This window comes from Dermacentor variabilis, chromosome 3 (assembly GCF_050947875.1).
Source record: "Dermacentor variabilis isolate Ectoservices chromosome 3, ASM5094787v1, whole genome shotgun sequence".
NCBI lineage: Eukaryota > Metazoa > Arthropoda > Arachnida > Ixodida > Ixodidae > Dermacentor > Dermacentor variabilis.
The window spans coordinates 189,472,757-189,616,935 of NC_134570.1; the positions used below are offsets into that span (position 1 = coordinate 189,472,757).

At 47.2% G+C, this 144,179-nt stretch overlaps 1 protein-coding gene and 1 pseudogene across 1 annotated transcript; both read left to right on the forward strand.

Annotated features, from left to right (window-relative positions):
• The first annotated feature begins 50,767 nt into the window (after nucleotides 1-50,767).
• On the forward strand, nucleotides 50,768-97,556 carry LOC142574959 (meso-2,3-butanediol dehydrogenase-like). The gene is made up of 8 exons (XM_075683940.1): nucleotides 50,768-50,959; nucleotides 54,550-54,642; nucleotides 75,496-75,634; nucleotides 78,083-78,123; nucleotides 78,857-78,926; nucleotides 90,550-90,586; nucleotides 93,132-93,195; nucleotides 97,252-97,556. Exons 1-8 carry the CDS (start codon nucleotides 50,768-50,770, stop codon nucleotides 97,450-97,452), a joined length of 837 nt encoding a protein of 278 aa, XP_075540055.1. The 3' UTR covers nucleotides 97,453-97,556.
• On the forward strand, nucleotides 52,975-53,154 carry LOC142576799 (U2 spliceosomal RNA; annotated as a pseudogene).
• Nucleotides 97,557-144,179: the final 46,623 nt, after the last annotated feature.

Below are 144,179 nucleotides of genomic sequence, written 5' to 3' on the forward strand. Positions count from 1 at the left end.
CACTGATTCTGCTCATCGGGACTAGGGGCACCACAGCCACGGAAAATAGCGTCACCTGGATTGGGACACACGTCGGCGCGATGACCGAGGCGTCCGCACGTATAGCACACGTCGATTAGCTTGCGGTAGAGTGAGCACTGCATGAGTAACGGTCCATACTTGACAAAGTTCGGTACACGATGCCCGTCGAACACGACGATGATCTTGCCGGTTTGAGCTATTCTCTTCGCTGATAAGGCGAGTGGAATATTGGTGTTGACCATCTTGGCATCGATGATGTCAGGGCCGTCTTGAAGAGGGATATTGCTGGTCACTGCCTTGCACGTGGAGTGCGGGGTTGTCTCGTAGGCACTGAGCTCATATGCCTTGCCTGAGATGAGCATCTGCCCCATGAGGACGTAGCGGTTCGCATTCTCGCGCTTGGGAGTACTGGCAACCATAATATTTTGCTGTAGATTCGGGCATATAGTATCTTGGCATACATCTTCCTGAGTGATGCTAGCGGCGGCGAGTATTGCGTCAGCCACCGTAACAACGCCAATCTTGGAGATATTGAGTCCACCTCGCGGCCTGATCCCAATCTTATCATCTCGAGGAAGTGAGGGCATTGGCCCGCTCGTATCACTTTGGATTTTAGCGCAGCGCCGGCTGATTTGCCACGGCGCGCTCCCGGCTCGGGCGATAGCGCATTAGTGTCAGCCGTGCGCGTTTTGGCGCTAACTCTTCTGCCCCCCGCAGACTGCCAGCCTTGACATTGGGAAACCTCTTCCGGGGAGATATCATTTCCCGCCACTTGATACTCCATCTTGAGTAAGAAATGAAGCGTACCCCGCCTTCAAAGGGCCAGTACGCGGCTAGCAGATGGTTCACGAGGCGAAAAGCTCGGTCTCAAAGCTCGGGCACGGGCAGGAGGCTCGTGGCCGAGGCGCGAGGCGCGTGGCCTCGGGGAGCAAAGCTTGGCAATCCTCCGTAGGCTTAGCTTGGCGGCCGCCGCCTTGCTGCTGTCAAAGCGTGTAAATCTATGAAAGATGAACTCACAGCGCTGCGGATGGTCTCTCTAAATGGCGCCTTTAGAGCTGTGTCGAATGATGCAGACGTTCTGGCGCTTCGAGGTTGCAGTCCGCAGGAAGTACACGTTGAATCGGGAGCTCATGTGGAACAAGTCCGCTGAGTTGTCCCCCTTGCGGTGGTCCGTGTCGCCGAATAAAAATGGGTAAACCTATTAGAAGCGCAACGTTTTCCCGGTGCCAGTTTGCGACTTCAATGTTAGTGTCTCAGAAGGCTTTACTCACGTGCAGGATGCCTTCGTCAATTGCTTTTCCTGCTGCGGATGGCAGTTAGCGTGAGTGACAAGGCCGTCCACTTCTTTCGCGGAGAGCAAATGTGAAGTAGCGTATAACTTGTCTCCGCTGCTTAACGCAGCACAATGGAAGTACTCTCCTATTCCTTTAATATGCCTATATTCTCAAAAGGTATTTGCGACATCAGCGATGGCTACGCTTGCACCTTCATTTACACATGAAACGGCGAATCACGGATGTGCGTCTGGCTTTCGGCGACATGAGCACGAAATTTAACTTTCACGGTCTTTCCACATTCCCAGTGTTGTGCCACTAGCTACAGGCAGTGCTGAACAGCGCGGATCCACTGCTGCTCAGTGGCGCCGCCTACCTACTGGACGGAGCCTATCGCTGTTTCTTCACGAGCTCCTGCCCATCGCTCGCTTTGATGTAGACGCGCTGGCAGAAATGTGCCGCTTCGTTTTTATATTGTTGAGAAACAGGGAATTGAATTATTCTAAAACAATATATATCGTGTAAGACCGAATTTACTTAAGCTTACCAATTTTTCACCACATTTTGTTGGCGTCGGTAGTAGTACTATCCTTGTTTAAATTTGTCAACCAAGATACGTGAAAGCTGAGGATAAATCTGCCTTCCGTCAACGCCGACAATGTGAAACTGCTGAAATGAATATAAACCGTCTGATGATGTGCGCATTACACTGTTTAACGTATTTCAATAATTCGTTAAAACTGTGCGTCGTTTCTGTTTCGTGATGCAAGCATTGCTTAAGTTTTCTTGCAACGATGGATATTGCAAATGTTGCAGCAAGAGTAAATAATCAATCATGTGCTTAAAGATGTTACGTGCTCGAGAAATATGCTGATCAGCTCGCTATCCACATGAACAAGACATCCGTAAGGTAATCATTACTAAAACAACAGTAAAACTTTGTTCTAGAAAATCTCCCGACATTACGAGATGACATTCAGCAAGAAATCATATGTATGCCATCACTCTCTGGTAATTAAGCATAATGCATAATACAGTGGGCTCGTCTATATAGCTTCTGCAGATTACTTAAAGGCGTGCGATACATGCTATGAAACTCAAAGGCGTGGAAAAGTTGTAAAGGCTACTCTATCAGCTGACTTGTTACATTTCACATATACGATGGTTTTCATAGAGTACATGTTCTCTAGCAGAAGTAGCGCATGTTTGCTCTGCCACTTCTAACTCTACTGAGCCGTAGGCGATTAGCTTCAGCAGCGCTGCAGCGTAGCCTGCTAGAGGAGCTTATGGCTGCTGTAACTGCAGTACGTAGTTAGAGTAACTGCTGTACAGTTGTTGCAGCTGGTCAGAATAGGTGTAGTGGTGTTAATTTTACTCCATTGCAGCTGGTTGTGGCTGCTGTTCTCCTGCTTGTAAAAGAGAATTGTTACTGAAAATCGTTTCATAAATTACAAGAAAACACCAACTCTGAAGGGGTGTAGTTATGCCTAGATACGCAGTTCCTGTCTCGCACTGCAATGTACGCATAGTCCCAATTCTATAGGCTGACTCATACAGGCGGCTTGAGGATGTCGCGCAACCATTAGCGACTGTTGCTCACACCTGCATACCCGGCTGAGCACGACTTGCAAGTCGCAATCCCGGTCATTTTTGTTCTCAGCGAGAACTCTGGGGTTCTACGCAGTTCGCGTGCACCATGACTGGCTTCACTTTCCGGTAACAGCGACGGATTTTGATTCGAGCGACGGTAAACACGTCGTCACTGTGCTCATGTGCTCTGCCGAGGTATCAACTGTGGCAACGTGGAAACCACCGAAGCATAAGCGAAGCTGGTGTGTGAGCCCGAGCCTCCGTTCGCGAGAAGTGGCCCACCACGCAAGCCGCCTTCCGCCACAACTGCGCGCGCATGACGAGGAGTATTGTCGAGAGCAAGTGGTAATTCTAGTTCGCGTTGTGTGGGGATCGGTGCACAGTTTTTCTGCTTTATTTTGTTACAGTTTAGATTCTTGCGAATGCCGCAGTGTACATTCGATACGTTGCTGGAACTGCGGCACCGCAGTATCACACTGCAATACACCAATTACAGTCGGGCAGTCTCGGCTCATGATCGGTTGGCCATGACTATGATGCATGTCATTCCAAGAATTGTATAAGCCATGTGTGGGTTAGGGTACGCTTCACATGTAAAGAAGGCCACATAAACTGTGAATATGGATGCAAGATTAAAGCAAGTTCGACATATTTTATTTTGTATACATGCCATCCCTCACACTATAGACGAACAAATTTAAGTGCGCTTGATAACGTTGAATTTTTTTTCTTAGGATGAGGGATATAATTATGACAGTTATGGTTCTTCCTTACATGGTGGTGGGAGGGCATGCATTCATATAGCGGGATATTGCAAAGTTCTGTGAAGTTGTTTGCGAGGTAGATATCTATTAACGTCTAAATTGCGCATAGCACAGTTTATCTATAGCTGTAATGTGCTATCATATTGCAGCGAACATTATTTAGCACACATTTGAATACAAAAATGTTCATTCTCAGTGCGGGTATTATAGGTTCTCAAAAGCTTTCTGTAGAAATATGCAGGAAACAATCAACAGTTTATTACTTTGTTTCGAATAAAAAGGTAGATTTCATCACTTTAACACATTTTTTTGCCACAGGTGAAACGCAGCCGGACATGTCGTTCTAATTCCTGGTAGGCAGGTCAACTGAATCCTGAGTAGTGTCGGCAGTGGCCGAAGCTCTGTGGGCCGCGTTGAAGCCACTCTATCTTCGGCATCTGCAAACAGCTGACGAGTGGTTATACCTATTTAACTATGTCATTCCTAACAATGAGTGGTAACATATTGCTTGTTCGTACTACTTGTTTAGCATATTTCATAAAAAAAACACAATAAAAGTTTTTTTTTCTCCACAACCGTCAAGTTACAAGATAAGTCGGCTGCGATAAACTTATATGTCACTCAACATGGTTTATCACTTATGGAGCTCGAGGCTATTAAGGCGTTGAGGGTAGTGATTGATGGAGCGACTTTGCCGTGTTTGCAAGCTTGATGTTCATCATTGGACTTCGGCATTGCTTCCCGCTGAACAGAATATTATCAGACTTCACCGTAATTGTACTGTGCAGCGGGCTTTTACAGTGCTTCGCAGGCCAACACCTGTTCGACTTGCACCAGCGCGAGTGAGCCAGTGTAGTGTTGAAACAGTCTACCCTCGTTAAAGCATCGCCACGGCAACCTCCACGGAAAACCGAGGTTAACTGGGCAACACGGCTCAATTTGCGTGTTGAGCGTATTCCTACGAGGTTTTTCTTTAGTCGCAGTCGCACACATGGTAAAGCATATGCCCGTCTTGCAACTTCTTTTGTAAAACAATTAGATGCAGCAGTTACTTCAGATATACCTTCAAGGAATTCCGCATTTCAGTGCAGTTATCATTCGCCAGTGCGTTCTGAAACAGCTCTTAAAGCAGCTCGCATGAGTATTTCATGTTCGGTGACAAAGAAAGAGAATCAGGCACGATTACCTATGCTGGCTGATGGGCCAAGTCGAAATGCATCGCTCGCAGCATCGACTGCTCAGTGTTTCACATGATCTGAGGATTCTGTACAGGTACCAGTTCAACATCCGGCTTTGGTACCCAGCCAAAATAAAGTCCTAGCTTCGCCTGTTATGCGTGTAACTGAGCCTAATGGTTCAATGCAGGCACCTTCACCACGAATGACTTATGTGCCCAGTCTCCATGCTTTCTCTGAAGCACCTAACGCTCAGGTCTCCGAACCTTTGCGGTCACATGCAGTTCTCCACAAGTATTCGCTCCCAGCTGTGCCTCAAGAGCGCGTCAGTGAACCTTGGGATTCTTTTGGATTTTGTCCTTCGCTTTTAGAGCCCTCTGACGGGCGCTTCAGTGAGCTAGGAAGCTGAAATGTCGTCTTCATCTCCGCCCCCAGTTTAGCCTGATGGATGCTTAGCTTAGCAGCAAAGCTGAAAAGCCACTTCGGAAACGCAACTTCATGTACCGCAATTGCCTCGGCGGTGAAAACGACGGCGCCAGAAACCGCGTCACCTACAAGATCTTATTGCATGATCATTTCATGTGTTCATATTGTTATTCCTTGCATTTCTGTGACATACATTGACAGGTGTTCATGTGTTTTGTTGGGTGCTGTGCAGTCCATTGTGTCCTATGTTCATTTCTTGTTGCGTGTTTTTATGTGTGTTGGAAAAAAAACTGAATGCTCTATTTTGCTGTTTTTCGTTCGTCATGGAGGAGAGGGTTGAGAAAGGATGCCAAAGTAACGCATATAATTAACAGATGTACAATGGTGCTTCTCCTGCCTTCTTTTCAATACGCCTTCTGACAATTACAAATTCTGACAATTGAAATTGTGCAATGTATATCCTTAACCTAATGGCCCTTGCTACGATGTACGACGCCTCTCCCTGCGGGCAACTTGACACCGACTGGACTCAAGACAGTTCTCCGAGCCAAAGATACTCGGACCGTGGCCACACCCGCCACTGGCACGAAAAGCGATTCGTGCACTAGTACAAAACTTGAAGGCCACCGGCTTAAGAGACCGTTTATAGTCTCCTTGTGCATCCTCCCACACGCACTCAGTGCTAACTCTCTCCCTATTTCCTCTTTCTGTTCCCCTTTCCCCCACCCCCAATGTAGAGTAGCAAACCGGGTGTTCATCTGGTTGACCTCCCTGCCTTTACTGCCCTCGCTTTTTCTCTTCTCTCTTCTCTTAACAACTGTATGATGTTCCTTCTTTCCAGAAGTAGTTAGAAAAAAATAGGGGGATTGTGTTACATGGGGGTTTCGGTTTCCACACCGCAACTTACTCGTCCTCAGCGGGCGCTATAATAGCGACGCTGAGCCTATTCAGGAGGAAGCTTTAGCTCCACCCCAACTCCGACCTGGCCTATTCAGGTACATGTAAAACGCAAAAAAATCTTCTGAGATAACCCCTCGACTGATTTTAATGAAATTTCATGCAGATGAGGGAGAAAGCTAAATTCTAGTTACTGCTGGAAGCAGAATTTTGATTTATTGCCTACATTTTGTTAAAACGATTTTAAAAATTCGAAAGCACGAAAGAAATAGAAGCAGTAAGTTTACAAAGTAATATCTCTGTAGAAAGAACAGATATCGCGGTTCTGTAAACAGTACCTAGTAGATCTCTGAAAGCGGACAAATACTGTTTCTCGATTTATATATTACGTAAATTTGTTACGCTGTGTACAAGAGTTCTGCACGAGGTCTATTTTCATATTATATATTTTTTTAGATTCATGCGTAACATATCAGTTTTGTCCGCTTGAGATGGACTGTGATATGCAATTGACAGAATTGGGACGTCATTTCTGATTGCTGAGTTAGAGTTGTAAATTTCATAGCTTGGTTTCTGAAAATTTTCGAATTTGCGAAATTCTAATAAAAAATAACTACCTAACTGAAAAATTCGAAAATACAGTCACTAGATTTTCACTTTTTCTTTCAATTGCAGAAACCCTCGCCAAATTTGGTGTGGTGGTTGCGGAAAAAAATTAATTATCCACTTACGTGTATTCAGATAGGAGCACCAGAACTGAAGCTTCCTATTAAAGCGCCGCGCTTTCAATAAACACTCTCTCAGACTCGGTCCCCGTCTGCGTCTCTCTTCAGGCCACCGTCCCGGTGTGCCCAACGTGCCCGACGTGGTGATCATGGCGGCACGCCGACATAACAGAGAGACAGACAGAAGATTCTTTTTACACTGCATTTACACCGCAAGATGGACACTCGCTCGCGCCAAGAGCCCAGACACTTCATTGCCTTTCTCGTGGAGGCTGGTGTCTTCATCGACTGTAGATTGTATCGAATCATATCTTCAGAACCTATGAAATGCAATTAGTTATAGTTGACCTGCTTCATAAAGAGAGCAGGTGTTGCGGAAAATGGCGAACGCGGAAGCAGCAAATAATGTTTCGTCGTGTCACAAACGAGCCGCAAGATTAGCTTTGAACAAAGAGAATACAAAATTGTCCAACTAACAGTCAGTGGGTAACGGACGTTCAGCGTCAGTTGTACAAACAGCGGCGTGCGGCGTTCCGCAATTACGGCTGGAGTGCCTGGCTGTGAAAAAAAAAATTTTTTTGGTGGACGCTCTCGTTCGTGTGGAAGAGTAAGGAATAAAATAAAGCATTCCCGTGAAAAAGATCCATCTGGGTGCAGCGGCCGAAAGGTGCTCCGCGAGTGGCGTCATCGATTCAAAAAGGACTCGCTCAAACAGCCGCACTCTTTTCTCGATGCAGTTGTAGTCGCCTGAGCGGCAGAGAGCGACTGAATCCAGCTGCATCCAGTGTCTTCACTCGCTGCCAGGCAAACGCTCCAAGAGATCGCAGAAGGCTTTCTTTTTCGACATGCAGAAACTGAAAGACAAGGTTGCCTTGGTTACTGGTGGGTATAGATACCTCGTTGCATATCAACTGTTGCCTTGATTTAGTGGAACGCATTGGATGTTGTGCGATCAGGCGCAATACTGCTGATAAGGGGGTTAGCATTGTTAGGGCGACCACGTGAGACTCATTTCTATGTTGACTGAACACGATGAAGACAAGAACCTATGCCACCGCTTTTCGTTTTTCGTATGGGCAACGAGTTCTGCTCGCTTTATACAGGTTCTTTTTATTTAGCTGCACCAAAAATCTTAAAATTAGAAAAATATACGTCACCGTAAAGTTATGTTTACCATTCGATTGTACGGATTGGCAGCCTTTAGATATGGGACAATTTTCGTAATCATGTGCGTAATTAGCGAAGTTACGCTAACTAACTTTCTAATTATCAACTACAGGTGGCTACAGCAAATGAGTGTTTTGGGGCACGTCCTGGGCACTACCTATCCCAACGATCACATTTTGAGTAACAGTGTTCATGTGGGAGCTACGCGAACAATTAGTTCCAATTCAATGGCTCCTTGAAACTGAAACTGGCTGGAAAAAGAGCACCAGTCTTTGATATAACCGCCCCTCCCCCCTCCCCGCCTTTCGTCACGTGTCCGAGGTCAGCGCCGGTCAGGCCCGCGAGCAGCTTGCGTTATCTCTTTGCTGTGTGCGGCGCTGGCCTAGTGCTTCAATTCCAGCGGGCCGCGAAATTTATACGACTTGCTCGCCTATGTGTTCTCTGCCTATGACTGGAAATTGAAATTCAGGATGACAGACTAAATTTGGCATTGAGAACGTTGCATTCGTCCATTTCAGTTTGTGCGACTCAAGTACGAAAAAATGCAGTTTTTTTTTTCTTTGCGGGCGTCTGGTCCGTATACATTTCCACACAAAAGCACCGCGCTAGATGCTTCAGAGAGCAGGTATGACTTGAGATACTTTGATGAAACATCAATAATCAGTGAGAAAAGGATGCCAAAGAAAAGCAGCGTCGGACAGGGTTTTTCTTAGAGCGTTTATTTGCTCGTTGCCTTTACGTCTCATCCCATTGTTTTCCATTGCGTCCGCTGATAGGCGGGATCAGTAGCAGGTACCATTTATCTCATAGCATGAACGAAATTAGGCAAAGGACAGAAAAATACATTTAAACTAGGTGACTGCTCTTCTCCTCTGCGCACCTCTTTGTGCTGCGTATCTTTACTTGCGATGGCCATGTTTTAATGAGGTATGCTCAAGTTCTCCCCAAAGGAAAGTCCTTATCAATTACGTGCATATGACTCATATGTCTGCACTCTGGCAAGATCAGCAAGTTAGCTCTTATCCCGCTACGCAGTTATTGCAAGCACGTGCCCACAACATGACAGCTCTAGGTTGTCCGTCAATTGCGGCGAAGGCCAACTTGCTTGCAAACCTTTATTCCGCTTCCTCGGTCTCTGTATGAAGTACTTGAATTTGAGCCTACAATCGGAGGTTGAGTTAGACAGACGCTTTCAATTCAGCACGCCTGGCTTAAAATACAAATATACTCTTATCGTACCCTATGCTAAAAGAATTGCTCAGCATTTCTCACTTTTGTTCCGAAATCAAAAGAGGCTTGATAAGGCTTGTAGTAGATAAGCAAAAAGAGGCTTGGTAAGTCACGTATCGATCGATCCTCTGCGGCTTGTCATATGTGCGCGAAATGCGCGGTTCCCATCCTACCAGCTGCAATTATGGCCACGTTTTCAAGTCATATATTGGTGGTTCTACATTCTCAATTCTCCTTTTTTGCTTGTTTTAATGACTTTGCGACATCCTCTATGCTTGCTAATCTGTGCCGCTATTCTAAGCAGTTGCGCATGCATCTCTTACTGGCACCTTCGTTCTCTTGTGGAGCTCGAATGACCTTTCCACCTTATAGTTTGTATTACCACAGTCTCCAGTTCCGAAATAATTCGGCACGTAGTCTTCGAAAGTGTCGGAACAGTTAGCAAATAATATAAGTTGTTGCTCTGTCCTTAGCGCGGAAACAGCCCCGCACAATTTGTCTCGGTGTCTTGGCAAAACTTCAATAATTCTACACTTGCCCAATATTTTGTTCCTGTTTCAATAACGCAGTCAAATTCGCTCCTGAGTCACTCTATGAGCGTATTACAGCTACACACTCGGTATACGTGTTTCCAGAAGCAATCAGGCACGAGCTCCAGTGTTATAGTGGTGGCAAAACTTGCGCAGAGGCAGAAAGTGTTTGCTTTTGGATGCCATAATGCCAGATAAACTAGAGCACATTGAGCCGACTTCTATATATAAGCTATTCTCCTGTATACGCATGTCCAGAGGGTGGAAACCTTAAAAGAAAAACTCGGCGATGCCCATGATAAAGTGTAACCATTAGGAGCATACTACACTGCCTCGAACGACTCGAATGAAATTCTAAATAGTGTGATCATACATGCCTACACCATGATTCGATTATAAGGCACACATAGGTGGGACACTCCGGATTTATTTGTACCATCTGTGGTTCTTTATAGTACACCTAATGAACTACAGTAGAGCGACTAAACAGGAGCTTATGCTATCGCATGCTGGCCGCTCCAAGTCTGCCTGTGAGCTGCCCTGATCTGGCGCTCCCCTCTGTTCGAGTCAAGAGAGCCTCAGCCGGACACGCCTAGACCATGGAAACTGATCCGCAGGCAATTTCCGCTATTACCCGACTGAAGTACCGACGACGCCGCAGAACAAACACCCTAGAAAACTGGCGACTACCTATTTTGTCACTAAGAAAGCGTAAGTGGTGGACGACACACGTTCGGAGCTTGGCAATATCTCAGTGACGCTCCGATCAAGGACAAGGTCTGAGATCGGGCTACTTTCAATTCCATGTTTGTGGGACGTGCAGCTCTCACCGGGACATGAACAACAAACCAGGAAGATAAGCGCTGATCCGCAAAATGCCACGTATGTGTATGTGTATGGAAGTCAGCGCTTGTCTTCTTCGTTTCCTGTGCTTGTCTCGGTGTGCGCTGTGATTCACAGACCGTGAACTCGCACCGGCTCGGTGCGAGGGAGGGACGTCGTTTGCCGGATCAGATTGCAAGGGTGGAACCTGCCCAACACATTACGAACGCTTCCTTTCAGCCAGGTAAACACCATGTCGATTTTCAGAGCAATCTAGGTTGCTTGATAACCACCTCCCGGAGATAACACAAATTCTGAAGAGACCATGCACTTCTTGAATCGACGCAAGCCAAGTTTCGGTGAGACGACAAGGAGAAGCGGCGCACCAGGAAATTAAACGTGCAGTGGTTTTAGGTGACGAACGCGTGCCGCAATTCGCCCGCATAATCATCGGCCACGTTGGCGTACAGAGAGCCAAGGAAGGTAGCATTCAGATGAGGTATTTTCTTGTGATCACTTCCGGCGGTACATCATCCTCGGAAGATTCCACGTGTTTCAAGATCGGACGCTTCTAAGTGGACGGACGAGAGTGTTGGTCGTACAGCGCCAGAAACGCTGTCATCTGGAACCGGATGCTGTGTTTGTCGCGACACGAACGCAACGCGGCGGCGATGGTGTAAGCTACTGCGGCAAGCTGCCGCACCGCCACCTCCTCGCATGGATGCGTGGATGCATTTCTGGCAATCTGAACCCTCGCGCACAAGGCGCGTCTCGGTAGCTGGCCAGGTGCTGAAGTACATTGCAGTTATCGCAGCCCTCGCACGAAGGAAGGAGATAGTGGGGAGGAGAGTGGCGGAGCGACAGTGCTCGGTGGGATCTACCGTACTTGATGATAATGATTCTTGGCATCCCCTTTGACAGGGGGCAGTGGCAAGCCTGCTTGAATTAATCAGGTATGTTATACGTCCTTTTTATTCGAGCATTTTTTTAAACATCTCCGTAATCTCTATTATCTTTCTTATCATTTTTTCTTGTAACTTGCACGGCTAGCTATACTTGCAGCGGATCCGGTCGTATCAATCTCTTACCTGCATTATTTTTTCTACGAATACTCCAGTGGCGTCGCCAGAAATTTCGTTCGGGGGGGGGGGGGAATTGGCAGCTTGGCCTCCTCCTTAAGGAGAAGCTTTATATCGGATGCTCCTATCTAAATACATGTAGAAGGTGATTTAGTTTTTCTCGGCAACCACTGCAGAAAATTTGATAAGACTTGTTGCATTTAAAAGAAAAAAAACAACAAAGTCTACTAGCGTCTGGTTCCGAATGTTTTATTCAGGTTGTAAATTTTTTATTAAAAATTGAGACAAATCTCCAATTCTCAGAAAACGAAACTATCACGTTTAAAACTCTGTAACTGAAGAATTAAAAATAATATCACAATTCTGTGAATCGCATCTAATAGTAAATCTACAACGGAGAAAATTGATATGATACAAATTAATCTCAAACAATTTAGCATTATCGAAATACGGCTTTTGCAGAACCCTTGAGCACCACGTAACTAATTCACGTGAGATACAAATTGACATACCGAATTTGTCCGCTTTGACCCTTACAATAGATGCCGTTTAAAGAACCGCGATATCTGTTTTTTATGACGAGCTTTTAGTTTGTAAACGTCGTGCTTCTATTTTTCTCGCACTTTCAAATATTTTCAAAATATTTTAAACAAAATTCAGGCCCTAAATCAAACTTCCGCTTCCAACAGATACTACAAGTTAACTTTCTTAAATTCAACAAATTCCATTAAACGTTATCCAGGGATTATCTCGGAACAACGTTTCTGCGTTTTACATTTATTTGAATAGGCCGCTTCGGAGTTGGGCCTATTCAAATAAATGTAAATTTTTGTCGAGAGATCAAATACATTAATAATAACTGCATTGCCCTTGCCAAAGACGCTGCAAACGAATTCTTGAACGCTACACACTGTCAAAACAAGTAATATATGTATTTTTTTAAGATAATACTCGTATGTGCCAGAAATGGTGCATAAAATAACTGATATCAATGCTTCCATGTTTTCGTCTATTTATCAGTAAAGAAAATATCACACGATCCTTATAACTACATCAGTTCGAAACCAGCAAAGGCCATGAAATGAACAAAGGCCATGAAATGAACAAGTTGAGGACAAATATGTTAATGAAACTTTGTCATTCAACAACTTTGTTTACATTTTTGTACATATGCAATGGCCAGTGAAAAATCTCAACGACGCTGTCATTTATTCCAATGTATTACGCAGGAGCAGCTGTCACCGGTCGCGTATCGTGAGTAATTGCACCGAAATTATTGTCCCAACAGAGAGCACCTATATAAAGCCGTTCTGCAAAATACATGAGGGCCAGTCAAATGAAAGTGAGCCAATGCAAATATATGACAAACCGGGTACTTAATTTAAAAGTAGTCTCCATGAGCATTTAGACATTTATCCCATTGACTAACGAGTCGGGTGATGCCCGTCTCATAAAACTCCTTAGGTTGCTGCTTCAACAAATCTGCAACTGACTCTTTCACGTCATCGTGCGACAGGAATCTGTTTCCCTAGAATTGTTTTTTTCATTTGCCCCAAAATGTGGAAGTCGCAAGGTGACAGGTCTAAGCTGTATGGCGGATGTTGCAGCGTTCCCACTTGAACTTTGCCAGTTTTGTATTAACCACATCAGCGACGTGCTGACGGGCATTGTCGAAGAATTAAAAATTAAGTTGTGGGGTTTTACGTGTCAAAACCACTTCCTGATTATGAGACACGCCGTAGTGAAGGACTCCGGAAATTTTGACCTCCTGGGTTTCCTTAACGTGCACCTGAATCTAAGTACACGGGTGTGATCGCATTTCGCCCCCCTCGAAATGCGGCCGCCGTGGCCGGGATTCGTTCCCGCGACCTCGTTCTCAGCAGCCCAACACCATAGCCAGGTCGTGGAACAAGATGGCACCCATTCGTCAATTTCCCACGTCGTTCGTTCTTGATTGCGACAGGCCGCCGATCCGGCGTTTCACAATATCGGAAACGATTTATAGTATCTACGGCTTTAGAAAATTCTATCAGTAATGGCCCCTGACGATCGAAAAAAACAGTAAACAACACCTTTCCGGCGGAAATGACGGCCTTTGCTTTCTCTGGGGGCGGTGAATTCGAATGTTTCACCTGTAAGCTTTGCCGTCGTGTTTCAGGCTCATAGTAGTAGCACCATGGTTCGTCCCCGATCACAATTGCAAACAAGAAGTCGTCACCCTCATTGTGATACCGGATCAGATGAGTAAAGGCAGCGCCGAACTTCTCCGTATTCTGGCTGTGGTTCGAAATCTTGGGCACCCACTGCGCACACCGGAGCCGATGACCGAGATTTTCATGATGAATTATGGCGTGAACCGAACTGTGACTGATGTTCACACACTCTGCCAGTTCATCGATGTTTATCCTCCGTTTTTGTCTCATCAGCTCATCAACTTTTGCACATGTGTTGGGGGTGATTGCACGATGGTTTGGCCCGGTCTTGGATCGTCTTTGCAAGTTTTACGTCCTTTTTCAACCGTTTGATCCAATACTTGATAGTGGCCAATGAAATTCAATGTTCAACGTACACGGCAGCAATACGGCGAATAATTTCCTTTTGAGAAACAACTTCAGCTGTGAAAACATTCACGGCACCTCGCTGCTCAACTTCCAAACTGTCCGTTACGTCACGCAACCATGTTCAATCCAATGTATAAGAGCATTAAAGAGCAATTACCCTCACATCTGCGTGTCACTTTTGTAAATGAAAGATGCCTGTGTGCTACGCGCATGCCTCGCAGATAATGAACCGAACCATTATTGCGCGGGGTGCGTAGGCTCACTTTCATTTAACTCGCCCTCGTTGATTAGAAATGCGAAGATACAATGGCATACACAAATGCTCGATAAAGGGCAAAAAAGTGTCACTGGAAAGAAAGTTCACTGCACGTATACACAAAACCTCGCAACAAGATATTTAAATATAGGTATAAGTATCCATAATTTTTCAAGTCTTTGGCGTCCCCTTTCTTATGGATTAGGATTATGTTAGCGTTCTTCCAAGATTCCGGTACGCTCGAGGTTATGAGGCATTGCGTATACAGGGTGGCCAGTTTCTCTAGAACAATCTGACCACCATCCTTCAACAAATCTGCTGTTACCTGATCCTCCCCAGCTGCCTTCCCCCTTTGCATAGCTCCTAAGGCTTTCTTTACTTCTTCTGGCGTTACCTGTGGGATTTCGAATTCCTCTAGGCTATTCTCTCTTCCACTATCGTCGTGGGTGCCACTGGTACTGTATAAATCTCTATAGAACTCCTCAGCCACTTGAACTATCTCATCCATAATAGTAACGATATTGCCGGCTTTGTCTCTTAACGCACACATCTGATTCTTGCCTATTCCTAGTTTCTTCTTCACTGTTTTTAGGCTTCCTCCGTTCCTGAGAGCCTGTTGAATTCTATCAATATTATAGTTCCTGATGTCCAATGTCTTACGCTTGTTGATTAACTTAGAAAGTTCGGCCAGTTCTATTCTAGCTGTAGGGTTACAGGCTTTCATACATTGGCGTTTCTTGATCAGATCTTTCGTCTCCTGCGATAGCTTACTGGTTTCTTGTCTAACGGCGTTACCACCGACTTCTATTGCGCACTCCTTAATGATGGCCATGAGATAGTCGTTCATTGCTTCAACACTAAGGTCCTCTTCCTGAGTTAAAGCCGAATACCTGTTCTGTAGCTTGATCCGGAATTCCTCTAGTTTCCCTCTTACCGCTAACTCATTGATTGGCTTCTTGTGTACCAGTTTCTTCCGTTCCCTCCTCAAGTCTAGGCTAATTCGAGTTCTTACCATCCTATGGTCACTGCAGCGTACCTTGCCGAGCACGTCTACTTCTTGTATGATGCCAGGGTTCGCGCAGAGTATGAAGTCGATTTCATTTCTAGTCTCACCATTCGGGCTCCTCCACGTCCACTTTCGACTAACCCGCTTGCGGAAAAAGGTGTTCATTATCCGCATATTATTCTGTTCTGCAAACTCTACTAATAATTCTCCTCTGCTATTCCTAGAGCCTATGCCATATTCCCCCACTGACTTGTCTCCAGCCTGCTTCTTGCCTACCCTGGCATTGAAGTCGCCCATCAGTATAGTGTATTTTGTTTTGACTTTACCCATCGCCGATTCCACGTCTTCATAAAAGCTTTCGACTTCCTGGTCATCATGACTGCATGTAGGGGCATAGACTTGTACCACCTTCAATTTGTACCTCTTATTAAGTTTCACAACAAGACCTGCCACCCTCTCGTTAATGCTATAGAATTCCTGTATGTTACCAGCTATTTTTTTATTAATCAGGAATCCGACTCCTAGTTCTCGTCTCTCCGCTAAGCCCCGGTTACACAGTACATGCCCGCTTTTTAGCACTGTATATGCTTCTTTTGTCCTCCTAACCTCACTGAGCCCTATTATATCCCATTTAGTACCCTCTAATTCCTCCAATAACACTGCTAGACTCGCCTCACTAGATAGCGTTCTAACGTTAAACGTTGCCAGGTTCAGATTCCAATGGCGGCCTGTCCGGAGCCAGGTATTCTTAGCACCCTCTGCAGCGTCACAGATCTGACCGCCGCCGTGGTCAGTTGCTTCGCGGCAGCTGGGGACTGAGGGCCGGGGTTTGATTGTTGTATTCATATAGGAGGTTGTGGCCAAGTACTGCACCAGGGTGGCCAATCCTGCTCTGGTGAGAGAGTGCGTTACCGGTTCTGGTCACCGGGATCAGGCCGCACTCCAGGCCTGTTTGTGCAATTTTCTCAACACACGGTTTTTTTTGTATTTTCCGGTGGAGAATTGCGCGGCGCCGGGATTTGAATCACGGTCCTCTTGCACTGGAGACGGATACTCTACCGTCCCCGCAGGATTTGAATTAAAAATTGAATTATGGGGTTTTGCGTGACAAAACCACTTTCTGATTATGCACGCCGTAGTGGAGGACTCCGAAAATTTCGACCGCCTGGGGTTCTTTAATGTGCACATAATTCTAAGTACACGGGTGTTTTCGCATTTCGCCCCCATCGAAATGCGGCCGCCGTGGCCGGGGTCCGATCCCGCGACCTCGTGCTCAGCAGTCTAACACCATAACCACTGAGCAACCACGGCGGGTCCCGCAGGAGTTGTACGCCTCATTTAACCTACAGTGGTGCCCTATGTGATCAGTCAAGCTGGACCAATCTGAGCTCGGTTATACCGCATGGATGGCACTCGGCTAGAGATCCTGGTATTTATGACCTGCACATGTGTGGCCACACATAATTGAGGATATATAATTTTTTTTAGGAGGGTTTCCGTACAGTGATAAAATGAAGGAAAATACATTAAAAAGAAAGAAAAAAAGGGGGGGAAGGAACATAACATGTGATTTGAACTCGTGATCCTTCAATGTTGCCCGGAAAGGTAGCTCAGTCGGTTGGTTCGTCAAGCCAACGGTTACTTTCAAGCGCCATAGCTCCTGCTCCGAGCCTCATACTTATGTGCAAAGTTACTGATGTTGTCCGCGACAGTCGATTTTTGGAAGGCATAATTTCTTGGAAAAATGGCCGCCAGAGGAGCAGCGTGAACTCGAGCGGCTTTAGAGACTAGGAAAACTGCCTTAAAATATTTAGACTTGAGGGGAAGCTTCGTTAACAAACTATAACACGGCAATCAGCACTCGAATACGACGAGAGAAATTATTGAGAGGTGGAAAATTCCCTTTAAATAAATCCGGTTTGCGAGACAAATGCTTGTATGTATTGAATCTCTTAAAAGATCAGGGGGGGAAATATGCGCTCACCGAGAGGGCATCGTCAGCACGAGACCACCACCAGGCACCTTACTGAGATGTAGAGAGCTTCGCGGCCGGAACGAAGTCTCCCCTCTCCGCCGGCCAAGAATGGAAAACGCGCTTTCCGATCGCTCAAGGTTGCGCGGACATTGTATAGCTCTAGCGTCTAGGAAAAAGCTTAAACAGGTGCGAGGGCGGCAGGCATAGCGTGGGAAGCTAGCCGCCGGAATAGCTATCTCAAGTACTGCTGCTGGCGAGGGCGAAATACTTTCGTGTAATTATAATAACCCTAATAGGACTTCTTTCAAAGAAAAAAAAAAGAAAAAAAGGAAACGGCTCAGAAGGCTATACTACGAGAGCTATGACTGATACTTTTCTATACATATGTATTCATCTCATCTATGGGATCGCATGCGCGCGCTGTTGCTTTGTCTCTGCGTGTTGTAGTTAAGAGAGCCAGTTTAAGGGCGGAGAGGAAGCAAGGAGAGGAAACCAATATTGCAGCGCCGTGGTTTTAAAGCGCAACCGTGCTAGGGAAACGGAAGGCGATATAAGCATGCGTGTCCATGATACGCACACGACAAACTGCCTTACAATATTTAGACTAGAGGGGAAGCTTCGTTAACAAACTATAACACGGCAATCAGCACTCGAATATAATTATAACCCTAATAATAATTGTAAATATTCATCTCACCTATAGGATCTAAAGCGCGCGCTGTTGCTTTGTCTGTGCGTGTAGTAGTTAAGAGAGCCAGTTTAAGGGTGGAGAAGGGGGAAGGAAAGGAAAGTCTCTGAAGCAAACTTGCAGCGCCGTGGTTTTAAAGCGCAACCGTGGTAGAGAAACGGAAAGCGATATAAGCATGCGTGTCCATGATACGCACGCGAGAAACTGCCTTACAATATTTAGACTTGAGGGGAAGCTTCGTTAACAAACTATAACACGGCAATCAGCACTCGAATATAGTTATAACCCTAATAATAATTGTAAATATTCACCTCATCTATTAGGATCTAAAGCGCGCGCTGTTGCTTTGTCTGTGCGTGTAGTAGTTAAGAGAGCCAGTTTAAGGGCGGAGAAGAGGGAAGGAAAGGAAACTCTCTGAAGCAAACTTGCAGCGCCGTGGTTTTAAAGCGCAACCGTGGTAGAGAAACGGAAAGGCGATGTAAGCATGCGGGGCCATGATACGCACACGACAAACTGCCTTACAGTATTTCGACTTGAGGGGAAGTTTCGTTAACAAACTATAACACGGCAATCAGCACTCGAATACGACGAGAGAAATTATTGAGAGGTGGAAAATTCCCTTTAAATAAATCCGGTTTGCGAGACAAATGCTTGTATGTATTGAATCTCTTAAAAGATGAGGGGGGGGAAATATGCGCTCACCGAGAGGGCATCGTCAGCACGAGACCACCACCAGGCACCTTACTGAGATGTAGAGAGCTTCGCGGCCGGAACGAAGTCTCCCCTCTCCGCCGGCCAAGAATGGAAAACGCGCTTTCCGATCGCTCAAGGTTGCGTGGACATTGTATAGCTCTAGCGTCTAGGAAAAAGCTTAAACAGGTGCGAGGGCGGCACGCATAGCGTGGGAAGCTAGCCGCCGGAATAGCTATCTCAAGTACTGCTGCTGGCGAGGGCGAAATACCTTCGTGTAATTATAATAACCCTAATAGGACTTCTTTCAAGGAAAAAAAAGAAAAAAAGGAAACGGCTCAGAAGGCTATACTATGAGAGCTATGACTGATACTTTTCTATATATATGTATTCATCTCAAAATTATAGACCGATCATCTTACTGTCCGTTGCCTACAAAGTATTTACTAAGGTAATCGCAAATAGCATCAGGAACACCTTAGACTTCTGTCAACCAAAGGACCAGGCAGGATTCCGTAAAGGCTACTCAACAATTGACCATATTCACACTATCAATCAAGTGATAGAGAAATGTGCCAAATATAACTAACCCTTATATATAGCTTTCATTGATTACGAGAAAGCGTTTGATTCAGTCGAAACCTCAGCAGTCATGGAGGCATTACGGAATCAGGGTGTAGATGAGCCATATGTAAAGATACTGGAAGATATCTATAGCGGCTCCACAGCCACCGTAGTCCTCCACAAAGAAAGCAACAAAATCCCTATAAAGAAAGGCGTCATACAGGGAGATACGATATCTTCAATGCTATTCACAGCATGTTTACAGGAGGTATTCAGAGGCCTGGAGTGGGAAGAATTGGGGATAAAAGTTGATGGAGAATACCTTAGCAACTTGCGATTCGCTGATGATATTGCCTTGCTTAGTAACTCAGGAGACCAATTGCAATGCATGCTCACTGACCTGGAGAGGCAAAGCAGAAGGGTGGGTCTGAAAATTAATCTGCAGAAAACTAAAGTATTGTTTAACAGTCTCGGAAGAGAACAGCAGTTTACGATAGGTAGCGAAGCACTGGAAGTGGTAAGGGAATACATCTACTTAGGGCAGGTAGTGACCACGGATCCGGATCATGAGACTGAAATAACCAGAAGAATAAGAATGGGCTGGGGTGCGTTTGGCAGGCATTCTCAAATCATGAACAGCAGGTTGCCACTACCCCTCATAAGGAAAGTGTATAACAGCTGTGTGTTACCAGTACTCACATATGGGGCAGAAACCTGGAGGCTTACGAAAAGGGTTCTGCTGAAATTGAGGACGACGCAACGAGCTATGGAAAGAAGAATGATGGGTGTGACGTTAAGGGATAAGAAAAGAGCAGATTGGGTGAGGCAACAAACGCGGGTAAACGACATCTTAGTTGAAATCAAGAAAAAGAAATGGGCATGGGCCGGACATGTAATGAGGAGGGATGATAACCGATGGTCACTAAGGGTTACGGACTGAATTCCAAGGGAAGGGATGCGTAGCAGGGGGCGGCAGAAAGTTAGGTGGGCGGATGACATTAAGACGTTTGCAGGGACAACATGGCCACAATTAGTACATGACCGGGGTAGTTGGAGAAGTATGGGAGAGGCCTTTGCCCTGCAGTGGGCGTAAGTAGGCTGATGATGATGATGATGTTGATGATTATGATGATGATGATGATGATGATGATGGTAAGTAACCATTAATTCTACGTATCTAAGAAAAAGTCACTGTATATAATGCGTCCAACAAGGCAAATAAACATGTAGCGCAATCAAAGATTCACACAATCCTAGATCCCGCCCCCATTATTGCCGACGACGTTATTGCCCTGAGACTTCATACGAAACATGAGGGCCACGGTGACAGCAGGAATGCGCCTGGAGTCTTCATATAATTGCTATCACAATAATGCAATAATAGTATCCGGCAACCGAAGCGTGCTGTGGCCGATTACTTTCCGCAAAAGAAGCAACAAACTGTTACCATGCAACAATTCGCTGCGCCGCAACAATGTATCTATTTTTTTTCTTTCGTGCGGTGGGGGCACCGAAATGAAGAAAAGAAACGCAAAGGAGAGTATGTTGGCCACAATAAAATGCCTACGTTGGGCACCTAATGTGGCTACCGAATGAATACCGAAGAAAACGTGAGGCGCTTGGTCCACCGAGAACCATACGCATAGTGCTCGGTATTTTACACCGGCGAGACATGACTTTCCGGAGAGGTTGCGCTCAAGCGAACACAGTGTAATCCGTATAATCTTCACAGTGATGGCGGTGAGCGCCCATTGTTTCTTTTTCTCGTCTGCTAGCCAGAAGGCGTCCAAAACTCTGCCAGGCGAAAATTCACTCGGTTAGAGAAAACCACACGCGCACCGAAGTACGCCGCGCGGTGGTTTCGGGGCAACTCAAGAAGAACGCATGCGCTCTGGCTGGCTCTGGCAGCCCGCGGGTAGGCTAGTGAGAATAAAAAAATTTGAGGCTCAATGTGTCCTCACGAATAAAAGTCAAAGTAGAAAAAATAAAGAACGTAGTTACCCTGGCTGGCATTAGTGTCTTGACATGGATGCTTTGGCGTAGGTGAAAAAAAAAACTGTTGATATTTGTTTATGCGGCATGCCGGCACGAATGAACTACCACAACGCTTCGTCTCATCGAATCTCGCTGCGTGTTTTGTCAACTTGTCTGATAGTGTGTTGATTTGGCTTGTCTCGTTGTATGTTCCGGTCTAAGACTTTAGAAAAGTGAATGCACCTTTCGCGTCAAATGTTTATAACAACATTAAGCCCACAAAGTTCCGGAATTGAAAGTCTAAAGCACGACTTTGGAAATATCAATGTACCTTTCGAATCAAAAGTTTATTAGAACTTTATACTCATAAAGTGTCAGAATTGAAATCCAAGCGCACTCGATTCCGCGGCCTCAGTGAGACGCCGCGACGAGCCCGCCCGCCATGCCTTTGCAACTGTGTGCTCCGATGGAGCTCCTTGCATTACGATATGCGACTCCCGGTGCATGGGCGCTGCTGCGAAACCCAACCCGATTTCGCAATGTTCGGGCTAATATGTTCTTTTCGAGCGTGAAAAGGACATTCTAGCCAAAATCAAGCATGATTTCCGGCGCCGGGGGTTGCTTTGGCCGGCAGCGCATGGACAGCACGTAAAAATTTCGAGGGGGGGGGCTGAAGCCACATAAGCCCCCCCCCCTTGCTACGCCCCTGGAATACTCTAAAGTTCTCTTGCTGATCTCGACTGCTGACCGGTTTATGCTACGATCTACTTTAAACTCAATCGCTTCTGCAAAGTGCACGTCACCTGCCTACGTCACCTGCCGTGGTCTCACTGGGTGAATCTCTTCGCATTTCGTTGGATGTGCTGAGTGGTCTCTGGATTTTTACTGCAGCATAAGCATGCCTCGCGTGGTTCTTAACGTTTGCACAAGTATGTTCTTGTCCTTAGGCAACCAGGCCGAACTTCATACAGTAAGGCGGGGCGCTTCCTGTTTTCGTACTGATTTTACCTTCTGCGTTCTTTCCTGTCACTCTTGTACATCGCCATGGTCTTTTTTCTCTGTTATTTTCGTCCAGTTCACTGTCTCTCTTTCTCGCACTTCCTTTAATGTCTTCTGGATGTCTTTCAAAAGATGAAGCGCCAACAGTGACAGCACGCAAGAAGGAATAAAGACAGGACAAGGCGCTCCCTGTCTTTGAGCGCCTTGTCCTTCGTTCCTTCTTGTGGTCTGTGAATGTTGGTGCTTCATCTTTTGAAAGCTATGTACCAATTAGTCCCACATTGTGTTTTACTTCTGGATGTCTATTTACACTTAGAATTATCCTGAACTTGGTTGCCTACTTTCTTCACCTTTTCTTCCATCATGTGCCCACCCTTTTCAGGTACAGATACGTGGCCACTGCAGCCGCCCGTCATTCCTTTTTTAAGACCCCTTTTACTTAGTCTTCAAAAGTAATTTTGCTCTGACTTCAGAAGAGGTCCAACCAATGTCAGCCTACATTGCCCCATTTGTGGTTTCACTGTGGGCTCCCAGACCTAACCGGCCTAGAGATCTTTTGTTAACTTCCAACCCCTACATACATATGATTTTAAGCATACAATGGCATTTGCAAACATTAGCGCTGGCACCATTACTTCTTTCCTGAATTCACGTTCCACCTCATATTTGTGGTGACCTCAAAGTGCTCTATGTCTCATTATTGCAACATTCCGCTTCCGCTTTCTTTTCAGAATATTTTGGTGGGTGCTTCAGTAAGTCTTTCCTTCGTTCGTGCATACGCCAAGGTTTTTATATTGCTTGACTATGGGCATGACTTCCTGTTGGATTGACACCACGGAATTACTTGCCTCTTTGTTGAAGATCATAATTACCAATTTCTCTGTGCTAAACTTAATGCCTAGATTTGTTCCTGCATTGCTGAATATATGTGCAAGCGTCGGTAAATCTCTTCTTGCATCGTCCGCTGGTAGCACAATGTCGTATGCACACAGCAGTCCGGGGAACTTCTGTTGCACTATTTGTACATCATACGGGTACAAAAAATTTAACGCCAATTCATGGTTTTCCCGTCGTATTTATACACTCTTAACGTAAAGATTGCACAACAATGGAGACATAGGACATCCTTGCCTCAGACCTCGGATAATTTCCTCTACTTCATTATATCTTCGGCTTTACGATACAATTTATACTCTCTTGCCTCTATATATCTCCCTCAACAGCTCCACGAAATCATCATGTCTGCGTACTTTAGAATATCCCATAACAATTTGCTGTCTACGCTGTCGTAGGCGCCCCAATGTCTAGACATGCTATCAATGCAGGTCTACATTGAGCTAACGAAATATCCGTGTACTGAGCTCGTCCAAACATATTGTCCTCTAAGCGTCTGCCTGGTCTGCACCCCATTGTGTAGTTCACTCAGTACGTCATATTCGTCCACCAACATCGACAGCTCTAATTCTATGGCTTGCAAACAACCATTCTCTATATCAAAGACGTTACTGCACACCTTTGCTTTTGTAGATGACGTTCATCTTGCTTTCATGCTATCGAGCTAGAATTATCGTTTTAATCAATTGCTATATGGCATTAGTCAGCAATGCTTCCCCTGTCACCCGCCGTGTTGGCGTAAGGTCTAGAAGCCCGTGGGCGCGGGATTGAACCGCGACCGCGGCGGCCGTATTTTGACAGGGGTGACATACAAGAACGGGCGTGCTGTCCATTAGGTGGACCTTGAAGAACCCCAGCTGGAGGGAATTAATTCAGAGTCCCTAAATACGCCGTGCCTTATAACGAAATGACAGTCTTGGCAAGTAAAGCGAAATGATATATATTTTAATTGTGCCTTATTCACTGGACCAAGTTTTCCATTACGCTATTGGAATTCAAACAGGCCATGCGGCTGTGTAATAACCCAAATTTGCTTCTGCTTTCTTCCAGTAACTGTTTTCTATGCTAAGTTTTCATGTCTCAGGCTTCTCTGTTGTTGTTGGATCCCTTTGACTCTGAAATATGCTTTCGTTAATGCCAAAGGTAAACCTAATAACGCCTTCGATGAGCCGTAGCGCATCGTCTCCTTTGAAGATGTTGCCGTCCTCATCCCTTAAAGCCGTCTTCAAAATTTTAGGTGCAGTGCGCGTACATTGTTGTAGAATCTTTTTGGTGCACCTCTGTCTCTTTTGCAAATGTTACGGGCCCTACGTTCTCATGCACATTTTCTCTTGCGCAAGCTCACTCGTTATCATTTTTTTAATCGCTATTTGTTCCACCTATGGAGCCCATCTTCTTCACGACATCCCAAAGTTTTGGCTTATCGATTCTCTATAGACGCCTGCTTACGGTCTTCTATAGTGTGCTTCATTTCTGTATGCCGCCAATTACGTGGTTTCCTCTTTACACTCCAACAATTTTTTGGCCGTGTCAGTCGTATCTCCTGCGGTAGAATCTCTACGAGTTCCTTATATTCCCAGAGTGTTGTAAGAAATGCCTCCATTTTCTTATCCGTTCTTAGAGATCTCTGTTACTTAGCGTGCGGGAAGGAACACCGTCTGGTGGTGTAGCCGGAGATAGAGCGTTGCGTCACGTGATTGAACACTCTCTCAAGAGTTGACGCACGTTGCCGCTTCCACCAATGAAAAAATCTACTGGAAGAGCAATTGAAGATGTTGACCACCACGACGGCACGCCAATTCGTTTAGTTCGCTAAGCGTGCTAAGCGTGTCATGAATGCATGTCATTATTGTCACGTCATGCATGCGATGTCATTCATGCTAGCGCAAGCATATACAGATATCATCAGCATCATCAGCAGGAGCCCACATTTATGTCCACAGCAGCATGAAGGCCTCCTTCAACAATTACCCCTGTCTTGCTCTTGGTGACTCCATATTGTGCCTGGAAATTTCCTCATTTCATCCCACCGTAACCTTCCGCGGTCCTTGACTTTGCTTCCCTTCCTTTGGGGCCCGTATACTCACGCTAACGGAACGCCGGTTATCTACCCTGCCCATTACAATTCCACCTACATATTCAAAGCCAAGTTTCTTAGCCTCTTAATTCGACTTTTCTACTGCCGCTGCTGCTGTCGCTGTTGGTGCTTTGCACGCCGCTCTAGGGAGGGGGCGGGGGGTGGCGTGATAGCCTGTTGATACAAGGCGGGAGCGCGGTACAGAGAAAGGGCGACGGGAAAAACCCGCTTGGACTTATCCATCGCACCGACACAATGCCCTATGGAGCTCCATGGGCGAAGCCACAATAGCGTCTTGGCAGATGCAATTATTCGTGACACCCCCTAAATGCATTGCAGAAACTGTAACGTTTACCTTGGTATTAACGTTCAGCTGTTCAGCGGGTGGCTAGATAGAAAAGTAGAGAGTAGGTAAGGAGATGAGGCCGAGAATGAGTAGAACTAACGGCACTCGCGAAGCGAGTGCATAACAGCCCTGTCACACTTCGCACGGAGCTAGCACACGTGATAGGAAAAGGCCACATACGATGGTGAGAAAGCGCTTATATTAGACATGATAGCCGGTTGCGGACAAACTGGATAAATTTAGGTTGAAGAACTATACGGCACGTTTCTGCTCTTTCTGAAAGATAAACAATACGCGAATGTGTCATGCAGACAACTGACGTAGGCGTGGAGAATCAAAGCTGTATTAAAGCACCATAGCGTCTAGGTGACACTACAGCAGGGTTTGCATGCCAACTCAAAACACTGTGTCCGCCGTAGTAGCTTTGCGGCCAATGCGTATGCTCGAAGTCGCTGGATCGTTCCGTGCCACTGCAAGAGTATTTGAACGACAGCGAAATACAAAACCTCCTGCACATTAAGGAACCCCAGGGGGGGATATGAATCTACAATCTGCTGAATCCATAAACCATAACGCAATGTAACGTTTAGTAAGAGCTCACCACTCTTGTATTTTATTTATTTATTTATTTATTTATTTATTTATTTATTTATTTATTTATACAATACAGCAGGCTCAAATGGGGGCCCAAGCAGGACGGGCAGAATACATAAATATTTACATATGCACGTATATATACACGTACACACATGAAAAGGAAATACAAAAGCAATCCAATATATGTATATATCAGAAAAAAAAACAAAAATGAAAGCGACGACTAATAATATTAAGAGAAGGTACACTGAAGGAAGATCACTTGAAAAATATTAGAACAGTATCGCACGCATATGTGAGCAGTTGCAACCACTATCGGGAGAGGAAAAAAAAGAACAAGTACGAGAAGTTGAACGAGCGACCATTGCAAAATATTGAAAATAATAGAATAAGTAAGATGTGGAAAGTATCAAGAAAACGAAAACATTAACAAGGCTTGCCGACATGGCAGTACCCCCAGTATTAAAGACACAAGCGTTCAATAGAATCGGCGTTTAGCAATTGTGATAATGGCAGGCTGTTCCAATCTGTTACAGTGCGCGGGAAGAACGAAAAGTTAAAAAATAAACTATAGGGTCTTACGTGCCAAAACCACGTTCTGATTATGAGGCACGCCGTAGTGGAGGACTCTGCAAATTTTGACCACCTGGGGTTCTTTAACGTGCACCTGAATCGAAGTACACGGGTGTTTTTGCACTTCGCCTCCATCGAAATGCGGCCGCCGGGGCCGGGATTTGATCACGCGACCTCGTGCTCTGCAGCCCAACACCATAGCCACTGAGCAGCCACGGCGGTTGGAAAAGTTAAAGAGGTAAGTTCGGGTGTTATAAGGTGCTAAAGAATCAGCGTGACTATGCCGATATTGCACTTAACGATGACGATATTTCACTGAACATTGAAGAAATTAAACATTTAGCGTCAATATCATCGCTAATTATGGTCAGTCAAAGCAAACAGAACAGAAAGGTTTCCTTACATCGATTCCCACTGCGCGTGGGATACGTCTATTTCTTTCTCCTAACGTTAGTTAAAATATGAGTTAACCCGCTGCCTCCCTCACTTAGATCTTTATTCCTTTAAACAACCAGAATAGTAAGACAACAGCACAAGACACTACATAGATAGATAGATAGATAGATAGATAGATAGATAGATAGATAGATAGATAGATAGATAGATAAATAGATAGATAGATAGATAGATAGATAGATAGATAGATAGATAGATAGATAGATAGATAGATAGATAGATAGATAGATAGATAGATAGATAGATAGATAGATAGATAGATTCAATGTGCCCAATGTACGCAAAGAAAGCTTCGCTCTAAAGAGGAGTGGACACCATATGACTGTGACTGTTAAGTCGAGCTAACTTCAGAAAAACAGGTCATACATGAAGATGTCAATCACAAGAAATTAACCCCTAATCCATTTTACACCATGTGATAATGTTATTTTAACTGCAAGACTTATAAGGAATGTAGTGGCAGAATACTTCACCGGGCATGCCAGCTCTTGTTGACGCTTTTTGGACGTTCCCAATCTAGGGCAGCACCTGCACCAGCATTGCCCCACTGGCTCTTGATATTTTTTTTCTGAATTCAGGCGCCCCTCTATGCCTCAAAAATGTGGTAGACTGGACGAAGATTCAATCTTATGACAGCAGTCAGAAACTTTGAGTTTCACAAAGAAGTTCGAGAACAAGCTAAAGACGACGCAAAGTGCGATGGAACAATAAAATGTTAGGCCTAACATGAAAATACAGGGTGAGAGTGGTGTGCATCATAGCAGAAATGGGGGCAGCCAATATTCTAGTTGACATTAAGAGAAAAATAGGAGCTGGGCAGGCCATGTAATGCGTAGCACCGGCAGTCAGTGTACTATTAAAGTCACAGAACGGGGGTAGAGAACGGAAGCGCTGCCGATGACGGCAGAAAATCAGGTGCGGTGATGAAATTAGGAAATTTTCAAGAGAAAGTTTGAATCAGCTAGCGCAAGATAGGGGAGACTGGAGACGGCCGGGTGAAGCATTCGTCGAACAGTTAACATAAAAATAGGGTGACGATGATGTCTTTTGGAAACAGATTTTAAGAAATAGGACTTGGCTGATGCGGTGGTCTTTTGTTTACTATTTGTTCTTTCAGCACTGAGCCCACTAGATGGCAGATCGGCCATCGCACATCATTTGGTAGATACGTAAGATTGATTGCTTAAATTATAATGCGAAGCGTTATATAGAAATCTCTCAGCATAAATTTCTCATCCCCGTATGTAATAAACACTAGCACACCGCCGATTAACTGCAAAATTAGAACTTTTTTTTCCGAATCTACTTTGATCTCACAGGAATAAACAAGAACTTGTACATTTTCCCTCCCCACTTCATCTCTAAACGATGTGATCACGAGCTGAAAGTCCTTGAAATGCGCTGTCGTACTGATGTCTACCGTAATTCATTTTTCCCGCATGTTTCCGCACACTGGAATAGGCTTCCCAGGAGCATTGGCGAATGTAAAACGTGTTCAGAGTTTCTGTCTTTATTGTCACGCAGTCTGTCGTAGTATATTATCCCGTTTTCTTTATATCATTTGGCTGGCATTGCACTTCATGCGATTGTGTACCCTTTCCATTTCTGTCTTGCAAATTTGCACCGCATTTCACAAGACCGTTTTGCCGTCGGGATGACTCATCTATGTTACGTATTTTGTTACTTTTACCACCTGTGCTCTGCTGTATCAAGTTTTTGTCACATGTTCACTTTTCTTCAATTTGTCCCCCCCTGCAATAATGCCCTTGTGGCGCTGCAGGTACTTGTATAAAAAAAAAAAGGGAGAGCGCCCCGATTTCTTGGCATCGTCACCGATATAGAGTTGTCTGAGCCATGTCGTCTGTCACATGAAACAGCGTTTGCCCGACTCTGTGGACGTTCTTGCGTTTCTCGGCGGGAAGCCCTTAGGCGCAGCAGTACCATAAATGTTGTAGTTATATGATTCTCCTTTATTGCGCTTGCTCTGGTAGAGCTTACCTGAACCAGGAAATACTTGCACTACAAATATTCGCAGACTTCAGAGTGTACAAGCCCACGAGCTCATAATGTCTCTTGGTCTCCCAAAAAGTACATCAATTGCGATAGTGGATATTGCCATAGACTCTCCTGTGACAGTCTACATTGGTGTGGATGGGTCTGTGCTCTCAGGACGACGCCTGACTTGGATTGCCTTAAGCCATCTTGCTTGTGTGCCACCAAAAATGCCACAATCAACATTTGCCAAAAGTATTTAAGACATCAGTCCTACTTACTAACAGAATTTACACCCACTGCAGGATTGTCAGCCACATTGTGGTGTCTATACCGGCTGCAAGTACAGTTTACAATTTCGGGCATCAAAAAAAGAAAGCATGCACATCGTTGCAAGTTTTGAAGCAAGCCACATTGGAAGACATTTAAAAGGTCACAGATTTGGAGACATCTCTACACATATAGTTTGGTAAACTCAACAGGTCTGCTGCTGCAGTCATCATCCCGACAATATTTGAAGAAAGCTGGTTAATGTGGGGCCACATCGACGGGTTCAGAGCGTGCGGCACTCTGTGCTGCACTTGATTTTGTCAATCAGGCACCACCGCAACAATGGACAGCTTTTAGTGATTCGAAGGCACTCTTTCATGGCTCACAAAATCCAATGTGCCGCGGACCTAATGAACAACTGGCCTCAGAAATTGAACAGATTTATCGTTGCAGCCATGACAAGTGACCCAACTTGATCGTTCCACGGCGTCCCGGACATTGGAACATCAGCGCGATTGACCATGCCGACAAAACCACGTAATCTGCACATGAAAGTGGTGAATGTGTCTTGATTCTGCTTCTGAGAATACAGGCTACGGTTGGGCGGCAATCGATGCCCTGTGAATGTAACGTGGGCCTCTTCGACTCAAACAATTTCACCTTGTTTTGTCTGCGTTCGTTGTCTCCAGATATACAGACGCATCTGGCGCCTTTGTTACCACGACGTGAACAGACCATGCTGTGCTGTCTGTTGCTAGGCGTTGCCTTAACAAACTCTTGTGGCTTCCTTATTGGAATGGGCGACAGTCCTGCGTGCGACACATCTAGATGTGATGTGATGATCGCAAACGTTATGTGTGTTTGTCCGCGTTATAGTGCCGAGAGACAAGTGATATGCAACTTGCTGGACCAATTGCACAATCGTCCACTATCAGAACTGAGAGCTCTAGGCCAGTGCTCCAAATGAACGCCCCCGCAGACCTTATTTACGCTAATAAAATTCCTGCGGTCTGCAGGGTTAGACTTTAAGAGCGCTGCCTCCTACCGCTCTATAGTGTACGCGGTTTGTTCTTGCTTGTCTTTTTTTCTTTCTTTCTTTCTTTCTTTCTCTCCCTTTCCGCTCGCGTTCTATTTTTTAATGCGAAAGCATTAGATGGCTTATGAGGCAGAAAATCTCGCATTGCTGTGACGACACGATGGTCCAAAAAGGCTACCAACCCACGACCTTTGGTTTAATTAAGGTACCGTTAAATAAGTCACATACAATTAAAATGTAGTTAATTAGGGGACTCGAACACACAACATTCGGTAGGAGTCGAACCCACGACCAATGTTGTTAACTTAGGCGAAGTTAATTAATGTACATTTAATTCAGATACAGTTAATGAAGGCACTCGAACCTACGACCTTGGTTGGGAGTTGAACTCTCGAACGTTGGCGTTAAGTAAGGCCAAGTTAAGACGACTGAAAGAGCGCGTACGTAGGAATAAGTAAGTGCCCCTTCAATTTGATTCCCACTACTTCTTCCCCTCGTGAAGAGTAGCCAAGCAGAACTACTTTTGGTGAAGCTCCCTCAGTTTCTACGCATCATTTCTCTCTCTCTCTCTCTCTCTCTCAGCAAATTCATGCAAGTCAGCTTCAGTTTTGGAGTTCACCTTAAAAAAATTATTTTCCGCTTACAAACCCGGCAAAATAATGTTAGAGTCCTGATCGAAAGCTAAGAATGTCTATAAATATTGAAAAAACATAAGAATATATGCAGCAGTTTTGTCATGAACGTTAAAATAAAATGTATTTCTTGGTTTTGTGGCAAGTTTGAAGCGATGAGGTAACTTAGAAATGTGAAATTGGCCAATTTTTATTATATGTATAGTAAGCGTCAGCCTTTTACCATACGATGATAGGGTGATCATGCATCCGGTTGGCACAAAGGCGGCACCATCCGCAGCCGGGACCCAAGCTCCGACTCTTCTACGCGCACGAGGCATCGCTACACGTAACTGGGGCGCACATGGAGCGGTAATAACTGGACACTTTGAGCCGCTCGTAGATCAACGCAGCTGCTCTTGCTGTGCAGACTGCAAACGTGATTCTACCAAAGAAGGGGATCGTTGCTTAGTCATGCGCCGAATAGCCTGACAAAGGCAGCGCTAACCTCACCTAACTGAACGGAAACATTAAGATTTAGCTCACAAACGCGCAAATAAGGAGCGACTATACAATGCATCGCACTGCGATAATTAACTCGAGTTGCTGGTTTTAATGCAAATGTTGAAATGGTAGCATTAGAAAAAGACAACACAAGAGCCAACATCAATTCAATAAAACATGTCATTCGTATTGAGATACCGAAATAGCTCTGATACCGAAAGCTCTGATACCGAAATTAGGCGCACAAAGCGGTCGTAGAACTAGCCACGTGAAGTTTATCGGCTGATTTGGTTTCTTTATGTCATCATTTCACTAAAGCGCAGGAAACAGCCGCAGTGGCATACATGGTTCGAGGGAATGCTATGAGAAGAGAGAGAGAACCGTTTAACTATGCTGTGCCGCCTACGCTTGGGCGTAACATTCACCAATACATATACGTGTTTGATTGGAATGGCTGATAGCACCGAGTGCGATGCCTGCAGTGTCGCGGAGACTATAGAACGTGTTTTGTGCTACTGCCCATCTTCTGAAAATGAAAGAAATGATATCTGCACAGCTGTGAATCAGTTAGATAGAAACCAGTTCACCGTGAACAAGATGTTGCGACCATGACCTGGCATATTCGCGCTACAAAAGGCTACAAGAGCTCTGCTGCGACATCTTAAAGCTACCGGATTGAGCAACCGTCTGTCATCGAGATTTAGTGACCGCCAGTGGATATAGAGCAGAAAACTGTTACCGCGCTGGCGATATCCGCAGTGCACATTCTCTTCTCATTTTTCCCTCCCCCCTTCCGCCAGTGTAGGGTAGCCAACCGAGCTGTGTCCTGGTTAACCTACTTGCGTTTCATTTATTATTTTCCAGCTCTCTTTCTGATTACGTCATCAGGTTTACCGCCTGTGCGCACATTAGCCTCTTATCTCGCGAAGACCATGTCTCGGCGACCTACTGACACTTGCAGCACAAACCTTCGCCGGTCATCGCATCGATGCGTTGTACACTCGCCCACAAAATATTGCGGGGTGCGCGAGCGCGTGGCGAAACGACCATCGTGCCCGGCTAGCGGGGAACCCCTGGTGGCGAGACCGACGCCTGCACGCATGCGCGTTCCCCCGAGACTGCAAGCGTGCATGTTTCCGCGCTTCCGCCTCGCGCCGTCGATATCCGAATGCAGCCGCGTGGTGCCCCTCTTGCGTTTGGCGCTGTGGCGGCTTCGACGGGCAAAACTTCGTCTATACAAAGGAAATCAGCGGTTCATTTTCGTCTTGCCTGTCTCCTTCTATAGAGCGCCTTTTCTGCCACGCTCTTCTGCGGAAGAACGCCCCGTTCATAAAAAGAAAGAAACAACGAAGATTGGCCACAAAAAAAAAAAAATGCAGCGCACAAAAAAAAATATACAGTTGTTGCATTCGCCACCGGGCCCTATGCGTCAGCCCGCTGCATGGCGTTTCATGTTTCGTTATCTGCTCTTATTGCAAAGCGTGCGCTGCTGTGCGTTGACCGGCGCGGGCAGTTTCGTCAGTTCCGTGGTTCTCGGTAGCTGTGTGCTTGTGCTCCGCGATGTTTCACCCGTTTCACGACTCGTACCACTCGTGCATCGTGCAGTGGTGCACATATACGTCAAAAACAAACCCTGCAAGGTTGTTCCGGGTGCCTAAAAACAACAGGTGAGCGCTCAGACCCAAGGACATCAGAAGGCGCATGTACATGTACACGAACACAGCCTTGTCCATGTGTGTGCTCCTTGAGGCTCCGGACGTCGTTGCGCCTTGATTGTGCTACACTTGCCTGATCCCGGTAGAGAAAGCTGACACATGGATGTTTCTTCTCATTCACACCTGGCCTATGACATGTTTTTCTGTGCCAAGTCTCATTCTAGAACTTCAGTAACTTGCCCAAATTTCCATAGCGCCCTCAGTGCTTTTTCTGTGTGTCACGTTCTATAAACGTACTAACAGCTGAAAAATTACTGTTCGTGTTTGTGTACTGTCTCAGTAACCGCCGATGGGAAAACCGCGCGAACAACCCTCATGTGTACGCATGATAGGCTTTTTTTTTCTTCTGGAAAGCATGAGCATTGCAAGTGTCCTACATGAAGATTTTAGCAGTTCGTGTTTATTATGCAAAGAAGTGCCCAGTAGGTACGACTTAGTGCCTAAGTTTACGTAATTTTATCTAAGCATTGCATTCGGGTCGAAAGAAAAGTCGTGTTGGCTTATTTTACCTGGTCTTTGATTGAGGAATAAGCCTTTCTGCGAACGTTTTCTACGTGCTGCTGCAAAAGCCGACTAGCTTCTGCTCCCCTTGCCACCGTTACTCAAGTTGTGGCCAAGTGCAAAATAATGTGATAATGTGTATTTAAGTTTTTAGTACAATGTTATTTTTGTTCTGGTATGTCTTTTTCAATTTGTTCAGCAGTAATGAACATGTCACGCATTTCATATACTTTCGTGCAGATTTATAAGTAAGCGCTTCTTTTTTTTGGTATGGCTCTCAATCAAACAATGTTGACATTTTATTCTATATATTAGGTATTTTGCGTGCCATTGTTTTTGCCATTACCAGTGAGTTTTCCATTTCTATAGTTGTCATGACTATGTCATATATGTCATTCAATTTTGTGCAATATCTTAGTGCATATATCAGAAGCTCGTCTACATTTCAGTCTTGAGGGCGTGATATAAAAATCTAGTTTTTTTTTGTTTTGTACATGAAACGGCCTTCGCGTTTTCTAGCGCTTTCTTTTGTTATTTCACGGTGTGTGAACTTTTGTGTTTAGTACTCTTGCATATGTCATGCACCTTTCACTTTGCTTATTTTTTGAGCGTGCGTCCCATCACGTTATAAGACAAATCTGTTTTCGGAAACGAAGTCAATAAAGCGAGACTAAACATCTGTTGTGTTAGAAGTGGAATATTTTTTTATGTCCCGGCACAGGCTGGTATAATATAAGTATGGGCAAGACTCCGTGCGTGCCAACGCATAGCCCGCGGCGCACCACGCACCAGCTCGCAAGCAATGCCAATGCGCTGCGTAGCGCGCGCATTGTGGGCCCGTGGTGCGCCGTAGCACGCGCGCGATAAAAAAAAAAATACGCGCCACGTACAGGCAAAAAAAAAAAAAAATAACTGTAAGCGGCGCGCGCCGCATGGGGGAAAGGGCGAAATTGAGCGGGTCGGGTCGACATAATAAAAACAAAAAGAACAGAAAAACGTTTAGGAGAGGAGGCGTCACGTGGCTGGTATTCCTGTTGCCATGACAACGCAAACAATCGTGTCCGCCGCCATTTTGCTTCTGCGTCGTCCATTGGTTAGGGCCGTTAACTGAAGGGGACCTTGGCGCTAGCGTTGAAAGAGCGTCTGCTCGAAAACAGCCAATGGCAGCCATGCGGAGATTCACCCCCCTGACAGGCATTCATTGTTGGCTTCAGCTGTTTTGAGCCTATCTATCTATCTATCTATCTATCTATCTATCTATCTATCTATCTATCTATCTATCTATCTATCTATCTATCTATCTATCTATCTATCCACCCTCTTACGCTGAAGCACAGGCCCAACGTGTCTACTTGCTTGGGTTGTACGCATGTGCCCCTGCTAGTAATAGCACCGTGCTCGTTCCATTGTCGTCATTCCAGCTTCGCGGTCTTACTGTTGTCATGCCGTTGTCATCAAACCTTCTATCTCAACCCAGCAGCCAAAATTTTCTCATAGCTTGTGTTTCTAAGTAGGACGCGTGTTAATGAGGTCTTCTTGGTCGTTGCATCGTCTTCATTCCACTTTTGTCCTCCGACTCTCGTCATGCCATCGTCGTCACGCCAACATCATCATACAGTCCATCACGCATTCTCTCTCACACCCCCACTGGGATACCGTTGTGGTCGTACAATCTTCGTCATTCCTGCTTCGTGATCTGGCTCTCGTCATGCTGACGTCGCGATGCCTTCTACTCCACCCTAGTAGTTCAATTGTCTGAAAGCTGGGGCCACTAGGGATGCGTACTCAGTCGTGAAGCCGTCGTGGTCCGTGTATCGTCGTCATTCCAGTTTTGTCATCCGAATTAAGTTATGCGCTCGTACTCACGTGGTCATTTTATAATTGTCAAAACTTCAGCAACTACATCACATTGTCATCAAGCCTTCGTCATTCCACCGACGTCAATCTTTCTTCCTCATTCTTTTGTAATCACCAAACCTTTGTCATTATATTAACGTCAGTCTTTCTTCAATCGTACGTTCGTCATTCAATCATGATTAAGCCTCCATTGTCAAGCTGTCATCGCGAGACCGTCGCTATTATGCATCCATTGCCAGACAGTACTCGTCATACTGTGGTGATTGTGCTATTTTCGTCACCACAGTTTCGTCACCCGATTCTCCTCATGCAGTTGTCACGCCATCACCATCTTTGCGTGGTCGACCATACCGTTGTTTTCATGTATTCTTTCAATTACTATCGTCATGATGTCATCGTGGTTATTAAATCGTCGATACTGTAAGTTTGATATCCCATTCTCGTCATGCCGTTGTGGTGAGGCATCGTCGTCATACCGTTTTCATTTTTTATTGGTGTCAAGTAGTTTCACTAAGGTAACCACATCAGTAAAGTCATCCATTGTCGTCATTCTGTCGCCGTCATACCGCCTTTGTCCAACCATCGACGTATTTCCTTGTTCGTCATTCCATCCTATTCATGCTGTCGTGCTTATTCTGCTGTTGTCATCCCATCGTCAGATAGACGCTATCATTCATCCGTTGTAATATTGTCGTACTCATTCTGCCATCGTCGGGCCATCTTCGTCATTCCAGCTTCTTTCTCCGGTTCTCGTCATGCTGTCGTTGTCACGCCTTGATCGTCATAGAGACATCATTGTCTCATTGTTCTCATATCGTTGTCGTCACGCTCTTGTCCTTATCGCACAATAGAATAATCGAGGTCTTTTCGTCATGGCGTCGTTGTTATTCCGCCTTTGTAGCTTCATCAATATTTTTTTCGCCATACCATCATCACTGCGTTGGCGTCATGTAGTTGTCCTCATGCTACTATGCGCATGGGCGATGCCGGCAAGCGAGTGGAATAGCAAAGTGGGACGATATCGGAGTATGTGGCATATAGCCCTGGCCACAGAACTCCCACAATTATCACTACACGTATTAAATAAACGTGACTTCTGGTATATTCAGTATATTCAGGCATTTGAGCTGTATTGCTCAAAGGCTGTTCGCATTACTGTCGACAATCACCCGTGGGATCAGTTCTGCTCTTATAGTTGATTTAAATATATAAAGTAATATCGCATTTTAAATCCACGCAAATTGTACATCTCCTGCGGCATTCTCCTCCTATACTGACCTTGCAACATTGAGGTTAACAGTTAAAAACCAGTAAGTAGAAGTTACTTAACCAATGTTAGTTAACTAACGCACTGCGCTGTCTTCTCTACTGTCAGTGTCCATCATGCTGAAAGAACGAGTGCTGAAGAAAGCATAATCGCTTCGGTTAAATCCTTTTCTTAACTGTTTTCACTCCAGCGCCCATTAGATGTCCATTCCTTTTTCATAGTCTGTCCGGTCGCGCTGTTGCAGGCATGACCCTATACCACGGAGCAAGAAACATTTAGGAGTGGAAACTCCGCTGTTTGCGGCGACCAGAAGAAGTCACAAGCCCGCGGAGCCGTTATCGTGCTGGCGGCGCCTGGCGGCCTGGAAAGAAATTACCGCCGTTGAGAGCGCGCCGGAGCCGCCTGCTCGGGCGCTGCATTTCTTTTTTCTCGCTGCGGCTTCTCCGACGCGCCGCATGGCGCCGCCACTGTATACGGTCCCGTCGGCGCATACAACAATTGTGACCTTACCTGGTCGCCCGCGCTCGCTCGCGCTGACGGGAGTTTCCCCTCCTAAATGTTTACTCCGTGCCCTATACCAACAAACCAGGTTTCCAACAACCTAATAGTATTAGACTCTACAAAATCATTTATGCATTCTACCACCATCAAAATGCGGTCGCAAGGGCAGGGAGCAAACGCATGACGTAGTGCTCTCCAGCGAAGTCGCATAGTCCTGGAGCTATCGCGGCTAGTGAACATCCCAGAACTTGGTAGTGGTCTCTCGCCAGCAAACACAAACGAAGCGGATGTAGCAAAAGTTCGCAATTCAAAAGACTTCTGCATATATTATGCGTGAATGGCCAGTAGCAAGAGCCACAGCGCCTTCAGTCACTCACTACCTTTATAATAATGACTGGGCCTAACACAGGCTAGATAAAATGCCACCTAGGCTATTGCAGATGCCACAAATCCTACTGATAATGACGCGCAAGAATACAGTAGGTAATAAGACAACCTAAGCACGTGGTGGTGTTAGTATTTAGAAAAGCACTGCGAAATAGTTTGAGGAAAACTGAAACACCTCCTTCTGAGAAAAACGCTGTGAGGTTATAGCAAGTATCGGGCGCCGCCTTTATCTCATTTGCTCTATAGACCTTTTCATCGGGCGAGGAGAAAAGGGCGCGCGGCGAACCTTTCCTCCTCTCTAGCTTGTGCGATCCGACGCGGCGCTGCTTCAAAGTATTGCTGTCGCGCGCTGCGGAACGATTTCGAGATTGTTTAGATCGTGCAGTGTGAAATTTACGCAATGTCTGTTCATATAGGTTCGTCAGGGAAGCCTTTGAGTGCATCGGTAACTACAGCACGCGGAAGTATCTCTTGGTGGCGCAAACATGTGGCGCGTATTACCATCAATTGAAGTCATAGCGCTGGATGTTGACACGCACATGAAAGACGACAGGACGTCCGTGTCCGGGTCAAGGTCCAGCGCAATGACTTCAATTGATGCAACGAACCAACTAGCCCAAAAATCTGCTTATTATCAGCCGCAGTGTGTCTGTATGTTGTGAACTATTTTGCATATATCGGTTTTATTTCAACGAATAGAACCGACGTCTCTGTATTACCAGCGTGAAATGGCAAATCTACTCAAAATCTGATCGCTTGGCGTAGGCACTAAAACATAAGAGCGCATGCTCGTGCGCCGTCAACCTAAGGCAACCACAAAACGTCTAAGCGGCAGGCGCTATGAAATATTTGGGATGCACCGGCATTGTTCTCACGCAGTTGAAGTAAAATAGGCTTGAAATTACTATTTGTCTACCCTAGCCTCCTGCATGAAGCCGATGGGCCTGGTCAACACAGCGATCACTGCGGCTGGTGAACCAGCATGATACAATTATAAAATATGTGTTTCGGCATTGCCTCTTTCCTTGTGTAAAGCCATAATATTCGAGAGAGATCGCATAAAAAGAATGTGATGGCTATGTTTAGGACAAAATTTCCGCAATACGTGTAAGTGCGCCGTAGAGAACGGAACGAAGACAACCGAAAAAAAAAGTTCAGTTATCCTCTTTCTCGAATAAGGAAGAGAAAACGGGCTAACGCCGCAGTAAGACTTCGCATAGTCACCGCCGCACAACGTTTATAGATCTATAAACGTTGATGCCGCATGCTTCGATTAAGCGCTATGTAGAACAAAGATATCTTTAATCCTCCAGACACCTTTTGCTTAGGATGCTCGCGCAGTTCGTGAACGGTCGCTTTGCTGGACAAGTATAGTTCACACTGTAAGGTACGCTGTTATTACTTACCAAAACTCTTCTATTCATGGGTGGGAACCTCATCCACCGAACCAAGTAGTCACACAATGTGATTTGCAGCTAACAGTTTGAACGCATGTCGAAGTATAACAACACAGCTCCTATCGTAGCAGAACGGTACACGGTATTACGATCGTCGCGTATGTTTCATTCCTCCTAAACCGCAGCTTAGAACTAGATAATAATACGGTAATAACGCCACTAATAAGTGAACGGAACATTCAGAAATACACAATTGATCTCTGAGGCTGATCGCAGGCTCAAATATGCGCGCACACATAGCGCTCCGTGCACCGTCCGCCTCAAGGCCAGCAGAAAGTCCGGCCATACAGACCTAAACCACTTCAGTACGTCTCACAGAACCATTTTCCACATAGAAGGCGCCACGTCACACTAAACAGACCGCGCGAGCGCGAGAATAAACACCTGAAACCAGCGCCGAGCGTACACCTGCCACCCAAAACGGAGCGCTCGCCCAAGACAGCATGCCGGCTGCTCACAGATGGCGCAACTGCGTAGCACTGCTTAGCTAGAACATTGTGAGCAACATAACCCCGTTATCGTGAATAGAGGGCCTAAGTGTGAAGGGCAGATCACGTGGGGAGTGGGAAACCGGCAATCAACCATTGATTACCGCCTGATGACAGAAGGAATTCATGATAAGTTGAGTGAAATGGTCAATGATTAGAGAGGGTATATTAGCATAGGAAGTGACCATAAACGCATCATTTTGAAAATGGGATATATAGTTGGGAAAGAGATCAAGGAGTGCAAAATGGCCAGTCCAAATATGAACACTGAACAAATAACAAATATAGTCACTAGAGTCAAGGAAAAACTTGGCAGATGGCCAAGAGTGCGATTACAGCGAGCTTCTAAATGTAATAACGACAGAAATACGGAAAGAGAAACAACATGTTCGTTGGAATGGAAAAAAAAACCCGAAAAGCTGGTGGAACAGGGAGATACGACATGTGATTGCTGAACGACAGAAAGCATCCCGAGAGCACAGGCAGGCAGAAAGGCACAGTTACCGCAGGATGAAGTAGCCGGAAACTGGGAAATATACTGGGAGAAAAAGTCTCTGGTTGAAATACTGGTGCAAGTGAAGATAAAAGGCGAAAGTGAACGTTGGTTGTCAGAAATACGTGAGAGAAAAAAGGCCACACCTAGAATATTTTGGAACCACATAAAATTATTAGGCAGGAAGTCAACAACAATAAAACAACATATCCTAGACGAAGAAGGAAACAAACTGGAAGGGGAAGCGGCTTTAAATTACATCCGAAAAATAACAGCCGATTCTTTCGAAGGCAATCACGAGGTTGTATTCGAAGAAGAAGAGAGTATGAAAGAGAACCAGATGGAAAAGAAGCTCGTGCTGACGAATTTCAACTGGAAGAAAGTAGAAAAGAAAATTCCTAAGCGCACAGCCACAGAGCTAGACGAGGTTCCCGCTAGGCTGATTAATGAACATGAACCAAAAAGTAAGGAAGCTCTGGTGAAAACAGTGGAAAAAACATTAAAGATATAAGAAAACCGGACAGTTGGCGACAAAGTAGAAGGAATATAATTTATAAAGGTAAGGGGAAGAAAGATAGAATTCACTCGTATAGACCGTTGACCATTACATCGGTAATATACGGGCTAGCAATGCAGGCATTCAAATAAAGCTGCAAGCATGGGCAGAGAATAATGGAATTTTGGGAGGACTTCAGATTCGCATCAGAATAGGTAGGCGTATGGATGATAACTTATTTGTTCTTACTCAGTTTATTGATATATCTTGAGTAGAAAGCAGACCTTTAAGCGTGGCCTTTTTACACATTACAGGAGCGTATCACAACGTAGGCCGGTGTATATTGTGGGATATTTTGGAAGGGGACGGCCCAGGTAACCATTTTCTGCAGCTTTTGAGAGAGATTTGCCTAGAAAATACCGTTTGCGTTGAATGGGAAGGGATGAGGAGCGAGGAGAAGGTTGGTGTCAGCAAGGAACTGAGGCAGGGGTGTCCTTTATCCCTACTGCTATTTATGATACACGTGGTGAGGATGAAGAGGGCGCTAGAAGGAAGTAATATCGGGTATAATATCTCATACGAACAGGCGGGTACAGTAGTAGAGCGGCAGCTTCCCGGTTTATTTTATGCGGACGACATTGTGTTGCTAGCTAACAAGCAAAGTGATTTGTAACGTCTGGCTAATATCTGTGGACAGGAACGCAACAATTTAGGTCTGAAATTTAGTGTTAGAAAATCAGATGTTACGGTATTCAATGAAAACAGTGAATAGACAGTGGCAGAACGGGACCGGGAACTGTCTCGGGTAAGAGAATATAAATACCTTGGTATATGCTTAAGCGAAGGCAATAGATATATGGAAACACAGGAAAAAACAATAATAGTAAAGGGAAAGTGAAATGCAGCTATAATGAATCACAGAGCGCTATGGGGATACAATAGATACGAGGTCCTCCGAAGTATGTGGAAAGGTGTATTGGTTCCAGGACTTTTGGAAATGCGGTTGTTTGCTTTAAATCAGGGGTACAATCAGGACTCAATGGGAACCAAAGGTCAGTGGGTCACCTTAAATTGGGCGCTCACGGACAAACTACAAATGAAGCTGTGCAGGGTGATATGGGCTGGATTAGTTTTGAAGTAAGGGAAGCTCGCATTAAAATTGAGTATGAAGAACGGCTGAGGAATATGGAAGAAAGTAAATGGGCTGGGAGAGTGTTCAGGTATCTGTACAGGAAAAACATTAATTCACAGTGGAGGACAAGAACTAAGAAGCTTACCAGCAAGTATGCGGCCTGTAGGGTGAGCAACACAGCAACAAAGAACGTCAAGCGGAAAGTCAGAGAGGCTGATATAATCCCATGGGTGGCGGCAATAGAAAAGAAACCTGCCATGAGAGTAAGTACTTAATAGGAAAAAACGAAATGAGGAAAGAAACAATTTATGATAACTCAAAGGGAAGCTCATTACTTTTCGAAACGAGGTCGGGATGCCTTAGAACACGCACCTATAAAGCGAGATATAAGATGGAAGAAGAAGCATGTGCTTGCTGCGGTAAAGCTGGGGAAAGTACGGAGCATGTTTTATTAGAATGGGAAGACGTCTGCCCAGCGGTAAATTTAGGCACCACTGGCCTCCTTGCAGCCCTTGGGTTCAGCGAGTGCAGTGGAAAGGTGAACATGTCCGCAATAGCGATTGGTAAGAGGTGATAGGAGGATTGGTGGAAGAAAAGTAGGGAAACGACAAAGAACGGAGACGAACAAAAGCGCACGCAATAGGGGATCAGAAAATTTGATTGTGGGAGTTCATAGCGTTGTTGTTTTTATTTTTTTTATTGTTTAACCTAGGTAGGACATTAGGCAGTATAATAACAAAGCTTGGTGGCGCAACCCATCACTCCGTTCCAAAGGGGACACTCATACGATCCATTCATTCATTAAGAGGTGATTGGAAGATTGGTGCAAGAAAAGTGGGGAAACGACAGAAAACGGAGACGTAGAAAAGCAAAGTTCGCAATAAGGGATAAAAAAATTTGGTTGTGACAGTTCATAGGGTTTTTTTTTTCTTTTTAACCTAGGTAGGACATGAGGCAGTATGATAGCAAGAGCTTGGTGGCGCAACCAACCGCCCCGTTCCAAAGGCGACGCTCATAACATGGTGCCCACGAAAAAAACGCTTTATATGAGTAGTGGTTCTGAGTGGTCACAAAAATCTGCCGCGTATTATGAAAGCACAACTCTTAACGTACTTCCTCGCTTGCAGAAATTTGCGCACGCGAGGCGGCGCGCTTGCGCGTTCACGGCCCCCATGGCGGTGGTGGAGAGCGGCGGGCAGGCGAGAATCTCGCCCTTTCTCTCTCGATTTTCTCGCGTAACTCAGGGTTGCCAGATTGGGCTATTAATAGCCAAATTGGGCTACTTTTTGTCCGAGTTGGCGTCCGAATTTTCCTTTTGGCTATGCGGCTATTTTGGGCTACATCTTATTCCTGTGTAAAAAAAAGTGAAAATAGTTAAGCACAATTGAAAAGCACGTTGGAATCAAAATGCACACGACAGCTGGCCAAACAAATTGAGCGCGTCTGCTACATTTAAATTTGCAAGCTCTATGCTAGAGAACACATATGCATGTCAAAAGGTCCAGGATCGCGGCCTTTTGATAATTTTTATATATGTAAGCTGGCCTCAGGAATCCGCGCAGTAACGCTACCCGGGCGCGCCAGCGAACTGTCGCCGCCTCCACATGTGAGCTTTCGGCGTCCTACGTTTTAAGCATGACATGCTTCTAGCTCCCGTTGACGCTGCGGCGCGGGTGGCCTCGGCGCCAGAACGGAGGGAGAACGCCGAGCTGTACCTAACCGAAAGTTGCCGAATTTTCAGCCTCAAGCATGGCGCCTACGTGGCAATTCACTCGGACATTTCCTGCCCAAATTTCCCCAGCTCCAACGCATAACGTATCTCTTCCGTTGCCCCACAGCCATCCGTTCCCTACACAACTCCAAACTCTCCTCCTGTCTTTGATATCCCTGCCAGCATCAAATGCCGCCGTCGAACGATGTTCAGCCAGGTTTCGCTCATTGAAACCGACCTTAGAAATAGAATGTCGAACGAGACATTCGTAGCGCTCCTCCACGTGAAGTGTGGCCTGGCCAGGAACGGAGGCTGCTGCAAGGATTTTAAACCGAGCCAAGAATTTTTGTCATGTTTCAGCTATGACATTTTGTACCGACCAAGCAGTTGCACTTCGCAATAAGCTCGTGATGCTTAATCATAACATAGTTTTTTATGTCTATGTATCGTACTAGATTTTGTACCAACCACCATCTATTGTGTTAGACTTTGTCTTGCAATTTTTTGTAGTTGTTCATTTAGTGCATTCTGTGGTGTTAAGGGAAATTATCCTGAGCAGTAAGTAATAATACTGAACGTCTGAACGCATGATATTGTTTAGCGCGTTTATTGCGCCGTGCAATTTCCTGGTGCTGTGGGAAAAATAAAAGAGTGCATTTGCAATGAAGACCGCACGTGCCTTATCATGAATTTGCCTGCGTGCCTGCGTTTCTGCACTTCTTGCACTTGGGCAGCATCTGTTTTCCGGGCCGCATGGCCTCCGTGACGATGCGCGCGGAGGTCATGCGTGGAAAAACTAATATGTAGGTATTATTGCCCAAAGTTTATTCAATATGCTGAAGAAATGACTTGACAGGAAGACAAAGCTTTTTGGCTACTTTTGGCCAACCCAAAAGTTTTGCTTTTGGCTACATTTGAGCTACTGCGGAGGCGAATTGGGCTACCTGTGGTTGGAGCGATCTGGTAGCCCTACTCGCGTTTCAGTCGTTGTTCCTCCAACGAGACTTTCATTTGAGGGATCACCAGCCGTTTGTGCGCAGGCGCGAGTAAGAGCGGGCGCGAGAGACAAAATCTGGGGGCCTTTTCTCCTTAAATACACGACTCTGCCTAGGCACTACGCAGGAGGTTTCTTAGCGCGTATTGTATGCGTTTGTCCCCTAGTTATGCTGGCATCATGGAGTGCGGTTGAGTTTGTTAACGCCGCTGGCTGCCGGGGTGGTGAGGCAGTGGGTACGGACCCACTGCCTCACCATTTGGGGATTATTTGGTGATCGCTGTGTCTGAAGGTTCAAGGTTATGACAGGTGTTGTATAAGTCACGGGTCGCTTTTTTTGTTGCGACGATTGATTGTATTTCTTACAAGCACTGCTCCATGAGGGCACATGTAACCGGCAAACGGAGGCCTCAGGAGAGCACCAGACGCTCTAATAAAGGAAGCGGCGCAGGATCTCCAGTGCACACAAGGGGTAGCGGGGGCATCATAGGTGAAAGGGCGGATGGGGCCGCGGTGGCCGAAGCGTGCCAAGATGTGTTCGCATATAAAATTGTCTGTCCATTTCGCGGACGGCCGATCTTAAACAGCCCTAGCACGCGCAGGCCTCCGCGAGCCCGAACCTACGGACCAGTCCGGATTCTAGCTTTGGTGTGTTGGAGGCTCCGCGAATAATGCGAAATAATGACAAGCTGTTACAATTAGTAAAAAAACGCAATTGAATAAATATAATTACGTCTAGGCGCCAAGTTGCGACGATAAGTTCCGCACTACCACGCCCCACGACTTCTGCAACACAAGTCAGAACTTTGCCTCTCGACGTACATCGGACACACTTTCTCGCGCCTGCGGCGCTGGTGCTGAGTCAGTCATCGTCACCAGGGGCCTCTCACCCACTTGCGCTGAACCGTAGTTGCTAAGGCACTCTGCCTTCGAGATTTTCAATATATGCGGCCCGGACACTACTATGGTCGCAAGCTATGATCCGCCGCAACTGACTTAGCACGAGCGCCGCAAGCCGCAAGCCTCACCAAGCGCTGGAAGACGCAGAGCATGAACAAGAAGCTAAAGAAGAAGATTGCGGAGATCACCAAGAAGGCCGAGGAGTACGCGACGCAACTGGCCAGACAGGGGTGGCAGCAATTCACCGACTCGCTAAACGGCACCCTCAGCACGGCCAGGACGTGGCAGATACTCCGAGGCCTACTGGACCCCAGCAAGAGCAAGCGAGAGAGCAGCAACTCGATGCAGAGGCTGATCCACCTATTCCAAGGCACCGACGAGCAGCTGCTCGAGGAGGTCCGCAAGAAATGCTACGGAACGGGAGAGCCGGAGGGATACCGCGGTGAGTACCGAGGCGAAGACAACCCGGACATGGACCGACCCATCTCGAGGGAGGAGGTCGTCGAGGTCATCAGATCGGCCACCAAGAACACGGCGGCGGGAGCGGACAGAGTCCGGAACTCCCTCATACGCAACCTGAGCGACGGAGCGATAGACCAGCTCGTCAAGTACCTAAACACGCTGTGGCAAGAAGGGAAAGTTCCGGCGGAGTGGAAGCACGCCATCGTCGTAATGATCCCCAAGCCCGGAAAGAAAATCCAGATTGAGAACCTGAGGCCCATCTCGCTGACGTCGTGCCTAGGAAAACTCTACGAGAAAATCGTCACCAAGCGCATCCAGCGGCACCTAGAAAACGGAAGATACTATCCAAACTCGATGTTTGGGTTCAGGGCCAACCTGTCGACGCAAGACGTTCGGCTGCAGCTCGAGAAGGAAGTCTTGACTACAATGCCGAGAAAGGGCGAAAACGTTGCCATGGCCCTCGACGTCAAAGGGGCCTTTGACAACGTCAGCCACGAAGCCATCATGGAGGGCCTCAACAATACAAACTGCGGCAGGAAGACCCACGACTACGTCAGGGACTTCCTCTCGGGCAGAACGGCGACGGTCGGCCTGGGCGAGCTGAGGAGCGGTATCTTTGCAACGCCTAGCAGAGGTACGCCCCAAGGCTCGGTAATCTCGCCCGTACTGTTTAACGTGGCGATGCTGGGACTAGCGCAGAGACTCGAAAAGATCCAGGGAATCCGGCACGCGATGTATGCGGACGACATCACGGTCTGGACCACCTGCGGAACCTTGGAAGAAAAGCGAGCGGCGCTGCAAGATGCGGCCAAGTGCGTCGAAGACTACGTGAAGGAGAGGGGCCTCAGGTGCTCCACCGAAAAGTCCGAACTGCTAAGAGTCGGCAGACATACCACCAAGGCGAAACTGGAGGTCAGCCTCGAAGGACAACTCATCCCCGAACGCAACATGATACGCGTCCTCGGCATGTGGCTGCAAGGCAGCAGAAAGTGCAACCACACCATCGGCCTCCTCAAGAAGTCGACCGAGAACGTGAGCAGAATGATAAGCACGGTCTCCCAGAAGAGGCACGGCATGAGAGAAGAAGACACTCTCAAGCTCGTCAACAGCCTGATCGTCAGCCGAGTCATGTACTCGCTACCCTACCAAGTGAGGACTAAAACGACCGACGAAGAGATTGAAGTCGTCCTGAGGAAAGCCTACAAGACGGCGCTGCACCTGCCGAGAAACACCTCCAACGAAAAGCTGATGCAACTAGGGGTGAGCAACACCTTCGTCGAAATGGCGGAAGCACAGCGGAAAGCGCAAATGAGAAGACTAACGGGGACCTACACGGGGCGAAACCTGATCGGTAGGCTGGGCTTCGAAATAGGAGACGTCGACCGGTACGAGGCCGTACCGGCGGGAATTAGGAAACCTTTACTGTAAAGCTTATACCGAAGAACATGGATCCCAGGCTCCACGAAGGCAGAAGGAAAGCTAGGGCCGAATACATAGAAAAGACAGTGGCTAGAGAAGAGAACACTCTCTTCACGGACGCGAGCATAAGTTTAATAGGAAGCGAGGCAAAGGCCATCGCGGTAGTAATGAACAAGGAGGAAAAGCTTGTCTCGTGCGTCTCGGCCGAGATACGGAGCGTAGCTGAAGCCGAGGAAATCGCCGTGGCGCTGGCGGCGATGCATGTATATAGGGAGAATAAATAGCTAAATATTCTCACAGACTCGAAAGAGACTTGTCGCAACTACATGAGGGGCAGAATATGCAAAACTGCCCTTAGGATCCTCAGAGGGGGTAACCCCTCGGAGGAGGCGAAAATCAAACACAATCTGATCTGGATACCTGGACACGAGGGCATAAGGGGTAACGAGGCGGCGGACGGTCTAGCTCGAGCTAATAGATTCCGGGCTGGGCAGCAGCAGGAGTACCGCGCTAGTTACGCCGGGATCCTCAGTGACAGTTATTCGGAATTACTGCAACACTACAGGGGGACTAGATTCAAGTACCCACCGCCCCATAAAGCGCTGACGAAGGAGGAAGCAACGGGCTGGCGTAGGCTCCAGACAAACACCTTCCCCAACCTTTTCATATTCAACAAGATGTTCCCAACGCAGTATAGGGACACCTGCCCCTGGTGCGGGGCTACACCCACACTCTATCACATAACTTGGGAGTGCGAACGAAACGACGCATTCCGCGATCATAAACCCCCGAGTGCGGAGCATTGGGAGAGCCGGCTCGTCAGCTGCGAACTCGCCGTCCAAAGAAGGATGGTGGAGCACGCTAGGGACGCGGCCAAACTCAGTGGAGCCCTGGACTGAGGGACCACCCGTGCTGAAGAGGCTTCCCTTCGACGAGAAGACAGCGTGAAGAAGAGAAGGCCTCGATCCGCGAGAATTCCATTTTATATTTCAATAAATGTTTTTCTCTCTCTCTACCGCGCTGGCTGTCAGCGTCCGAGGGTAAACAAACTCGACTTCACTCCGCAATGCCGGCACGCCTAGGGACAAACGCCTACAACACGCGCTAAGAAACCTCCTCCGTAGTATCAAGGTAGGGTCATATATTCAAAGAGCAAAAGCACCAATATTTTCTCTCGCGCGCCCGCTCTTCTTCACGCTTGCGCACGTGCGGCTGAGGATCCCTCAAATGAACGTCTCGTGTTCCTCCCCGGCTGCTGGGACATGGCGCGCGCGCCGGTCGGGCTCCCCGGCGAGAGCCCTCACTTTACCGCCCATGTGACGACTTCGGCGCCTGTGATTAGCTCACTCGGGTTTGCGGGAACGCGGCGCAGCAAAAAAATGGCTTCTGTACCCATTCTCGTGCGGCAGAGAATGCTTGCCGCGAAAGCACATTGCGCGCGCTTATTTCCGCAAGTGAGAACGTACCTTTAGACGCGCGTTCCTAGGGTGAGCGTCGTCGGCGGTTTCGTTACCGAGCGAACGAGCACCGCCAAAGTTGAAAGAGCGAACGCGGAGCGAAAAGCGAGACACGAGAGCCACGAACCGCAGAGACCAATGAGATCTGCAACTTTAGTGACGTGCTCAGGGAAACTGGCGTCATGCAGACCCGCCCGACTGCTCCTTTCCTACTGTCCCGTGCTCGCGTCAGCACTCGAACGCGCTTGTTTGGTTTGCCTGGTTTCGCATCGTTCGCGTTTGTTTCAATCGCTATGATTTGCGATCATTTAGTCTAACTGTGCGCGCGACCAGAATTATTTGGTACTTTCTTCAAGCTACGCGGGTACAAGCAATTAAACTCGAACCTTCGACGAGTCATGCATAAAAACCGACGCGCCAGAACCGTAGACCCGTAGATTTCTGATGACCGCGACTCTGCTCGCCGCTAGTGTTGTCCTCGAGGTTTCGCCAAATAAATAAAAAGTTAAATTTGTAACTCAGAGTTTTCACACTGTGTAGTTCTTCTCTATCTCTAGCGTTACAATATAGTCATAATACAAAATAGTGTCAGCCAGTTTTCCTTGTTTTCCTGAACAATGAGCGACGTGACCGGTTGTAGTGGCTCGTCTGTCGCAGCGGCTAAACTAGCTGCCTGAGTAGAGGTTCAGCGCCTCCGCCGATAGGATCCTGTCGCTGAGACTGAAATTCTTTGGCACAAATTATTTCGAATTCAATATTCCTGAACAGCTGCGATCAAAATTAGCATTAGTGAGTCTCGCAATCGTCGGCGAATTTTTTTTCGTTTCTTTTTGCTGCGCTATTCGCGATAAGTGAACCATGTACAATCACCTTATTTGTTGCCTGTTCCGAGTTGTTTGTCCAAGAAAAGCGTGCGACAAACGCTTTTTTTCCGGCGCATAAGGGAAACGCACTCCATCTGCTGCAAAGGTCAGAATGCCACTAAGACGGTTTTTGCGATGCGAACATCTATAGAATACTCCTATATAGTATTGAAATAGCATGCTCAGGCACCGGCCACAAATGTGGAGTTTGTTGAGTGTCAAGAATATTGCAACTATTTTGCGACCTACCAGATTTCGGTAATTCGTTCGTCGATATTCTCAGAGCGGCGTCGCGATGACTGTCCTGTTGAAACACCATAGTTCTTCTCCCGCAATGCTCCCCTGGATGTGGTGTTTGTGTAGAATTTGGAATGCCCTTGAAGAATCCAGTGATTCAACCATGAATGGCGAGTACACCGTGCATAAGGTCTCACCGTATAAAGAAACGGGGCTCATTTCGTGATACTCTGATGTGGGGGATCCAATGCAGCACGCTTTATTATCTGCACATTCACTCCCTGCATGTACGTTAAACGATAGTGCTGATGCTGCAACTATTAAGCAACATTTCACAGGAACTCATGCTGTGTTGACGTGCAGGCGCATCGTCGGGGATTGGAGAAGCAACAGCACTGCACTTCGCCTCCCTAGGGTCTTGGCTGTCGCTGACGGCGAGAAATTTGACAGAACTTCAGAGAGTCGCACAAGAATGTCATGCCAGAGGAGTGCCAGAAGAAAAAGTAAGGTGTTTGGCAGTTTTTATTGTTATAGCAATTATACGGACTCTCTTTGCGCATTTCTTCCGTTACCGTCAGCATCGTTGTGAGGTTCCGTGAAGGGTCGAAGGGCCATAAAATCGTCGCATGTGCGACTGAAAGCGTGTAAGGGCAAGTTGACGATGGCGGCTCTACCTCGCGCCCGCAAGGGAGCAATGCCGGGAGGAGTGGAGGGAGCACAGGGGGCATTGGAGGGAGCGATCTACTTTGGCGGCTGCTGCGTATGGGGCGGCCCTGCGGGCTCTACTTTGAAAGTGAACTGCGATGACGACAGAGTCAAGGCATCCAGGCGCACAGAGGGCCGACAGCTTCGTGTGCGCTGTGTTCTCACCGCTTAGTCCGCGACGAAACGAGAAGCCGCACGAAAGCCAATTCGCTCGATCCTTCTTGCGCGCTTCCTCACACCAGCCTGCTGACAAAAATTTTTGCGCTCGTCGAGTGAGATGGGTTCATGTTTGCTTGTGTACGCGTCGCACCATGCTTGTTAATATAGTGAGTGAGGGAATATTTACAAGTTTATACGGCCGATAAAACTACTATCCTTACTTTGTCTACTAATTTGGTATCCTAATCGGGGCTTCGCCTTACGGGCGAAATTGCAACTTCTTTTTGCCACCAACTGCTTCACCGTTCTTCGTGAGAACTTAGTCTTGAGAAATTTTATAATAGATATCTTAAATATAACATTAAAATTACTGCTCTACGTTGGCACATATTTTTACAGAACAGAGCATAGAGCCTTCCAAAGAGTTGAGTATTAAATCTAAGAGTGGACGCGATGGCTTATAATCGTGATTTTTTATGCGAAAATTTGTTTGAACAGAATTATTCTAGTATACGGCTAGCGCCTTTATTTGGCACAAAAATAAATTTTCTCGCATAGACACCAAAAAAATTCAGCAAGGTCCAAAAATTGAGTAACAGGTACTAACAAAACAGGATTGCATAGTACAAGAGAGTTATAGCTTGAACACATACTTCCTACCCATTCGAAGTTTACCGGGTTACCCGAGAGTGTCCACAACAGCTAGGCTGGCAGCGACAGCTTGTGACGCTGAGTTTAACAAAAGAGCACACAAAGCCCATGCCGCGGAAACCTACCGTATTTTGCTTTCCGGCTGGTGAAACCGTTGGTAGGGACGTATTAAGTGTTCTTGTAGAGTGCTCTTTTCATTTTACATCGACGAAGAAAACGCGCGACACGCACACAGGAAAAAGTCACCGCCCCTTACAGTCCGTGAAGATGGCCGAACAGCGATCCTGTGTGAGTTATACGGAGTGTTATACCATGCAAGTCAAACGTCGCAACCAGTTTATATTGAAAATCTTTTGTTTCACCATTCTTCCACCTTCCGACGCTGCCGATGTGTTTGCGCGTTTGGGGCGCGCACTTCAGTATCGGCTTCTCGGTGCTGCCGTTCAAACTACGCATCTCTGGCGCGCACCTCGGGGTAGGCCTTACGACCAAGAGCCTGTTCACGAGCCAACTCTCACTGACGCTCGCGGTAGGCAGCTTCTTCATCAGGAGTACGCAATACACATGGTCTTCCCATAGTTGTAACTAAGATGGAATATGGGGAACCACTATTCCAAATCTCCGTATATTGGACGTGGAACCTACCACTGGAGATGCGGGGGCAACAATTATTTTGAGGATTGGCTGGATTGGCTTGACGATTGACGTGGCTGCCGGCACTTCTTGCTGGCGCAAGAAGTGCCGGCAGCCACGTGCTTTTTGTATGTCGCTTCAATGACTGGACACTGCTCGCTGGCAGCAAACCCCAAGCATAACAGTTGTTTCTTTCGTGGCAGGATAGAACCAATCGTCGATAAATTCAACGCCCATCAGGCTCGATCGCCGACACTGCACCGTGTGACCGCCGTATAAAATTCGCGTATAAGAGAGCGTTCTGCAGAGGGGGAATGGGCGTCACTCAAACCCCTTTCCACCTGTTGAGCTCTCATTTGCCTTGCCTGCTAGGTCAAGTTGCCCCTTTTAAGGGAAGCCCGACAACGACGGCACAAGGTCCGCATAAACAGCTGCGCTGTAAAAATTATGGGCCATTCTACTCTGTGAAGGTGGATGACGAGCGAAGCTGTTTAGCATACGACACAGAGGTGACAACGAATTTTGAACATGGGTACGGACTCACTTACCGTGATTTTTATATACATTCGCTTCGACGATAGGACCGCCTCCCTGAGGTGCCAGAGAAAACTAGGCACGCAAGTTTAGATGGAATCGCAACCACGGGAGAGTGGAAGGAAAAGAAAGGAGATACGCAAGCGCTTGGAACGCGGACAAAGAGAGGGCGGTGTGGACGTAGACATGGCCGACGTGGGTCAAAGGGTATTATCTGTTCTTATCAGCTTAGTGTGTGATGCGGGTTATATTTGAAGCTAAGATAATAAAATAATTTTTTCGAGTTGGCGGAGCGCTTGAAGCCTGCTTCACCTATGCCGCGGGTCGGCCTGATGTTGCACTATCTTCGAGATGGGCACATGGTTTTTGGTGCACAGACATCGATCCGCTGGAAATGGCCATATACAACTTCGCTGTAATAAACCAGCCAATCAGACAACTCATAAATCAGAGACACTGAAATTGAATAAGCGAGTCCTCAAAACCATAGGAAGTACTATGGGTCTGTTTCCTGTAAGAACGCTTATATGCGGTGGTCTGGGCTATAACGAGAACATAACGCTTATACCGAGGTCGTTATCCAGGGCTCGACTAAGATCGTAGTAATACAGAAGGTAGGCGAACAGAATTAAGGTGAAATAAAGTGAATCAGGGTGGAGTAAGGTTAGTACAACTTAGAGGAAGGTTATAAATTAGAACATGGTATATTAAAGTAGATTAGGGTGGATCAACGTTGGTACTAACTAGAGCAAATTGTATAGAAATGTATAAAGAAGGATAATGCGGAAGAAAGTAGACTACGGTTGGTGCTAATAAGAACTAGGTGGATAAAATTGGAATGCGGGATAACGTGGATTATGATGAAATAAAGTACATTATAGTTCGTAAAATATACAGCAAGGTGTAATAAAGTGGATTGAGGTTGGCAAAAGATAAGAACAAGGTAGATTTAGGAGGATTATGCTGGAGTTGTGAAGGCCTGATGCTTTCGCATTCAAATTGCGTAGAGAAATAAAGTTATAGACAATTTTGTTGTCGTCGGCGAAATCCCACACTTCAGAAAGCCACGGTTCCGGGCCGCCGCGGAAATCAAATGGCTCCTGCGCCAAGGGCGAAAAATACAGAAAGGGGCCCCGCTAGAATGTCGCTGTGGGAGAATGGCTACCCGCGACACCCTGCTAGAAAGAGCCCACGGGTATGCTGCTCGCTCTCGCGCTAACCAATGGGGACACTCGCGAGAGTTCTTACAATCTCCGTGGGCTTGGGCCTCTGATAAGGGCGGCTTGGTGCAGCAGGACCACGCGTTACTAGCGTTCTGAAAAAGGACCAGCACAAGGAACGCGTTCGCTGTAGGTGCAAAGCAACCATAGAGGAGCTCAAATCCGAGACCCTAATAAAGGGGCTGGCCGACGAGAGCAAAAACGTGCACGTACCCAGTGGTGTCTAGGAGGCGGCTCTCTCGCATTCGTTCTACCCAACGCGTCATCCGCGCCGCCGTAACGCCGTGGCCACCGCGGTCTGCTCTACGAAGTGCCACCACTGCAAAACGGTTCCTAACAAGGCCAGCATAGACAACCGTCACGAGTAGAAAGGGAAAGACATAGGGACGATAGAGCAGGTGAATGTCCGCACAACACAAATGCGCCGGGGCATACTTCAATCCCCTATAGTTTTACTCTTTCACGATTTGACAAAATGCTTCAGTGGGATCTTTGCAAATATTTTATGATTTCGTATTCTGATTGACTTCCTGTTTACTAGGTTCTGGTGACAACAGGAGACGTGGTGCACGAAGAGGACGTGGCTGCTGTTGTTCAGAAGACCATACAGAAGTTCGGCCGAATCGACATTGTCGTAAGTTGGATTGCGTGTATAGTGCCAGGGCAATTAGGCGTGCGTTGCCCCATCAGTCATCGTTTGGTGCAATGCGATCTGGCATGTTGACGCAGTAGCGTGAGCACGTACGCAGTCATGGACTTTCACTGGCATCTTGCATACTCCCGACCAGCGATGGTGACTTATAAAAATAGCTCTTGGCAGAAGAGACGTATCGAAGTGAATCTTTTCGGGAGACGTGTAGACTTTATGAAGAGAGTGTTGGGAGGCCTAAAAAGTACGCGTTAGAATTCTAAATACCTGTGCAGTATTTAGCGATGTTCGCGATATGACCGTATAGCAGGAGGCGCAGGCCCTTCGTCAGCGATAGGCCCATGCCAGGAAGATCTGTAGGAAGCAAGTACAAATAAAGGTAGGCACTGGTGGGAACTCTCTGCGTGCTCATGTTGTGTGCTATGTGTAATACAGCATATATCGGCGGGTGCCGACACCAAATCTGTGAAAAGACGCTTCCTTCAGTTGCTTTTTTATGCGTTAGCATTCGGGTGGCCATAGTCCGATAAAGTGTCTGGGAAGCAGCTCACGTGATACACACACGCACACACACACACACACACACACACACGCACACAGAAACTTTGTATACTGTGTATATATATATATATATATATATATATATATATATATATATATATATATATATATATATGCGCGCAAAGTGTCCGAGCTAACTTGGACCAAGATTTTGAAAATCCTATGCGTTATTCAAAACAGAAATCGCGTGGATGTTGTTAGCGTTTATCTAAACTTACAGCACCACTTTCTTACTCATCTTTTTTGAATAACTAGCCGAGATGAATTAATTACCTTTTTACATACAGCTTGAAACGTTCACACGTCAATAGGAAAGTTGCGGCGCTCCACAAATATTGCCCAACCCTGGCGCTTCCAACGAGATAGACTTAGCGTGGCCGTTTTTATTCAAGAAAAACGAAAGCCCATGGAGTTTAAAAACTACCACGTGACGGTGCGCTCTATGCGCCTGAATGCGCTACGATTACAGCGCTCTCAACCGTGCTTTGTAAAAAACATCGCTCGCTTCGCGCCTTTCGTGCAGCCCACAACAGAGGTTCGCGTTGTGCTTGGCTCCGGAATAAACGCCAGTGGGCTCGGGCGGTACTTGAAATACAGCGCGGCTCCCTTTTCTGCGGCGATAATTACACTCTCACGCTAGCATGCTGAGGAAAAATGGCAAGCTCATCAGTTCGAATTTGGGAGCAAGACCCCAACAAGCAAACACGCATTATACCAAGCTTGATACCGTCGTGTGAATTACGCTGGTTGCCACAAATGGAAGAATTGTAAACTGACACGGAAGGTTGCTTTTTAGCTTCCTGTCCATTTATTGTCAGCAGATAATTTGTAATTTCATATTACTTATGTGCCTTTGCCACATCATACAAAAGTTTCACACAGATGGCTATTTTCATGGATATCGGATGTAGAGATTTATTCGCTGTGATATTTGCCTAAAGAATGCGTTCAAACAAGTCGCCCGCTGTGATAATGCAGTATTGGCAACTTTTCAGCACGTCCGATGCAGCTTTTTTAATTACGCAAGACGGCATCTCACTACAGCCCTCAGAAATATCTGCCTTTTGCTCTTCTGGTGTAGATGAAGGTTTGCGGTACACGCGGTCTTTCACCTGTCGACACAAGAATAAGTCAAGAGGTATCAAGTCCGGTGACCTTGCAGGCCATGCCATTGGTCCATGCCGCCCGACCCACTGGCGTCTGAAGGCTTCGTCAACCGAGGCTCGGCCAAGGCTGCTGCTGTGAGCTGGTGCACCGTCGCGCTCACACCAAGTTCGCTTTAATAACGCAAGAGTAAGATCACAGCGAAAATCTTCGACTGGGCCTTCAAAGATGTCGTTCACGTACCGCTGGGCCGTCAGCATGTGTTCAAAAAATATTGGGCGAATTATTCTTCCGTCAAAGATACCGCAACACACACTGAATGACCATTGGTACTGGTTTCTGGTCTGCGCCAGCAAACGCGGGTTCGTATCACTCTAGTAATACGCGTTACGGACGTTGACTTGAGAACTTCTGGAGAAGGTTGCCTCATCTGTGCAGATCACTTTGTCAAGGAAATGCGGTATTTCGTCACTGATCCCAAGGATCCGATTTCAGGAGTAAAGTCACCATTGAAAGTCGCTTTCTTGCAGCTTTTGATGCAGTTGGAGGTGATACGGATGCGTTTCAACCTTCCTAAGAACTCTTCACACTGAAGACCTTGAATTGCCGACCTCACCACTGACTTCACGCAGGCTGGAATGAGGGTCAGCCGTCATGAAAGCCAAAATGTCTCCTGCAGCCACTTCACTGATGTTCACTGATGGTCCCCTTTCTCTGCCGCGTCTTCTTGAAGCTACCTGTTTCTTTCAGCGTCTAGTAACTCCTAGTCTGTTCGCGTTAGGTCTTCGGCCACATTGCCAATTTCGGTTTACCTTGGCAGCTTTCCTCTTGTCGCCCGGTGCCGCTCCCAAGGCTAAGACCATGTTCGCCTTCTGCTCGCTTGAGTACGGCATGCTTTAGGCACTGGAAGTAAATTCGAAACGATTGCCCGGCCCGACAGTAATAGACAGTCGAGCTCACATGCATCTAGCCACTGGCAGAGCGTGGAAGAATAGCGGCGTTGTAACAAATGATGCTCTCTATCGCACAGGTTCCAGGTGAATGTTGCATGTTTTGTGTGTACTTTTTCTATTAAACTTCGGCTTGAACGCTGGCAAAAAGATTGCTCTTCTCGTCATATCGGAATAAACGGCTGATGAGGGCGCGTACTTCGGCGACAGGCGCGAGCGGCTGCTGACGAAGCGCTTTTTCGGAGCGCCGTCGCCAGCCGCCGCCGGTGATGTCAGAGCCGAGCAACGGTTGAAGCCCTTTCTCGTAAGTGAAGGGAAGGCGAGATGCTGGCGATGATTTTACAAATTGCTCATGAGAGCGCTGTAATCGCGGTGCATTCGGGCGCACAGAGCGCGCAGTCACGTGGTATTTTTTTAACTGCACGGGCTTCCGCTTTTTCTGAATGAAAGCGGCCACGCTAAGTCTACCTCGTTGGAAGTACCTGGGTTGGGCAACATTTGTGAAGGTCCTCAATTTTCATTTGAATGCCTGAACGTTTCAAGCTATATTTAAAAAGACAATCAATTTATCTCGGCTGATTACTCAGGAAAGACGAGCAGGAAATGGCACTGTAAGTTTAGATGAAGGCTAACAACATCAACGCAATTTCTCTTCTGAAGAACGCATAGTTTTTTTTTTCAAAATCTCGGTCCAAGTGAGCTGGGACACCCTGTGTATATATATATATATTACGATATCATCGAGCGATGCTCAAGGGACGAGCCGCCGCGAGAACGACGGAGAAGTGGGTCCGTGCCCTTGGCGCGGGCGACTGTCGGCCTGGTGGTATGGCTCCAGGGTAAATACCCTGTACATAGCCTCTTTCATCTGTGTTTTTCCACACGTAACATTCTGGTGGAGGTCTGCGATCCCCGTCCTCACAACGGAGCTCCGGAGTGGTCGGTACATCGAGCTTGTCACCATGCCTCCCGGTGACGAGACAGCCTCTGCAACGGCTTCGGCTTGTCCGAGCGCTCCAATCATCACGGTTGCCCAACATCGCGACCCTGGTGTGTTCTCTGGCCTGGAGGGAGAGGACGTCGACGAATGGATCAAGCTCTATGAACACGCCAGTGCTAATAACAGGTGGGATCCAACGATCATGCTTGCCAATGTCATATTTTATATCGGCGGCACCCCACGCGTGTGGCACCAAACGCATGACGACGAGATAAACAGTTGGGACAGTTTCAAAGAAAAGCTGAGAGAACTGTTCGGCGACCCCATCGGGTGCGAGGAAGCTGCGAGATAGGCTTTTGCGTCTCGTATTCAGACATCTACAGAGCCGTACGTTTCATACATCCTCGATGTCTTGGCTGTCTGCCACAAAGCTAACGATAAGATGTCTGAAGCAGATAAAGTGTCGCATGCGCTAAAAGGCATCGCCGACAATGCTTTCAATTTGCTTGTTTTTGGTCACGTCGTTTCCCTATGCCACCCGTCATGAACCCATTGCCGCTGATGCCTCTGCCCTGAACCTTCGCTACAGCCGCTCTCCCTCACCTCGACGCCATCAGTCTCGTTCGCCGCAACCCCGTCGCTTCTCTCCGTCGCCTACCGCCTCCCGGATCCAGGCGGAAAACTAGGCACTGCAGCTTCTGGAGGTGAAGCTGCGTTGTCCACCCTGCCCTCAAATCCCCTGCTCACGTTACACACGAACCAAAACCTTCTTGACGTTGATGTTGATGGCTATCCTGTCACGGCACTCATCGATACAGGTGCGCATCTTTCTATTATGAGTGCCGCTTTCCGACGACGACTGAACAAGCTCGTCACCCCAGCGTCGGCACGCGTCATCCGCGTTGCGCATGGCGGTACTGTGCCTATCATCGGCATGTGTACGGCACGTGTCAGCATCGCCGGCCACCACACTCCTGCCCTCTTCACCGTGATTTCTCATTGCCCCCACGACCTCATTGTCGGCCTGGATTTTCTCTCCACGAATTCTGCTCTTATTGACTGCTCTTCCAGTACCCTTCGCCTTGAGTTGCCGATTCTCGCAGAACTTTCTGACATACCCCAGTGCCGCCTACGCCCCGCCGGCTTTATTCGCCTGCCGCCAAAATCAATAGCTTATATTGAACTCTTGTCTTCCGCACCAGTCCCTGATGGCGAGAACCTCGTCACTCCTCTGCCCGACATTCCACTACAGTATGACGTTACCGTGCCTCACAGTATATTTACTATTACTGCGAACCGCACTTCCATGCCTATCTTTAACTTTGGATTGGCAAATCAACTTCTACCGCAAGGTATTTGCCTTGCCAACGTTGCTTGTCTCGGCGACCATCACGTGGCAACTTTATCGACCGATGCTTCTTGCAAGCTTAGCAGGCCCACCGTGCCAGCCTCGGCTACCGATCCCAAGATACAGAAAATCGTTGCGACGGACCTGTCTTGTGCGCAGGCTGAAGACCTTTACCAAGTATTATCGTCCTACAGAGATATTTTCGACTACGACGATCGCCCTTTAGGCCAGACGCTCGCGGTCAAGCACCGGATTCTTACTGGCGATACTACTCCTATTCACCGACGACCGTATCGACTTTCTGCGTCGGAACGCCGAGTAATTCAAAGTGAAGTCAACAAAATGCTAGACAAACACATCATTGAGTCTTCTTCGAGTCCCTGGGCGTCAGCTGTAGTGTTGGTTAAGAAGAAGGATGGCACGTGGCGCTTCAGTGTAGACTATTGCCATCTGAACAACATTACAAAGAAGGACGTCTACCCGCTCCCACGTGTAGACGCCGCCCTTGACTGTTTCCATGGTTCCAGCTATTTCTGTTCTATTGATCTTCGTTCTAGATACTGGCAGATTGCTGGTGACGATATGGACAGAGTAAAAACCGCGTTCATCACACCTGATGGCCTATACCAATTTAAAGTGATGCCGTTTGGATTATGCAACTCCCCTGCCACCTTTGAGCGTGTGATGGACTCCTTGCTCCGCGGTTTCAAATGGTCCACATGTCTCTGCTACCTCGACGACGTCATCGTCTTCTCGCCCACGTTCGACACTCACCTTGAGCGTCTAACAGCTATACTTGATGTAATTCGAAAGGCGAAGCTGCAACTTAACTCGTTGAAATGTCGCTTCGGCCACCGCCAAATTACTGTTCTGGGCCACCTCGTTGACGCTTCCACAGTACAGCCTCATCCCGACCAAACTCGCGCTGTCCGAGACTTTGTAGTTCCGGAGACCGCCGCAGACGTTCGAAGTTTTGTCGGGCTATGCTCGTACTTTCGTTGTTTTGATCAAGATTTTGCGGCAATTGCTAGACCCCTCACTAATCTTCTGAATGCGCACAATTCTCATGGGGTACTGCTGAAGCCGCCGCCTTCTCTCGTATCGTCACTCTTCTCTCCTCACCATACATTCTCGCCCATTTCGACCTTGAGGCCCCTACAGAATTGCGTACAGATACCATCGGTCATGGCATAGGTGCCGTCTTAACCCAGCGTCAGCATGGCCAGGATCGCGTTATTGCTTATGCGAGCCGCCTCCTCACACCATCGGAGCGCAACTATTCCATTACGGAATGAGAATGCCTTGCTGTAGTCTGGGCGGTTGCGAAGTTCCGTCCTTACCTCTACGGTCGCTCTTTTTCCGTAGTCAGTGACCATCATGCTCTCTGCAGGCTCTCATCCCAATAAGATCCTACAAGCCGGCTTGGCCGATGGGCTTTGAGACTACAAGAATTTTCGTATTCCTTGGTCTACAAGTCTGGCCGCCTGCGCAAAGACGCTGACAGCTTGTCTCGTTACCGTGTTGACGACCCTGACATATCGCCGACGAGCCACGTCGTGACGTCTACATCAGAGCACTCATCGACAGTTTTGAACACTCTCCGGCCGACGCTACTCTGTTACGAGGGATGAAGGTTACGACGGTACTCTGTACCGTCGTAACCTTCATACGGACGGCTCTGAGTTCCTACTTGTCGTACCTAAACACCTGCGCTCAACCATTCTGGAAGAGCTCCACGACGTACCAACGGCGGGACACCTCGGCGTATCTCGAACCTATGACCGTGTACGTCGCCGTTTTTTCTGGCCGGGCCTTGCCCGTTCCGTACGACGTTACGTCGCCGCTTGTGAACTTTGCAACGACGCAAGAAGCCTTCCCAGCCCCCCGCTGGTTACCTGCAGCCGCTCGACGTCCCTGCCGAGCCCTTCCATCGTGCCGGCTTAGACCTTCTCGGCCCATTTCCGGAATCTACATCAGGAAACAAGTGGGTTGCCGTCGCGGCGGACTACGCGACCCGCTACGCCGTAACCCGCGCTCTTCCGACCAGTTGAGCAACTGATGTTGCGGACTTCCTCATGCATGATATCATTTTGATTCATGGTGGTCCGCGTCAACTGCTAACAGACCGTGGCCGTACGTTCTTAGCCAAAGTCATTGACGACATCATGCGTGCCTGCTCAATACAGCAGAAATTTACCACCTCCTACCACCCTCAAACGAACGGCCTCACTGAGCGTTTGAACCGCACCCTTACAGACATGCTATCTAAATACGTTTCAGACGACCACCATGACTGGGACCAGGCTCTACCTTATATTACATTTGCGTATCTCTTCCCGTCTCGAAACTGCTGGCTTTTCGCCTTTTTACCGCTTGTATGGCCGTGAACCGATGCTACCACTGGGCACTGTGCTTGCGTCCACCACAGCTTCAACTAGCGCTTATGCCCGTGATGCTATCACTCATGCTGACCATACTCGCCAACTTGCGCGCGCTCGTCTACAAGTCTCTCAAGGCAAACAAAAGCAACGCTACGACCTCCGTCACCGTGATGTCCATTTTGTGCCCGGCATCCTCGTGTTGTTTTGGTCACCATCGCATAAAGTTGGCCTTTGTGAAAACTGCTTTCCTGCTGCACAGGCGCATGTCGTGTGCTTCGCCAAGTAACCGACGTCACCTAAGAAATCGCTCTAGCCACGCCCACTAGGTCCTCCGCTGGGACAACCAGTGACATTGTCAACGTCGCCCGACTCAAACCCTACAACTCTCCACGCGTCTCAGATATTTAACAGCACCGTGATGGCGCTTTTGCCGCCGGGGGGTAGAATTACGATATCATCGAGGGATGTTCAAGGGAGGAGCCGCCGCGAGAACGACGACGAAGTGGGTCTGTGCCATTGGCGCGGGCGAGTGTCAGCCTTATGGCCTGGCTCCAGTGTAAATACCCTGTATATAGCCTCTTTCATCTGTGTTCTTCCACACGTAACAATATTGTAGATTCGACTTCAAAGAGGTGCGGCCTAATACTGACACCGTTCACTCGCATTTACTTCCAAATCGCGTCTCAATTTAAAGAAAATATTTAGAAGTAGAAAAATAGGAGGGTCGGCTGCCGTAGATCCCGCTATACGAAAATCCAAAATTAGTTACTCAAGCTGTAATAAAAAAGGAAAATATTGCTACGGAACAGTTTTTGGGATGACGAAGAGGCGAGCAGTGTGAAGACGACGATGACGATGATTAGAGGCTAGCACGGGCTGTCGCCTCTTGGCCAAGTGCGGCGCATGTTATTGTATATATACTTGTGTAATATGGGGATTTATTATAAGACGCAAGAGGCACAGTCTAGTTGCACCGCCAGTACATGAACGCTGATCCCGCGCACAGTCGACACAAGAGCGTCTTCTTCGTCCTCCTCTTCACTACAATGGCCCCCGGGAGAGAAGAGGAGCCACCCTGGCGACTTACTGCGTAGGTAGGATGAGGAGGTCATAGTACGGCTCAGGTCGGTTAACATAAACCGTGTCACGCCCGCGATGTCTATGGTCGAGTGATGGTGTCATAGGTTCTACAACGTAGGTGGCAGCGGAGGTACGGTCTATGACGCGGTAGGGGCCATCATAGCGTGCAAGGAGTTTGGTGAAAGGCCAGGACCAAACAAGGGAACCAGTCGGGAAAACTGGTGTAAGCGCGCCACTGTGAAGCCGCAGCTTTTGACGACCTTGAGCAGCAGCCGTAGGGGTTCGCGTGAGCTGCCTACACTCTTCGGCGTATTTGGCAGCTTCAGACACAAGAGTGCATTCGGAAGCGCCGGGTCGGTATGCGAGCAGTGTGTCCATAGTACACGAGGGTTCTCATTCATACAGCAGAAAAAAGGGCGAAAAGCCAGTTGTAGCTTGTGTGGCCGTATTATAGGCATACGTGACGAACGGCAAAACAGTGCCCCAGTTGCTGTGGTCCGAGGTGACGTACATAGTCAACATGTCACCGAGAGTGCGGTTGAACCTCTCTGTCAAGCCGTTCGTCTGCGGCTGGTAGGCCGTAGACTTGCGGCGACCGGTGCTGCATGCTGCGAGAAGGGCTTGGATTACTTCGGACAGGAAGACACGTCCCCTGTCTCTGAGTGGTTCGCGTGGTGCGCCATGTCGAAGACCGAAGTTCCGCAAGATTAAAAACGCAACTTCGCACACAGAGGCTGCCGGGAGTGCGGCCGTCTCGGCGTAGCGTGTCAAATGGTCGGCACCTGCAATTATCCACAGGTTACCCGATGAGCTGCAGGGAAGCGGCCCGTATAGGTCTATGCCGACGCGATCGAAGGGCCGAGCCGGACAGGGCAGCGGCTGTAGCTCACCAGGATGCCGCTGTGGAATGTTACGCCGTTAGCACGCTGTGCAAGCGACTACGTACTAGCACACGAAGTGATACATGCTGTGCCAGTAGAAACGCTGCCTTAGCCGAGTATACGTTTTCAGAACGCCGGCGCGACCATTATGAGGAGCAGGATGAAAATAAGCGCATATGTCAGAACACATGTGTGTTGGTACCACAATGAGCCATTTGCGTCCATCAAGTCAATAATTTCTGCCATAAAGGGCGTTATCGTGTACAGCAAAGTGAGCAGCTTGGCGACGAAGTGTTCTAGAAGAGGGTGTGACCGATGGGTCCTGGAGGAAGTTTAGCATAGCTGAAAGCAGGGGATCCTTACGCTGCTCGTTAGGCATATCAGCGATGTTGAAGGCGGACACGGATGCGAAGAACGGAGACACTGAAGCCACATCAGAAGGTAGCGGTGATCGGGAAAGCGCATCGGCGTCAGAGTGCTTTCTGCCCGATCGGTAGACAACGCGGATGTCATATTCTTGTAAGCGAAGTGCCCATCGGCCTAGGCGACCTGACGGATCCTTCAACGAGGACATCCAGCAAAGAGAATAGTGGTCGGTGACAATAGTATTGCGTTATCATCGAGCGATGCTCAAGAGACGAGCCACCGCGAGAACGACGATGAAGTTGGTCGGTGCGCTTGGCGCGAGCGAGTATCGGCCTGGCTGCCTGGTTCCAGTGTAAATAGCCTGTAAATGTCCTCTTCTGCCTGTGTCTTTCGCCACGCAACATTCTAGTGGAGATCAGCGATCCCCGTCCTCACCACAGAACACCGAAGTGGTCGGCACACCGAACTTGTCACCATGCCTCCCGGTGAGGCGCCCACCTCTGCAACGGCTTCGGCTTGTCCCTCTGCTTCAATCGTTACGGTCGCCTCACAGCGTGACCCAGGTGTGTTCTCTGGCCTGTAGGAACAGGATGTTGACAACTGGATCAAGTTCTATGAACACGCCAGTACTAATAACAGGTGGGACCCAACGATTATGCTCGCCAATGTCATCATTTATCTGAGCGGCACCCCACGCGTGTGGCACCAACGCATGACGACGAGATAACCAGTTGGGAAAGTTTCAAAAAGAAGCTATGCGAACGGTTCGGCGACCCCATTGGGCGCAAGGCTCCCGCGAGAAAGGCTCTTGCGTCTCGTGTTCAGTCATCTACGGGGCCGTACGTTTCCTACATCCGCGACGTCTTGGCTCTTTGCCGCATAGATGACGATGCTATGTTCGAAGCCGATAAAGTGTCACATGTTCTTAAACGCATCGCCGACGACGCTTTCAATTTGCTTGTTTTCGACAACGTCTCCACTATCGACGCCATCATCAAAGAATGCCGTCGTCTTGAACAAGCTAAAAGCCGCCGTATCACGCGGCTACCCAACACTGCTGCTACGTCGACTGTGAGGGTCGACCACGTCACACCACCACCTGTGACGACGTCACCCGTACAGCTCGCCGAACAGCTCGCCGTGAACGCTAGGCGAGCTGTTCGCCAGCTTTCACCACGACGCCTCCCGATCCGCCAGCAACCACTATTGCGAAGGTCCAGGCCGTCGTCCGACAGGAATTTGAGAACATGGGTCTGAACTCCGTGTGTTCCACGTCTCAACCTAGCGTTCCCCAGTTCTCTAGCGGCCCTCCTCGTCCTCGGCAGTCCTTTTCCACCACATCTCGCCACAGCCGGTCCGATTGGCGTATCCCTGATGACTGGCCGATCTGCTTTCACTGCTGTCGCATCGGCCACGTCGCTCCTCACTGCCGCAACCGATGGCCCCCACCTCTCCAGACGTACGCCGCCGCTTATTCCTGCACCTTTGGACCTTCCGTTCCCTATACCACCCGCCATGAATCCACTGCCACTGATGCTCCTGCTCCGAACATTCGGTACAGCCGCTCGCCCTCACATCGACGTCATCAGTCTCGTTCGCCTGTAAATAGCCTGTAAATAGCCTCTTCTGCCTGTGTCTTTCCACACGCAACAATATCAAAAGGGCGACCGTATAGATATGGGCGAAATTTGACGAGAGCCCAAATAATGGCCAAGCAGTGCTTTTCTGTCACAGAGTAGTTGGCTTCTGCCTTTTTAACGTGCGGCTCGCATACGCGACGACGTACTCGTCATAGCCGTCTTTCCATTGTGCGAGGACTGCACCAAGTCCGATGCCTCTGGCGTCCGTGTGTACCTCTGCAGGTGCTGTGGGATCGTAGTGTAGAAGAATCGGTGGCGAAACAAGTAGGCGACGTAGTTCTTTGAAGGCTTTGTCACAGGAAGTTGACCGCGCGGAGATGCCATTGGTAGTGGTAAGCAAATTGCTCAGTGGTGCTCTGATAGTTGCAAAATTGCGCACAAGACGCCGAAAGTAAGAGCAGAGCAGTATAAAGCTGCGGAGCGCGTTAAGAGTAGTGGGCATCGGAAAATCTGCGACAGCGTGAAGCTTGACTGAGACAGGAAGCAAACCGTCCTTCGAACAACGTGTCCCAATACTGGTAACTTGCGGGCAGCAGAACGGCAATTTTTGTTGTTGAGTTGGATGACAGGAGAGGTGAGGCAGGTCAGTATCTCACGCAAGCGAACGAGGTGCGTCGAGAAATTTGGCCAAAACATCACGATATCATCAAGGTAGCACAGACACGTTTTCTAGTTGTAGTTACGAAAGATGGTGTCCATCATGCGCTCGAAAGGAGCGGGCGCGTTGTAGAGCCCGAATAGCATTACGGTAAATTCTTACAAGCCATCGGGCGTGATGAAAGCTGTCTTCTCAGAGTCATCATCTGCCATCGGCACTTGCCAATAGCCGGAGCGAAGATCCAAAGAAAAGAAGTAGTCCGCGCCTTGCAAGGAGTCGAGGGCGTCATCTATCCGAGGCAACGGATAGACATCTTTACGAGTGATCTTAGTGAGTCGACGGTAATCAACACAGAAGCGTATTGACCCATCCTTCTTGCGTACTAATACCACAGGAGGCGCCCAAGGACTGTGGGAAGGGTGAATGGCGGCATGGTGCAGCATATCGTCGACTTTTTCGTTAATTATCTGTCGCTCGGCTGCCGACACGTGGTATGGTCGCTGGCGTAAAGGAGTATGGGAACCAGTGTGGACGCTGTGAGGGACGGTTGCGGTACGCCCGAGAGATGGTCGTTCACAATCAAACGACGAGCGATAATTCTGAAGAAGCGCCAGGACTTGCTGGCGATACGGAGGCGGCAGATCAGCGTCTACAGCTGAATCAAGAACGTCTGACGACCACGACAATGATGATGATTACGTGCACCGCACGGGAGAAGTGAGGGCGTCGAGCTCATAACAGGGCGTGTCGCCGGAAGCATCGAAAATGTGAAGTGGGTCAAGGGGCTGGAAACGACCTAGTGATTCGCCGCGCAGTAAGGTGACAGGGTAGTGAGACGGGTTACACATAAGCATAGAGGATAATCCAGATACAGTAGTGAGGTCAGCAAGCGGGAGAGGTAGGGCCTTGAGACGTAGAAAAATAGGCGGCGTTGTAAAAAGTACTGCAGCGTTTCGCGTGGTAGAGCAAGTGACGGGCACAAGCACAGACATTTCGGGTGGTATGTCCGTATCGGATACAACGGTGAGCTTGGAGGCTTTGTCTTCAGAAGGGTCAGGCAGCGAGGCATAGGCAAGTGGGAAAAGCGCCATTTCGGCCCGGGCACAAGTCGATGATGGCCAGATGGAGAGACAAGAAGTCCCAGACAAGAATGATGCCATGTGAACATGAAGACAACACGACGAATTCACCAACATAGACAATGCCCTCGATGACCGCCCCTTCAGCACATTGAACAAGCGGGGCTATATGTTGCGCAGCCGCGGTGCGTAGAATCATACCAGACAATGGCGTTATGACCTTGTGGAGGTTACGACAAAGCTTTTCGTCGATAACAGAAATTGCAGCCCCAGTATCAATAAGCGCAATTGCGGCGGTTCCTTCGACGAAAACATCCAATAAATTGCGTTGCGACTGTGCAGGCCTTGTAGAAGTGGCGAAGCTTGCAGTTCGTGCCTGCGGAACTGCAGCAACTAGTTTCCGTCGCTAGGTGACTGGCGGCGAGGCAAGTAGGAAAGCGAGCGACTACGGGGTGATGTCGAACAATGGGTGCCGACAGGGCGTCGAGGAGGGGGCGAGAACTCTAGTTTGGGTAGCATTGCATGTCCAGTAATATCGTGAAAATAGCCATATCCAGGCGTTCCGACAGCAGCGTTAGCAGGTGGCATGCGGCGATGGCAGAAGCGCGCGACATGGCCGGCGACACCGCAAGCGAAGCATATGGGCCGGTTTTCGCGTGTGCGCACTGTCCTTCGAGACGGAATTGGAGGCGACGCGGGAGGAAGTGCAGCTTGAAGTCACATTGCCGCACGAAACGCGAACGTCGGGGGCGCAGGTCGCGCGGCGACTTCGGCATAGGTCAGAGGTGCAGCGACGGGAAGGCAGGGTTAAACTGAATGTAGCGACTCGGCAAGTTAATCGCGGCCCGCCTAATGGGAGCAGCCAGAGATGTGTCAGGCTGGGGAGGTCGATCGTTGAGAGGCAGCATAGACAGTAGCATAAACCTGGCGGCTTTCGAAAAGGGTTCTACTTAAACTCAAGACGACACAGCGAGCTATGGAAAGAAGAATGATAGGTGTAACGTTAAGGGATAAGAAAAAAGCTGATTGGGTGAGAGAACAAACGCGAGTTAATGATATCTTAGTTGAAATCAAGAAAAAGAAATGGGCATGGGCAGGACACGTAATGAGGAGGGAAGATAACCGATGGTCATTAAGAGTTACGGAATGGATTCCAAGGCAAGGGAAGCGTAGCATAGGGCTGGAGAAAGTTAGGTGGGCGGATGAGATTAAGAAGTTTGCAGGGACAACATGGCCACAATTAGTACATGACCGGGGTAGTTGGAGAAGTATGGGAGAGGCCTTTGCCCTGCAGTGGGCGTAACCAGGCTGATGATGATGATGATGATGATGATGATGATGATGATGATGATGATAGACAGTTGGCGCGCCACCTACTCACGAATGAAATCTTTAATCTCAACAGAGAGCGATGATGCTTGCGTGGAGTTGGAGCGAAGCGCGAGGCACGACAGAGAGTCGCCAGGTGCTACAGCGCTGCGCGCAAGGGCCCTTTGTTGACGGAGCTCAACGAAGCTCTGGCAAAGAGTGACGACAGCAGCGACAGAAGTGGGGTTTCACGCCAAGAGCATTTGAAATGCGTCGTCCTCGATGCCCTTCAGGATGTGCTTCGCCTTGTCCTCTTCACTCAAGGTGGAATCGACGCGGGCGCAAGTATCCACGACATCCTCTAAGTAACTGGTGTAAGTCTCGCCGGGCTGTTGAGCGCGCTGGCGTTCAGCACGGAGATTCCGAGAGGCCGGGCGACCGAAGACTTTCGCGGATGCTGTTTGAAAGCGGACCAGGTTTGTAGTTCCCGTTCATGGTTGTGGAACCAGAGGTTCGCAGCGTAAGTCAGATAGAAGACGATGGTGCGTAGCTTCGTCGGGTCATCCCACTTGTTATGAGCACTGACGCGCTCATAGGTAGAGAGCCAATTTTCTACGTCAGCCTCACCTGATCTGCTAAAAACTGTAGGGTCCCGCTGCGGCTGGACGGCGCCGCACATGATAGGAGCGGCGGACCCTCCAAGCGGATTGTTGGGAACCTCGTTCATGATAGCGGCTGGAGAATTTGTCAAAATTCGGCTGCGAAGTTCCAGGGTTAGGTCAAGTAGCGCAGCACCTTCCACCAAATGTAATTTGAGGATTTATTACAAGACGCAAGAGGCACATTCTAGCTGCACCGGCAGTACACGAACGCTGATCGCGTGCACAGTCGACACAAGAGCATCTTCTTCGTCCTCCTCTTCACTACACTTGTATGTAGCTTTTCGTCTGCGTCTTCCTCCGTAACATATCTGGTGGAGGTGGACGTTCCTTGTACCTCGTCACGGAGCTTCGCAGTAAAAGGTACGTCGAGCCTTTCTTCATGGCTCCCGGCGACGACAACTAGACTACGCCGGCTCCGACACCTGCTGCCACTTTGACGACCTGCATCACTCTCCCCGCTGCCCGTGATCATGGGATACTCTCGGGCAAAGATGGGGAAGACATCGAGGACTGGATCGGCCTGTACGAACACGTCAGCCGCAATAACCGGTGGTACCCTGCTATCATGCTCGCCAACGTAATCTTTTACCTCGGTAGCACACCCCGAGTTCGGTTTCGGACGCACGAAGATGAACTCACCAGGTGGGATTCGCTTAAACGAAAGCTCCGAGACTTGTTCGGAGACCCCTACGGTCACCATCTTGCCGTGCAGAAGGAGCTTTCCGGCCGTGTGCAGACGTGAACAGGGCCCTACGTGACATACATTCAGGACGTCTTGGCTATGTGCCGCAAAGTTGACGCGCACATGACTGAATCAGACAAGTTTTCCCACATTCTCAAATGAATTGCCGATGACGCCTTCAACTTGCTCGTTTGCCACAACGTGACGAGAGTGGATGCAGTTACAGAAGAGTGCCGCCGCCTGGAACTCGCTAAAAGCCGACGTATCGATCAGCAGTTTGCCCGTCTGCCCAACACCCCAGCGACGTCTTCCTGTGCCGACGCTCCTCGTCCGAACAACATTGGCGATGTTACCAGAATCGTCCGGCGTCAGATCGAGATCGCCTATGCAGCTGCCTGCGACTACAGCCCCTCCAACGCACCTGTAGTAACGGTTTCTCTGATCTAGGCAGTTGTCCGCCAGGAGTTCGCAAACATGAGTCTTCACACCATCTGCTAGGCCCCTCGCCCTGGCACTCACCCGGCTTCTTCGATTCCGCCCCGTCCCCCATCTTATTACCCACCACGTTTCCGCAACCCATCTGAATGGCGCACTGCTGACGACAAGCCCATTTGGTTTCAGTGCCGTCGCATCGGCCACATTTGTCAGCACTGTCGCAGTCGCTGCAGTTCCCCGACTTGGTCTACTTATACTGCCTACTCGCCCCCAGGTAGCACTTCTCGTCCCTATGCCGCACGCTCCGATAATGCCGCCACTGATTCTCCTGCGCTGAACCGCCTCTATTCTCGTTCACCTTCGCCCCAACGACGACAATCTGGCTCTCCCCAGCCTTGTCGCTTCTATTCGCCGACTCCCTTCGGACGCCGCTCCCAGCCGGGAAACGAGTCGATGCAGCGCCTCGACGTCACGCTGCATTGCTCCCTACGCCGCCAAAGCCTCTACTGACGTTGCCCACGCATGTGTACGTTTTGGACGTGCAAGTCGACGGTGTTTATGTACCTGCTGTTATAGGCACTGGGGCGCACCTGTTGGTAGTTAGCGCTGACCTTCGTAACCAGCTGAGGAAAATAATCACGCCCGCCACGACGCCTGTTGTCCGTGTCGCCGAAGGCGGAACAGCCCCTGTAATTCGTATATGTGCCGCCCGCGTCTCCTTCGCTGATCGCTCCACTTTCGTGCATCGCCCACTGTCGCCACAGTCATCGCCCACTGTCCCAGCGACATCATCCTCGGCTTAGACTTCTTCTCCGCACATTCTGCTCTCAACGATTGATCCGCCAGTACTCTCCGCGTTGACCTACCTGTTCTGGATCCCGCTGAACCACACCCCAGTCGCTTCAGTTCCGTCAACTTCGTTCGTTTGCCACCATCGGCACTGACTTACGTTGACTTAGTGTCATCCGCACCAGTCCCCGACGATCACTACATCGTGTCTCCTATGCAAAAAGTCCTCCTTACAAATAAGATCACAGTATCTCATACTGTTTTATCTATTACGGCGATTTGCGTCTGCCTACCAGCGGTCAATTTTGGCTTGAAGACACATGTCTCTGACCCAGCTTTCCTAATTCGAGGATCACTCAGCAGCATCTATTGGAGTAGACGCTAATTCAGCCGTCCTCCTCTACCATCGCAGTGAGCAACTTGTACCATCGCCGACTTACAGAAAATGATAGCGCTTAACATGCCGTCCGAGCACGCTCTGTTTTTCTACCACTATATTTTTTACTTTAACCATTGTCCTTTGGCCGAAACTGCAGCTGTTAAACATCGCATTAATACAGGCGATGCCCCACCTATTCATCGCCGCCCGTATCGAGTTTCACCAGCTGAGCGTCAAGTTATTCACGCAGAAGTTCGCAACATGCTTGCCAAGAACATTATTGAACCGTCATATAGTCCATGGGCGTCAGCTGTTGTACTGGTCAAAAAGAAGGATGGCTCATGGCGTTTTGCGTGGACTATCGGCACCTTAACAGAGTTACCAAAAAGGACGTGTACCCCCTACCTCGGATTGATGACGCCCTTGACTGCCTCCACGGTGCTCGCTATTTCTCCTCTATTTACCTTCGCTCCGGCTACTGGCAGATTGCTGTGGACGATCTCGACCGCGAGAAGACTGCTTTTGTAACACCCGACGATCCTTATCAATTCAAAGTGGTGCCGTTCGGTCTATGTAACGCTCCTGACATTTTCTAACGCATGATGGACTCCCTTCTTGACGGTTTCAAATGGTCCACGTGCCTGTGCTACTTGTACCACGTTATAGTATTCTCCCCAATGTTCGCTACCCACCTTGAGCGCCTCTCAACAGTGCTGGACGTTTTTCGTCGAGCCGGTCTGCAACTCAACGCATCAAAGTGCCAATTCGGCCATCGCCAGATTAACGTCCTTTGACATCTCGTTGACGCCAACGGAGTGTAACCGGACCCAGGTAAGATGCATGCTGTTACGCATTTCCCTGTTCCGAAGTGTGTCAAGGATGTTCGCAGCTTCATCTGCCTTTGTTCGTACTTCCACCGCTTCATGAAAACTTTTGCGGCCATAGCACGACCACTAAGCAAGATTTTGAAAAAAGATGCCCCTTTCCAGTCGGGCCATAACGAAGCCTCTGCATTCTCGCATCTAATCGACCTTCTCACAACGCCTCCCGTTCTGGCCCATTTCGATCCTTCTGCGCCTGCCGAAGCCCGTACTGATGCCAGGGGTCAAGGAGTTGGCGCAGTACTAGCCCCACGCCAGCGCAGTAACGACCGTCGGATTGCTTACTCCATAAGGCTCCTCTCACCCTCGGAGCGCAACTATTCGATCACTGAGAGTGAGTGTCTGGCCTAGTCTGGGGGGTTTCGAAGTTCCGCCCATACTTATATGGCCGACCCTTTTCCGTTGTCACAGACCATCACGTGCTTTGCTGGTTATTCTCGCTGAAAGATTCTACAGGAAGACTTGGTCGCTGGGCCTTACGCCTCCAAGAATATTCGTATTCCGTCACCTACAAATCTGGCCGACTACGCAAGGACGCTTACTGCCTGTATCGCTATCCGGTAGACGAGCCTGACGACGCCGAGAGTAGTACCGCCAACGGCATTTTCTCTGTGCCTGCCTTTGCTGACATCGCCGATGAGAAGTACAGAAACATATCGCTGCGAGCACTCATCATCAAGCGTCTGCGCTCTACACCTACTGACGCATCCATTCGCCGATATGTCCTCCAGGGCGGCATTGTGTACCGAAGGAACTTCCTCCCTGACGGCCCTCATCTTCTTGTCGTGCCAAAACAGCTGCGACAGACTGTGCTCTGTGAGATGCATGACGCACCCACTGCAGGACATTTTGGGGTAACCCGCACGTACGACCGTGTCCGCCGCCGCTTCTATTGGCGTGGTCTCGCTCGCTCCGTCCGACACTATGTTGCTGCCTGTGATCGTTGCCAGCGTCGCAAAACACCTAAGGTGCTTCCTGTCGGTCATCTCCAGCCGATCACCGTCCCTGTGGAATTGTTCCGTCATGTTGGATTAGACCTCCTCGGTCCCTTTCCTACGTCATCCTCTGGGAACACATGGGTAGCCGTCGCGACTGATTACGCCACCCGATACGCTATCACGCAGGCTCTCCCTAACAGTTGCGCCACTCACGTCGAGGACTTTCTCTTGCGTGATATTATCTTAGTGCATGGCGCCCCGCGACAGCTGCTTACTGACCGTGGTCGTAACTTCCTCTCGAAAGTTATCGCCGACATTGTGCGTTCCTGCTCCATTCAACACAAGCTGACTACCTCCTACCATCCTCAAACCGATGGCCTCACAGAGCGGTTAAACCGTACTCTTACCGATATTCTGTCCAAGTACGTTTCCAAGGACCACCACGACTGGGACATTGCCCTTCCTTACGTCACATTTTCGTACAATTCTTCCCGGCTCGACACCGCCGGATTTTCTTCATTTTATCTACTGTACGGTCGCGAACCGACCTTGCCCCTAGACACGGCACGTCCTCCTGCTGCGATCTCCAAAAGCGAGTATGCGCGCGACGCCATCGCCGTCGCGGAACGTGCACGCCAGTTTGCCCGTACTCGAGTGACAGCCGCGCAATCCACTCAGCAGCGTCAGTACAACGCCCGCCACCGTGACGTACAGTTTTCGCCTAGTGCGCTCGTGCTTCTGTGGTCGCCTTCGCGTCACGCCGGACTTAAAGCGAAGCTCCTTTTGCGATACACAGGGCCCTATCGCGTGCTGTGCCAGGTGACGCCTGTGACGTACTAAATTGTTCCTGTGAGTTCAACCTCGTCCTCTATTCTGGCATCTAGTAATGTGCACGTCAGCAGGCTGAAGGCCTACTACACTGCTTCCGAGTCCGGCCTTTAGTCGCTCCGGGACGGCTGTGCCGGGGGCAGTGCTACGGAACAGTATTTCGGATGAAAAATAGGCGAGCAGTGCGAAGGCGAAGACGACGACTAGAGGCGAGCGCAGGCTGTTGCCTCTTGGCCAACCGATTTCATTGATGACCGTATTATTCTGTTCATTAATTCCTCCTCTATTGCCTCATTTATATATTATAGATAATGATTTTTTTCCTATTCATAGCATGACGGTCTACTGAAACTTTTCGCTTTTTCCTTGCCTAAATTCAAGTAACAAAAACATAGATTTTTATCTACATTTTCTGAACACATAAGCAAAGTCTGCCCGACTCTTGGCCGATCCCCGCGAGTGGGTAAGCGCCAAACTAATCAAGGACATCATCATCATCATCATCATCATCATCATCATCATCATCATCATCATCATCATCATCATCACCACCAAGTGCGGCGTATTTCATTCTAAATATACTTGTCTATACCTTTTCGTCTGCGTCTTCCTCCGTAACAATATAAACAAGAACTACAAACACACACAGCACACACTCCGTGTAATCTTGTTTAGCTTTAGTTTCTTCTTTTTGATGTAGCGCCGCTAAAATTACATTTCATAAATGGACTACATCGGCACTTGAAGAACAAGGATAACCTGCGATCTAAATATTAAAGCATCTTTAGATGTATGCTGAATTTTATTGTTCCCTTGTGGTCTTAATTTTGGCGAATGGAGCGCTACAGAAAAGCGAATCCTACAGTAAGACTTGAAATATATGGTTCAGCTGACTGATCGCATTTGTAACGTTCGCGCGTCGGCCACAGATTTCTTTGCTCGCTAGGATGGAACTGTGCATCTGTTTTACATCTCTGTGAACAGGATTGAATGCCCTTACTTATCCAGGTGAATAACGCCGGTATTTACTTGGAAGGATCGACGGACAGTCCTTCGCTTGACAGCTATGACCAGCTGATGAACGTCAACTTGCGAGGCCCCATACAAGTATTAAGATACGCCTTGCCATACTTACGGCAGGTTAAAGGTATGCTCAGTCACCTAAATGTCTACTCTCAGGTATTTTTCTCAAGTGGCAAAAAGTAATGCAAAACTGTTACTCGCATTAATAGACTTATTATTATATCATAGTGCCTTGCATTCACATAATATTAAAAGTACGTGCTTTGTCCTCTGGTTCAGATGCTGTAAGATAAGCTATTTTAATAAATAATCTTACAGAAGAGAACACAAATCTCGACCGTGATGCTAGCGTGCAAAATTCTAGTTGTACAAGTTGTAAAACATTGTAGCATTTTTATTTTTAACAGCAATAGCAATTGCAGGGACACTCCAGGCGAAATGCCTTCGTCGGCGTCGCCGCAACCGTTGGCGCAATGTTCCGCATAAAATCCAAGTGTGATAATGTTCTATCACCCACCGCGGCGTCATTTCTTGTAGGCGCGAGGGAAAGCATGAGAAAGTGAGCAGAGAAGGATGACGGCCCCTCGCTCGCCCAATGTTGTGCGCTAAAGGTGGCGGGAGGGGGGAGGGGTAGGAGAGTGCTTGACCGCGTGCTAAGAGGGAGGGACATGGCATTTGAGCACGGAAGCCCCAGCTTTGCGGCACTTGGCGCTACCACACACGGCATATCTGGAGGGTAACCTGCGGCAGCTACCAAGGCTACAAGAGCCGAGATCGCTTGCGGCTTTGTGGGCGCGGTGTCCTCGTGTGCCGAGTATTCGAAGTTGCGTAATATCATCTATAGAATAGCCATTGAACCTAAACGCTGTAATTCGCGTTAACTCACGTCAGCGTTTCCTCTTCTTCAGGGAGCCTTGTTCACCTCTTAATCTGCATTTTATATGCCCTACCCCCTTTCACCGTTGTAGTGTAGACCTGCTGGACATTTTTCTGGTGAACATGTATGTGTTTTCCTTATCATATTTTCTTTGTTTAGTAAAAGAAACGTGTTAGAATATTCCTCGTTCGTATGTACGAATGTCGTGGATAGAGCTTTCAGTATTTCAGTGATACTTCATGTTATTACGGCGACGAAAATTACTCTCCGCCTTTCAAAGGCATGCACGGATCAATAGGCAATCTTCAATGTATATTTCGCGTTACAGTTGACAAGCGTCCACATGATGTGGTACAGCGCCGACGTTCACCTAGTTGTTCATTCGAGCGGTAGAGTCCTTTTGTCAGGAGTGAAGCGCGTGTAACGCGAACCAGGCACTCAGCGCTATCACCCAGAACCAAGAACCGTTACGCACAGCGCGAAAACCAACGCAAGCAATGGCTTCCACCGCGTGTACGCCATTACAAACATCAACGCCGGAACGGTGCTTTACATGAGACCATTGTAAAATATAGATGAGGCTTTGTCAGCTCTAAGTTCGACGTCCGCTGCGTAACTAGTTTCGAAACTGAGACGACACATTCGATAATTCGTTTCTGCATTGACTCCTAGCTGGCTAATTGGTTTACCACAATTCCCATGACAATTTTCACCATGCCGATGTGAACCAAATTATCCCACTGGGAAACGCTGTTAAGGCACGGCGTAAGCGGTTTTCGTATAGAGCAGTGGTAATAAGCTCATGTTCCTGATGAATACCGCAAGTATTGCTTTCGCACGTTACGCGACAATGTGAGTCTACAAGTACGCATCTCCATTATGCCACCTTCAAGCTACAGGAAAAAATAAAAATAAAATAAAACTCCTTGCTGCGTACTCCCAAGATATATATCTATATGTACTTTACGGGCGTAAAGTCCTATGCTAAGTGATGGTACGAAAACATTGGTTATGAACTACTTGCTGTGAAATGTTATGTTCTCTCACCATTACGCGATGGTCAGTTGCACAACGCCAACCGTCCGCCTTTCACCATTCTGACGATGGAATTTGCCACGAACACCTAGGTCTCAGAGATTTCAGTTCCAGCGAAGTTCATGAAATGTACTTATGAAAATGTTAGCTAACGATGCAATCTTGGTAGCTTCTAGGCTATAATCATCTGAGTGCTTGCTTAGGCTTAAGCACAGCGCTCACATCCCAATGAAAATGATTCTTCCTTGAAGCTGAATGCCTCATAAATATTTTCAAGTTAACACAACTAGGTTTTGAACTTGTGCCATTAGCAGGGCTGGGCGATCGTGCATCGAGCATCGAATATAATGTATTAATCACTCATGCACTCCTGTCTTCTCTTTCTCCTCGTCTGCCTGTGCCGACAAAGAGGTTAGTGTACAGAATCTCGGCCTCAACTCCTGCCTTTCCTGGAATAAAATACATCTCTCACAAACCAACCTCTCAAGATACAATCTTTGCTTTGGTACTTGTTTTCTCTCAAGCACTTTTTGTTACCTTATTGTCGTCATATCTGGCGTATTAGCACTGTCTGCATGACCTCATATTTTCCAGTTTCTTTTCCAGCTCATGTCAGAATGAATGTCATGTTAACTCTGGATTCAAATTATTTGCTCGCAGGTAACGTTGTCAACGTGTCCAGCGTAGTGTCACTGAGGGCGGTAAGTGGGTTACACGTATAACTAATGAATTGATTGAATGAGTGATCCACGGGGCTGAGTGCCCAAGAGCGACCACCACCGTTTATATTATCAGGGACAAGTTTAGTTTTATTTGAATATAGAACACACGGTCAAGTTGGCTGACACGCAAATAGTGACTTTTCCTAACTTAAGTAGTAAGGGAGCAATTAGAAAATGCGCCAGTGTTGTCAGCGGCCTAATGAAGCACTGCATGCCGCCCGAGCGTTTGCCACGTTTTCAGTAAACCACTGTTTTAGCTAGCCTCGGTAACCACCTAAGAATAAATATTAGATAGTCATCCTACTGCCAACACGTGGCATAACTTGACACTTTCTAAAATATAAATGTTCCAGGAAACTGTGTCAGCGCATCAACTTACTTCTGGCTCTAAAATCTACGTCATTGCTGCTGGGACATTCCTAAAATACCTATTGTATATGCATAACAAAGACAAGCGACTAAAAAGCTGGCGTTAAAAAATTTCATTTCTCGCCGGAGGTATCTCCAAAAATGCCAACTTGAATAAGTTAACCCTTTTTTTGTTGTTGCTCGTGCATCCGTGTTAGTAAATAGGTTCGAATGGACTGACGTGCTTGCTCATTCTTATCTGCTGTACCGTTTGAACTCACATAAAGCCAACTGTCTTACTGAACTGCCTTTCTGTAGAATGTACCACTAATCACAATCGTTTTTATCGCATTCCCCGCAACAGGCACACCATACAATGTTTTACAGTGTCAGCAAGGCTGGCTTGGATCAATTAACCAAATGCACGGCCCTTGGTGAGTGTCACATCACCGTTGGCGTGGCTTCTCTATCACCTTCTCGCTTTCGCTTTAAAGTATGGAGTTGTGTGAGAACGCTGCCATGGAAATGATTAATTTATATGCGGATTGTTACTCCGGATTGTTACTACTCCCTTTATTTCTGATGGTCTCACTTAACGGTAACTTGATACAATGTCCGGCAATAACAAGTTGAACGGTAGAGAAAATGCTCAATTAGTAGACGTGCTGAGCAGGATTTATCTCTTTAACGCTCGTCAACCTACAACCACTCACGGACAATCGTTGAATGAAATTTATTACGCACTACAAATCAGTCTAGCCGCAATTTATTCCGAATGTATTCATGTCATTACTTATTCAAGAAAATTGTTGTAATTTCATGACTAAAACGATTCACACTGTTTCATTTTGCTGTACTTCATGTTTTATTTCCTAGCACTTGCAATTCATTCACTGAAATTTTAGAAAGTAATTTTTTTTCTGCAGCATGCGCTTTGACGTGGCTTCTTGACGTCTCGCTCTTTTCCCTGTCAGTATTTTCAGCCATACTGTTTACGCTTCCTGCATTCAGCCTGCAATTGATAATGCAACATATAAATAATATATGTGCGTGTACGGTTTGTCAATTACTTTTGTCTTCGTAAACATATGCACACCGTGACGAAGCATTATTTCTTAGAAAATAATAAAGCGTTCTTATTAATATTAACGGTACCATTATTATTGCACTATTATTATTTTATTGAATTATGCCTTGTATTCACTAATTGATTTGTATTCATTTGACCTGAATTCCTCAATTTTTACCGTAATTATGCCACATCCGCTGTACCCACCCCTCATGCATTGTCCCTTATGGGGCCCTTGAGGTATAATAAAAGTAAGCAATTGATCTAGTATAATGTTGTTCTGTTAACTTAAACATGGCCCAACTTGTCAGTACACAATTAAAAAATCCTACCGGCCTTCAATAATTATGCGGTCTTTCGTACGTGCAGGAATAACAATCTGCGCGGTGGTGGTGTTCTCATCGCAGCCCATCACCAATTACTTTGCCCTCCCGTTGAATTACCAACTCTCTTAGAAACGTTCTTGGTATCCTATAGAGCTGATATTCCACATGTGCTAATTGGTATCTGCTATCGTCCACCCAGCACTGACTCGTCGTTTATATCATTGTTTCATGACGCTATGTGCATCAATACCATTGCCTATCCAAGTTCGCCCATTCTGCTTTTCGGCGATTTTGATTTTCCTTACATAGGCCGCTCTGATATAGCAACTACATTATCAGGAAAGAAATTGGCTAGGAAGTTCGCCAGCGCATTTCTAAACTTCAGCTTATCATTAATAATCAGTAAATCAATGCGCAAGGCTGCCCGCACTGCCAACACTCTCGACCTTATGTTACTGAAATATCCCAATAACTTCTCCTATGTCACACACTTACCAGACTTTAGCGACGACGTAGTCATACATAGTACGTTCCCTTGCAATCTACTCACCAGGACAAGAGCTAAAAAGGCGCTCACCTTTTACAATAAAGGGACTACGTGAGACTAAATAATGAAGTAGCAAAGTTATGTGATGGTTTTACATCTGTGTTGCCTCACGGACCATCGATTCAAATCGAAATTCAAATCTGTTCAAATCGAAAATGCTGCGTTTAAAGAAAGTATATATTCCCACTGTGAAAATAACTGAACACGTAAGATCTCCATGGTTCAATACAACTTTTAAAAGATTAAAAAATGATAGAAATCGGGCGTTTTGTTAAGCTAAGGCCTTGGGTTCTTGCTTTGGCTCTTCCTTTGGATCTTCATCAGCACGGGAAAAGTATCACGCTGCAACGAAGCCTTATAACTCGCCCAAACCATAACGAAGTACAATATCTGTTCCTTTACACTCCCCTCTATGCTACACAGTACTCCAAAACGTTTATGGGGAACCATCGACTCTTATCAGGAGAGCATACTGTCACTTTGTGATGACATGGGCAGCATTATACCGGAAGCGAAGTCGCTAATGTTCTAAACATGACTTTTTCTTCGGTTTTTGTTTAATGAATCCCCTGACAATACGCCATACAAATTAACATACAGTAATAGCCACATGAATAACATTACGTCTGACCCGTCTGACGTTGTTAAAATAATTGATTCACTAGAAAATTCATCTTCCACCGAAATTGAAACAATCAATGCCAAGGTGATAAAAAACACTGAGCATCATTCCAGCATCATTCTTGACAAAATTTTCCAGCAATCTCTAAACAAAGGTACTATACAGGTTGACTAGCGTGTTGGCAGAGTAATCCCAGTTACTAAACAAAGGTACTTAATCCTGTCACAAAAACTACCGCCCTATTTAAATCACAAGCGTCGGCTCCAAATTAAAAGAAATCATAGGAAAACTTAGCGTAGCGAAATTTCTATCATCTTTAAACTTTTTTCATCGTAACCCACACGGTTTCCGTAAATGCCATTCCTGCGAAACACAGCTCGCCTTATTCGCGCACGACATCCACTCATCACTTGATAATAATATACCTGTCCATGAATTTGGCCTTGACTTCCGAAAGCATTCTATAATGTACCTCGTGCTCGTTTACTACTCGAACTCACACGATTAAATCTACAGTGATCAATTCTTAATTTAAATGGATTCTAGCATTCTTAACAGACCGTCAGCAGTTGGTCTATGTTAATACATATTCATCATCATTCTCACAAGTCTTATCCGGTGTCTACCGGGGCATGATGCTCGGGCCACTTCTGTTTTTAATGCTTAGTAACGGCTTACCCGTCAAAGTGTCCTCGAAAAAGCGCCTATTCACCGATGATCGCATTCCATACCGCCGTATAACACACTAATCCGATATTTCTATCCTCCGGAACGATATTATTCAGATAGAAAAGTGGTGTAAACTTGGTAAATGCCTCTCGGCGTTAATAAACTGCACTAATTTCATTTCACCATCGTTCGAACTTTCCAACTCCTAAATATAATTAAACTCCTGTCCTATAATTTGCGGCGTCTCGTTCAACTACCTCAGTGTTCACATTTCCCGCGACTTAACTTCAACCAATCATGTTAATGAAGTTACTAATTCTGCAAACCGTGTCTTTGGCTATAACCATCGCAGTCTTCCCTTTGAACCTTCCTCTGTTAAGGTCTTGGCTTGCAACACTCTAGTACATCCAAAAGTAGATTAGGCAGGTGCAATATATGACCCTTTTCAATTAAACCTAATTAAAACACTCAAAGTAGTCCAGAACCAAGCGGCTAGATTCAACTTTAGTGATTGTTCTTGCAACTGTAGCATCACAGCAATAAAACCACAACTTGATTCACCCACGCTTGTTCATCGCTAAAGAAATTCTCGACTAAATATCACAAGTTCCATCACTGTTTACAACCTAAAAATTAACTCATCGTTCCCGTCCATCGCATCTCACACAACACCCATCCAAATGCCGTCGTTCCTCCACGCGCTCACAACTGAACATTTCATCAATCAATATAACGCGGTATGGAGCCCTTGTCATAAAATAAAAACCGGAGCCGGCTTCCCGCATCTGGCGTCCAGCATTGGAGTCATTTCGTGAAAAAGATTTTCGACTCACCCATACACAGGCCCATCATGTAACGCAAGGAATTTACTGAATCGACTGATTTTCTGTAGCTAAAATACGTGGAAAAATCGTAAACTACGACTTATACACAACCAACACAAATGATAGCTCTCGGATTGTAACTTCACTATACGAAAAAGCATTTTTACGCGAAAACTCAAAGAAACCCTTTTTCCATCGTTTCTACCATTCACAGGACGGCCGCGGCGTCCATCCTTCGCGCGTGCTGGCTGCGCGTGTGTCTTGGGGGCCATTGAAGGAGCGCCCGCTTGCTTGCTATATCTGCAGCTGCTACGCGCCTCCTTGGCATCGCGGCCTAGGCAAGAGGCCGCATTTCTACCACAAATCCCGCCTTTGTGCATAGCTTCGCGGACAGGGTTTTCCGGTAAACATTATGGTTAAATGCGCTCCTGATACCGGGAGGCGTGAGAAGCAGTCAAGGATCTTCGAATGCTCTCACGTTCCACTCTGAAAGGAGAAGCTTAAGCGTCCTCCGATTTGCCGTCGAAGAACTTACAAACATTGACGTTAACCCATAGGATTGTCGTGTACACTGCTACGCACCGTTATTATTGTTACAATGGGGTGCGTTTATTTAAAGATGAGTTGATGAAAAGGAGACGCGCCGATGCCGAGCCATTGCAATGACAAGCGTACTTCGTTCTCCTCTTCCTTTGTCGTTGCTGTAGCTTTAGCGTACCACTCTTCCCTTCACAGATGAAGCCCGCTGGGCGAGTAACTGTTACGTCCACTCCGAGTCTCCGGGATGACAGCGTTTTAGGCGGACGACGGGAACAAGCTGCGTCTTCTTAGACCGCTAGCCGTTAGAAACGAGACGAGCAATCGAATAGGTCATCACTTAGGCGATTGGTGATGACGAAAGGCCCGGTGTGACGAGATAGAAACTTCTTGCACAGGCTGCGCTTGCGAAGTGGTGTCCAAAGCCATACTATGTCCGCTTTTTCATACGACACACTCTTGTTTCCTGAATCGTAGCTAATATTGGAATGGTCCTTGGACGCCGACCTACGGAGCTGAGCTATGCGGCGTGCTTCTTCGGCGCGATAGAAACTGGGCACTAGAAGAGTCCGCATGAGGAGTAAACGGTAGAATGGTGTCACTGAAGCTGCGGGTTGATCTGGTATAAAAAAGATAGAAAGGACTGTAGCCGGTAGTTTCATGCTTTGCATTGTTAACTGCGGAAGAGGACCTTAGTGTTGAAGCAATGAACGACAATCTTGTGGGCATCATTAAGGAGTGTGCAATGGAAGTCGGTGGTAACTCCGTTAGGCAGGATACCAGCAAACTATCGCAGGAGACGAAAGATCTGATCAAGAAACGCCAATGTATGAAAGCATCTAACCCTACAGCTAGAATAGAACTGGCAGAACTTTCGAAGTTAATCAACAAGCGTAAGACAGCTGACATAAGGAAGAATACTATGGATAGAATTGAACGTGCTCTCAGGAACGGAGGAAGCCTAAAAACAGTCAAGAAGAAACTAGGAATTGGCAAGAATCAGATGTATGCGGTAAGAGGCAAAGCCGGCAATATCATTACTAATATTGATGAGATAGTTCAAGTGGCTGAGGATTTCTATAGAGATTTATACAGTACCAGTGGCACCCTCGACGATAATGGAAGAGAAATTAGTCTAGAGGAATTGGAAATTCCAAAGGTAACGCCGGAAGAAGTAAAGAAAGCCTTGGGAGATATGCAAAGGGGGAAGGCAGCAGGAGAGGATAAGGTAACAACAGATTTGTTGATGCACGGTGGACAGATTGTTCTAGAGAAACTGGCCACCCTGTATACGCAATGCCTCATGACCTCGAGCGTACCGGAATCTTGGAAGAACGCTAACATAATCCTAATCCATAAGAAAGGGGACGCCAAAGACTTGAAAAATTATAGACCGATCAGCTTACTGTCCGTTGCCTACAAACTATTTACTAAGGTAATCGCAAATAGAATCCGGAACACCTTAGACTTCTGTCAAGCAAAGGACCAGGCAGGATTCCGTAAAGGCTACTCGACAATAGATCATATTCACACCATTAATCAGGTGATAGAGAAATGTGCGGAATATAACCAACCCATATATATAGCTTTCATTGATTACGAGAAAGCGTTTGATTCTGTCGAAACCTCAGCAGTCATAGAGGCATTACGGAATTAGGGTGTAGGCGAGCCGTATGTAAAAATACTGAAAGATATCTATAGCGGCTCCACAGCCACCGTAGTCCTCCATAAAGCAAGCAACAAAATCCCAATAAACAAAGGCGTCAGGCAGGGAGATACGATATCTCCAATGCTATTCACAGCGTGTTTACAGGAGGTATTCAAAGACCTCAATTGGGAAGAATTGGGGATAAAAGTTAATGGAGAATACCTTAGTAACTTGCGATTCGCTGATGATATTGCCTTGCTTAGTAACTCAGGGGACCAATTGCAATGCATGCTCACTAACCTGGAGAGGCAAAGCAGAAGAGTGGGTCTAAAAATGAATGTGCGGAAAACTAAAGTAATGCTTAACAGTCTCGGAAGAGAACAATAATTTACAATAGGCAGCGAGGCACTGGAAGTCGTAAGGGAATAAATCTACTTAGGACAGGTAGTGACGGCGGATCCGGATCATGAGACGGAAATAATCAGAAGAATAAGAATGGGCTGGGGTGCGTTTGGCAGGCATTGTCAGATCATGAACAGCAGGTTGCCATTATCCCTCAAGAGAAAAGTATACAATAGCTGTCTTACCAGTGCTCACCTACAGGGCAGAAACCTGGAAGCTTACGAAAAGGGTTCTACTCAAATTGAGGACGACGCAACGAGCTATGGAAAGAAGAATGATAGGTGTAACGTTAAATGATAGGAAAAGAGATTGGGTGAGGGAGCAAACGCGAGTTAATGACATGTTAGTCGAAATCAAGAAAAAGAAATGGGCACGGGCAGGACATGTAATGAGGAGGGAAGATAACCGATGGTCATTAAGGGTTACGGACTGGATCCCAAGGGAAGGGAAGCGTAGCAGGGGGCGGCAGAAAGTTAGGTGGGCGGATGAGATTAAGAAGTTTGCAGGCATGGCATGGCCACAGTTAGTACATGACCGGGGTTGTTGGAGAAGTATGGGAGAGGCCTTTTGCCCTGCAGTGGGCGTAACCAGGCTGATGATGGTGATGATGATTATGATGATGATGATGATGATTGTTGTAGGCATATGTGATAAAAGTCAAGCTGTCGTCCCAATTTTTTTGCCTGGAATCGACGTACATTGAAAACATGTTGGTCAAAGTTCTGTTAGTGCGCTTGACGGGACCATTTGTATGCGGGTGATACGGGATCGCGTGGCGAAACTGCCAAGCGCAGAGACGCAACAGCTCTTCGACTACGTCGGGCACGAACTGGCGACGACTACCGCTCAACATAACACGAGGGGGTGCATGACACAGTGTAACGGAGGACAGGAGGAAGCTCGAGACATCAAGAGCCGTGGTTGTTGGCATCGCTGCGGTTTCAGCATAACGCGTCAGATTGTCGACGAAGACTATAATCTAATGGTTGTCGTTTGTTGAGCACGGGAATAGGCCGTGTAAATTAACTCCAACCATTTCGAAAGGAGGATACCGTGGCGTCACACGGTGAAGGAGTCCAACCTGAGCAGTATTAGGGCGCTTGAATTGCTTGTACTTGTTACAACTGACCACACACTTTTTTATATCACGTCGTATACTCGTCTAGTAAAATGGGCCCTGAATGCGGTGGTATATTCTGATGAAACCCAGGTGCCCAGCGGTTGAGTCGTCGTGCATAGCACGGAGCACGTGGGTGCTCTAGTTCTTAGGTACCACAAAGAGCAGGTGGCCACCGTCAGCCGCATAATTCTTCTTGTACAGTGGGCCATGTTGGGTGACAAAGCCATTGTTTTCTGTTTGTTGAGCAGCTGAGGTGAAGAGGGCATCCAGGCTGCGGTCGTCACGCTGCTCTTCCCGGAAAGTGGCCAGGTTGTGAAAAAGAATGTCGTCGATGGCGGCCAGAAACTCATCAAAATTGTCGGCGTCACATGCACTTGTAGGTAGAGGGAGCCTGGAAAGACGGTCGGCGTCCACATGATATCGGCCACAATTCTTGTGGACTGCAAAGTAAGTCAAATTCCTGCAAACGTAGCGCCCATCTAGCAAGGCGGCTAGACGGGTCGCGGAGATCAACCAACCAACATAGTGAATGGTGATCAGTAACGATCGTGAAACGGCGCCCGTGAGGTATGGGCGGAACTTCCGGACTGCAAAGACGACAGCGAGACACTCTAGCTCAGTGACAGCGTAATTCTGTTGGGCCTTGCTCAACGAACGGCTGGCATGTGTAATGGCATGCTCGGCGTCACCAAAACGCTGGACGAGGACGGCGCCGAGGCCAATTCCACTCGCATAGGTGTGAAATTCTGATGTGGCACAGGCGTCAAAATGGCGATGTATGGGTCCGGAAGAGAGCAGAAAAGAGGAATCACAATCGGCTGCCCAGGTGAAAAATTTATCATTGCGCCGAATAGAAATGAGAGAGTAGGCAGTATTGGTTATGTTTTGCACAAAGGGTCGGTGGTACGAGCAAAGACCCAAGGAGCTCCTCATGTCGCGTTGTGACTACCGTTGTTTAAAGCCGCTAACTGCAGGGACCTGCTGTGGGTCTGGTCGATCCCCTGCTTTTCCACGACTGGCATTTAGGGGAGTTAAGGGCAACGGCACGTTGTTCAAGACACGTCAGAACAACGTCCAGTCGATGGTTGTGCTCTGCAAAAGTGCGGCTAAAAATTACGATGTCGTCTAGGCAACACAAACAAACCTCCCATTTCAGGCCGCGCAGTACCATGTCTATAAACCTTTGAACTATTGCAGGCGCGTTGCACAAAGCAAACGGCATGACTTTGGATTCAAACAAGTCGTCTGGGGTCACAAAAGCGGTTTTCTGTCTGTCAGCTGAATGCATGGGTATCTGCCAGTAGCTTGATCGGAGGCCCACAGATGAAAAGTAGGATGCGGAATGAAGGCAGTCGATAACTTCCTCGATCCAGGGAAGTGGATACACATCCTTTTTCGTCACAGAATTGACAAACCGCTAGTCGACACAAAACTTCCAGGGCCCATCTTTATTTTTCACGAGGATGACCGGCGCAGCCCAAGGGCTAGAGGTATCGTGAATCACGCTCTTGGCTAGCATGTCGTCGACCTGTTGAGCGATGATGTTGCGCTCTGACGCGGACACGCGGTAAAGCTTTTGCCTGATGGAATGCACGGACCCCATGTCGATCCTGTGGTGAGCCTGCATAGTTGGAACGCGAGCTTTGTTAGCGTTCTGCGCGAAATCAAATAATGACGCATGCCATTGCTAAGGACGCTGGTCAGGTTTTCACGCTTCTCTTAAGGCAGTCACTTGTTGATCAATTAGAAAAAAAGGCAACTATTCTTCAGGAACACCGGGGCCAGCCACATGCTCTCGGGATTCATGTGACGTGTCATCAGTTAAAGCGCCTATGCTGAGACTGTTATCCACTCCCAATGAGGCCAGTCGCATACCGCTGGATAGCACAACAGACTGGCAGGCTAAATTTGGCACGCACAGTCTAGTTGTTCCGCAGGCCACAGAGGACGCATCGAGGTACGAGCATACTTTTCTTCACAACCAACAATTTCATCAAATGCATCGGCTTCGACACCGCAAGCAGCAACTCGAACTCTGGATAAGGAACTTGCCGGTAAGACAGTATCTTCAATGACGGCTGCATGAACAGGTAGCAGGTTGTGGGAAAGAGGAGACAGGAAAAGCTCGCCAGTACCGCAGGCAACAGTGGCACCACACTGTTGCAGAAAATCGACGGCAAGAGTTACGTTGTGAGTGGATTGAGCAAGCAGTGCCAATTCGGCTTGATACACGTTGTCGGAGAAACAAACGTTCGCGGTGCACACTCCAATATGTCGGACCAACTCTCCACTCGCAGCACGAAATGCATTAACGTTATCCCAGCAAAACATCAATTTATGGCCTAGTCGGGCCTTGAAATCCAGGCTGATGACGGAGATACTCGCTACTGTGTCCACTAAGGCCAAAGTAGCAACATTGTCCACTAAAACATGTATCATGTTATGACACACGGTGACTGGCGGAGGCATAGGGGCGTGTAGGTGATGATGACTGGCGACCTCAGCTCCTAGTTTACCAGCGGCGGTGACTTGAGACATCGTCGCGGAGATGGAGAGCTGCGCCGGCGTGAAGGCGGCGGCGTCAAGCTCCCCACAGAAGCTGGTGAGTCGCTAGGGTAATTCGACTGATGGTTTGTCCTGCTATCGGAGTCAAAAGGTAAGCGTGTCATGTCGCCGTGCCAATTACAATGCCGACAAAATGTGCGCGGTCACTCATAGGACGGTGGTGACATGCGACGGCGATGAGGACAAAATCTGGCGACCTGACCGCGAATACCGCATTGGAAGCAGATAGGGCGCTCATGGGACGCACCGAAATTGTCAGTAGCAGGAAAACTTGCCCGCCGTCCCACTCCTGAGAAACTACAGTTGGTCTAGGTGAGTAACCGTCGTGGAATCGACAACTGGGATGCGCGTTCATAGTATTTTTTGTGGTCTTGAACGAGGAGCGAAGTTCTAGGCTTGTACGAATGCGGCGGTGATGGACGTCTCACCGAAGAAGCAGTGAGAAAAGGGCTATCGAACTCGCAGAGTTGAGAGGGAAGCCGTGTCACGTCGGTAAAGCTCTTCGCGCAGCACTTGCCGAATAAATGACGCAAAGTCGGATGGAGCTGAAACCCCGTCAACACTGGCAGCGTTAGTTACGTTGGCCAGGCGGCCGAAGTTCGGTGTGATACGCCGAGTTTTCACGTCTTCAAATGTACGGCAGTGGCGAATGACGTCACTCGCGGAGTCCAGACTGTCTTTTGCGAAGAGAAACTGGTACACCTCCTCGGTGATCCCTTACAAAAGATGGCCCACTTTGTTGTCTTTTGTCAGCTCGGAGTCCAGGGACTTGCACAACTTTAGCACTTCTTTGATGTACGTCGTGTAGGTGTCACCGGGAACTTGGGCTCACTGCATCTGGGTTTGTTCTGCACGCTTATTTTAGCTGCCGGATCTCCGAAGCACTTCCTGATTTCGCCTATGAACTTTTCCCACGTCGTCATGCTTTCTTCATGCTTTTCAAGTCCCACAGACGCGGTTCCTTTGAGGAAGAAGGCAAGGTTGTTAAGCTGTGTGGTGGTATTCCAGCCACTGAACCGACTTGCGTATTGGTAAATGCTCAGCCATCGATCCACATGTCCAGCGGTTTTTCTGGCGAAGGTTCGTTGTTCGATGTAGGGCTGCAATGGGTAGCTGGAAGAAGGTGTTGGGTGGTCGTCGTCAGAAGCCATCTCTGGTGGCAGGCCGACAATTCGGCGACTTCGGCAAAACTCCACGGATTGTGCTGCTGCGGACGGTTCATGGTCATCCTCCGGGGGCGTCGTTGTTTTACCCCACACCATCACCCAAGCTGTTACGATGGGGTGCATTTATGTAAAGATGAATTGATGAAAGGGGGCCGCGCCGTCACCGAGCCGCTGCAAAGACAAGCGCACTTCGTCCAGAGGGTCCATGATGACGCCATAAGGCTCGGCCTGGCAGTGCCGACATGGACGCGGCCCGCCTCGGTCTGAAAATACCGGGCTTCAGGACACTAATAAAGTTTTGCGAATGAATGAATGAATGACTTCGTTCTCCTCTGCCTTCGTCGTTGCTGTAGCTGTAGCGTAACATTTATGATGCCGTGTGTTCCCTGACTTACTTGCATTCCTTTGACCTGTATTCACCAATTTTGACTGTAATTATTTATATCCCCTGTACCCACCCATCATGTAATTTCCCTTATGGGACATTACAGGTATAATAAAAAAGAAGACGCTTTTAGAATATTTACCAATAGTGGTGACAATTCTTACTTCACTATTACAGAAAATGCAGAGTACGGAGTGCGCGTGAATTCTGTCAAGTGAGTATATAGAATTCTTCTTATATTATTTGTACAAACGTGCGCAACATTGTGGAATTAGTATCACCCTGTGTTCTTGTTTAAGGCAAAAGCCTTTCTAGGCTCATGGTGAAGTTTGTGTCAGCAGACATGACCGCCGGACTGTCCACCGAAGCGTCATCAGACCGTATGAAGACAGACTAAAGACAGACTATATAATGAAAAATGACTGATAGTGACAGTTAGTAAATGATAACGTTATCAAAGGGATTGGTTGAGGTTATTAATTACTATAAATCACTACTAATGACTTGTAATGACTACTAATGACTCTGAAATGACCAATATGCCTAAAGACAGCTCGTAATGACCACAATTGACTACAAATTACTAAATATGCATACAAGTGCGCAGTGATGATTCACAATGACTGAAATGACTTGCAATGACAAGTAATGACTACGAACTGACGAATATGTCTAACGACAACTTGTAACGACTACAACTGATTAGAAATGGCTAAAATTGCTTAGTAATGACCAGTGATGACTAATAATGACTGAAGTGACTTGTAGTGACTACTAATACGTATGATATGACCAACATGTGCAACGACGGCTTGTAATGACCACAGTTCATTACAAATGACTAAAAATGCTTAGTAGTGAGTAGTAATTACTAAAAGAAGAGAAAGGGACGTGGCAAAGAGATAGAGGCGAATGATAAGAGAAGGAAGAGTATGCTTTCACCGTTCCCTTCTTAAGAAGGATCTTACTAGAACCTGCAATTTTTTGCGTGCGTGTGATGTAGGCGCATTCCACAAAATAATGCCCCTTCCACGTACTTCGGAGCGGATGAGAAGAAGGTATAGCAGGAACACTGTGTTATTTCATGATTACTGTGATCATTATCATTCAGATTATCTTGATGTTATCCTTTTCTTTAGATTTGAAGCTTTCATTCGGGTGAACCTTTCAGTTGTTGGTGACATTCTCTACATGCACCGCAGGTTGAAATGACCTAAACAGCAAATATACGTATGGAACTTATCCACATATTCAAATTTAAAGTCTCCACAGCGCTCGCAGCGGCTCAGAATAGTTACCGTTCTGTCATGTTGACCATGCTCACAAGATGTGATCCTAGTATAGTTTAGCGCTGCTCAAAGATACAGTGTAAATTTAAAACAATGCACAGCGCCAGTGTAATCAAAATGTTATAAACAAATAGATGAATTTTCGCATTTAGTAGTTTTTCTCAGAGCGTGAAAATATCTGTTCCATTTTTTCCGTCCCCCAGCGTAGACTCGCTAACCAAACACCTTCTTCGGCTAAGATTTCGGCCTTTGCTCTTAGTTTCTCCGTTTTTTTTCTTCACCGTGTGTGCTTTATAACTCTGTCATCAATTAGCACGTAAAATCTAAATTTTTTTTATTTTCATCATGTGGTGCTGTCGCACTTTCGTGTTAAAGCGACAAACATATGATATTGCTTGATGACGCACGATATTCTGTGGGGCGAGACATTAAAAAAAAGCTGTGATGAAAAAAAAATGTTTTTTTTCTCCGTGGTTAACAAAGCCCGTTTTAATTCTCAGTCATGTTTCGTCTTGAGCGCCGAAGTTTTACCGAATTTCTCGCTCGTTGCTGACTTCATGCCGATTCGCGCAATGATTAGTTGAAGACAGGTGTGCAAGTGTCGGGTCGATTTCATTACCTTTCACGTGTTTTAAGATATTGGAGCTCGCGATCACTGATTTCTGTAAAGCAAACAATTATTTTCAGAAAAACTTCGGTGACAGCTCGAAAAATAAATTCGGGTGTTTGTACGAGCCAAACTTACAATCTGTTTACCTGGCACGCCGGAGTGGGGGCGCGTCTTGTGACCGCTATGGTTTCGGCAAGGTTTCGTATAATTCCGTATAGGTGCGCTTTCCTTATATTTTCTGATTTTCTGGTTTCTGTATAGCTCCAGAACTATACTGGAACCACACGGGAAATATCTGGAGTAATAACAACGCCATGCGCAACATTTCTGTAATATGTGTGTGCTGTTGAAAGATGGAAATGCTGTATCTACCCGTATCGCAATATAAGCTTGTTATGCCATGAACACGACTTATTTTGTGCGTATAAATTCTGTCGCCGTTTTGTAACACGGAGAATGTTGTCTTCATATGCCCAATCTACCTTATTTGAGCAAATAGAGGGAACTGAAGATCCGGTCGTTTCTCACCATCTGTTTTGAGAGTGAGAATATTGTGGTATAGTAGCGAAATATCGTTCGAACGCAAGAAACGACGAGCGATTAACACGTAAAAGAGTTTGTTTTCGTTTCGTACGCGTTGCCATCTATCACTTCTTTTTTTTTGTGTCTCATTGTTAGCGTACTTCTTTTGGCACGCCTATTGTGAATAGAAGAATAAGAGGCATGCTCAGAAAGGCCCGACAAGAAAACGAAAGCCGACACAGGTGACGTGTGTAATGTTGTGGCCATTAGACAAACTTGTCTCAGCACAAAGGTACTTTGTTCCGCCACATTCACTTTCCTAATTCTGTCCCTTTTAGCCCTAGCGTGATTACTACTAATTTGGGTAGGAGACCCGGCGAAAGCGAAGAGGATCATTTTCAGGTGAGCAAAATTACGCCTATATTTGTGCTCAATAAAGACTACTACCAGGTTTTCGCATGTGAAGTTGTAGGGAACAGAGGCATACTATCTGGTGCTGTAGACATCGACATGCGAACACAACCGAATATGCAGTAAGGAAAATTGTATAGCCAACCAGAAATACACGCATGCGTATTCGAAGATATGGATATAACGTACCGCTAATGTGAACCACTGATGCCGCGCGAGAAAAAACTTTGCTCGAAGCGTCTGCGATGACTAGGAACCTTAAAAAATTCTGGCAGAACTCCCCGAACGATGACTATCCAAGTAGGCGAGTATACTCTACAGTCCAAAAACAGTTGCACCATTTGGAATGTATATTTACTACACAACAATAATCGTCATCTGTCTTGTCCGCATTTCTTTAACGCTGCGAGCCCGGTACTTCCCAGTAACGAAAGGCATGCGCGTTATCAGCATTTGCCCACATGAAAGTAGCGGGTGCGGCGTTTTCAAGAAAGTAAACGCTAGCTAGGTAGATGACTATTATTGTTGTGTGGCAAATATATGCCCCAAAGGGTGTAAACGTTTTTTAGAGTGCAGCCGAAAAACGTCGTGCGTGAGGTGTGCACTGCGGCAGCGCTCTCTCTCGCGCTTTCTTCTCGACATGCGGTGGCAACTAGCGGCGCCGTCTGGAAGTCCGCGTGATGCCCCTTGCATGGGCCTCCCAGATCTCGTAGCCTGCGACATTGCACCGGTGGCAGACCGGTGCGCATGAGCTTTGTGCTGCTGCCGCGCTCCTGTCTAGAGCACTGATCACGAGATTTATTGGATCAACAGTGCTGGTGCTGGTCGTGATGATGATGATTGATTGGCATCAACTTTGCGGCTGGGCGGGGACAAATGTTCGCCTTCTTTGCAAAGGCAAATCAGCTATGCTACAAATGCGTGTCAGTTGAGCACTTTGCGTACACCTCACTAATCTTTTCTGCCTTCCTTACAACCTCGATATGCGTATACCGGTAACGGCTCGGATCCTATCCGGTCCAAATTTTTTTTCCCGCCAGCAATTTTAACACCTATTGCTTATCTCGACTGCAGACCAGCTAATGCTTCCATACGCCATAAAATGGAGTGCTTGTGAAAGGTAGGCATTAAAAACGGGTATTGATAGGTGGATACCATTGGATTTCATTAAGATGTGCTGAGTTGTCTCTGAATTTCTCCTGCAGCAGACCCGTGCCTCACTGTGTTGCAAACCTTTGCTCCGGTATGTTTTTGTCCTTGGTCAACCAGCTCTGAGGAAAACAAGAAAGATTAATGAGCTGTTCACAGGAATGCTCCAACGAAAAGCATGTACAGAATACCTGATTATTTCATGCAGGCTCAGTGACTGTTTGTGATTGTGCCGTTGCAGAGGGGATACCCATAAATTGTTATCAACCCCTTAAGTTAGATAAGCACTGAGCGAATTTCGGTTTTCAGAATGACTCAGAAACATTATAAATTAAAATGGAAGGCACAAATGAATAAACATACGCGCATCAAGAGCGAGGACTTGTAAAAGCTAAAGAGGTCACCAAAGTTAGCAACGAAACAGAGTTATTGGAAGTGCGAATAGAAAATCTGGAGCAATCGAAAAGAGAGCGACACGAACAGCCACTCTATATTTTTCGATGGAAACAAAAAAGACGAAAAAAATGTTGAATTATACATACGGCGAGAAAGAAATATTCAGAAAATTTTTTCAGAGAAACAAAGGGTAGCGCCTAATATTCGATGCCCAATCTGGCTGCCTCTTATAGGACAACACATACACGGGCAAATCTTTGTAAAAGCATGATCCAATAGTCCACACAAGATTTTGCTCAGGGGACGAGGGGGACACTAAAATTTTGCGCAAAATTATATATATATATATATATATATATATATATATATATATATATATATATATATATATATATATATATATATATGTACTGGGTGCTCTGGATTAAGCTTTGTGCGTTTTTTTAAATTTAGGTACTCGGAGGCACGCGAAGACCACCTGGGCAAAAAAGTTGTCTGGCTAGAGGTACACAAAGTGAAATAAAAATTATCGCTGCCCCAGCCCGATTAACACACATTGGATATTGAACTTTTTGTTGACTGCGGTACGTGGGTACGTTTGTAATGAAAGTTAGAGGCAGTCGCGTTTCTTCACTGTATCAATCCGAAGAATTCTTCTAGCGTGTTTGTGCTCCGAGATATCCGACTTTAAATTTTATTTGTTCGCATGGTTACCCATGCAAGGGAGTTAATAGCGGCGCAAAGCTCCTCCATGATGTTACACGGTTCTGGCGTGCGGCGTGTAGTCTGGCAGCCGGGTGGAGGCGCTGGCAAAGAAGATAACTGTTCGCCTTACCCTCTCAACTGGCGAAATAAATATATGACTGCGCGGCCTGCCTTCCAGTTGTTGCTCTTGATTTCAATAAAAGTTAGAACACTTGGTAATCAGCAGTAACCTTATTAGCGTATCCGCAGCAACGGCAATGCCCACTCCTCTGGTCACCATTACGCACGCGCACTGCCCCCTGGCTTCTCCGCTCGCGCCATTACCTCGGCGTAGCAGCTGCCTTCATAGGTACAGGCTGCGCGGTCGCATGTTACGACAGCGTTTTCGGGATGTTCGATTTTTAATTTTCTTATTATATGCACAGATGAAGGCCGGGGTCCTGCCCTCATCAAGATATATATATATATATATATATATATATATATATATATATATATATATATATATATATATATATGCTCAACAATAAAACATACATTTTCTGTGAACATTTACAGCACTAGGCAAGTCATCTCACAGCGCCTTTCATGCTCCGGAGGTAGCTTTGCATGCGCCTCAGTGTTGCAAAATACATATAATTGTAGATGTTACTAGGACTTACTAGGACGGTCGCCAATGATTGAAGCAGCTTTCAAATACCCCCCCCCCCCCTTCCCCCCGAAGTTCCGAAATAATACAGTTCCGTGAACTTGGGGCATTGGCTGTGCACCTCTGGGAAGGCACAGGTGCCTGAGCAGGAAAAATCCGGAGAGGACTCAGCATGTTGTAATGGAATGACACAATATTCACCCATCCTGAAAAGTAGGGAACGTTCACCTTCCAGAAACGCTGAAATTTAACGCTGATGTGAGCATAGGCTGGCTAGCGATCGAGATACGCAAGAGTCGTTTATAGAACCAGGGAAAAATGCATGGTATAAATGGTATTGGGCTCATGCCAGGCATACGCATCTTAACCGTAGGGTATGAGAGGCTTTAACGAAGAGACAGCATAGCAAGCAGATTGGGTAAATATTTGTCACCACGTAGTATTAAAGGGGCGCCATTAAAATTCATCCGTCAGCATGATGATCAAGTTCAGCAGAGGTAATTCAGAGGAGTCAATATACGTCCATTAAGCTGTTCCTTCTAAGTACAGGTTAGTTATAAACCAACCAGCATGATTCAAGTGACTCTGCGTTATAGAATTCCTGTACACTGTTAAAAAATACGTTTCATTAATAGTAACGGCTACGTTTAAATGCGGCTACAGGCCAAGGAAACACTAAGCCAGCGTACGGGGCAGAAAGCCAAAGCGGTTGATGTCATAGTTGCAGTACCATTGCATTTCGTTGAACAATTCCCATGCGTACTGTAGAACATTTTCGACCCGGACGCATGCCATAGCATGATAGCGTAATAGCGAGTAGTACGAAGCCGATCTCTATCTAGGTTTCCTTCAACATGAAGGAGTTCTTGATTCCTTATAGGTACGTGAGCCTTGTAGCTTACTGGTCTGTCATTCAGTATGGCTGAGCGTGCTTGCCTCTAGTTTCGTAAACCAGTGAGTCCGAATCAATTTGGCTGGGTTTTTGTTTCCATAAATTTCAATACTTAAGCGTCGTTGACTATGACCCTTGCTTGTTGCTCTAAGAAAAAAACGTGTGTTTGAGAAAATTTGACGGTTTTCTATTCTATTCATTTACCCTGCCAATATTTAACACTGATACTGCTAATATTGCTTTTCCAATTCCTTAGCGCCAGACCAAGGCTATGGCTCATGCCCACCTCCTGGGTCGTATCGGCACCATGGATGAAGTAGCATGTGCCATTGCATTCCTGGCCTCAGACGACGCGTCTTTCATCACAGGGCATGCCTTGCCGGTTGACGGTGGGCATCTGCTCATGACGCCTCTGGGCATAATGCCTCCCGACCTATTGAAACAGCGAAAGCATTAGGCAGTTTTAGGTGCGCGCCGCTTACGCTCTGCTCAGAGTTCCCGCACTGACCGCACTGAGCCACTGCAGGGAACTGCAAATCTCTCTCTCTCTCTCTCTCTCTCTCTCTCTCTCTCTCTATATATATATATATATATATATATATATATATATATATATATATATATATATATATATATATATATATATATATATACGCAAGTTGAAGATATAAAATTGACTGCACTACACCGAGAATCTTATTCCTAAGAGGACGCCGTACCCTGGCGTCACTCCCAGAATGGTGTTGGCCATATCGCACGATTTTTCAATCACTCTCTCAGTTAGGCTAACATTCTTTGCTTTCCTTTCAGTAACCAACTTGTTTGCAGACTGGTGGTTGTCCAGAGAAAGCCATTAAGGTTTATTTTTAATAAATACAAGCTAGCTGACTCACCAACTAGTGTACTAACGCAAGCTGCTATGCTAACTTTTCAAAATAGGGCAACACCAGCACGTCCTAAGTTTTTGTATCAGCTATTCCATGGCAAAATAAACAGTGGCACTTCTAACGTTATCTCGATTTCGTTTTTCAAATAATCTTATTTTAATCGAACAATAAGCATGGGGCGGAAGGACTGGGGCATGCAGTTATGAGCACTCCGACTTTAGATTACGTTCCAGCGTTGTTTGAGGAAACATTGCATGGGGAGCTGTTCGTCATTAATATTACATCTTATTTTCTACATTTCACAACGGTATTATGTTCTCTGTAGTCTAAATTTCCGCTTGCATCTCAAAAGATGTGCTACATTTCTTTTTGTTGTACCGGTTTCGCTTCAGCTAATTTTGCTACGGTTGACTTGATGCATAATTATTGTAACAGTCTATTGCGTTGTGCTTCACGTACCTGTCTTATGTCTCTTTTACACTGTGCTCATGTATGAGCCCGCCCTTCGAAGGCTGCATGGCATATTAGCAATATTACGAAGTAAATAAAGTAAATAAGTAAGCAAAAAAATAAAATAAATAAATAAGAAGAACCACCGCAACCACAACCCGCCGTCCCGGTGACTACCGTGGTCTGTCCCGGCCCGTTGTATCAACGCGACCCACCCGTCTTCAACGGAACCGAAGACCATGACGTAGAAGACCGACTCGCTGACTACGACCGAGTGAGCATCCACAACCACTGGGACGACTCCAAAAAACTAAATTACGTGCCGTTTTATTTGAGCGATGTCGCCAGCTTGTGGCACCGCAACCACAAACGTGGTCTCACGACGTGGACGGCCTTCAACACTAACGTGACGGAGGTATTCGGGCACCCCGTCGTTGGGAAGCTTCGCGCAGAGCACCGTTTGCGCGGTCGTGCGCAACACTGCGGGGAGACATTTACCAGCTATATAGAAGATGTTCCAGCTATACCAGCTGGAAGAGCTGCCGTAGCTACCAGCTATAGAAGAGCTATATAGAATATGTCGACCTCTGTAACCGCGTTGACGTCACAATCAGTGGCGTAGCCAGAAATTTCGTTCGGCGGGGCCTTACATTGCAGCTCGGCCTCCTCCTAAGAGGAAACATTTAGTCGGATGCTCCTATCTAAATATATGTAGAAGGAGAATTCGTTTTTCGCGCGACCACTGCGCCAAATTTGGTGAGGTTTCTAGCATTTAAAAGGAAAACTTCAATTATTGTGACTGTTTGTTTCGAATTTTCGATTCAGGTCGGCGATATTTTAGTGAAAAGCGGCAAAAACCGAAATTTTTTAGGAAACGAAGCAATGAAGTTTACAACTCTGTAAATCACCAATGAAAAACGATATCACAATTCTGTGAATTGCACATAATAGTACATCTACAGTGGAGAAAATTGATATGTTACACATGAATATCAAAAAATTAAGTATTATGTAAATACTGCTCTTGCAGAACCCTTGTACATGACATAACCAATTCACGTAAGATACAAATAGACATATCGAATTTGTCCTCTTTGAATGGTGTAATGGATGTCGTTTACAGAACCGCGATATCTATTCTTGATGCAGAGCTATTAATTTGTAAACTTCGTCCTATGTTTTTCGAAGTTTCGAATTTTTCAAAATATTTTAAACAAAGTTCCGGCCCTAAATCGAAATTCCCCTTGGCACAAACACTAGAATTTACCTTCCTCTCTCAAATGCAACAAATTTCATTAATAGCGATTCAGGAGTTATCTCAGAAAAGCGTTTCTGCGTTTTACATGTATCTGAATAGGCCGCATTGAGGTTGGGCTCAAGCTAAAGCTTCCTCTTAAACAATTCGGCTAGGTATCAAATACATGAACAATAACTGCATTGCCATTGCCAAAGATGCTGCAAACGAATACTTGAACGTTACGCACTGTTAATACAAGTAGAATGTATATTTTTTCATAAAATATTGTACTCGTATATGCCAAAAATTGTGCCCAACATAACTGATGTCAATGCTTCCATGTTTTTTGTCTATTTAGTAAGTTAAGAAAATATCACACGAACTTTAGAACTACATCAGTGCGAAACCAGCAAAGCAGTGCATGCCGCTGATATGAAATATGTAAAGGTCATGAAATGAACAAGTTGAGGACAAATATGTTAATGAAACTTTGTCATTCAAGATCCTTGCTTACATTCTTGTACATATGCAACAGCCAGTGAAAAATCTCAATGACGCTGTCATTTGTTCCAGATTATTACGCAGGAGCAGGTGTCACCGGTCGTGTATCATGAGTAATTGCACCGAAGTTATAGTCGCAGCAGAGAGCACGTATAAAAAGGAGGAGTTCTGCAGAATATACGAGGGCGAGTCAAATGAAAGTGATCCAATGCGAATATATGACAAAGGGGGTACTTTATTTAAAAGTAGCCTCCATTAGCATTTAGGCATTTGTCCCATTGATTGACGAGTCGCGTAAGTCCCGTCTAATAAAGCTCCTTGGGTTGCTGCTTCAAAACGTCTGCAACTGACTTTCACGGCATCGTCCGAGACGAATCCGGTTCCCTTTAATTGTTTTTTCGGTTGCCACAAAATGTGGAAGACGCAAGGCAACAGATCTGAGCTGTATGGCGGATATTGCAGCGTTTCTTACTTGAACTTCGCCAGATTTATATTAACGACATCAGCGATGTGGGGACGGGCATTGTCGTGGAACAAGATGCCCCCATTCGTCAATTTTTCACGTATTTTGTTCTTGATTGCGACGCGCAGCCGATCTGGCGTTTTACAATATCGGAAACAATTGATAGTCTCTCAAGATTTAGCAAACTCTATCAGTAATGGCCCGTGACGATCGAAAAATAAAAGTCAACAACACTTTTCCGGCGGAAATGATGGCCTTTGCTTTCTTTGGGGGTGGTGAATTCGAATGTTTCAATTGTAAGCTTTGCCGTCGTGCTTCAGACTCGTAGTAGTGGCACCATGGTTCGTCCCCGGTCACGACTGCGTACAAGAAATCGTCACGCTTATTGTGATACCGGACCAGATGAGTAAAGGCAGCGCCAAACCTCTCCCTATTCTGGCGGTGCTTCAACATCTTGGGCATCCATTGCGCACACAAGAGCCGATAACCGCGATGTCGATGAATTATGGCGTAAACTGTGACGGTGAACCGAACCGTGACTGAAGTTCAAACGCTCTGCCAGTTCATCGATGTTTATCCTCCGTTCTTGTGTCATCAGCTCATCAACCTTTGCAATTTTGTTAGGAGTGATTGCACGATGGCTTTGGTCCGGTCTGGGATCATCTTTGCAACTTTCACATCCTTTTTTGAACCGTTTGTCCTAACGCTTCACAGTGGCCAATAAAATTCAATGTTCAATGTACACGGTAGCCATACGGTGACCAATTTCTTTTCGGGAGACACCTTCAGCTGTCAAAAACCTCACGGCACCACGCTGCTCAACTTCAGGAGCGTCCATTACGTCATGCAACAATGTTCAACCCTGGGTATGAGCGCATTAAAGAGCATATATCTTCACAACTGCGTGCCACTTTTGTATATGAGAGATGCCTGCGTGCTGTGTGCAGGTCTTGCAGATAATGAACAGAGCCATAATTGCGCGGAGTGGGCAGGCTCACTTTCATTTGACTCGCCCTCGTACATTAGAAATGCGAAGGTACAATTGAATATATCAATGCGATGATACAGCTTGATAAAGGGCGAAAAATTGCCACTGGCAACAAAGTTCACTGCACGTATACACAAAACCTCGCAACAAGATATCTAAACATACGTATGATTCTCCAATAAATCTACGTGTCTAAGAAAAAGTCACGGTGTATAATGGGTCAAACAAGGCAAATAAACATGTTTCGCAATCACAGATTCACAGAATTCTTGATCCCGCCCCAATTCCATCCACTCCCCCCGATGTAGTGTGCGCGACGGAAGGCGGCGCGCTTGCTCCCCGCTTTTCGCCTTTGCGCACACAAGACTTGAGCCACCATCGTCGCCTCACCCGTTCCCCGCCCCCCCCCCCATTCTTTCACTCGCACATACAGCATGCGGCGCGCGGTCACGATGTTATTGCCCTTGGATTTATGTCTAACATGAGGGCGACGGCGTCAGCAGGAATGCGTCTAGAGTCTCCATATAATTGCTATCGCAATATTATAATAAGAGTATCCGGCATCTGAAGCGTCCCATGGCTCATTACTTTCCGCAAAAGCAGTAAGAAAATAGAACTTTCACCATGCGACAATTCGCTGCGCCGCAACGTTTTCTTTTTTTTTCGTTTTGTGGGGTGGGGAACCATAACGAACAAAAAAAAACGCAAGCGAAAGTATGTTGGCCACGATCGAATGCCTACTTTGGACAACTTATGTGGCTGTTAAAGAAATATCGAAGAAAACACGAGACGCTTGGTTCACCAAGAACCATGCGCATACTGCTCTGTTTCCTACACCGGCAAGACGACACTTTCTGGAGAGGTTGCGCTCAAGCGAATGCGGTGCAATCCGGCGAATCCCCACAGTGATGGCGGCGAGCGACCATTGTTTCTTTTTCTCGTCTGCTAGCTAGAAAGCGTCCAAAACTATGCCAGGCGAAAATACACTCGGCCAGAGAAAACCGAACGCGCACCGAAGTGCGCCGCGCGGTGGTCGGGGCAACACTACAAAACCCATGCGCTCTGGCTGGCTCTGGCAGTCCTCGGATAGGTCAGCAGCACAAAAAAAATTGAAGAGGCTCAATGTGTCCTCACGATTAAAAGTCAAAGTAGAAAAAATGAATAACAACGTAGCTTCCTTGGTTGGCTTTAGTGTCTTAACTGCATGCTTTGGTGCAGGTGAAAAAATATGTTGATTTTTTTTGTGACATGACTGCCCGAGTGAACCACCACAACCCTTCATATCATGGGGCCTCGCTGCGGGCTTTGTCAACATGTCTAATAGTGCGTTGATTTGACTTGTCTCGTTGTATGGCCCGATGTACGACCTTGGAAAAGTTAATGCACCTTTGGCGTCAAACATTTATGGGAACATTAAACTTACAAAGTTCCGCAATTGGACATCTAAACCACACGTTTGGAAATGTCAATCCACCTTTCACATCAAATGTTTATGAGAACTTGATACCCATAAAGTTTCGGAATTGACATCCACGCGCTCCGTAGATTCCATTATAGAGCGTAGATTCCGTGGCCTCCGCGAGATGCCGCGGCACGCCCGTTTGCCATCAAAACGTCCTTGAACCTTTGTGCTCAGATGGGGCAGCTTGCGTTATGTGACTCCTGTTGCATGGGCGTTGCCTCGAATTCCAGCCCGAGTTCGCAATTTTGGCGGTGGAATGGATTTGCGAGCGTGAAAAAGACGTTCTACACAAAATCCAGAATGATTTCCTGCGCCGGGGGTTGCTTTGGTCGGCGGTGCATGGGCCGCGCGATAAAATTTCGGGGCGGGGAGGGGCTGAAGCCCCATAAGCCACCCACCCCCCGGGCTACGTCCCTCGTCACGATGGCTGATGCCGAGAAGATCCGCCGTATCTTAAAAGGCATTCAAGAGGATGCCTTCCAGATGCTGTTGGCGAAAAATCCGGCGATAGTCTCTGAACTCGTCAGTGTCTGTCAAAACTTCGACGAACTCCGCAAACAGCACATAGCCACCCGCCAATCTCCTCCTCAGGCGATTTCAATGTCGAGCTTGGCTGTTGCCCCGGATAAAACGTTGCTGGTGGATCATTAGCTTTCTCTGATCCCACTTACACACGGCCAGTCGAGTTCTCCGTCGGCGCCCGCTCTCCAATCTGTCATAAAGGAGCAGGTAGCTGACCGCATTTCACCTTCGCTCCAGCAGGCTTCGATTGGCGCTTCCCTAACGTACGCCGAAGTCGCTACGAGGCCTGCACCACAGACCTACCGTCCCCTTCGCCCGCCTTTGCGCCCGCCCGTATCCGCTCCAGTCCTTCCACTGGTGCAGTATGCACGACCTCAAGACCATTGGCGCACGGAAAACAATCGTCCAATTTGTTTTTATTGTGGCCATGCTGGACAAGTAGCACGTGACTATCGCCTCCTTACACCGTACGTACGCAACGATGTGCATCCATATGCGCTACGTTTCCAACAACGCCGCCACTATTCGGACACCTTTGAATCTCCTCCTGCCGTCGAAACCGCATTCTCCGCTACGGACAGTAAGCTGATTGGTCTATAATTTTTCAAGTCTTTGGCGTGCCCTTTCATGTGGATTAGGATAATGTTAGCGTTTTTCCAAGATTCCGGTACGCTCGAAGTCATGAGGCATTCCGTATACAGGGTGGCCAGTTTCTCCAAAACAATCTGCCCACCGTCCTTCAACAAATCTGCTGTTACCTGATCCTCCCCAGCTGCCTTCCCCCTTTGCATAGCTCCCAAGGCTTTCTTTACTTCTTCCGGCGTTACCTGTGGGATTTCGAATTCCTCTAGACTATTCTCTCTTCCATTATCGTCGTGGGTTCCACTGGTACTGTATAAATATCTATAGAACTCCTCAGCCACTTGAACTGTGTCATCCATATTGGTAATGATATTGCCGGCTTTGTCTCTTAACGCAAACATCTGCTTCTTGCCAATTCCTAGTTTCTTCTTCACTGCTTTTAGGCTTCCTCCGTTTCTGAGAGCATGTTCACTTCTATCCATATTATACTTACTTATGTCAGCTGCCCTACGCTTGTTGATTAACTTTATAGCTATACCTGTAGCATATATATATATGCGAAGCGTATTACAGCAGAAGCGCTGCATCAACCGCGCTCGACGCTATTGTGCTGTGTGTCAAGCAAAGTAAAGTGTGCCAGGCACTGGTATCAAGCAGGTTAGTTGGATTGCACGGTTACATACCCAAATATCTCGAAGCAATCATTGAACTACGATTTCGGTATCATGTGCAATAGTTGGCTGCATCCGCCTTCCTAATATTTGTTATATCAACTGCGCCCATGTACGCAGTTTATATGAAGTATAATTTTTTCTCTTACCACCAGGAGTATGTTTTCGCGGAATGACCACTTCCTCTCTGTAGGCAAACTGAAAGCATGCTCTACATTCATGCAGTCATGTTCTTGCAGACTTAAACACAGAACATATTTTTCAAAAGAGAATGATTTATTTACAATAAAAGAAAGGTCGCTGCACAGGTTCTTAACACAGAGTCAAGACTTAAATACTAAACACTGGCGGTAAAAAGTGAAAGACAAACTGCACAGGAAAAAATCAAAAGTAGGTAAGAAATGTTCGCGCCCACACCTTTTAAAATGTAAAACAAACGCACAACGCATGATTTTGCTCGAAATTCATGCGGTTGTGACCAAGAAAAGCTGCACCTGTCAGTTTGTGTCTTTCTCGTTCATTAAAAAACGTTTAGTTTTGATATAAAATTATGTAAAATAGCAGATAAGTACAATATCTGGAACAGAACACACAAACGTCCCAAACTTAGTGAAGGGTCACATTTTCAGTATATAGTTAATCTATTGAGGAATTAGCGAAGTGCTCGCAGCTGATGCAAAGATAGCTATCCATGAATAGCATTAAAAAGAAAGAACGAAATGACTGCAAGATAATGTACGTGTTCGAATTCAGGAACTCTTGTGTGAGCCAAGAAGCATAATTTTTTTCTCCTGTGGGACACACCCTCTATACATGTGGCAGTGTTTGGGTGAATTCAAGCAGACGCAAGTGAAATTCTTTATGTTTACAATCCCAATGAATAAGAGAAGAAGCCTTTTCAAATATGCATTTCATGTCGGCACAATTGAGTCATCACAAGCACGTCAGATAGCCTTCGTATATGTTCAGAATTATTTGTCGTGATGACTCCTGGACCTCTATTCGATCGTCATTCCTGGAATGAAAAATAAATTCAAGTCAATGTTAGGCAATTGCAGAAACTGTTCCATCTTGGCTCCCTTAGGGCGATGTTTCGTTCAATAGTTGTTTTAGGCGAATATAGTAGTGAGCTTGCACTAAACAGGTCTTAATGTTATCATTAAACTTCTGAGGCTGTGAAATAACGATCGAGATCTCTTATGCGACTGCCGTCGTTGTGGGGTAGCTAGGAAACCAAACTGGGCTGCACTTATTTGCACCTTGTTGGGGGAGAGAACCAGGGTCGAGACTTTCCTCAACACTCTTGCGCTGTCCTGCTACTTGATATGTGGGCTTTTGCAAAAGTACTCTGCATCCCATTGATGTGCACACATTTCTTTCCCTTTTTATTCTATATCACTGCTCTATTGTTTCCTTTCATTTCATTTATACCCCTTCCTCAGCACAGAGGAAGTCTTTCGTATTTACAATGGCTAACCTGCCGTCTACCTATCTTTATTCCTCCTTCCTCCAGGAGCATGTGCCAGCACTGTTAAAACGATCTAACGTAAAAGGCGCGAAGACGACGACGGACACTCTAGTCAAGCTAGTCTAGTCAGTCTAGTCAGGTGCAACAATGCTGACATGTGCCTGATGAAAGTTTTTAAGAAGTCCTGTTCATATCGAGCTGCAGAGTCTTCTTAAACAGGCTGAATTACTAAACGAGGCAGGTAACGCACAACTAGTGCAAGTGACCATGGCTGTAAAAATTCCGAAGTTTCAAACTCGACAAATGGCACAAAACCACCTCATGAAAAAGAAAAAGTAGCCGTCATACTTTACGTATGCCGCATGTCGCATAATTTTGAGAAGATTGCCGACTGACCTAATGTAGTTTTCTGGGGCTTGAGAATTTCAACAGGCGTTTTATTCGAAATATTTATGGACGCCTGTGCCTTCTGTATTTGTTTCTCATGAAGGAGAAAAATAGGTGTGGCGAAAAGAGCAAGGAGATGCAATCACTACATTGAAGCAGTTGGTAACAGCAGCTCCAGTCCCAGTACATTTCGATCCAGAGAAACCATTGTGTCCCAGTTCTGATGCATCTACGTATGGGATTGGCGCAGTTTTGGCATATCGGGAAGCTGAAGCTCCAGAACTGCCCATTGCCTTTGCCTCCAGAAGTTTCTCTCGTACAAAACAAAACGACAGCCAGATTGACAAAGAGTCATTAGCCTTCCTACTCGTTGTCAAAATCTTCTACCGGCACCTGTGGGGCGTTCCTTTCACTGCTTACAACAATTAAAAACCACTACTGGGAATCATGACGCTGATAAGCCCATTCCTGTGCAAGCTTGACCACGAGTACTCGGCTGGGCAATGAACCTTTCTGCTTACAACTGCAAGCTCTTATACAAGCCTGTGCTGGACTTAGGTCATGCTGATGCCCTGAGTAGGTCACCGCTCCCAACGTGATCTGCCTGCACCTACTGAAATTTTCATGGTTGAACAAGCATACTCGGGACTCTTGCTAGACCTTTTCTAGTGCAGCCTACTGGATATGATCCACTGCAGAGTCACGTTGTTCTTCCTCACATGCGAGGAGAAAGACTGCCAATTGCACCAGAGGGCAATCCATTATAGCAAAGAGCATTGAACTCGGCCTCTATGAAGGCTGCTTGCTGCGGTGTTTCAGAGCTGGTATTCCAAACTCTCTGCAAGGAAAAGGCTTGACTCTTCTTCATGCTGGGCATCCTGCCATTGAGAAAAGCAAGTGAATTGCCAGAATCAAAAATAACGTACAGCGCAAAGGACAAGGACAGCGATAGACGACATACACAGCGCTGACTTCCAACAAGATTTTATTGCGTTGCCACATCGTGTGTATATATACAAGAAGAGGCATGCGCAGAAAATGTACGACAGTCACAGGGGGTGTCCTAACAGCAAGTCATTGAACTAAGAACATGGTCACCTGAAAAAATAAAAATTACGATTACTATCTGTTTAGAAACGCGACTTCACCAGGGGTCAGGGCGATTGAGGGCGCACTAACGCAAATACTGCCAAGTTTTCTGATGAAATCAGCTTCCACAATTTCCCGGGTGAGCTGTGAGCAGTGTCTCGCTAAAACTTGCGTATCTTCAAAGAATGGCACGCAGCCGCAGTCCCGGCAATGGATGCCCAAGTGGCCTTGTACAGTGCTGCGGACGTTGTTACAATGCTCTCTTAGTCGATCGTTTAAGCACCTGCCCGTCTGTCCTACATATTTACTGCCGCAAAACAGGGGAATTTGGTAGACTACATTAGTTGTGCACGTCACAAACCGTTTTCTGTGCCCGACAGAACAACAACTCTGATGCGATTTAGGCGATTATTATTTTTGATCCTGAATTACTAACTAGCCCAAGCAACCACCCTAGAATTTCCAGAAGCCATGTCTGGTGGCTGGGAAACGGTGGTGACGTCAATTAGAGAGTAGAGGGTTATGCTATATGCCGAGCTTAAAAGCATGCACCCCAACGCATTCAGCACTCAACCTGGCCCATTCTACAGAGGCCGTGGTTGAGGCTTCACGTTGACTATGGGGGTCCGTTCTTGGACCCCCATTTCTCGTCATTGTTTACGTGTTTAAAAAAAGTCGAAGTCTGTCTAGTGCCATCAACTTCAACGCATGCTCTCATCACAGCATTCAGTATAGAATTTGCGCAACATAGAGTGCTGGATTTCATGATGTTGATAATGAAGCCCCGTTTGCAAGTGAGCAATAATTAGAATTCATGACCCGGATTGGGATATTCATACGCATGTGTCGCCCAACCATCCTGCTTTAAAGGGCGCGGCAGAGCGGGTCGTACGGACTGTCAAGAACAGGATCAAGAAGCGCGGTTGTGGATCCTTTCACATCTAGGTTTCAAGGTTCTTATTTAACAATAGAACCACAGCACACGCGGTCACTGGCAGACCACCATGTGAAATGATCACGGAAAGAATTTTCAAGACACCATTGGATTTTCTCCGCCAAATTTACACACTTCAGTACTGCTGAGACAGTTTGAACAATAGCTGCATTCCTACAAATGGTGCCCTTCCTCATCCACTGCCGAACGTGGGAGACAATGTATTTGCAAAGGACTTCCGCCTAGGCCCACCGCGGGTACCTGCACCTGTTGTGAGCACCACAGGTCAGTCAGGATCTGGTGTCTCAGTGATCAGTCTCGTGCGCGCAAGGAAAGAAAGCGGGGTGGATGAGCTTTCTTTCCTGGCGCGCATGGCATTGGGGCGCATGGGATTGGCGCGCATGACATTGCTGTGCGGCGCATACCTTGAAAGGTAGTTGCGATGCGTACAGAGGGCGACCAGTGTTGATTTCTACGTGTATGCTATGTTTTCGCCGCGTAGTTTGCGTGAGGGAGCACGATGGTCAGTTTGCTTGCTGCTTCTGCCATGCATTCTTACTCCAGCGCTTCGAATGCGAGTGTGCGCGCTCATCGAGTGAGATGTGTTCATGTTTGGTTGTGCGTGCATGACAGATGCATGCTTATTTAGTTAGTATGCGAATGTGTATAAGTTTACACAGCTCATCACGTTACTAACCTTAATTCGTATAACTGTCTTCTAATTTGCTATCGCAATTAATGCTATGTATTTCGGACGAAACAGCGACTTCCTTTATTACGGTAGTGTTTTATGCCGGGTCCACCATCAACCTCCTGTAACAGATGTGCCGTCGGCGTGAACGCCATCTAGGAGCAGTGAAGCGCAGTACTGCGTGATGACACTAGCGAGTGCCGAGATTGAGTGCTTCGCTAGTCTCAGCGCAAAAAAATGCTCTTACGCGATGCAGCCTGGTGTAGGCGGTGCAAGCCTTCTGCAGAGGTCACGAAGCAGTTTCTGCGCATGATTCGTCTTTCGCGTCGGATTTGCCAGTGGCATCTCGTCGCCTGCTGGGTGCAGCTTCGGCATGCATCAACAGTGCTTGCGCGCCGCCTACTGCTTCGCTTGTTATGGCAACAACTAAGAAAACTGCTGCGCTAAACGACGCAGAAAGACGGTGACGTCGACAGGCGAATCTCGCTTTGGTGCGGCGAGACATGCCAGCGTGAAGTAGAAAGCCTTCGCGCGTTCGCGGCGCACGCTGGGAACTCTGTCACTCGCATTTCTGAAGCCGAGCGCGTCGCAACTCAACTGGCTGCCCCACACACTACTGAAGCGGAACGAAATTCTGGCACGTTCGCCGAAGCTACTCGGGAGCAGAATGTCTCGCGTCATGCAAACTTGCATCACGGTCACCCACCTGCAAATAGCGCGTCTTTCCCTGCAGTGGACCGTGAGTTCACGAATCTAGTTAAGTTGCGGGTGCGGTTGCGCAGGGCGGCATATTTTAACGACCAGCAAGACGTTGGTCTCGAGATGGCGTTGCCAGTCTGCCCACTGATAATTTTTTCCGTAATTTGCCAGGGCTTTTGTCGGAGAGGCAAAGGAAAGCAGACGATGGCTGTCGTCGTTGCTAATGTTGGCTTCACGCAATCTGAGAGAGACGTACCTGGCACCACCGGTAGCATAGTTTGTGAGCGAGGCGTAGCCACAGTGATGCCGTAGTGCGAAACTACGACCTGCCGCAGGTTCTCGTAGATGCCCTGGCCTTGTAGAAGTCGGAGATTCGAAAGAAGCACCTCTGACAGCTGGCGAGTTGCGTGGAGATAGCGCAAGTGTTGGTGAGTCAAGGGGTTGACGCAGAAGTGATTATCCAGCTGAAGAAACGAGATGGCAAAGTTGCTCCTGCGAAACTTCGGTAGGCTTTGCATCCGTGGAAGGTGCGATCACAGAAAAGAGGAAGGCTCGCCTGCTGCTACTTGCAGTGAAATCTCGAAAGCCCATAGCATCACATTTAATGTAGTTGCTTACCAATAGGTTGTTTATGAGAGTTTACTAATAGGTAACCTCTCCGAAGTAACAAAGCACCTCATGAAGAAACGACAAAGAATGAAAGTCTGCAACTCAAGAGATAATTTTCGCCAAACTGTCAAAAATGCTTAACAAGGAGAAAATAAGGGATATCCGAAATTAAATCTCAATAAATTCTGACGAAGCTGTAAAAAATGGACGCAGCATGAAATCAGTGAGAAGATATATCCGCTGAAAAATAAGCCGGGTAATATCATCACCAATTTGAAGGCATAGTATAAGCAGTGGGTGAATTTCGTATTGACCGGTAGAATGACCAGAGGAGCCACGATACCTCCATTCGAAGTAGTAATGAACAGGTTACAGAAGCTCCTTCTGGCGATGAAGTTACAAGCGTCTTGCAAGACATGAAACGAAGAAAAGCGGCAGAAGAAGACTGAAAAACAGTCGATTTATTCAAACACGGAGGAGACATCACGCTTGAAAAGCTGGCGGCCCTCTATACGAACTGTCTCATGACTTGAAGGGTCCCAGAGAGCTCTAAGAATGCCAACATTATACAAAACGACAGAAAGGCAGACGTTAAAGGACCAAACAATTATAGACCAGAATTGTAGAAAATATTCACCAAAATGATTTCCAACAGAATAAGGGCAACCGTGGAATTAAGTCAACCAAGAGAACAGGCTGCCTTCTGGAAGAGATATTGGACAATGGATAACATCTATCTCATCAATAAGGTAATCGATAAAACCGCAGAGTACGATTAGCCTCTCTATACAACTTTAGTAGCAAAGCACTGAAGGGGGCTCGCTGGTGAACGTTGATGATTATATTGCGCTTAGTGTTACACTGACGATTTTAATGAAGGATAGGATGTGGACGTAGGTAGTGCAAACTACCAAACATTTAATACTGTTAAAGAACGCGCTTATATACATGGAGATATAGCATGGCGGGGCGGGGGAGATATAAAAAGATATGACAAGGTGACGACATGTGATCATACTCTGGGCCAGGCATACATCGTTCACTTGCCCCCGTTCGTCCTGACAAACTTGACCTTAGCTCCGATAAGCGCCATGGACGAAGCAACTTGGCTGCATGCTGCAAACAATGGAAATGCTCTCCGCTACTAGAAGGCACCACAGTCATTGCCACATCAAAAATAAAAACGGATCGAGAAATGAGGGAGCCTCTGGCGATAGCTAAAGAAAAAGGGGTGTGCGTAAGCACTTCGTCCAAAGTATGATCACATGTCGTCACCTAGTCATATCTTCTTATATCTCCCCCCCCGCACCATATCTCGTTGCATATAAGCGCGTTCTTTAACAGTATTAAACAGTTGGTAGTTGGCGCTACGTACGTCTACTTGCTGTCCTTCACTTAGAATCATCAGTGTAACACTAAGCGCAATATAATCATGAGCTTTAGTAGATTACGAAAATTCACTTGCTTTAGTGGAGACACCTGCAGCAATAGAGGCATTACGTAATGAAGGAGTAGCGGAGGCTGACGTAAATATCTTGGAAAATATTTACAGAGACTCCACAGCTACCTTAATTCGCCAGAAGGGAAGTAGAAAGATACCTGTAAAAGAAAGGGTCAGACAAAGACAGAAAATCTATCCAATGCTATTCAATTCATGCTTGGAAGAAGTATTCAAGCTATTAAACTGGATTAAAGATCAATGCCGGATATCTCAGCAAGGTTAAATTTGCAGATGTCATTGTCATGTTCAGCAACACTGCGCACGAGTTACAACATATGAGGGCAAAATTAAATATAGTGTAAGAGTTGGGTTGAATATCATTACGCAAAAAACAAAGCTAATGATTACAGAACAAGCGTTCAGGATCGCCAGTCAGCCTCTAGAGTCTGTGAAGGAGTAGGTTTACTTAAGTCAATTACCAACGGGACACCCTGATCATAAGACAAAAATTTACAGAAGAATAAAAAAAATTGGAGCGCACACGGTAGACATTGCCATATCCTTGCTGGAAGCTTACCATTATCACTGAAAAAGAAAATTGTACAATCAGTGCACTCTGCCGGTGTGACCACATGGGGCAGAAACTTGGAGACTGACAAAAGATCTCTAGAACAAGTTAGGGACCGCGCAAAGAGCGATGGAACGAAGAACGTTAGGCATAACGTTAGGAGACAGGAAGAGAACCGTGTAGATCAGAGAGCAAACGGGGATAGCCGATATTCAAATTGATTGAAGAGAAAGAAATAAAGCTGTGCAGGTAATGTAATGCTTAAGGTAAATAACCGGTGGACCATTAGGGTTACAGTATGGATTCCAAGGGAAGCGCAGTCGAGGACGGCTGAAGACTAGGTGTGGTGATGAAATTAAGAAATTCGCAGGCGCCAGTTGCAATTGGTTGGCACAGAACAGGGGTGATTGGAGGTCGCAGCGAGAGGCTTTCGTCTCGCAGTGGACATAAAATATGCTGCTGATTATGATCATCATCATGACGCAGGTATCGCGTAGGTTCTACTTGTGGCATCGCTGCGTCTGCGAGAGTAAAATTTACACCTGGAGGACATGTTGGAGAGACTCTGAATCGGCGATGATAGAGGTGCCCCCGAACGGAAAGCGCATAACTTGCAGTAACGGCCAAGAAAGGGGAGCGGCCGACAGTAGTGCAGCCGAAAGTGCTCAAGTGTGCCCTACTGAATTTCTTCGAAAGAATCGTGGCGCATCGGCCTTTCAAATGGGGAGGAGGCTCAAGGACCCAGTATATGGAGTTGTGATGCTCGGGCCGGCGCACGCTTACGATCGGTGCTGGTGGACGCAGGCGATGTAGTAGGCGAAGACGCGGAATGGTGCGACGGTTTAAATGGCGCGAGCTGTTGTGAATGAGCACTCGAGGTGGCGCTGCGAGCAGGGACGACTGCCAGCAAATCCGCATAGCAGTACGGGCCGACCGGGGGTGGCAGCCGGAGCCTGGAACGCATCCGCAGGCTGGAACCTTGTTGAGAAGGAAACGGCTGCTCAGTTGGATAAACCAGATGTCCCGCATATCAATATACGTTTCCCGGACAGCCTACAACCGCGGGACAGCTGTCGGACCGCGTGATGCCACGTCCCTCTTTCCTTCGTAGAGCAGGTGCACTATCGCATCGCTGAACTCCGTCGTCGGGTGTCACCTGTTTCGTGGGAGGTGGCGCGAACAGGCAGCCGCCGCAGCAGCGGCTAATTTAGGCCGGCCAGCCATGGGGCCGCGACATCTCTGGGGTGGACGAAACCACGGCAGCTCGTGGCGAGCGCGCCAGTGTGTTCTAAACTAGCCCTACATGCGCGTCAGCCATCTTTTTCACCCGCTCTGCAAGCGGTAGTCGCGCCGCTACAAACTTCGCCTTAACTAACACCGAAGGTCATGGGTTCGACTCCCAACAAAGGTCGTGGTATGGACTCTTTCCAAAGGCCATTGTAGGAGTGTCTTAGTGAACTGAGCCTTAATTGTACATTAATTAGGTTCAGCTTGATTGCCACAAATTCTCATGGGTCCGACTCCCACCAAGGATCATGGTTCGAGGGCCTTAACAGCGCCCTACTTAACTGGGGCCCGATTAACTTTGCTTTGTTAACATCGAAGGTCGTAGGTTCCTGGCTTTTTTGGACCATGGTCTGCTCACAGAACGCCGCATTTTCCGCCTCATGAGCCATATAATCCTTTCGCATTAAATTGTAGTGTTCCCTACTTCAACTGTGCCGTCACGTAGCCCACCTCAGTGTGGCGTGTCTTCCTATTTGTTTAGTATTTGCGGTCGGCCGTCCCAGGCCAACACTAATTGCAGTCACAGTTTAGCGGTTGTGCCGCCAACATGAGGGATTGCTGCTGTTGTCGCAATACGCTGTCATTTCCTGTGATACCAATCACACATCAAACGGCATGTGTATATATACGTGAACTAATAGCCAGTGACCAGCTTCCTGGCCAGATGGGATGAACGCTTCTCCCTACGGAGTTGGGAGGTGGCGGGTTCCAACACTCAGTGGCATACTGTGTACAGACTACCCGTGGAATCGTGAAGCTGTACTACCGCGTCCATGTGAGGACGTGTAACAGGATGAGCAGCAGGACTTCGCTGGCCAACAGGATGCCACGCGCCAAGCAAACCTGCAACACGGTCGCCGACACGAAAATTGTGCATCTTTCGCTACAGCAGACCGCGAGTACACGAAGCGATTTCAGCTTCTGCGCAGACACGTTTCACATTCGTATTCTACCGATTCCTATGAAAGTGGGATAAACTATGTTTTTGTATCTTTGGGTATCCCATGCTCTCCTGCTAAGCTCTAATGGGAAGTGACAACGCATTATAATAGAAATGTCAAGTAATGTAACAAATAGCTCGTAAGCGCGCAGGCTTTGACCTTCATCCTTTTTAGCGTAGGCTAAAATGACTGACATTTTGTTAATAACCATCGTCAAATGTGTTGAGGCGATACATTTTCCATGCGTTGCAATTAGGGCACTTCAGGCACATTCTAGGGGCCTGCTATCTGTATATGTTCCCATCTATGTTTTTTTGTAACTGAACGTTTTCCCGCAATTCTAGGTTGCTGGATTCAAGTATATTTGCGGAAAGTTAGTAACGCTTTGATCTATCTTCTTGAAAAACAAAGTAGTAGGCTGCATAATTTTCACGAGTTTCGGAGCAATAGTGCGCAACCTTAAACAACAATGAAAAATGGCCTCGTAAACAACACTATAACCGTCCACGACTCTATATATTAGCACTGAAATATAAGAATTGTACGACGATACAACCTCTTCTTATTGAATAATGGTGTTCGCCGTCGGGTCTCATGTCGCAGCCGTCGAGTCCCGTTAATTTCTGTTCGTTTTAAACAATCAACACGCCTCGAACCATGCAACACGTAAGGCCAGACCGCACGCACGCTTTACAGTGCGCACTCACCCTTGGCCACTCCTGGATAGACACCTTGGCACATATCGCTTCGTATTGAGCTATACCGTAAGATGTGAAATTTGGTGGTGACTTCTTGGGCTTTACGTGCCAAAACCGCGATTTGATTACGAAGCAGCCGTAGTGAGGGACTTCCGATTAATTTTGACTGCTAGGAGATTCTTATAGTGCCCCAATGCACGGGCGTTTATTGCATTTCGCCACCATTGAAATGCGGCCACCGCAGCCGCATTTGGCCTACCCGACCTCGTGCTTAACAGCCCAGCACCATAGCTGCATGATAAACCTCCGCGGCGGAAGAATGTGAAATTTGGATGTGGCTACTGTTCATCGGTCAAGCTGGTGAAGGACAACGTACCACGGGCAGAGTGGAGCCTATGAGCGTGAGCGCGTGCTACACTCCTGTAGTGCACACAGTTAACCGCTACATTAGCATGTAGGTGCGTCTGCATTAGCTGCGCAGCGTAGTTACCGCAGCCGCCACTGAGCATCGCGACGGGCTTGTTCGCTAATGTTAACAGCGTGTTCTGGTTAGCATATGTGGGTCGCGTGACTCGAGACCCGAGCTCAAACATGCGACAAATAGGCTGTTGGTAACTCGGTCAGAAAGGTGCGTGTTCGAATCACGCCAGGGTCACCACTTGATCGGAGCTCGGTTTACTGGGGGCACGGAATACACGCTTCGACAGCCTGAGAACGGAGAATCGACAGGCTTTGCTAAAAAATAAAAGCAGGTTGGCCGAGTGGCTTTGACGGCACCCCAGTCCTGAAAGCGCAGGGGGCAAAGACCCCATGCCGGAGCAGGACGAGGTAAACTGGATTTTTGAAGCAAAGGGCAATGACCCCACGGTGACATGACGGACGGTCTTTACAAGGTCATCTCCTTACCGAGTTGTACCTCCGCGAGGTGTGTAGCCTTCAGGGTCGAAGCTTGTTACGTTAACAATCCTGTCAACGTGAGTCCAGAGCGCGTGCGGCTGCCATCACTTAGCCGATGTGCAAGGTGCCAACGTATTCGCACTAGCGAATATTGCCACGTGGTAGGGACATATGAAGAACACAGTAGCAATACTGTGAAATACCAAACTAACTTTTATTGGGCGAACCTGGGCCCACTAAAACATGCTACACTTAAAGAACGGCGACAGCGGCGAACACAGTCGGCGATCGTCAAAATCTGATCAGCGGGTCAAGCGCCTCGGCTTTTATAAATGAGTCGTCCAATGTTCCAGAGTAATCGCTGCGACCCGCGTGTCTTCCACAAAGTTCTACACTATTCGTGTTGCGCATACATGCAATCAGATTACACAAGGTTCGGTAACAGAGAGCGGATAGAACCGTCGATAACATTCCAAAAATTTGCAATACATGCAAGGGCGTCCTGCGCTGTGCGATATTATTTGTTAGGTGGTGACAAGCGGTCACCCGGAAAAGATAAATAAGTAAACGTGTCAATACCCGCCTCTTAAGAAGCATCGACGGCGATGCTGCAAACAAACGAATGTAATAAACTAAAACACCCGTAGCAAAGAAAGCGAAATAAGGAAGCTTTTCACCGTGCCTAAAAGGGCTTACGACGCACAACGTCGACCACTTCAGATCGTGTGCGGCGCCGTTGTGAAGGCGAAATACCGTCTGGCACGGCCTGATCAGTTCACCAATACGTCGGATGACCTTGTAGGGTCCGAAATAGCGTCGCAATAGTTTCTCACTGAGTCCTCGCATCGAGGTCCAAACCCAAACACGGTCGGCGGGCTGGTACGCGACGTAGCGTTGTCGGATGTTGTGTAGGCTGTCGGTACGCTGCTTGTTCTTTATCTGTAGGCAGGAGAGCTGTAGGGCTTCTTCGGCGCGCTGGCGATAGGCAGCAACGTCAAGCTGTAAAAGCTGTCGTTCATGACAGCTTTTACTGCAGGTCTCCCGTGTCGTGTATTTTTATGGGACATCAATAAAGACATTATTATTAAAGGTTCTCTTAGTCGGGTGACGTGCGGCAGCATGGAGTCGACAGTCGTCGTCGGGTTCCTGCCGTAAACCAGCTTGAACGGCTTGATTTGTGTAGTTTGTTGAACCGCAGTCTTGTAAGCAAAGGTTACGTACGGTAGGACCGCGTCCCACGTCTTGTGGACCGCGTCTTGTGCTCGACGTCGACGTACATTGCTAGCATGTCGGCGAGGGTCTTGTCCAGGCGCTGAGTGAGACTATTCATCTTCGAGTGATAGGCAGTTGTTCTCCTGTAGCTTGTCTGGCTGTATTGCTGAATGTATTGGGTGAGCTCTGCTGTAAAGGCCGTTCCTGTGTCGGTGATGAATACGTCTGGGGTACCATGTGGCGTCGCAGCAGTATGTTCTCGACGAAAAATTTCGCCACTTCGGCTGTGCTGCCTTTCGGTAGAGCTTTAGTTACCTCGAAGCGGGTGAGATAGTCCGTCACCACGATGATCCACTTATTTCCGGATGTTGGCGTGGGAAACAGTCCCAACAAATCCATCCCGATCTGCTAAAATTGTCGGCAAGGAGGTTCGATCGGCTTTAGTAATCCTGCTGGCCTTGTCGGTGGTGTCTTGAATCGCTGACAGTCTCAGCAGGGGTGACGTGGGCTGTCAGACGCGGCCCGTAATACCTTTCCTGTATCCTCGACAGAGTACGGGAGAAACCGAGGCGCCCAGCGGTTGGATCGTCATGTAGGGGGGCAGTACTTCTGAACGAAGCCCTGACGGAGCAACAAGAAGGTAGTTGGCAAGGACTGGTGAGAAGTTCTTCACGACCAGGTTGTTTTGCAGCGTGAACGAAGACAATCCGGGCTTAAATGGACTAGGGACAACGTCGGTGTTGCCTTGCAAATACACGACGACGCCGTTTAGCTCCGGGTCTGCTCGTTGCTGTTTAGTGAAGTCTTCCGCGATTATTATTCCAAGGAAGACGTTGTCGTCCTCGTCGTCTGGCGGCGGCGGATCGATGGGGGCGCGTGATTGGCAGTCGGCGTCAGAGTGTTTTCGTCCGCACTTGCAGATTGTGACGTCATATTATTGCAGTCTGAGCACCCACCGCGCCAGCCATCATGAAATGTCCTTTAAATTAGCTAGCCAAAACAACGCGTGACGGTCGCTGACGATTTTGAATGGCGTGCCATATAGGTAAGGGCAGAATTTTGCTGTATCCCAAATGATGGCGAGGCATTCCTTTACAGTCTTAGAATAATAGCCTTCCGTTTTTGACAGTGACCGGCTAGCATAGAATATCGCCCCTTCAAGGCCGTCTTTCCTCTGGACCAGGACTGCAGCGAGGCGTATGCTAGTGGTGTCAGTATGTATTTCCGTATTGGCGTCCTCGTCGAAGTGTGCACGTAACGGCGGCGACTGTATGCGTCATTTGCGTTCTAGAAATGCGTCGGCCTGCGGTGTTTCCAACTTGAACTCGACATCACATTTGATTAGATCTGTTAGCGGCTTGCAATGCGTGAGAAGTCCTTGACAAAGCGCCTATACGCCAAGGAACCTACGCACTGCCTTCTTCTCGACGGACTGCGGTAACTTTGCGATGGCAGCTGTCTTCTGCGGGTCGTGGCGGACTCCAGATTTGCTGAAGAAGTGGCCTAGGAACAGAAGCTCATTGTGTGCGAAGCGGCACTTTTCCGGCTTCAGAGTGAGCCATGATCACTTTATGGGCTCGAATACTGTCGCAAGCCACCTAAGGTGTTCGTCGAATTTCGTAGCCAAGACAACGACGTCATCCAAGTAAACAAGACACATCTGCACTTCAATCCTGCTGACACCGTGTACATGATGCGCTGAAACGTTGCAGGCGCCGAGCGCAGCCCAAATAGCATGACCTTGAACTCGTAGAGGCCGTCTGGCGTGATGAAGGCAGTCTTTTCGCGATCTCTCTCGTCGACTTCTATTTGCCTGTAGGCAGATTGAGGCCCATCGATGAGAAGTTTTTAGCGTTGCACAGCCGATCCAATGCGTTGTCTATCCGTGGAAAGGGGTATAAGTCTTCTTCGTGATCTTGTTCAGTCGACGATAATCAACGCAGAAATGTAGGGTTCCGTCCCTTTTCTTCAACAAGACTACAAGAGATGCCCACGGGCGGTTCGACGGCTGGATGATGTCGTCGCGCAGCATTTCGTCGACTTGTTGCCCAATAGCGTCAAGTTTTCGCGCCGGAACTCGGTAAGGGCTCTGGCGGAGTGGTCGATCACACTCTTCGGTTATCATGCGATGCTTTGCGACTGGTGTTTGTCGAATCCTGCATGATTTCGGAGAACAATCTTTGTATCGTCGGAGCAGTTTCTGAGCTGTTGCTGCCTACACATGGGGAGACATGGATTTTTGACGTAGTCTGGTTCGGGAAATATGGTCGTCAGGGTAGATGCGGCAGAATCCGGGACGACAAACGCATTGCTGGTTTCCACAATTTCATCGATGTACGTGATTGTCGTGCCTTTGTTGACGTGCTTGAACTCCTGGCTGAAGTTTGTAAGCAACACCTTTGTTTTTCCTCCGCGCAGTCCAGCGATCCCTCTTGCGACACAAATTTCACGGTCGAGTAGTAGACGTCGGTCACCCTCGATGACGCCTTATACGTCAGCAGGTGTTTCGGTGCCGACGGAAATAAAATTTTTGGAGCGCGGTGGAATGCTCACTTGATCTTCGAGCACACACAAAGCGTAGTGACTACGAGAGCTCTCCGGCGATAACGCTTTATCATCCGACAGCGTTATCAAGTTCGGCTTCAGGTCGATGATTGCGCCGTGTTGCTTTAGGAAGTCCGTGCCGAGAATGACATCTTGTGAACACTGCTGAGGCATAACGAAGGTGGCATGGTATGTCCGGTCATTAACGGTAATTCTTACCGTGCAGATTCCAGTAGGCGTAGTGAGGTGTCCTCCAGCGGTCCGAATTTGAGGGCCTTCCCATGCAGTCTTAGGTTTCTTCAACTGGGCGGCGATGTGCCACTCATGACGGAGTAATTGGCCCCTGTGTACACTAAGGTGGTGACTTCGTGGCCGTCGAGAAGCACGTCGACGTCTGTGGTTCTTTGTCTGGCGTTACAGTTTGGTCTTGGCGTCGGATCACAGCTGTGTCACGTTGACTTATGGCTGATACGTGGAGTCGTCAGGTCGTCTTTCGTCGGCGTATTCTTTGCTTCTAGACTTCGTCGGGGTGGTAGCGTGTCGTTGTTATGTCGTCGAGATAGTCCCTTCAGTGTCTTCTTCAGCGGCGGAGGGTCTTCGTCAGTTCGACGAACAGCAACTGCACCTCACTCGGTTGTTGCTTTTAGTTTCACGGATATGGGCTCGAAGAGCGGCCCCGGGCTGGATCAGTGTATGAACAGCGCTCAGGCGACAGGTAGCGGCCTGGCGATGGCGAATGGTATGGTCGTAGAGAACTCCGCTGTGTAGCAACGAGGTAGTCGGCGATATCGCGAGGGCGTTCACTTTGCTGCGGGCGCGGAGCGTTGACGGCGAAATCCTCGTAGTCCCATTTCGCGGTATGGGTATCGGCTGTTGATATGTCCGGCTTCCCCGCAGTGATAGCAGAGCGGGCGTTGGTCAGGTGTGCTCCAAATGTCCGTCTTCCTCGCGTAGCTGCGCTGGGTGACGGGTGGGCGTGCTGGCCGGGACGGTGGTGGACGACGGAGTTGCGGCGTTACAGGGCCCTGGCGCAGTCGCGGAGGCGGACCTTGACGACGGGCAACGGCGGCGTAGGTCATCACTTCCGGCACGGGAAGCAACGATTCGGGCAGCACTTCTGTAGCGCCCACTGACCGTCGAAGTTCGTCCTTAATGATGGCAGTGACTAAGGACACCCGAGGTTGCGAAGAAGGAAACATCTTGCGCTGTTCTTCGCGCACAATGGCTGTGATGATCTCTTGGAGATCACCGGAGCCCAGAGCTTGGATGGCGCACTATGGCCTGAGCACTTGGTGGTTATATTGCCTAGTGCGCAATTCTAGATTTTTCTCAATCGTCGTTGCCTCTGCTAAGAACTCAGGTACGGTCTTCGGTGGGTTTCGGATCAGTCCGGCGAAAATTTCTTGCTTTACGCCTCGCATCAAGAAACGCACTTTTCTCTCTTCGGACATTTCCGGGTCAGCGTGCCGGAAAAGACGGGTCATCTCTTGCGTGAAGATGGCGATGGTCTCATTGGGTAGTTGGCCTCGGCTTTCCAGCGGAACTTCGGCCCTTTCTTTTCGAACAACGCTCGTGAACGTCCTCAAGAAGTTACTGCGGAACAGGTCCCATGTTGCTAGGGTGGACTCCCGCTTCCTGAACTAAGTCCTCGCGGCATCTTCCAAGGAGAATTGCACATGTCCTGGCTTAAACTCAGAGGTCCAGTTGTTGAAGGTCGCGATCGTTTCGAAGGTTGCGAGCCAGCTTTCCGGATCCTCCGATGTAGGTTCAGGGAAGGTAGGAGGCTGACTGGGTTGTTGAAGCCCGACGGGTGATACTTGGGCTGCCATTGTCGCTGTCTTGGCCACAATCATGGTATTCTCAAGTAGAAATCCGTGCTCCGGGGAAAGTTGTTGTAGACGGCGGCTTGCTCGATGGTCGGGGACTATGTTGGTGTTCTTTTTGCCATCCAGTCTTGGATCACGGCTTGTCGGGGGCGTCCGGAACATGAACGAAAAGCACCTCCACCAGATGTCGCGTGGTATTGGCGTATAAAGAACACAGTAGCAATACTGTGAAAGACGAAACTAACATTTATTCGGCGAACCAGTACCCACTGAAACACGCTACACTTAAACAACGGCGATAGTGACGAACAAAGTCGGCGATCGGCAAAATATATCAACGGGTCAAGCGCGTCGGCTTTTATACATCAGTCGTCGAACGTTCTAGAGTAATCTCTGGGACCCGCATGCCTTCCACAAAGATCTGCACTATTCGCATCTCGAATACATGCAACCAGATTACACAAGGTTCGGTGACATAAAGCGGATAGAACCATCGATAATATCCCAGAAACTTCCGATACATGTAGGTACGTCCTGCGCTGTGCGACGACATTTGTTAGGCGGGCACAAGTGGTCATCCGGAAAAGATAAACGTGTCAATATAAAAACGAAGTTTGTTCCACCGTGCCAAATTGCTCAACTTGCGCAGAGATAAGTGGGCCAGCGAATGCGTTGCTCATGTCTCTTCGTGCTGTAATTGCCAATCGTAGTTAACGCAACCGCAAGCTGAAGGATAGTCTCTATTTGGCGTGTCGCAGCCGCCAAAGTAGGCTGCAGTGGCGTCTACGTGAGCATTCAAAGTCATAATTGAAGTGTGCGGCACAGTGAGGTTCTGTAATCAGAGCGTTATGGACACCACCTCGCTCTCTCGTAGCATTCACAGTGAAATGCACTGACTTTCGCTTCATGGGACACACAATGATTTTGTATTTATAAAGAATACTAGCCTCCCCGCCCTCAGCAGTTGTAGTAGCGGTTTTCAGCTGGACATCTACATCAGCAGGGCCGGCATTGCAGGTCAGTTTTGAGTAAAACATTTTCTCAAATAGTGTATTTTCGAGTGAAATGCGTTGCCCGATTTTAATAAAACATGGTTCAGGACCCCTTTAATGTTTCTGCAACGTCACTTTGGCATGTATATCTGGCTAAATATAACCATGCGACCGAAAGATTAGAACGCTCGCGTATTAGGTCAAGCCTATACTACGACGCCTCGAGAAGCACAAGGGGGAATAGCTTTCTGTAAAATGGGAAAAAGTATTAGATTGAGCGTGGACAACAGCCTAGGAGTATGGCCGCTTAAGAAGCGTCAAGCTCAGCCTTAAAATTGCTTTTTGTCATTGCCCAAAACCATATATGTAGCCGCCAAAAACTGTGTTGTCTAAACAGTGTTAAACGTTGGGAGTAAGGAGGTATAGGTTGGCTATTAAAAAAGCTTCAAAGGCTTTAATCTGCCTAGGAAATTCAGGAGCCACTCTACCCTGCGAAAGTGGTCGACGACCGAAGGTGCTAAGGTGGTATAAATTATGTTGGCATAGAGTTTTGTTGATATCTAAATATACATATATTTATGTATACGTCATTTACGCGAAATAAATAAATGTACACAATTATTTGCTGTCTTATCTTTTTTGTGTTTAATATATATCTATCTTGTCACAAAAGTGATGATGGCCTTGTGGTTGCCGTCATACACAGAGCTACCGCCGAAGTGGTTTTACGACGCGGCTCTAAAGACGCAGCTCTTGTCGATGCAGCAACAACGGAGTGCCGTTTACACCCAGGTGGCCGTTAATAAAACCAAGCCTCGGCGCGAGCGACGACAGTCCAAAAGAGTGCACGAAAAAAACAGGTTTGTTTGTATCACGCTATTGAGAATACTTTCTAGTTAATTAGTCGAATGATACCTCGAAGGACTATAGTTGTATTCATGCGGACAAACATGGGGCTATTCGTTTCGCTCCCGTAGAAGCCCGTGGCCGCAGACGGGAATTCCACAATATTTACAACTTCCACTGTGAACTATATAATTAAGAAAAGTAAATGAAACTCAGCGTATCGTTATAGTCATCTTAGCGGCTAGTTTTCATGTAATTTGTTTTGGTATAGCTTTGATAACACAAGGGCTGCAGCCGTTTTCTGTAGCTGTACTGCCTCTGTGAATGCCTATGTATTGACAACAGAATGCCTGTGTATTGTATCAAAGAATTCTAAGGACCGCCTCTTACTCCCTCCACTCACCCATATGTATCGCTTGCGACAGAAAACGCCGCGCTTCCTCCCCGCTTTTCTCCCTTGCACACACAAGACTGGGCTACCATCGTCGGCTCACCCATGCCACCCCTAGCTTTCAATGGCCCATGCAGCATGCGGCCCGCTGTCGATCTTATCGTGTAATAGATGTGTCGATGCGGCGGTCACGATGTTATCGTCGATGGATTTTATACGGAACGTGGGGACGATGGCGATGGTAGGAATGCGCCTGTAGTGTCCATATAATCGCTATCGCAATAATATAATAACAGTATCCGGAAACTGAAGAATCCCGTTGTCCATTACTTTCCGCAGAAAAAGAAGTAACGAAATCGAACTTGTATCATCCAGAAATTCGCTGCGCCGCAACAATGTCTTTTCTTTCTTTTGTGGACAGGAGCATCTAAATAAAAAAAAAACGCGAAGGAAAGCACGTTGGCCGCAATTGAATGCCTACTTTGGGCACCTAATGTGGCTACCGAAGGAATATCGAATAAAACGCCAGACGCTTGGTCCACACAGAACCGTACGCATACTGCTAGGCATCCTACATCGGCGAAACAAGACTTTCCAGACAGGTTGAGCTCAAGCGAATGCATTGCAATCCGTGGAGTTCCCACAGTGATGGCGGCGAGCGACTATTGTTTCTTTCCCTCGTCTGCTATCCAGAAAGCATCCAAAGCTCTGCCAGGCGAAAATCCACTCGGCCAGACCAAACTGAACGCACACCGAAGGCGCTGCGCGGTAGTCGGGGCAACACGACAACAACGCATGCGCTCTGGCTGGCTCTGGCAGCCCGGGGTAGGGAGGACAAGAAAATTGAAGATGCTCAATGTGTCGTCGCGAATAAAAGTAAAATTACAAAAATAAATAAGAACGTAGTTACTGTTGCTCGCTTTAATGTCTTGAGATGGATGCTTTGGCGCAGGTAAAATGTGGATATTGTTTCCTTTGACATGACGGCACAAACCTTCACAACGCTTCGTCTCTTCGGACCTCGCTGCGTCCTTTATCAAGTTGTCTGATAGTGTGTTGATTTGGCTTGCCTCGTTGTTTGGTCCGATGTACGACTTTAGAAAAGTTCATGCACCTTTGGCGTCACATGTTTATAATAACATTGAACCCGCGAACTTCCGATATTAAAAATCCAAAGTATGACTTTGGAAATGTCAAGGCAGCTTTCGCATCAAAGGTTTATGAGAACTTTACACTAATAAAGTTTCGAAATTGAAATCCATGCGTTCCGTAGATTCCGCGGCCTCCGCGTTATGTCACGACGAGCCGCCATGCCATCAAGACGCCCTTGAAGTTTTGTGCTCGGATGGGGCTCCTTGCGTTACATGTCTACGGGTGCATTGGCGTTGCCATGAAATCCAGCCCCAGTTAGCAATGTTCGCGCTGAAATGTCTTATAATGTTTTATATGCGAGTAACTTTGTTTCAGATGCTGCTAGTTTAAGGCGTCTGTTAATGAAGAATAGCTGTCTTATTGCGGTTGATGTGATATTGTTAACGTGAGAATCCCACTTGCAGTAAGATGTTAGTGTCACACCAAGGTGCGTATGTACATGAACAGATGCAAGAGGAATGTTGTTAATGGTGTACTGGAAGGCTGATGTATGTTTTTTTCCGGTTATAGATAATAGGAAGGACTTTTTTAGATTGATATCCATCTGTCAATTCTTGCACCACTGGGAAACTGCTGTTATGGCGTTATTTAAAGTTCTATGGTCATCAAGGCAGTTAATTTCCTGAAAAAGAACGCAGTCATCTGCAAAAAGTTTGATATTCTGTGAAACATATGCTGGTAAGTCATTAATAAAGATTAAGAATAATACTGGGGCTAAGACACTTCCTTGGGGTACTCCTGATGTAACGTTAGTTGTCGCTGACCTCTCGTTGTTAATTTCAACAAATTGTGTGCGATTACTAAGATAGTTTTTAATCCAATCAAGGATAGGGCCGCTTCCCAAAGTTAGTTCACTTGCCTTTGCTTCGTGTGTTGTCGACAAATTCGACTTCGCCCTGCCATCTGCTAGCCGCCTGGTTAGCTCAGATGGTAGAGCGGCTGCCCCGGAAAGGCGGTGGTCCCGGGTTCGAGTCCCGGACCAGGACGAATTTTTCTTCAACTCTGAGGCTTTTCTTTCGAGGAACCCGTATGGGTTTCCTTTGTAGCAATTGCTACGAACGGGTGGATGTCTGATTTTCCCTTTATCAATTAAATCACTTGCCTTTGCTTCGTGTGTTGTCGACAAATTCGACTTCGCCCTGCCATCTGCTAGCCGCCTGGTTAGCTCAGATGGTAGAGCGGCTGCCCCGGAAAGGCGGTGGTCCCGGGTTCGAGTCCCGGACCAGGACGAATTTTTCTTCAACTCTGAGGCTTTTCTTTCGAGGAACCCGTATGGGTTTCCTTTGTAGCAATTGCTACGAACGGGTGGATGTCTGATTTTCCCTTTATCAATTAAATCACTTGCCTTTGCTTCGTGTGTTGTCGACAAATTCGACTTCGCCCTGCCATCTCCTAGCCGCCTGGTTAGCTCAGATGGCAGAGCGGCTGCCCCGGAAAGGCGGTGGTCCCGGGTTCGAGTCCCGGACCAGGACGAATTTTTCTTCAACTCTGAGGCTTTTCTTTCGAGGAACCCGTATGGGTTTCCTTTGTAGCAATTGCTACGAACGGGTGGATGTCTGATTTTCCCTTTATCAATTACTTCTCTCCACCTTGCGGGTTTCCGCAGGACTACTACGTCAAAGTTAGTTCTAGTTTTGCAAGAAGTTTAGTGTTTGACACGCGGTGTAATGCCTTCGAAAAGTCTAAAAATATGAGGTCTATTTGTTTCTGGTAATCAATGCTCTTTATGTCATGTGTTAATTCAATTAATTGCGTAATAGTAGAAAGGCCTTTACGAAAACCGTGCTGACAAGGGGTTAAGATATAATTTACTTCTAGATAAGCATTTATGTGTTTCAAAATAATATGTTCGAATAACTTGCATACTGTGCTGGTTAATGATATGGGTCTGTAGTTTGAAGGATCAAATTTATTTCCTGATTCGTGTATTCGCGTTATTTTGGCAGTTTTCCATTCCATAGGAAGGGTGCAGGTGTATAGTGATTTGTTAAAAAGGAGGATTAGGAATTTTGCCATCCACTCGGAATATCGATGAAGGAATATGTTTGGGATGTTATCTGGCCCTGGTCCTTTGTTTGTGTCGAGACTTAGTAAAAAATTTAGTACTCCTGTTTCTATTATAATTAATAGTTCCATCTTCACACCAGTGCCGGAGGTTATTCCTGGTAGTTCTCCGTTATCAGATGTAAAAATAGTGCAGAAATAATTATTCAAAGAAGTCGCAGCATCTTTGTTATCCGCAGGAGATGTCGGTCTTTCATCTCGCTTTTTAGGGCTTAAATAACGCCAGAATATTTCGGGAGCATCCTTCATAAAGTTAGGAAGTGTGTTTCCAAAATAGTGTTATTTGGCATTCTTAATTTTTGTTTTCAAATCGTCCACGGCGTAAGTTAATTGTTGAGCAGTTCGTTGTGAGGGATGGGATTTTTTGTTTCTTCTGATTCGGCGAACTTTCCTTTTTGCATGAATAACGGTCCGAGTTGTCCAGGGGTTATGTTTATGAGTTTTTTTAGTTTTCAAGGGGACGTAGTTACTGATGCAATATGACACATCGGATTTCAATTCGTGCCATAAAATTTCAATGCCTGTGTTTCCATCATGTGTGAGTTGATTGAATGACGATAGTTGAAATGACAGTGTATCAATGATCCTTCTATCATCAGCTCTGCTGTAGTCTATATATGTTTTTGTTGGTTGTGAAGAGGGTCGCGAATCTTTTTACGGCACCTCACACAATACTAATTTGTGATCTGACAAGCCGGTTGAGACTTCGGATTTAGCGTTATGGGTGGGGAAATGATTGCTTAAAAATACTAGGTCTAAAATGTTAGAACAGTATCCTTGTACACGCGTGGGTTCAGTTATTATCTGGGTTAGGTTAAAAGAAAGCATAATGTCGAAAAGAATATCTGCGCAAGGTGAATGGTGACGCAGCGTGTGCCAGTTGATATCAGGGAGATTAAAGTCGCCTAGTAATAGAGAGGTTTAGCGTGTCCGGTATTCGGGCAAGCGCGGGCGGTTTTCCGGTTTAGCGGGGGCGTCAAGGTGAGCGGCCAGATTGGTGGCGCCAGCTGGTGGCGCAAAGCTCAACCACACAAACACAGAGCTAATTACTGTATTCTGCTTAGCTGCTGGCGTAAATTTTCGACAGTGGCGTAATCGTGTTCACAATTACGCCGCTGCCAAAAATTTGCACGAGTGGCGAAGCAGGATATGGTGAGTTACTGCAGCTTTAGCTATGCGGTTGTCTGGTTGAGCTCTACAACACCAGGCGGCTTCACCGCTCACGTTTACGCCCCGACCATCCGGTAATCCGCCCAAACCGCTCCCGTTTACCGGAATAGCGTACAAGCTAAAAGTCTCTATTATGAGCTTGGTCCCCTTCACATGCTGCTGCATATACGCGTGCAATGATTGCAATACATTCATATCAGTAGGACTACGGTAAATGCATCCAACAATGAAGGTGGTATTGGGAAAGCAAAGTTTGCAAAATACAGCTTCAACCCCTTCAACGTCAGGCAACTTAACGTACTACGGGATTTCCCTTTTTATCAAGATAGCAATTTGCGAATAATTTGCAAAATAGCAAATTTGCGAATAATGTCGTAGTTTGGAGGAGTAATTTTGAAGTCTTTGACGTCTTTGGTTAGCCAAGTCTCTGTTATGCCTATAAATTCCGGTTCGAAAGCTATTACCATTGATTCGAGGGGTCCGAGCTTACTACTAACACTTCGAGCGTTAATATTACCGAACGTTATTTTGGATGTTGGTGACGGCGGGGACGCAAGGTTCGCGTACCGACGTCCTGGTTTTTTGTATCGCTTGAAGAGGACGCAATGGGGGTCACCTCATTATTTTCCTCGTCCCAAGAATAAAGGCAACTATTAATCTTTAGTTTGTCGTAGACGAGGGCCACTTCATCACCGGATTCCTTCCTTGCTTTTCCATATTGCCATAGCTTCTTCCTAATATCTCGAACTCGCGGTGAAAAGTCTTCGCTGATGGCGTAATCAGTATCCTGGAGTTTTTGCCACTAACACAAAATTTTTGTTTTGTCTCGAAAGTCTAGGAGCTTAAAGATTATTGGTCTTGTTTTGTTTGCCATTGGTTTGCCTAGTCTGTGGATGCGTTCTATTGCCACTGCTTCTAACTTCAATGTATGCCTAATGACCTTTTCATTCACTGCGCGTTCCAGAGATTCGGTATATTCTTCTGTATCTACCTGCATACCATACACAATAAGGTTCGACCTTCTGGATCTATTCTCTAGATTGTCTAGCCTTAATTCCAAGGACTATACAGGTTTTTGTAGGCTAGCGATTTGTTTAGTGCAAGCTGAAACATTATCTTCAAGGCATGATAGACGTTCTAGTTTTTTTCTATCTATCGATGTCAGTCGTTCTTCCTTTATTGTCTTTATATCAGCGGCGATTTGAGTTAACTGTTCGGCAAGGCCCGAAAGGTCAGGCCAGGGATTTGTCTCGACACCTCCGGCAAGCAATAACAATTTTGCAAGGTACAACATGTCATACAGAGAATCGAGAGAATCGAGAAGCACCGTAGGGCACGGCAGCACGACGAGACAGCGCTCACTAAAGCGAAAACACTTTCCAAAACATCTTCTTACCTGCACAAAGAAGGCAAGCGGGTGAGCCATCTGCGTGCAAGCCCTGCTGCCATGCTCTTTGGGATGTGCTGGGTCGTCGCCGGCTTTTATGCTCCGTTTGAGGTGAGGGGCCGTGCTGGACGGCTTCAAGAATGTTCTTCCGCTGGAGGTAGACGATGACGGGTTCCCTTCCGCAAATGGTAGGAAACGACGAAAAGGTGTTGTTCTGAAGCACATGCGCGTCGAGAATCACGAAAGGCTGATTTGGTTCTTGGTGTCCCGCTGGTATCAGCAGCAGGCTGGCGATAATCTGCATAAAGAAGACAAGCGGGTGAGCCATCTGCGTGCAAGCCTTGCTGCCGAGCCCATTTCATGATCTCATCCTTGATGACGTCACGTAACACTACCAGAAGGCTGAGCAGGCAAGACCAACGGAGATGAAAGCCAAGCTATTCCAGTTCCTTAAGTATGATTGCCCAGATTATGACACGGAGGTCAGGGTATACCGTAGAATAGGTTTCGCTGTGTTGCTCCACGAGTACGGACTCGAGTTCGTCGAGGAGCTAGCACGTCAAGATGATGCCAGCAATGGTAGTCAGGCCCTTGTCCTCGAGCGTGCATAGTAGCAGGCGAGAGCATGCTAGCTCAGGCTGACCTCTCTGCCTTTCTCATAAATTATGTCTATCCGTAAGGCTCTGGCAGTGGTACGCGAAAATAGGACAACGTTCACGTTCTCCAAAAGTGGATACCTGTCTCAATATTTCTCAAAGAATACATTTTAAATCATTATGACTGACGAACCTGTGTCGACAAACATATTTAGAGGAACTGCATTCCACGATATCTCTCGCTTTAGAGGTCTGCAGGGTGTGCCATTTGAAGTCTGATGGGCCCTCATGATGTACAAAGGCTCTTCCTCTGCAACCTTTGGGTTCCTTAGGACAAGATGTACGCCTTTTATCGGCTTTCGCGGTTGTTGTGTTGCGATAAGCGCACTCTAGACAAGAGTCCTCGCGTCCCATACCGGTTACGTGCGCTCCCGTGACGTCGGCAGTTATAATTTCAATGCGAGTCTACGCCACATCTTGCACATACTCTGTTGTCTACTACTTTACATGAACTGTTTGCGTTGTCGTCTTGCGAGAATTTGTACTCATGAAATGGGCCGAACCTTGTTGGCCACGATTGAGGCTGCGAATTCTTCACGCGTTTTTCACGGCGTCGTCAGCCGATTACACAAAGTACTCGGCTTCTTATGGCGTCAGCTTTCAACGCGTGAACAACTACCGCCTGACAATTTGGTCTCGCACGCCATAGACGATGCGGTCCCTTATCATTCGTTCTAGAATCAATCTGAAATAGCAGTTCTCTGCGAGACGCCGAGTGGCGGCTTAGAATTGTAGAACGCTCTCCCCTGCTAGTTGCGTCCGCTTGCAGAAAGTGTGGCATGAAGCAATCTCGTTTACTTCGGATGCTTAATGAGTCTCTAGATGCTCTACCGCGCCGGCGTAAATACAGAATATTACACTTGCCTGATGGCTACTTCCTTGCAACACTGTTGTTGTTCCTTGCACTGTTGGGGAACGAAGCCAGGAGCAGCCTCTGGGTGACACCGTTCGCGTAGAAGTAGGCCTCCAGGAGTATCAGGAATACTGTCCGGGCTCCTTCCGCCTCTTGAAGTTCCGGCAAACAGACACATGCCACCTACCACTTGGATCGGAGGTCACTCAATCAGTTCTGCTCAGTAATGTCGGCGCATCCTTGTCATCATTGTTGTGGCGTGGTAACAAAGCTTACAGAGCGTGAACGTTTATTTTCATATCAACAAGATTCGAGTCCGGCGTCTTTATAGTGGGTCTGGGCACCCGCCGCGGACAAGATTCCGAGACATTGTCTCGAAGTGGCTTCCTCGGCTTGCTGGACTGCCTAGAGTTGTACTGTCTGATTCGAGCTGAGCAGTGCGGTCTTCCAGTGCAAGCGGAGGGTGGCGGTGGAAGAGACGGAGGAGTCGGCACTGCTCGACTTGTTTGTTAAATCCCGACACTCCCATAATATGTGATTAAGTGTGGCAACCTCGCCACACGATGTGCATCTGTTTGTAGTGTGCATGTCTGGAGACATAGCGTGCATGAGTCTGGGGTTTCAGTAAGAATCCATTTGTAACTGTCTGAAGTGTACTGCTTGCTTCCTGTCTAACCTAGGGTGAGGGAATGGGTATACGCGTCTTTGTTTCTAGTAGTGTGTCGTGATGTCGTGGAACCTGTCGTGGATCCTCGTGGACTTAGGCCTCGAGCAACGCGGTGAGCCGCTTCGTTGGGGGTGCTCAATCCAGTGTGTGCCGGGATCCATAGTAAATGCCTTCGGTTATCGAAGTCGGCCTCTCCCTGGTGTATGGGTTGTCGCTGGAGTGTGTTGTACGCCTCTTGCGAGATGTGCCCATTTGCAAAATTGCGAATTGCCGTTTGCGAGTCGCACATCATGGATGTACCTTTGGTTTGAATGAGGGCTAGTGCTATATACGCTTGCTCAGCCGCTTCGGCATGTACGGTGTTCACAGTGACGCTCGTGAGGTGGTTGCCTAGGTGGCTATTAACTGCCACCACGAAACTCTTCCTGTCTCGATAATGGGCTGCGTCAGTGAAGGGCGCCATCTGGTTGAAAAGCTCGGCATCACATACCACTCGCAAAAGGGCATCAAAGTAGAAACTCCAAAAACCATACGGCGAGCAACTATACGTACACCCATTGCCTTGCAACATGCACCCTCAACACCACACGAGGAAGCCAGGGCACAACACATGGACAAAAGTTACTCCTACAACGAGGAGGCGGTCTTCACCGACGCAGCCCGTTATTGAAACAGGAAGAGTTTCGTGGCAAAACACTCATGGATTGCCTCGAGAACACAGCTTACAGCAACATATTAATTCGGTCAAGAGTAAATTTATTTCACTCGAACACGGCCTTTTTAAGCCGCTCCTAGGTAAACGTCCTCGTGCAGGAGACTGGTTGTGATGTTGATATAGCACACCATACGCCACAGCAATATCTCGCGCCAAAGGGGCTAAATGAGGACCAGTCAAGCTAGACGCTAGCTTGACTGGTCAGCAGCATGCTGGCCTACAGTTCAGGTTCAGGGAAATTTGCGCGCTGAGCTTGTGCCTTCGCCACACTAGAGTGTTTCAACGCTTCTTCTGGCCACGAAACTCCGGCCAAAGTTTCATATAGGGACTGCGCGTGCCTCTAGTGGCGCACGTGCCGAGGAGGGGACACACAATGGACGCGCGAGTGTTCGCAGCGGCTGTTTTTCGGCAAACAGGCTGACATTTTTTTTCGTATTTGTGCTTTCGCGGGGCTGATATTTGTGCGCAGTATAGACGCTACATAACCCATTATTTAAGATCAGATAAAAGTAAGTACTTAAAGCAAGTTTGTTAGATAAGCACCGACGTTTTGAAACTGGCTCGGTTCTTTCTTCAGGGTGTGACTGCAGGCGAGGTGCAGCGTGGCTTTTTAAACCCACGTGTGCAAAACCGCTGGGTCAATGAACGCACGCCATGGAAGTAAGACGAGGGACGGTTCTCCCTGGAGCGATTAACAATGCCTCGTGTTTGCTGAACGCGCCGCGACTCAAGAAGCAGCCTCCGGCACGGATGTGGCTCGATTTTCAGCACCACAGTCTTCTTGAAGTCAATCTTGTCGTCAAGCGTTTTGCAGTGTTCCGAAACTGCGCTCCACTTACTGACCATTTATTGTTACCGTAAAGCTTGGCTGGAACATCCAGAAACTAATAACCCCGCGTAATTGACGCCGGCCGCTAGTAAACCTTGCTAGCGGCTGTTTTCTTATCAACGTCGCGCTTACTTTCTCTCGCTCCTTGTTAAAACAGGATTTTTCGGTACATGCGCCCAGCCTGCGCATTACTTTGCCTTTATCTTCACCGCAACTTGTCTGCAATGTCACACTAGAAGGTCTAGCTTTGCGGTGTTACGTACTCCAGGGTAGCGTATCTTACTGCTGCCGGGTTGTAGCGGCGCCTGCCTATCGAAGCTCGACCGACGTTACTTATTGGGTAGCGTGGCATTGCGGGTGGGCTGCAGGCATCCGGTAGACCATGGCGATCAAGCAAGGGCGAGACGATTGCTAGTGCGAAACTTGCACGGTTTATTCAAAGGTAGATGAAAGAAAATGAGAAGAGCAAGAAGGAATTAAAAGTACATTTCGGAGCCCCTTAAATAGGCTCTCTAAAATCGTGGGCGGGATCTTGCTTCCGTCGACGTCACGTCACCGGCACAGAAAGAGCTGCTGCAGAGAGGAGCTATACCGAGCTTGCTGCAGAGAGGAGCTCGTCACGCCTCCTGGAATTGTTGAAGCCTGTCCGTCTCTTCTGCGCGTTGCGGGTCCGTGGTAGTTCTCCCCTAGGTCCAATTCGAGGAAAGGGCCTCTCTAAACTCGTACACCCACACACACATACACACACAAAAGAGACCTGTACGCTGTGGGGCTTCCGGCAGACAGGCAGACACTCAAAACGGTCATGGCGAATTAGGAAGTCACGCTTCATTTCGACAAGGCCTGGTGGAAGAAGGTCGGGTGTGACAAAGGTCTTTGAGCACGAGGTGCGGGACGGAAACCGTAACAGCATCTCCGGCGGGGGATGAAGATGCCGACGTGTAGGGGCCATCAGCGGCTGTACGAGGGATCGGCGTTTAGGTAGCAGACTTCCCCTTAGAGGCGACGAACCCTTAGTTCGTAGCAGGTAGATTCCTGGAAGTGGTGGTCAGTACTCGTGGCGCTCTTCTGACTTTTCTTCCTGGTCCGGTCCGGTGAAATTGGTCTTGCAAGCAGGTCTCGCAACTTTTCGTCTTCTGCGTGGGTAAGCAATCATCCCAGAACAGTGCCGGAGCCACAACCACAAAGCAGCGAGCACAAGGCCACCCTCCCCCAAGACACACCCGGCTTTTAAAAAAGAGAAAACCCGATACAGCTTTCCCATTCCCTACGCGCGTCCTCCCCCCTGAACACTAAAAGCAGCCATTTCTTGAAAGCGCTATGACGTGGTTATTAAAATCATCTTACTATCGAGTACACTTCGGAAAAACGTATGAATTCGGAGAAACGTATGAACGAACGTAAAAATGTCACGGAAACCCGAATGAGCATGAGGCTTTCGTTTCTAGAGGCAACTACTCAAATCATCGGCATTGTCGTTAAGCTTACCCTTCTTGTAGCGAATATCGAAGGTGTACTGTTGAAGAGCCAAGTTCCAGCGCAAAACACTACCGTTTTTCGTAGACATGGACTGAAGCCATGTGAGAGGACATTGGTCAGTATCTATGGTGAACCTTGAACCAGCGATATAGCAAGCTAGCTTCTTCACCACCCATACTACGCCGGCACATTCTTTTTCTGATACATTGTATGCTTCCTCACGAACTGAAAGCTTTCTATTGGCGTACAGTATAGGGTGTTCGTTTTCGTCATCTCTCTTTTGACAGAGCACCACCCCCATACCCCTGTCACTGGCATCACACTGAAGAATGAATGGCTTAGAGTAGTCGGGTGCGTTCAACACTGGCTGACTCGTTAATGCTTTCTTCAGCATACTAAAAGCCGTTTCTTTTGCGTCATCCTACTTTACCGTTTGCGGTTCTGTTTTTCTGATAGCATCCGTTAAAGGACTCGCAACCTCGGAATACCGCGGGATATATCTTTGGTAATAACCCGCCAAGCCAAGGAATGACCTGATGTACCGCTTAGTGCGCGGTTACGGGAAGTTGTCTATTGCGGTCAGCTTAACTTCGGAAGGCCGTCGATGGCCTTGCCCTATAACATCACCTAGATAAAGTACCTTCACGCGCCCTAATTGGCTTTTGGGAGCCCTAACAGTTAAGTTGGCCTCTCGTAGACGACACAGCACGGTTCGCAGGTGTTGCATCTGGTCCGCCCATGATGAAGAAAAGGTTACTGTGTCATTGAGATAGGGAAGCGCAAAGTCCTCCATTCCTCGTAGCACCTGGTCCATGAGGCTAGAGAAGCAATATGGCGCATTCTTCAATCCAAAGCTAAGGACCTTCGAACGAAAGCTTCCCATCGGGGAAATAAACGCAGCAAGCCTGCTTGCCCTCTCGGTCAACGGAACCTCCCAATACCCTCTGACTAAATCGAGCGTAGAGGTGAAATTATCACTGCTCACTATCTCAAGCCTTTCCTCGATATGCGGTATTGGATAAGTCTGGTCCTTCGTGATTAAATTGAGCCTGCGGTAGTCGATACATGGTCGCGGCTTCATTCCTGGGAACTCAACTAAGATAAGAGGCGAGGTATAATCACTCTCTCCTGGTTCGATTACATCTAGCTCTAACATCTCGCTTATTTCAGTGGTCATGACTTCACGTTGACGAGGCGAAACGCGATAAGCTTTCGAACGAACTGGGTGCGACGACGTTAACTCGATATCCTGAACGATCGCAGTGGTCCTGCCCGGTGTGCCTGAAAATACTTCTTTAAATTCAAACATGAGTTCCCGCAGTTCGGTCCTTTGATTGGGATTCAGCTCCGCCGGTTCTACTAACTTGTCAATGGTTTAGTGAATGTCTTTTGCATCCGTCACTGCTATTAACTCTGGAAAGTCGACAGGCATTTCCTCAGGTTGGTTAAGGGACATGTTCACAATGGCTTCCCTCTGCCGGTTGGGTTTAAGTACATTGCTATGGTACACTTGTGGTGTCCTTCGTTTTCCCGGTACCGTGATTACGTAGTTTGTTTCAGATAATTTCTGAATTATGTTAACCGGTCCTTCCCATTGAACCTCTAGTTTGTTTTTCAACGAGGGTTTCAGGATCATTACCTTTTCCCCCACTTCAAAGCGTCGTGTGCGAGCCGTCCTGTCATAGTAATGCTTAGCATTGCTTTGTACCTTACGCATTTTCTGCCCTGCTAATTCGTGAGAAGCGCGCAGACGGTCCAACAGCTCTATCACGTATGCCACAACCGAAAGATCGTCTGCCCGGCCTTCCCAGGCTTCTCGAGCAATGCGGAGAGGGGAGCGAAGGCAGCATCCGTAAACGAACTCTGAAGATGAAAAACCTGTTGATTCGTGCGGTGCAGTTCGAAGCGCGAACATTGCTGCAGGAAAGCAACTCTCCCAATTGGCTTTGTGCTCATAACGAAGGGCTTGGACAAGCCGTTTCATGACTGAGTGGACTTTCTCTACCGCGTTTGACTGCAGGTGGTACACTGAGCTATGGATAATTTTAATACCGCACCTTTCCAGAAACGTCGAGATCAGTGCGCTCGTAAAGACGGATCCTTGATCTGACTGGATTTCCGCGGGAAACCCTACTCGCGCGAAGATAGATAAAAGCACGTTGACAATCTCCACCGAGCTTAGTTCTTTGAGAGGCACTGTCTCAGGAAATTTCGTTGCGGGGCATAGTGCAGTAAGAATATGTCGATAGCCAGACCCACTGTGTCTATTATGAGCCTGCGAAATGGCTCCGTGATAATGGGAACAAGTCTGATTGGCACTTTAGCCTTATCTCGGGGCTTGCCTATGCGTTGACATGTGTCGCAGCTTCATACAAATGCTTCTACTTCTCGAAAGCAGCCGGGCCAGTAAAATTCCTGCAATAAGCGGTCCTTTGTTTTACGAATGACCAGATGCCCTGTCCAAAAGCCCCTGTGAACTAGGTGCAGGAGCTGCTCACGATAGAGATGCGGCACCACGAGTTGATCGAATTGCAGTCCCTTTCGACTGGTTTACTTTCTATAGAGGACGCCTGCCCTCTTGAGGAACTTCACCTTCTGTTTGGCCACACCTACTTTAGCGTCCGGCCTTAGGTTACGCTGGTTAGAATCTTTTTCCTGCTGAGCAATCAATGTCCCTTTGTCTGCACTCTGCCTCGCGAGACATTTCAGGCTCTGCTGCTTTCCTGACTTCTTCATTAGCTTGTGTACTTTCCGCATTATCTCCTATAGGGCTGTCCTGTTTGGTGCTGGTTGACGAATCCTCCATCAGACCACTTTCCTGCACCACTGGACATTCGTACACTGCCTTGGCCGCAAGCTCCCTTGCCTTGGAACGAGTTAAGGCTTGCACTATCCCTTCACTAAACCCGATTCCCCTGCGTCGCAGCAAATCCTCTGATTTGTTAGAAAACAAATATGGATACTGAGGCGGGAGATGTGCCAAGACGGCAGCTTCATTGTCCAGTACACCAAAAGGGCCTTCGATACAAATCTTGCCCACAGGGAGACAAACACTGGATGTTTCGACGGCTTGCCTTATCCAAGCCACGTTCTCCCGTGAACTGGCCTTCCTCTACGTACTACAGGTGCACGATGTCCATTGTGACTGCCGAGTCGCGAAGCACCCTACACGGTTTGCAGTTTACCACGATGTTTCGAATGTACGGTTCTAGCAATTTCATATTTTCCTCGTTACTAGTTAGTGACATCAACACTAGTTTGGGATTTTTGCATACCACGGAGATATGCCCCGTTTGCTGGCAGTTCTAGCAAACTATTGGTTTCTTGGCCTCGAAAGCTTTTCTCTTTTGCCTATCTGCTCTCTGTTCGGGTGACTCCTTCCTTTCGCTTGCTGTTCTCGTCACTACTTTTCACATGAATCTGACCTTTCCTTCGATTTGTACTCATTGGACGTTGACCATCGCTCTGACTTGTGGGGTCTGTATTTAGTCACCTCCTTCTTAGGAGTTTCGTTGCCTTCGAACACACGGCGGGTTACGTACTCCTCAGCGAGATTGGCTGCTCTCGTGATAGCGTCTACGCCTGGCCTATCCTGAACCCAATGCTTGATGTTTACTCGCAGCCGGCGGTAGAACTGTTCTAAAGCAACGCACTGCATTGTCTTATCGGCGTCGTCGAGCGCACTCTCTTCTCTGAGCCATTCCTTCAGGTTTACCTCCAAAGTGTATGCAAAATCTGGGTATCACTCGCTTTTGGTCTTTTTGACTTCCCTGAATTATCGCCTGAATGCTTCTGCTGATAACATATCCTTTTTAAGCAGATTCGCTTTGACTTCACCGAAGTCCTCTGCTTCGCCTTTGCCCATGCGGGCAAAGGCGTTGATATCAGCTCCTCGCCCACCGGCTCCTCCTCGCCCACCGACTGCGCACGGCGCGCTTTTCCTCCTTGGCTTCTGTGGCCGGGCCGCAGGATTCTATGGAGGCGTGTTATTTTGGGCCAGTTGCGCGCCCCAGTGGCGTTGCAAATTTTGAGAAATGCTAATAACAGCATCGATAAGGCTGGAGGCAACGTTTATGAGGAGCTTGGTTTTTTCTTAAAGCCGCATGAACAGGGTATACCGATGTAAAGGAAAGGGAGCTTTGAGCCGAGTTCTATACTCCACACAATTTTCCTGCCACATGATCAGATGCTTTACTTCCTGCGTCTAATCTGGTATTGCTTGTGACACCTCCCTTTGTGTGTGGCTTATTAGGTGAAAGCCTTAGACCTCTGTTTGAATGTCCCCTTGTGAGCTACAGAAAATATCACGTGACCGAAGGAAGGCGGGAAGCGAACCAAAACATGTGCAGCCACGTATAAGAGATGATTAATGATGAGCAATGATTGATTAGTGATTGGATTAAGATGAAGTCGGGTGGATTAAGGTGGATTAAGGTGGAATAAAGTCGATGAAGGCGCATTAGGGTGAATTAGGGTGGATTAAGGTGCATAAAGGAGGACTAGGTTGGATTAACGTCGATGAAGCTGGATTAGGGTGGATGAAGCTGCGTTGAGGTGCATTAAGGACGATTATAGTGGATTAGGGTGGAATAAAGTGCATGAAGAAGGCTAAGGGTGGATTAAGAAGGATTAAGGTGCATTAAGGAGGAATATGGGAGGGCTAGGGTGAATTAAAGTAAAAGAAGGAAGATTAGGGTGGAGAAAGGTAGTTGAACGTGGATCCGGGTGAATTAGGGACGATTATCCTGAAATGGGGTGGATTAAAGTGAGTGAGGTAGTATTAGGGTAGATTAAGGAGGATTAATGTGCATTAAGGAGGGTTAGAGTAGGTTAAGGTCGATGAAGGTGAATTAGGGTGCATTAAGGAGGACTTCCGTGGATTCTGCCCAGGTAGCACAAAAGAGATACGTAACGTTTTCGTAGCGTTTATCCAAGACGATAAAAACGGGTTAAAGAAGACACGAATGAGAGAACTTCGGCGGGAAAACGTCGTATATCTCTGCTAATGTCCGGCTTAATTACTTTCTTGAGACGATCTAGAACAGGTCTGCAAGACGTATTCGAAAAGCTGGTCTAGAAATAGGATTGGGAAAGACACAAGTAATCCCTTTGCCAAAAGTATTCGTGACCAATTTCTAAACGTTTTTAGGACGTTATCAAAAAGCTGGTCTAGAAGCGGTCTTGAAAGGTTTACTATCATCTGAAGCTAATTTTCGCGGGTGACGGGCGCGATCAGACATCGTTGTTCAAAACACGCGTTTAGTTTCGCCTCACGCGAAACAAACCTCATTGGTCTAAGCCGTTGGCACGGCCTAGGCCAATCGCGTGAGGTGAAACTGATCGGGCGTTTCGAACAACGTTCTCCAATCGCGCCCCAGATGAGTAGAAGCGTCGGTGTTGACTGTAAATGCCATGGCGCAGTGCCAAGCACTGTTCCCCGCATGGCCGGCTCATCCTCTACCAAGTCGCACGAAAATGAGCCTGTTAGGAATAATGAATCCTTAATACCGCCTTTAGTAAGCTACGATGCTTACAACCACAATGGGAATGACATGCTGCAAGGAACAAATGGCCACGTCTTGGCAGGTGGCCAGACCAAGCCCTTCATAACAAGAGTGCATGAAATGAGAACACTATGACAAAGCAAAAACACTTTATTCAAATGTAATGCTTATGCAAGGTTCCAACAAACTGTGTGAGAAATGCAAATAAAAGTAAAAGTACATCAACAATGACAAAAGTCGAAGAAAGGATTCGTGATGAACTCGAAAGTGAACATTCACTAGCACATAAACAAAATTCCAAGTACACATACAAAAATGAACAGAAAAACCTGGAGTGTACTAAAGTGTCTAATTTATCATAGTAAAGTGCACGTGCTATTAGATGGACTAGAGTTATGCAGAAGTGACATCGGAGCGAATGGAAGAAGTAGACTGAAAAATGCAAGAGTATGTATGAATAGGATGGTAACTGCCTCCAAGGAATGTTACCAATCAGCTAGAAGCTTGAAAAGAGCACAAAATGAAATACCACCGCATACCATCATAAAACAATCCTGTGGCAGAAATAAAAAAAGGGGAACAATGCAAAATTGGAAATATTTCCTTTAGGATATATCAAAGAAGGTAATGGCGAGAAAAAATAAACATACAACAAAAAAGCAATAAAGTGAAATTAGTGCAGAATACTTAAACGTGTAACAAGTGTAACAAGTGAACACTACTGTAGTACAGCGAACGATGAGACAGTAATGCTGCATCTTGCCACTGCAGAGCGTGAGAAATGAATATGCAAGCCTCATATTAGAAACTTACATAAACATGGAAATAAACTGGAATGCACTGGATGCTGCATTTGTGTAACAATGGAAGCAATGGTCATAATAAATAGTAAGTGTTTCATCTAAAAAGCCCTTTACAAGAGGCAAAGTTGTACCTCTCTGGCAAAAACAAAGTTGCAACGAATAATTTGGAAACCAGCAAGTACATTAATTTGCACACTGACATGTCACACTTTGCGCACATCTCCAGTCTCCTAAAATAAAAAAAGCACTCTGAATGAGAAAAACGTTCAACACATGTAGCCCAGAGCAAATTCTTTGCCAGTTCACTCACACTTTCACATCCAAGAACATTTGCCACAAAGTCCAGGCACAGTTCCACTGATGTTTACCAATTCACCCCGACTTTCACGTCCAAAAATATTTGGCACACAGTCCAGTCAGAGCTTCATAGATAAACAGCTTGAGAGCACCCTACTGATTATTGTGCAGTCCCGCTGCTGGAAATAGAACTGCCGCACATGCTGGTAGTGGTTTCAATCTAGACACACATGCTGCCCTGGACAGGTATGCTCAGATATCTGCACTGGTGCTCCATTTTGTCGAAGTAGACAGATTGATGCGCTACGCTGGTAATTGAAATGTTTTGAATGCACAAGTATTGGCTTCACCAGAAAGACTTGCCCACATACCACCACTGGCATACATATGCACTTGCTCTTCACTCAGTAGCATTGAACTTAAAGTGTTCCCTATGTGGGAGCCATGTGTAAAACCGGTGTCACACGACCACTCTCGATCGCGATCAAGCCCGATCCGGATCGAAATTATCGACGGGACTGGCTCACTCTCGTAGCTTGCGCAGAGGAGCCAATCACGACCGTGAAATTCGATTTCTAACGGACTGGATAGCCGCTAAAAGAGCCCCGTGTGAAACCGGTATTAAATAATGCACAGACGTACGCTAGGAAAATGTGTTGCACAAGGACAAAGAACTGCGACATGCTCTGTCGTGCGAAGCGCGTGAACAGAACACATGTATATTTATATATATATAAATATATATATATATGTATATATATATATATATATATATATATATATATATATATATATATATGTAAGGGCGCACAGCGTACATTGCGACACATGTCCCAAACTGCAAACAATCGTACTACCTAACGCATACAAGTTATTTTATACCAAGGGCATACCCGACTCACGTATGCAGTATGCACAAGCGAGTTATGCAGCGTACATGCTGTATCCATTCGCCAAATAGTAAAATTGATAACAAGCACAAAGCTTCAAGGGACTCAATACATTGCTACCATTTGAGGCGTCAAATAAAATCGAATTTGGCCGTTTCATATATTGGACACAATATATGGACCCATGTGGTACCCGGTAAGACCATGAAATACCCATCACGTGGGTAAAGGGGGCGAAAACACAATCGAGAAGCTGAAGCGCAAACGATAAAAGCACGGTATGGTGCACGCAAAATTCTGTCAGTGCGCTGTAGCGCGAGGGATGAAAATAGGGCGAGCACTTGACCTCACCTTTTGGGATACCGCACTAGTACTGAATCATTAAAAAAAAGCCTGTTTGAACCAGTTCCCTTGTCTGCAACACTCTTGCTAAACGGGAGACTAAAATACCACGATGACGGCTCTATTGCGGAGATCGGCAAGGTGCGCACAGACAGAAATTTTGCCGCCTTTCTTCGCATTCTGCAAAATGCTTTCTTGTTAGGATCACGCATAGCGCCCGATCCCGACGCTCGGGACACACAGGCACGATTTCGTCCCTCTAACTTTCATCCTTACACTGCCTTTAACGCCTTAATTACAGCGTCAGTGAAAAGGCGCCTCACATAACATGACAATGAACTTGAAGAGCTGATTAGTGCCCTCCACTCCGCGCCCTCCAATCGAAAACACTACTGATTTCCAAATTAAACTACACAAACAGATCGCACAACCCAAACTAATCACAGAATGTAGTTTTCTTGACAGCAAAGCACTGCAACACTTACATGACAAAGGGCAGCGGCAGCACATTCAGAACAGTCGCAAACAGACCATAGTGCCATGCGAGTACGATAACGCAACTATGCCCGGCTTCACGAATAACGTGGCCGCCTTGGTCACATAACAATTGAAAACACTACTGATTTCCAAATTAAAACCACACAAACATATCGCACAACCTAAACTGATCACAGAATATCGTTTTCTTGACAGCAAAACACTGCAACAGTTACATAGCAAAGGGCAGCTGCAGCACATTCAGAACAGCCGCAAATACACCAGAGCGCGGTGCGAGTGCGGTGACGCGACGACGCCATGACGACGCGACTATGCCCGGCTGCCCGGCATCACGAATCACGTGGCCACCTTGGTCACATGATTTGACGACGGTATCGCCACCTTGCGCAAAGTTGGATCGCGTTGATGGGTTGTTGAATATTGTAGAAGCCGCTAAAGAGGCTGACGCGCCGTGGCGTGGCGGTGGCGCCTTGAGTCGTTTTGAAAACGTATTCACCCCTCGTTCTTAAGCTGCCTGGCTTCCAACTTTATCAAAACGTATTCACCCCTCGTTTTTAAGCTATCTTGTTTGGAACGTCTTTGATGCGTCGATTTT

What these genes read in the sequence shown, in the direction of transcription:
- LOC142574959 (XM_075683940.1), top strand. Translation starts at nt 50,768, where the DNA reads ATGGCGGCTCTACCTCGCGCCCGCAAGGGAGCAATGCCGGGAGGAGTG. An exon ending in TCGGCCGAATCGACATTGTC is followed by an intron (nt 54,643 to 75,495) that starts GTAAGTTGGATT and finishes TTACTTATCCAG; the next exon opens with GTGAATAACGCCGGTATTTA. An exon ending in ATACTTACGGCAGGTTAAAG is followed by an intron (nt 75,635 to 78,082) that starts GTATGCTCAGTC and finishes ATTTGCTCGCAG; the next exon opens with GTAACGTTGTCAACGTGTCC.